General features: G+C 42.7%; 1 protein-coding gene and 1 pseudogene across 1 annotated transcript; one reads left to right on the top strand and one right to left on the bottom strand.

Annotated features, from left to right (window-relative positions):
• Positions 1 to 73,547: 73,547 nt before the first annotated feature.
• On the top strand, positions 73,548 to 138,131 carry PPARG (peroxisome proliferator activated receptor gamma). The gene is made up of 7 exons (XM_044301678.1): positions 73,548 to 73,760; positions 109,539 to 109,788; positions 111,318 to 111,487; positions 114,191 to 114,329; positions 131,319 to 131,518; positions 133,326 to 133,776; positions 137,331 to 138,131. Exons 2-7 carry the CDS (start codon positions 109,554 to 109,556, stop codon positions 137,576 to 137,578), a joined length of 1,443 nt encoding a protein of 480 aa, XP_044157613.1. The 5' UTR covers positions 73,548 to 73,760; positions 109,539 to 109,553; the 3' UTR covers positions 137,579 to 138,131.
• Positions 99,080 to 99,402, bottom strand: LOC122944121 (annotated as a pseudogene).
• Positions 138,132 to 144,179: the final 6,048 nt, after the last annotated feature.

Genomic DNA, 144,179 nt, shown 5'->3' with positions numbered 1-144,179 from the left:
GCTTAACTGGGTGAGAGACCAAGGTCAAGGGGGGTACTATCTCTCTTTACGGAGAGCTCCTCAATCTGTGTGTGGAGGCTAATAGGCCATACATGCTCCTCTGTAATTCTGGGTAAAAGGGATGCAAATGAGCTCTTAGTAAGCTCTGCCTCTAATACCAGCAGATTTTACTTTGCTATCTTATAAGTCAATGTTCGACCCTTAAGGGCTCTTTCACACTTGCGTTCTTGTCTTCCGGCATAGAGTTCCGTCGTCGGGGCTCTATGCCGGAAGAATCCTGATCAGTTTTATCCTAATGCATTCTAAATGGAGAGAAATCCGTTCAGGATGCATCAGGATGTCTTCAGTTCCGGACCGGAAAGTTTTTTGGCTGGAGAAAATACCGCAGCATGCTGCGCTTTTTGCTCCGGCCAAAAATCCTGAACACTTGCCGCAAGGCCGGATCCGGAATGAATGCCCATTGAAAGGCATTGATCCGGATCCGGCCTTAAGCTAAACGTCGTTTCGGCGCATTGCCGGATCCGACGTTTAGCTTTTTTAGAGTGGTTACCATGGCTGCCGGGACGCTAAAGTTCTAGCAGCCATGGTAAAGTGTAGCGGGGAGTGGGGGAGCAGTATACTTACCGTCCGTGCGGCTCCCGGGGCGCTCCAGAGTGACGTTAGGGCGCCCCACACGCATGGATGACGTGATCGCATGGCACGTCATCCATGCGCATGGGGCGCTCTGACGTCACTCTGGAGCGCCCCGGGAGCCGCACGGACGGTAAGTATACTGCTCCCCGCTCCCCACTACTACTATGGCAACCAGGACTTTAATAGCGTCCTGGCTGCCATAGTAACACTGAAAGCATTTTGAAGACGGATCCGTCTTCAAATGCTTTCAGTTCACTTGCGTTTTTCCGGATCCGGCGTGTAATTCCGGCAAGTGGAGTACACGCCGGATCCGGACAACACAAGTGTGAAAGAGGCCTTAAATAGGCTTTGAGACATGACTTGGACAATAAATAAGCCAGCACCTCATCTGCAGATGTTTTGGGGTGACTGACCCTCATCAGTGTACAGCAGAGATTACTGCCTTAACTGACTGAGAGGCCTAGGTCAAGATTTGGGGGGTACTATCTCTCCTTATGGAGAGCTCCTTAATCGGCATGAGGTGGCTTATAGGCCATACATGCTCCTCTGGAATTCTGGAAAGATAGTACCCCCCAACACTGGACTGGACTAATTTGAGAACTGGACTAATGAGGGAACTGGACGCCTAGCCCAGCTCATATCTCTATATTTTCTAGACAGATGTATACATTGCTTACTTCTTGGACAGAAAAGACAAGTAACATCTACTAGAAATGATAATGTGAAAAAGAAAAATCTTTGAAATGGTAAAAAGACCTACCTTTGGTCATGTGCTTAATAATTCTCTGTCTGTTTACTTTATAATACAGTCAATGAAAAAGAAAGTACACTCTCCACTAATTCTATGTTTGTATTTATCAGGGCATAAATAACAAGGGCTCACCATCTTCTAGAAACTAGTAACTCACCTCTGGTGACAACTAAAAAACTGAATTTATTGCATATTCATTTTATTCTAATATTAACCAACATTTGCAGTACCCCAGAACAAGGTCACTGCCCTGGATACATTGTTGTAATGTTATGTTATTCAGTGAAATTTGTATACCTAAGGCTATATGCACACAACAGTGGCGTTTCGCAATTTGTGGAACGGCATGGACAGCCTTTAATATAACTGCCTATTCTTGCCCGCAAAGCGCGGACAAGAATAGGACATGTTATATTTTTTTTGCGGTCCACGGAACGGAGCCACGGATGCGGACAGCACACGGAGTGCTGTCGTAATCTTTTGCGGCTCTTTTGAATTGAATGGGTCCGCATCCAAGCCGCAAAAACTGCGGCTCGGATGTGGACCAAAACAACGGCCATGTGCATGTAGCCTAACAGCACTTTTTGGAAGGCTCATCTCCTTAGAGTACCCGAAGATGGATCTGGGTCCAGTCTCTCTTTAGTTTTGTCAGTGTGAGTGAGAGTCTTGCTGAGGAATAGAGAGGACCTACTTGTGCAAGAGCTAGGCCCGAGCCAAGATAACTTTTTATCTCTGAAACATCTATGGTTGAGGAAGCAACTTTATCAAAGTTCTCCAGAGAGGAGAATTCAGAGAGTCTAGAATCATTAGAGTCAGTCAGCAAGGTACTGAACATGTTTATGGCAGTGAGAGATTTTGCTGCTGTGACACATTGCCAATGTACCCTTCCACACTTTGGGACGTTTTGGCCAGCCATATCTTAAATCTTAAACATTTGCAAGAAACCTTATTGCATAAACTAAAAGAGACCCCAGGAATGGGGTATAGGGAAATAAAACTTAACTTCTACTATTAATCGCATAAAACTATCTCCACACCAAAAAGACTTTAGAGAGACAAAAAGAAGTGGTACTACAATCTCCATCATTGGCAAACCAGATACACATCTCTCACACTGCTGTTCATAAGAAATGCACTTGGAATTCGGCCCTGTTACTATTGGATGTACTACTACTCCTATTCTGAATTTAGTAAATAGAGACTTATTTATTGATGCCAACTAGCTTGGTTACTGATTTCTCCATCATCCCCACCCATCATCACACTCAGGGAAATTTCCCGGTGGGCCGATGCCTAGGGGGCCACCCGAGCCCGCTTCTGGCCACCAGCCAGGTACAAAAAAATCGGATTCACTCAGCATTAATTAATGCAAGGAGCATCAGGTACTTAGGCACCTGGCCAGTGACGAGGCATTTTTCTGAATTCAACTGAATCGCCACCCTCAGGACAGTGATACGGTTGAATACTGTGGCTGGGGTGGCATTATTTTTTGCTGCACTGTGGAATTTGGTTCTGCTGGGGCAGTATTTGGTGTTGCTCTATGGTACTGTTGGCCCTGTTTACTTGTGCTGTCTGGACCACTCGTCGATCGGGACCCACTTCCAACATGATGCCACTTTTAGTTTTTTTTCCAGGGCCACTTTAAGTTCCAAGTCCGCCACTACCACACTCCTGCCTTGCACCCAGCCAAAATATAATATCAAGGTCACCCCAGTCTCCACCATGCAGGATCTCCAAGATCAGGTGTGCCCCGAAGGAAGAAAGGGTGCAGTGCACCCTCCAGTCACTGCAGGGCTCTGGAGAGAGACAGAGACATGAATTGCCACTATCAGTACTACTGCTACCCTCAATACCAAAACTACCACTCCCATTCTCCACTTCCCTTAATCAGGTTGGCTGCGCATTCAGAAACCAAATGGGATAACAAAAGAACATCCTCCCTGTACGGTAACTGTATTTGGCGCTGGGATACTGCAACATTAGACGCAAGATAATTGGTAGATGAGGTTTAACACTGACAAATGTAAGGTTATGCACATGGGAAGGAATAATGCAAGTCACCAGTACATACTAAATGGTAAAACACTCGGTAACACTGACATGGAAAAAGATCTAGGAATTTTTGTGAACAGAAAACTAAGCTGTAGAAACCAGTGTCAGGCAGCTGCTGCCAAGGCCAATAAGATAATGACTTGCATCAAAAGGGGCATAGATGGTGGTGATGAGAACATAGTCCTACCACTTTACAAATCACTAGTCAGACCACACATGGAGTACTGTGTACAGTTCTGGGCTCCTGTGAACAGGGCAGACATAGCAGAGCTGGAGAAGGTTCAGAGGATGGCAACTAAAGTAATAACTGGAATGGGTGGACTACAGTACCCTGAAAGATTATCAAAATTAGGGTTATTCACTTTAGAAAAAAGACGACTGAGGGGAGATCTAATCACTATGTATAAATATATCAGGGGTCAGTACAGAGATTTCTCCCATCATCTATTTATCCCCAGGACTGTGACGAGGGGACATCCTCTGTGTCTGGAGGAAAGAAGTTTGGTACACGAACATAGAAGGGGATTCTTTACGGTAAGAGCAGTGAGAATATGGAACTCTCTGCCTGAGGAGGTGGTGATGGTGAGTTCACTAAAAGAGATCAAGAGGGGCCTGGATGTATTTCTGGAGTGTAATAATATTACAGGCTATAGCTACTAGAGAGGGGTCTTTGATCCAGGGAGTTATTCTGATTGCCTGATTGGAGTCGGGAAGGAATTTTTTTCCCTTCAGTGGGGAACATTGGCTTCTACCTCACAGTTTGTTTTTTTTTGCTTTCCTCTGGATCAACTTGAAGGATAACATGCCGAATTGGATGTACTATGTTACTATGTTACTATTTTCTGTGCCCAAAAATGGGGGGATGTTGCTCAAAAGGGGGTGCGGCAGCCAAAAAATTGTAGGAGCCTGAAAAAGGGACATAATAATGGGGAAGAATTCAGCAACATGCTGGGTGCACCAAAACCTCCCACCTCCCTGAAGCGACCTTCAGGAGTCGGCGAGTATGTCTCGTGTGCAGGTGTATGCTATGCAGCACTGCAGGAAATGCTCACAAGGATGATTATTAAACGATTTTTGCCCTGTAATCTATTGTCCACGTTTGTCACTGTGGCTTCTACAAATGCATTCATTTTTAATAACTTGTCATAGGATACTTATCAATCACTGATTATATGATTATTATTGTCTTGATAAAATAAAGCATTTATTTTTGTTATAAATAAGTGACCTTTAACCAGACTAACCCAGATTCATCCAGAGCCAAAGGAAGTTCAGGTTCCGCTATTGGCAGTGATAGGGAAGGTTTTCTATTCCCAAGGTACTCGTTCAATGTAAGTGTATTGTTATTTAAGCACACTGATTCCTATCAGCCAGGAAGAAATAGTGTCCAGCATTGTGCGCTGTTTGTCAAAAGTCAGATTTATGGGATTTCTGTTTCTAATGCAGCACCCCAGATGTCACTTTATATAACAATGGCTTACAATGTCATAAATATCACATTGTCTGACAGAGGGATCATCGGTCCCTACCTACCATTAATAAGTATATTTGCTAATATTTTGTCTGTACACATGCATTGCACATTTTCTTCTGTTTCTGTTAAAGAAGCAAGCTCTGCCTCTAATGCCACCAGATGTAAGGCAGCTATCCTATAAGTCAATGTGCGACCCTTAAACAGGCCTTAAGACATGACTGGTATATTAACTAAGCCAGCATCTCATCTGCAGACCGCAGTTTTGGGGTGATTTCCCCACATCAGTGCAGAGCAGAGAGTACTGGCTTCACTGGGTGAGAGGCTTTAGTCAGGATTAAAACATTAAAATCTTCTACACTGAAATGTGTGGGAGCTGGGAATCAGCAAACAAGTGTAACCAGACCCAAATTATCTCCGATAGATGGGGGATTCCAGAACTTGGGCCCCAATCTATCAGGTATTTATGGAATATACAGTAGATATGACATAAATGTTTAACATGGGATGAATTAATTCCATTTTCTCGTCTAACAGTTTATCAGGGTTGCCAACCTGACTTTTTTAGACAACTTGTCAAAAAATCACAGACATGGCCAACATTGGCTACAGATACACTGGAAAACCAAAATGAATGATACTTTTCATATTCTATGCCTTTGTAAAGGAATGTGCACACTACGCTTTTTTATACAATTTAAAAAAAGGCCCAGCATATTCCAAAAGGAGACTCGGGTCAATACAGCTATATGAATACATTACCAGTTTTCCTAGCACATATGCCAGCTGTTGTGTACAAATGAAGTGTCAATAGAGCCCTATTAGGACACAAAAACACAAGACAACTAAGGTTGATTGGGTCACAAAAATATTGAGACTAGAGGGCATCAGGGACACTAACACCGGACAATAGAGACTTGAGCCATAAGCATCTGAACATTTCACCAGGGACTGATTGACCAAACCATAGGCCATCAGATACTGTGCCAATGATCTGGTGGGAGATTGGTGCCTTGGGTGGCGAGACACTAAACCATAAAACACTAAGTCAACAGACACCAGGAGCTGGGACACTAAAATTACCACTATTACTACTACTATCCTTAGTGCATTAAGCATTGTAATTAAAATTTAGAGTTTAAGATAAATAGCTACTTGTACAGATCCATCGCATTAGGCATGCTGATGGTGGAGGCAAATTCATTTTGCTTGTTTTCTCATGGGCAACAAAAAAGCTTATGATGAACTTTTGAACATCAGATATTAACCCCTTCATCATCTCTGCCATACATGTTGGCACTTATAGTGGCAAATAGATGCCACTCAATGCTAATGTCTGTGATTGGCAATAACATCAATCGCAGAGATTTAACCATGCAGATGCAGTGATAAGTCTGAGGTCGCTTTCCCTGGGAGCACTGCACTCCCAGGGTCTGAACGGCTTTCCTGCACCGAGATCAGGGAAGCCGTTTGTTGTGTAGTGTTAGGCTGCAGTCTTCTGGAGTCTACCTGGCCTATCACACCTACAGATGTAGCCAAGCTAAAAATGACTCTTAACACATGGCACAGTGTTATCACACAGCCCTATCTACATAATATCTCACAGCTGATAAAGCATTTAAAAGCAAAAACCAAGCCATGAGGAGGATATAACTGCATGTGGAGCTCAGAGACAGGATTGTTTGAAGACACAGATCTGGAGAAGTACAAAAAAATGTCTGCTGCAGTGAAAATTCCCAAGAGCACAATGGCTTCCAAAATTCTCAAATGGAAGAAGTTTGGAACAACCAGGATTCTTCCTAGAGCTGGTGGCGAGGTGAGATGACCAAGAACCCAGTGGTCACTCTGGCTGAGCTCCAAAGATCCTGTGCACAACTCTGGGCTTTATTGCAGAATGGCCAGGAAAAGCTATCCTCAGTAAAAAAAAAAAAAAAAAAAACACAGGAAAGCCTGCCTAGAGTTTGTAACAAACAACTTAAGGACTTTCAGACAGTGAGAAACAAGATTCTTTGGTTTGATGAAACCAAGAGAACTTTTTGGCTTCAGTTCTAAGCATCATGTCTGGGGGAAACCAGGCACTGCTCATCACCTGCCCAATATGAGTCCTACAGTGAAGCATAGTAAAGTGGTGGCACCATTATGCTGTGTGGGTGTATTTCAGCGGCTAAGACAGAGTGACTAGTCAGGGTTTAGGGAAAGTTGAATGGAGCAAAGTACAGAGATATTCTTAATAAACACCTGACCCAGAGTGTTCCGGACCTGACTGTAACATGGCGCCGAAGGTGCACTCGGTCTCCCATCAGCCGAAGACCTGCTGCTTAGCTTCGAGAGCAAGGATCTGTGTTTGGCCTCATTCCCAGGGCGGCTTTGCTAACTGGAAGGCTCCCTGCTCCTAGGTCTGCCTTGAGCGCCGAGCTGATCACTCCGTGCTCGACTTGTCTGTCTGTCGGTCATGTGACGCTGTCCACGTCACATGACCCTCACTCCCCACTATAAATACAGGCGGCCTGCTGGCTACAGGTTGCCTGTGATTTTCATCTCTAGGGCTGTGTGTACTATTATTATTGCTTCCTACTTGACCTCTGGTATTGACCTTGTTTGTTTCCTGACCTCACTTTTCCCGCTCTCTTGGTAACTACGCTATCTCTCGGATTTGACCTCGGCTCGTTCTCGGATTTCGTCTCCTTGTATTGACGTGACCTCCTGGACCGACCTCGGCTAGTTGACCCGCCATTGCCTTTCCCATCACTGGGTACTGTTGTCTTATCTACCTCCCTGTCTATCCGTTTGCCTTAGTCTTGTGTACCGCCTTCTGCCTTGGCTGTCTGTTCCTCTCTTTCTCTGTTTGCTCTGCTTTACACTTGCGTAGGTCACAGACCGTCGCCCAGTTGCGCCCCGCCACCTAGGGCGGGTGGTGCAAGTAGGCAGGGACAGGGTTGAGGTTGGCAGTTTAGGGGGTGCACTTCCTCTCTACCTTCCTTACCCGTGACACTGACACTGGGCTGAAGGTTCACTTTCCAAAAGGGCAACGACACTAAGCACACAGCGAAGGCAACACAGGAGTGACTTAGGGACAACTCTGAGAATGTCCTTGAGTAGCCCAGCCAGAGCCCCGACTTGAACCCAATTGAACATCTCTACAGAGGCCTTAAATTGGCTGTCCGCCGACGATCCCCATCTAACCTGAGCTTGAGAGGAGAAGAATGTCAGAAAATCCATCAATCCAGGTGTGCAAAACTTGTGTTATTACCAAAGAAGACTGGAGGACGTAACCCCTGCCAAAGGGGCTTCAACTAAGTCCTGAGTACAGAGTCTGCATACTTATATTAATGTAATGTTTTAGTTTTTCCTTTTAAATAACGTAGCAAAGATTTCGAACATTCTGTTTTCACTTTGCCATTATGGAGTATTGAGTGCAGAATCATGGGGAAAAACTAGAAATGTTTTTTCTTGTTTTAGCAGGCCACAGCATAACATAATGTGAAAAAAATGAGAGTCTGAAGACTTTCTAAATGCATTGTATATAATATTTCAGCAAAAATGGATCTGTTGTTTGAAGCAGTCTTAATAGAAGATAACTAAATCTTTTAATCACCGTGACATTTACATACTGCAGCCTTGGACGAGGCATTTTCACAGTGAATAATGCCTTTTTTATACTTTGTTATATATGTCCTTGAAGACCAAGGTTAGCCAAGATAATGCAATTAAAAATCAAGTTACATTCATGTTAGTTTTTATTTAACAAATGATGAGATTACAAAGTACATGACACAGAGGCTGCATAGCAGCAGGAAGACAAGACATTATGTCTAAAATAACCAGTAGCCACAATGATTCCTTTTTTTTTTTTTTTGAGATACCAGTAACAACTGGAGTTTATTACAAAGACAATGCCGCTCTGGAGGCTGGAGACGTTTGAAGTCCTTGTTACAGTGAAATAAATATACTGTAATTAGACGATAGCACAGCCTAGTTCAAATCAAAGAGGAAAACGAGAACAGGCCTAAGTGGGCCTTTTTTAGCAGCCAAGTGTTTAACTTGGGTCTCTTCCCCACGATTGTATATTTCATCAGTGTGCAATCCACATTTTTTGAAGATAGCAATACTGGCCTACTCATTTATATGGAGCCATGCACACATGTGGCTGTCCTGCAAATTATAGAACATGTCCTATTCTTGCCCATATGGTGGGCGACAATAGTCCTTTCTATTGATGTGAGTGAGAAAAGTAGGGTATCTGTATTTTTCAGACACATTATTTGGGGACTAAAATGTGTATTTAACTGTATGCATGAAGTCTTATAGTTAGAAAGCTGTAAGAGAGGTCACCATTCCCCTCACAATAGATGTGATACCAGACACAGGCCGCTTCTGTATAATTTCTGTAACAAATATAATAAAAGCAGCAAAGCCATAAGTAGGTTTATACTGAAGTCTATAGTATTTACTGAGTGTTTTTTTCTCCTTTTCCATTCCTGGATAGGTCTAATCAGAAGCCAGAGTTGAACGGGCCGCATTTGCCGAGTACAAGACCAGTTTTTTTGTTGTATTCAAAAGATTGGCCTCATGTCTCAATAATGCTTCAGGGGTTTATTCTGCTTGGCGCAAAACAAACTGGCTTCAGGCAGATGTTGTGCAAATTCTTTATTATAGTTTCAATCAGCAGAATAACAATGCGTTTTAGGGATACCTAGGCCCCCTTTATCAGGTTACGGGACCTTGGTAATCAATGGATTCTTTTTATTGCAAAAAACAATGCATTTCAGAAATGTAATTCTCCTTTTTCAGGTTTACATACAGTATGTAAACCCGAAGAAGGAGAATTACATCACTGAAACGCATTGTTCGTTGTTTTTTTCAATTGATCGCACGACAGTTGATGTGGTCCTTTGCACCTGGGGGTCCATCATTCCAACTCCACAGGGGTTAGAGACACCTGTGTGAAGCACTAAGGATTAGGTGACACTCAAAGTCAGCAAACAGGTCTACGTCAGGGCAGGCAGAGTACTTACCGTATTTTTCGCCGTATAAGACGCACCGGCGTATAAGACGCACCTAGGTTTTTGGGGAGGTAAATAAGAAAAAAATTTTTTTTAACCAAAAGGTGTGCTGTGGGTTTGGAACTAGGTGGTCTGTGGATGGCACTATTACTGGGGATCTGTGGATGACGGACACTGTTATGGGGGGATCTGTGGATGACGGACACTGTTATGGGGGGATCTGTGGATGACGGACACTGTTATGGGGGGATCTGTGGATGACGGACACTGTTATGGGGGGATCTGTGGATGACGGACACTGTTATGGGGGCAACTGTGGATGACGGACACTGTTATGGGGGAACTGTGGATGACAGACACTGTTATGGGGGGATCTGTGGCTGGCACTGTTACAGGGGGGGGATCTGTGGATGGCACTGTTATACATGTGTCATCCACAGACCCTCCCAGCCCATAACTGTGCCATCCACAGATCCCCCGCCGCTCCAGTATACTAATATAATATGTCTGATTTAATTAATGGTTATTAAATATGCATCTTTATTCCTAATAGTACCTTAAATCCTAAGCGCTTCAGTACCATGCCGGCAGGCCGGGCAGCCGGCGCGGCGCGTCACTCACTGACGTCACTTGCCTGCGCCGCCTGCTTCATTCATAAAGTAGGCGGCGCAGGCACGTGACATCAGGGAGTTACGCTGCCGCCCGCCCGGCCTGCATTGTACGGATGCGCTTAGGATTTAAGGTACTATTAGGCATAAAGGGGCATATTTAATAACCATTAATTGAATATGACATATTTTATTAGTACACCGGAGCGGCGGGGCGGGCCTTTAGTACAGTGACTGCACCGCCCCGCCGCTATTGCCGGCCCCAGCTCCTCCTCCCAGTCCCTCCCAGAGTCCCCGCTCGCTTTACATCGCTGCCAGCGATGTAAAACTGACTGCATTCGCCGTATAAGACGCAGGGGCATTTTCCCCCCATTTTGGGGGAAGAAAAAGTGCGTCTTATACGGCGAAAAATACGGTACATATCCGGGAAACTAATCTGAGGTCAGAGCAGGCAGCAGAATATGAGAGTCAATGAACAGGCAGTAGTTCAGTACATGGCAGAAAGAATAGCACATCTTAACTGGTTAACTAGAAAACTAGAAACCTAAGCTCTGGCAAGGTGTGAGAGGGCAGAGCAGCATTTATAGCATGAGCTGATTACAATTACAAGCGCCGTGCAATTGCACACAAGGAGGGGAGGTGAGTGGTGGTAATAGAAGTGGGAGTAGTAGTAGCTCTATTAATAATGTTCCAAATAGAGATGGACACAGACCACTGATGTAAAAATGAGAATATAGAATGTGTTAGGTTCTGGCATCCAGACTGAGGATATTAAGGCAGACTGTCTGTAGGATGCCTGCAATAGAAGAGAGGCAGAAAGTCAGTTAACATGATTTTTGCATATAAGAAAAAAAAGTCCCCAACTAATCAACCAAAATCCTACAACAGATACAGAATTTCTTTCCATTTTGATGTTCAAATACCTGGAAATAAGGTCCGAAGCAAGTATACATTGAGATTCATCAATGTAACCACAATTCAAGGCCACCTTGAAAAGCATTGCAATAGCCACACTGGATGACCAATACCTTGTTTGTTAGTTTATACATTATATATAAATCATGAGATATACAGTTGTGTTCAAAATAATAGGAGTGTGTTTAAAAAAGTGAATAAAGCTCAAAATCCTTCTAATAGCTTTTATTTCCATACACACAAAAGCATTGGGAACACTACACATTCTATTCCAAATCAAAACATGAAGAAAAATATATCAAATTTGTGTTGTTGCTCTAAAAAAAATTGAAGAAAAGTAAATATTAGACTGTTCAAAAAAATAGCAGTGTTTGTATTCTTCTTTACAAACTCAAACATTCACTATATAAACTGAAAATTGTTTGGAGATTTTGCTTTCCTTTAAATCACTTAACTAATATTTAGTTGTATAACCACTGTTTCTGAGAACTGCTGGACATCTGTGTTGCATGGAGTTAACCAACTTCTGGCCCCTGTGAACAGGTATTCCAGCCGAGGATGATTGACTACATTCCACAGTTCTTCTCTATTTCTTGGTTTTGCCTCAGAAACTGCATTTTTGATGTCACCCACAAGTTTTCTATTGGATTAAGATCCAGGGATTGGGCTGGCCACTCCATAACGTCAATCTTGTTGGTCTGGAACCAAGATGTTGCACGTTTACTGGTGTGTTTGGGGTCGTTGTCTTGTTGGAACATCTAATTTAAGGGCATTTCCTCTTCAGCATCGGCAGCATGACCTCTTCAAGTATTCTGATGTATTCAAACTGATCCATGATCCCTGGTATGCGATAAATAGGCCCAGCACCATAGTATGAGAAACATCCCCATATCATGATGCTTGCTCCACCATGCTTCACTGTCTTCACAGTGTACTGTGGCTTGAATTCAGTGTTTGGGGGTCCTCCGACAAACTGTCTACGGCCACTAGACCCAAAAAGAACAATCTTACTTTCATCAGTCCACAAAATGTCTCTTTAGACCAGTCAATGTGCTCTTTGGCAAATTGTAACCTCTTCAGCACATGTCTTTTTTTCAACAGTGGGACTTTGCGGGGGCTTCTTGCAGATAGCTTGGCTTCACATAGGCCTCTTCTAATTGTAACAGGACTCACAGGTAACTTTAGACCTTCTTTGATCTTCCTGGAGCTGATCGTTGGCTGAGTCTTTGCCATTTGGGCTATTCTTCTATCCAATCGAATGGTAGTTTTTCGCTCTCTTCCACGTCTTTCAGGTTTTATTTGCTATTTTTAAGCATTTGTGATAATTTTAGCTGAGCAGCCTATAATTTTCTGCACTTCTTTATATGTTTTCCCCTCTTCAATCAACTTTTTAATCAAGATACGCTGTTCTTCTGAACAATGTCTGGAACGACCCATTTTCTTTAGAATTTCATAGAGAAATGCACTGTAACCGGCATGTACATTTGCTGCCTTTCTTCCTTAAATAAAGGCCAATAATTGCCACCTGTTTTTCAAAGAATAAATGACCTCACTAATTGAACTCCACACTGCTATTATTTTGAACATGCCTCTTTCAATAAGTGATTGAATTACAGAGAATCAGCAGCATGCATGTCAAGACTGTTGGGTCTGTTGGATTTCTATTACTCTACTGCACCTGCTAGTAAATTATTTGCCATGTAGAAATATCATTTCTACCAAAAACAGTGATTGATCAGGTTAGTGATGTCTGACTGCTATTTTGAACACAACTGTACTGTATCTCTTATGCTAAAAATAGAAAATTGTTAGAGGTGAGAAAAATACTGTTTGTCATATATCTGTGCTGTACATTCTATACATTCTTCCTTATATATACAGTAAGCGAAACATTTTGTCCCATGAAGCAGAGGATGACTAAATATTTTTTTGTAAAAAAATTAAATATGCATTGTTCATACAGATCACCAAATGTACAGTTACTACATATAGTGGTTAGCTTCTCAAATATACATACATAATTTAAACTAGTCTGACCTTTAAAATCAGAGCACATGTAGTTCACGCCAATCTCTTTCTAACAAAGCTAGAACCAGTCCTGTACCTTAGATGGATCCATAGATCTCCCCATTCATTGCTCCAATTGCTCTCCTAGATTTATTTCAAGCGGGCAGCTCGGTGGGCATCTCCTTTTGTTGCAGCTAGTGGCAGTTCAAAGATGGAATTGAGCATGTGCATCCACATCACTAATTAGATGTAAGGAGAAATTAGAAAAAACTGCAGGTGATGAATTTCATTGAATAACTCCATAGCTATAGTAACATTTTTATTACATTTAATTACAAAAGTATTTAGATCCAGGTGCTGGAGAATATTCTTCTTGGGATAACCCCTTTACTACCTTATATTACTGGCAGATCCAGTTTATAGAAAAGGCTCACTACATGTACGTAACACCAAGATTGTTTAAAACAAATGCTAAGAATGCATGAAGTATTTAAAGAATTGAACTGGTTCCAAATGACAAAAATAGAATAGGATTTTATTTAAACTGCTCATTTTCACCCAGAAAGCTTTCCTCAGTGCTGCACCGCCCACATCTCCTCCCTTATGTCTGTCCACCATCCTAATCATGCTCTCCATTTTGCCAACCATTTACGACTAATGTCCGCCATAATCCAAACCTCTCACTTCTGTCTGCAGGACCTCTCCTGAGCTGCACCAGTTCTCTGGAATGCTCTAACCAAGGCAATTAGGTTAATTCACAACATCCACAGTTTTAGACTCTCCCTAAGGGCTCTTTCACACTTGCGTTGTTCTTTTCCTGCATAGAGTTCCGTCGTCGGGGCTCTATGCCGGAAAAATCCTGATCAGTTTTATCCTAATGCATTCTGAATGGAGAGAAATCCGTTCAGGATGCATCAGGATGTCTTCAGTTCAGGACCGGAACGTTTTTTGGCCGGAGAAAATACCGCAGCATGCTGCGCCTTTTGCTCCGGCCAAAAATCCTAAACACTTGCCGCAAGGTCGGATCCGGAATTTATGCCCATTGAAAGGCATTAATCCGGATCCGGCCTTAAGCTAAACGTCGTTTCGGCGCATTACCGGATCCGACGTTTAGCTTTTTCTGAATGGTTACCATGGCTGCCGGAACGCTAAAGTCCTGTTTGCCATGGTAAAGTGTAGTGGGGAGTGGGGGAGCAGTATACTTACCGCCCGTGCGCCTCCCGGGGCGCTTCAGAGTGACGTCAGGGCGCCCCACGCGCATGGATGACGTGATCGCACGGATTACGTCATCCATGCGCATGGGGCGCTCTGACGTCATTCTGGAGCGCCCCGGGAGCCGCACGGACGGTAAGTATACTGCTCCCCCGCTCCCCACAACTAATATGGCAACCAGGACTTTAATAGTGTCCTGGCTGCCATAGTAACACTGAACGCATTTTTTAGACTGATCCGTCTTCAAATGCTTTCAGTTCACTTGCGTTTTTCCGGATCCGGCGTGTAATTCCGGCAAATGGAGTACACGATGGATCCGGACAACGCAAGTGTGAAAGAGGCCTTAAACACATCTTTTTAGGGTGGCCTATAACATCCCTTAATCGAACTCTTCTCCATTCTCTCTCCTTCAACATTCTTCTAAACCTGATCCATCATCACACGCTATCCACTACACCCCATGCACTCAAGAGCACAACAGATATCGGCTGGTGACGGCTCATGCAGTTTTTATCTATTCCCTTATTTAGCTAACATGGCCGGACCATTGCACAAAACAAGCACTTTTTACCTTTTCTTTTTTTGTCACCTCTATAGATTGACTTCTATTGTTTTAATTGTTGATCTGTTTGTTGCTATGTAATGTATGATTCTGTTTGTACATGGACCCCCTGATAGTAAAGGGCTGATGTTGGAGCTATATAAAGATTATTATTTCACAATTATTATCATTATTATAATTTTTTTTTAATTAAGAAATTCCAGTGCTATTACTTTCCTTTATTTCCTCATGTTTCATCAAAAACTCATATTTTTACTATCCAAGCCACTATTATAGGCCAAACTACATGTTGTCCTAAAACAGGTAGACAACTCTGAGACATATCCGTGACCTGACTATTATAGTAGGCAGGGGTCATAACAAGTATTTCGACAAACAATAATGGAGAATTGCCAGACACAAAACGTACCCAAAGATAATGGTTAATTGTTAGAGTTGTATTTTGTCAGCTGTCACAGAACATAAAGTGTATTTCCTGAGAAACGACATAAAATCTATTTCCAAAAATAAATGTTCTTTTTTGCAGCTTTAAAATTTTTATAACTTTGTTTTTCTAAATTGCCAGATATCACAAGAAGAACAGCCATCTGATCTATCTTTCACACGGTAGTGTGTTACAGACGTGGACAAAATTGTTGGTACCCTTTGGTCAATGAAAGAAAAAGTCACAATGGTCACAGAAATAACTTTAATCTGACAAAAGTAATAATAAATTAAAATTCTATAAATGTTAACCAATGAAAGTCAGACATTGTTTTTCAACCATGCTTCAACAGAATTATGTAAAAAAATAAACTCATGAAACAGGCATGGACAAAAATGATGGTACCCCTAACTTAATATTTTGTTGCGCAACCTTTTGAGGCAATCACTGCAATCAAACGCTTCCTGTAACTGTCAATGAGACATCTGCACCTCTCAGCAGGTATTTTGGCCCACTCCTCATGAGCAAACTGCTCCAGTTGTGTCCGGTTTGAAGGGTGCCTTTTCCAGACTGCATGTTTCAGCTCCTTCCAAAGATGCTCAATAGGATTGAGGTCAGGGCTCATAGAAGGCCACTTTAGAATAGTCCAATTTTTTCCTCTTAGCCATTCCTGGGTGTTTTTAGCGGTGTGTTTTGGGTCATTGTCCTGTTGCAAGACCCATGACCTGCGACTGAGACCAAGCTTTCTGACACTGGCTAGTACATTTCTCTCTAGAATTCCTTGATAGTCTTGAGATTTCATTGTACCCTGCACAGATTCAAGACACCCTGTGCCAGACGCAGCAAAGCAGCCCCAGAACATAACAGAGCCTCCTCCATGTTTCACAGTAGGGACAGTGTTCTTTTCTTGATATGCTTCATTTTTTCGTCTGTGAACATACAGCTGATGTGCCTTGGCAAAAACTTCGATTTTTGTCTCATCTGTCCACAGGACATTCTCCCAGAAGCTTTGTGGCTTGTCAACATGTAGTTTGGCATATTCCAGTCTTGCTTTTTTATGATTCGTTTTCAACAATGGTGTCCTCCTTGGTCGTCTCCCATGTAGTCCACTTTGGCTCAAACAACGACGGATGGTGCGATCTGACACTGATGTTCCTTGAGCATGAAGTTCACCTTGAATCTCTTTAGAAGTCTTTCTAGGCTCTTTTGTTACCATTCGGATTATCCGTCTCTTAGATTTGTCATCAATTTTCCTCCTGCGGCCACGTCCAGGGAGGTTGGCTACAGTCCCATGGATCTTAAACTTATGAATAATATGTGCAACTGTACTCACAGGAACATCTAGTTGCTTGGAGATGGTCTTATAGCCTTTACCTTTAACATGCTTGTCTATAATTTTCTTTCTGATCTCTTGAGACAGCTCTTTCCTTTGCTTCCTCTGGTCCATGTCGAGTGTGGTACACACCATATCACCAAACAACACAGTGATTACCTGGAGCCATATATATAGGCCCAATGGCTGATTACAAGGTTGTAGACACCTGTGATGCTAATTAGTGGACACACCTTGAATTAACATGTCCCTTTGGTCACATTATGTTCTGTGTTTTCTAGGGGTACCATCATTTTTGTCCATGCCTGTTTCATGAGTTTATTTTTTTACATAATTCTGTTGAAGCATGGTTGAAAAACAATGTCTGACTTTCATTGGTTAACATTTATAGAATTTTAATTTATTATTACTTTTGTCAGATTAAAGTTATTTCTGTGACCATTGTGACTTTTTCTTTCATTGACCAAAGGGTACCAACAATTTTGTCCACGTCTGTAGACATCACACTTTTCCTGCATACTTTTAATGGAACTTTTATAGCTGTATTATATACTGGACGAGGACTGCTTGTAGTGCAAACTCTGAGTCTATGGCTTCCTGCCGGCTGCTGGCCTTAGTTCACCCCTTCAGATCACAGCCATGATATAGAGCTATGTCCTCATTACAGGTCACTGCCTCCCTCACTAAGGAGCAGAATAACGTACAGGTAGAGCCCAAATGTACTGATCCATTTAGTCAAGCAACAGTTGAGGTCTTTGACTCTGAAGATGGAGAGGCTTCCTGGAGGCAAAAAATTTTATGGAATGGAGCTCTGTTTTGTCTTCAAGTATCAGCAGGGCCATATTTAGAATTCATTCTGCCCTAGGCACTTAAGTGCCTTCCCCCACCCCATTAATGTCTAGTAGTAGTTTGAAGTGCCCTTGATGGTAGTTGTATGGGTGCCTGGCAGTAGGTGTAGTAGGGCAATGCCCAGGGTATGGTGTGGTAGGAGTCAGGAAACCACCAGGATAGAGGTAGAAGAAGAAAAATGTATGTTTGTTTTTTTACTGTTTTCTTGAGTGCAAAATAACAGTTGTAGTACATTCCACAATAATCTGTACACAGCGCAAATGCTTTTCCCAGATGGCAAAGTATAGAGGCTGGCAAAGTAGCACGCAATGGCACACTTGGTATGCTATCTTGTTAAAGTCTCTCTCTCTCTAGAATCTCTGGTTGGTAAACTGGCAATTATGGCTCTAGTGTCCACTGCAGGATACAGGTTTTGTAGGCACCTCTGGCCAGTGTAATGGGTGTCATTATCGTAATCCCTCACAAGCAGGTTACCTTGCTGACTCCTAAGCTTTAGCCATGCAGACAGTACAGTTATATGTTGTAAAGCCCTTTTTGCCGTGTATTAGTGGCACCCAAAAAAAATTATTTTCTGTTCAGCAGTGCAGTTATATGTTGTAAAGTCCTTTTATTAGTGGCACCAAAAAAAGATATATTTGCCATTCAGCAGTGCAGTTATATGTTGTAAAGCCCTTTTTGAAGTGTATTAGTGTCAAAAGAAAAATATATTTGCCGTTCAGCTGTGAATTGTGATTGTTATATTTATTTTTTTGGGGTGTATTAATAGGAAAAAGAATACATCTTATTAGCCGGTCTGCAGTGAACCGACATTGTTATACAGCCCTTGTCGGGGTGGATTAATGGAAAAAATAAGTACTTGCTATTAGCAGTTCTGCTGTGAATTTACATTATGTTTAAGTGGTGAAATTTGTTTGTGAAACAGCCTTTTTTTATTTAAATTAATGGGTGATTGTGGACTTTCTTCTTTATGAACCGCATTCCGTCGATTATCCATTCAGTGGTAACATTTGTTTGTGATACAGCCTTTTGGTCGGTAGCTGTAACTATGGTCAAGGACAATATATGTCCTTTACAGCGCACTGGGTAAATGTGGTTCCTGCCCAGCCGCACCAGCAACTTGGGCAGGTGACGCCGCTTCCACCTACAAGTTCTCACGCTGTGAATACTGATGGCTAACTGACCATATGCTGACCGAGTGACGGCGGATGCTCCACAGACAGGATCCGTTTTTGGGGAGTTATTGTTCTGACGGATCAGAGGAAGGGCAAAATAATCAGTGACGTCAACACAAACTTACTGCTGACACCCTCTCCACTCTGTCCTAGGGCTCTACTTGTATAAGCGTTTAATAGAACAGGTTCTGTAGACATCTATGTGGAATCAGCTGACGACGGTGTAAAAGGAGTGCGCTTCTTCTTGACGCTAACATTGACCTGTAAGGCTGAGTTCATACTTGAGTTATTTGGTCAGTTTAGGCCCCATGACTGCCCTAATAATTGAATATGTGGAGTGATTCTAAGAGCGACGCCTGTCATCTGCATGCCCTACTGACGCACAGTATTGTTTCACTACCACAGCAGACTCCTTATGCGTGTTACTGCAAGGCACAGTGTTCTACACCACTATACAGGCTCTCTGCAGCCAGGAAATAGCAGTGTTTAAGGTGATTTGCCGCAAATAAATTTGGATCGAAACAAATTTTTTCAAAAAATTCGGCGAATCGGCCAAATTGAATTTTTGAGAAATTTGCTCATCTCTAATCAATACCAGAATCTCAGACAACCTCTTTAAAAAAAAGAATGGCAGGATTGTTGTTTTAAAGTGGTTGTGTCACTTCAGTAAGTGGCATTTATCATTTAGAGAAAGTTAATACAGGGCACTTAGTGATGTATTGTTATTATCCATATTGCTTCCTTTGTTGTCTATAATCATTTTCCCATCACATTATTAACTGCTCGTTTCCATGGTTACAGACCACCCTGCAATCCAAGCACGACCACCACTGATGGACTGCAGGGTGATCTGTAACCATGGAAACAAGCAGTGTATAATGTAATGGAAAAATGAATCCAGACAGCAAAGAAGACAATATGGACAATCACATTACATTAGTAAGTGCCTTGGTTACGACTACCCTGCAATCTATCAGTGGTGGCCGTGCTTGCATACTATGGGAAAAAGTGCTGGACTATGTGCACTCTCACGGTCCTGGCCAACAGAGAGGTCAGCACTTTTTCCTATATTGTGCAAAGATGGCCACCGCTGCTGGAATACAGGGTGGTCGTAACCATGGAAATGAGCAGTGTATAATGTGATGAAAAAATGAACCAAGCCAGGAAAGGAGGCAATATGGACAATCACAATACATGGGGGTGGGACTGTCCCTTATTTGACATTTATAGCATATCCTATTGATATGCCATAAATGTCTTAGATGGGAATAACCAGGGGTGGACTGGGAACTTAAAGTGGCTCTGGGAAAAAAACTAAAAGTGGCCCCAGGTTGTAGGTGAGTCCAAAGTGACAGAAAGCGGGCAACACCAGTAGGCAGGGCTAACAAGCTACAAGTAGAGCAGGACAATAAAAATAGGCAGGGCCAGCAATACCATAGTGCGGCACAAAACACCACCCCAGGACAACCAAATACACAGTGCGGCACAAAATACTGCCCTATCACCATACTGAATGTGGTGATACAGTTGAATTCCAGGGGGCACCTGTGGCTGCTCACCAGATACATAAGTTAATGCTGAGAGCAAAAGATCGTTATATACCTGTCCAGCGGCCATTAGGAGGGCTTTAGCGGCCCCCTGGGCATTGGCCCACCAGGAAATTTCCCTGTAGGGTCTATGGCCAGTCCACCCTTGGGAATAACCCTTTTAGTACAAACTCAATTGTGTCCTTGAGGGGTTAAAAGTGAAAAATGGCAGGGACCCCTTTCGCATTGTGTCCAAGAGCTGCGAGTTATACCTTTTGGTGCACGCCGTGCCAGGTGAACAAATATGTCTATGCAATAGAAAAATACAGTTGCACTATATATCTTGGAGTTTTTAGCACTGGCCTCCTGAGCCTGCTCTGGTAACATTACACCATAAACATATGTTATACTTGTCAGTTGGCAGAGATAACGCGTAAGTCCATTTTCCTCTCTTGCACGATTTCCTCACTTGCTGCGCTGATGGTATATTTTTGCAGTGCTTTATGCGGACATTCCTCTAGGTGCTGAACACTCCAGCAGTACAAAGTCTGAACTATTCAAAGATACACAGGACGATAAACTAACTTGTCCAAGGTAATACAGAGTCACTGACCTGGTTGCAAACTCAGATGGCCTTATTAGTAGACCTGTGCTTACGCTCAGCAGAGGGATGTCATTAAAGTGCTGTGTTTTCTTGTCACATACAAATACATTCTGGCCTGTAGCGTCAGATTAACTTTCATGAATCCGTAGAATTTGAAAAGATTCTTCCTTTTGAAATAGAAAATTGAAGCAATAAAATGCATTTTAGTAACTAAAATAACAATAAGCCCAATACGTAAATTTGCATACTCCACCCCATCCCGTGCTGCGGTACGTACTGTAAGTACTGCAGGAAGGAAAAGGCCTGAAGATTATACAAGACTAGCAGAAGGACCCGGTATATTTCATCTATTTCATTTAAGGTTTCTGTGTGTCGTTAAGGCTACTTTCACACTAGCGTTCGGGTTTCCGTTCGTGAGCTCCGTTTGAAGGAGCTCACGAGCGGACCCGAACGCAGCCGTCCAGCCCTGATGCAGTCTGAATGGAGGCGGATCCGCTCAGACTGCATCAGTCTGGCGGCGTTCAGCCTCCGCTCCGCTCGCCTCCGCACGGACCGGCGGACCGCTGAACGCTGCTTGCCGCGTTCGGGTGTCCGCCTGGCCGTTCGGAGGCGTGCGGATCCGTGCGGATCCGTCCAGACTTTCAATGTAAGTCAATGGGGACGGATCCGTTTGAAGATGCCACAATGTGGCTCAATCTTCAAGCGGATCCGTCCCCCATTGACTTTACATTGAAAGTCTGGACGGATCCGTACTAGGCTATTTTCACACTTAGCTGTTCTATGCTAAAAATAATGCAGACGGATCCGTACTGAACGGAGCCTCCGTCTGCATTATTATGGGCGGATCCGTTCAGAACGGATCCGCCCGAACGCTAGTGTGAAAGTAGCCTAAAAGACATCGACAGTATCCCCCATAACAGCGACCTCTCCAGCGCCCCGCCCCACTGTCCGCTGAGCTGTGTATCTAATCGTATGTTGTGTGATACTGTCTGCTGAACTGTGTATCTAATCCTATTATGTGTGATACTGTCTTTTGAGCTGTGTATCTAATCCTATCATGTGTGATACTGTCTGCTGTGTATCTAAGTCTATTGTGTGATACTGTCTGCTGTGTATCTAATCCTATCATGTGTGATACTGTCAGCTGTGTATCTAAGTCTATTGTGTGATACTGTCTGCTGAGCTGTGCATGTTGTTGTGTAGCCCTAGCCTAAAGCTGACTTAGAGCAGTGAAGAAAAATGTCTGGGTTGTTATGCTGTGTGTATGTGGAGACTAAGGGCCTGCAAGCTTCTATTGGCTGATAAGGGACATGTGACCGTGTGCATGGCAGTTGGGGGCTTGTATTGGCTAATGCATGGTAATTTTTTTGGGAATATCTCAGAAATGGTACATCCTAGAGAGCTGAGACCAGTTCTAAAACCTTTCCAGACATCCAATGTACCTATGTGCCAAATTTGGTGAAGATCGGTCCAGTCGTTTGGCCGCGCATAAAGAACAGACAGACGTCCAGAGAGACAGAAACTCATTTTTATATACATAAGAGACTAGCTATTCTCTACAAGGTAATATTATCCACCTCATAAAAGTTCATACCAAAATTACAATCATAAGGCACCATTTAAATTTGCCCTTCAGGACCAAGCCATTTTTCACCTTTCTGCCCAGGCCATTTTTAGCAAATCTGACATGTGTCACTATATGTGGTAATAACTTTAAAACGCTTTTCACTTATCCAGGCCATTCTGAGATTGTTTTCTCGTCACATATTGTATACAAACTACAAAAAATGGCGTGGTGTCAAAAGGCAGGAAGTGCTCAACCCCATATGCAGTTGTGCATCTATACCCAGGTGCAGATCCTGCACTTGTGGCCCGTTGCTAAGGCTACTTTCACACTAGCGTTCGGGGCTCCGCTTGTGAGTTCCGTTTGAAGGCTCTCACAAGCGGCCCCGAACGGATCCATCCAGCCCTAAAGCGTTCTGAGTGGATCCGCTCAGAATGCATCAGTCTGGCAGCGTTTGGGCTCCGCTCCGCTTAGCAGGCGGACACCTGAACGCTGCTTGCAGCGTTCGGGTGTCCGCCTGGCCGTGCGGAGGCAAACGGATCTGTCCAGACTTACAATGTAAGTCAATGGGGACGGATCCGTTTGAAGTTGACACAATATGGCTCAATTTTCAAACGGATCCGTCCCCCATTGACTCTCAATGTAAAGTCAAAACGGATCAGTTTGCATTATCATGAACATTTTTTTTTTGTTCATGGCAATGCAAACGGATCCGTTCTGAACGGATCTAAGCGTTCGCATTATAGGTGCGGATCCTTCTGTGCAGATACCAAACGGATCCACACCTAAACGCAGGTGTGAAAGTAGCCTAATGGCGATCCACAGCAAAAATGCATACAGTGGAGGATGCCCGCAGCGGACCACAAGTACCACAAAAAGACATCCTACACAAGATAGAAAAATGCGTAGATGTAAATAGCTATATGAAATAAACATTAATAAGGACGGTGCACTACTGTGGATGCAAACAAACAAGTCTGACTAAACCCTCAAACTGGTGTTAACATGGAGAAATTAGCCAATATATCCCTATATGAAGGACATATCTGAGCCCGAGCACCGCGCCAAGGTATCTCAAGTAGCTCGGGACTAGAGATAGCCTTGCGGTTCGCCTAGCGGTCGTTTCACGGCAAACCTTGCTCGTTCGCTGTTCGCTGAACAGGCAAACATATGGCGATGTCCGCCGGCGCCATATTCTTTGCATTGTGCAGAACTTTGATCCATCACTTTGATTACATTTGACCCACTTACACGTGTTGAGACATAATGAACTGATTATTTACAATTGGTCACTAGGACCGGTGATTGTCTCTAGATTGACACGCGTTATTTGTTATAAAAAAATTCACATTTATTTCTTGTCATTAAAATACCCTTAACTAGAACTAACTTAAAACTGTCAGCCGTGTCTGCACTACCGCTGTTAGTTGTCTGAGGTGAGCTGAGGGGCTAGCTGGAGGACAGCTAATTCACTTGGGCTGCCTGGCTCACTTTTCTATTTTCGATCAGATTGTGAATGCCCTCCTTGCGCTCACTCAATGCTTATGAGGTGGTGGAACTATTGCTTTTGCAGTACACTGGCTGTCTAAAGTGTAAAGATCACACTCTGCCCCCTGACATGTTTCGCCAACCACTTGGCGTCTTCAGGGGTTTGGGCAGTGAGCTGTGAAGGGGGCGGCACCGGGCTTATAAAACGTCCCTGCCAGCGTCACGATTCCATCAGCTAATGTGTAACTGTTTTGTTGCTGAATTGCCCGTTTAGCCTATCTGTATCCATCTCTTAGGAGGCTCTTATCTTATGGTGCCTCCCACTGGTCTCTTATCCAATGTGTGACAAGAGACTACAGCAAGAAGAAACCCGGTGGATTTACCGCCTGGGTAGTCTGGCCCCACATGGTCTCAATGAGGGATTCACATACGCATCGTTCCTCTGAGAGAGATTCTAGTAATGAAAATAAATATCATAAATTATAACCGAGATAAATAATACAGAACTATTTAAGGAGTTACAATGAGGCGGTAAACCAGCTTTTAAACACCAGCAACACGATTAAGAGAATATGTATGTTTCAAATCTAAGTGTAACTGTATGATACAAGATAATACTCAGACAATCCATTGAGGTTTAATCAAAATGGAGGAAAAATCAATAAATGTATACATTGTACCTGTCAATCCCTCAGCGAGGCATGGAGTTATGAGATGGAGTAGAATCTGTAACATAGAGCAGAGTATATGGATCAATGCTCAATAGTCCCTATGAGGCCATCATTCATAAAATCCTGACCCAAACAGGAGGTGACCATCCTTAGAAACTGTAATAGTATGGGTAAGACATTATGTAAGAACAACAACAAATAATGTGAACTAGTCCCATCACTGCATGAAAGTACAGGATATTGGGGCACTCCTACCAGACACTATGTGCCTAGACATGCGCATTGACAAATTCGGCGTCGCTGAGATGATAAAGTCCCGACGCAGGCGCATAACCAGAAGGGGCACTATGCGCATGCGTAATGGTGAGTATTGGTCCCAGAGTATACCAGTGCACGCAAGCGCAGTTGGGTTGCAGAATCGCAATGACTATACAAGTACCTAGACATGCGCACTAAGAGCGAATATTCTAAATCTGCACAAACAGTGAACGCAAGCGCAATAGTGTAGCCAATACACATTGGATAAGAGACCAGTGGGAGGCACCATAAGATAAGAGCCTCCTAAGAGATGGATACAGATAGGCTGAACAGGCAATTCAGCAACAAAACAGTTACACATTAGCTGATGGAATCGTGACGCTGGCAGGGAGGTTTTATAAGCCCGGTCCCGGCCCCTTCACAGCTCACTGCCCAAACCCCTGAAACATGTCGGGGGGCAGAGTGTGATCTTTACATTTTAGACAGCCAGTGTACTGCAAAAGCAATAGTTCCACCACCTCATGAGCATTGAGTGAGCGCAAGGAGGGCATTCACAATCCGTAGGTAGCGCACTGTGACATAAACAGTGTGCACCAAACACAGCACGGTGGACTCTGATCGAAAATAGAAAAGTGAGCCAGGCAGCCCAAGTGAATTAGCTGTCCTCCAGCTAGCCCCTCAGCTCACCTCAGACAACTAACAGCGGTAGTGCAGACACGGCTGACAGTTTTAAGTTAGTTCTAGTTAAGGGTATTTTAATGACAAGAAATAAATGTAAATTTTTAGATAACAAATAACGCGTGTCAATCTAGAGACAATCACTGGTCCTAGTGACCAATTGTAAATAATCAGAACTTTGACCCATGACACATCCATCAGGTGGTACAGGACAGCCAATTGAGACGTTTCAGCCCATGGACATACCCCCTACCTTATAAATAAACCCGATTTGGCCGCCATTTTACATTCAGTCTTTTGCCAGTGTAGGGAGAGGTTGCTGTGTAAAGCAGGGACCAACTGTTAGAGACACCAAACGCTAGCTAATAGGGCCACAAAAGTCTTTTTAAGGACTGGTATAGGTGTGCTATCAATAGGTGTGACATACTAAGGGGTGTGATATACTTATAATATACTTTCTAACATAGAAAGTATATCATAGTGCATTTGTATTGTGCAGCAGTTGTGTGCGGTTCTGCTGCGATACTGCAGCTATACAGAGGGACAAACGCTATTGTAACAACTAATTGCAACTGGTGTGATATACCAGTTGCCCCTGAAAAAATCAGATTGAGGCAGGGGTGTGATATACCTATAATATAATTTCCATATAGTGCATTTGTATTGTGCAGCAGTTGTGTGCGGTTCTGCTGAGATACCGCAGCTATACAGAGGGACAAACGCCATTGGAAAAACTAATTGCAACTGTTGTGATATACCAGTTGCCCCTGAAAAAATCAGATTGAGGCAGGGGTGTGATATACCTATAATATAATTTCCATATAGTGCATTTGTATTGTGCAGCCTTTGTGTGCGGTTCTGCTGAGATACCGCACCTATACAGAGGGACAAACGCCATTGGAAAAACTAATTGCAACTGTTGTGATATACCAGTTGCACCCCCAAAAAAACTGATTAAGGGGTTCTATATACCAGTTTCCACAAATACTGCTCTTCTATAGGGACTTTGTCACAGGGTAATTTTGAAAATGACAGGCAGAGGAAGAGGCGGGCCATTCCGCAGGGGTGGTAGGGGTCGGGCAGGTGCACCAGGCCTAAGTGGGAAGTTGGAGACGGTGCATGCGATTACGTAATAGTCAATCAAGCAGTAAGAAAAACCACAAGAGAGAACTGTCTTAACCTACCCAGAGACATAGTCTACTGCAGTTGGAATGCTGCCCCTGGCACAGACACGTCAACACGTGTTTCGCCACCCACTGCTTCATCAGGAGGTGATTGACAACAATAAAACAGGGGTATATATAGTGGAAAGGCAGAAATGGTAAATGTAATCGCCTGAGAACTATTGAGGCATCACGGCTCCGTCATGATGGCCGCCCTCGTCCTTCAGCGCGTGGTGACACATAATGAAGCACGTCCAGAAGAGGAAAGACAGAGCATGTACGGGTCGCGTCTGCGATGTAATCATGTGATCGCGTGTTGCTAAAGAGATTGTAAACAGGAAGTTTAACTGAGCCAAATCGTAAACAGGCAGCACTACAACTGCACATAGGCAAGAATATAGTATCCTATCCAATACCTAGATGAAAAGAGTAACACCAAAATGAATCTGCATAATTTGTGAAATAATATGTTTAAATAACATGATTATAATAACATGATTGTATAAACTAATTAGATAACATGATTGTTATATATTATATATTTAATGGCATGATAATTATATACTGCAGTTATGAAAAAAACTCCATATTAAAAAAGTGATAAGGCTCGAAAAAAGAGCAAAAATACCTGAGTGAATATAACCAATAAAAATTCATGATAAATAATTATAATTAAAAATAAAAATTCATAGTGCCAAAAATATATACATATATATACACATACATACACATATATAAAAAATAGTGCCCCAAAAAGAAAAAATTAATAAGTCATCAAATACTGATGGACAAGAGTGCATATATCAACAAATATAAAGCCCATCGGGAATCAGACAACCCGAGAGTCAGTGGGATAAGTCATCCTCCCCTCATACAAAACATCAAGTGCTAATGGACAAAAGTGCAAAATATATCAACAAATATAAAAGGACCAAGTCAGCCCATTGGGAATCGGACAACCCGAGAGCCGATGGGCTAAGGCTACTTTCACACTCGCGTTTGGTGCGGATCCGTCTTGTATCTGCACAGACGGATACGCACTGATAATGCAAACGCTTGTATCCGTTCATAACGGATCTGTTTGCATTATTCATAAAAAAAAAAGTCTAAGTCAAAACGGATCCGTCGTGACTTACATTGAAAGTCAATGGGGACGGATCCGTTTTCAATTGCACCATATTGTGTCAGTGAAAAATGTATTCGTCCCCATTGACCTACATTGTAAGTCAAGACGGATCTGTTTGGCTCTGCATAGTCAGAGGGTCACCAAAACGCTGTGTTTTAGTGACCGTTTAAAAAACGCAACGGAGACCAAACGCAGCCAAATTAATGCATTCTGAACGGATCCTTGTCTATTCAAAATGCATTGGGGCTTAACTGCTCCATTTTGGGCCGCTTGTGAGAGCCCTGAAACAGATCTCACAAGCGGACCCAGAAACGCCAGTGTGAAAGTAGCCTAAGTCAGTCTCCTCACATGGTGTATAAAAAAATACAATGATAAAATACATGGAGGCAAAAACAATAATAAAATACTAATAGGAGTTTATTATAAACCACCTAATATACCAGAGTCCACAGAAAATCTACTTCTAAACGAGATAGACAAGGCGGCAAATCATAATGAGGTGGTTATTATGGGGGACTTCAACTACCCAGATATAGACTGGGAAACTGAAAGCTGGACATCTCATAAAGGAAACAGGTTCTTGGCAATAACTAAAGACAATTACCTTTCCCAACTGGTTCAGGACCCGACTAGAGGGATGGCCATACTGGACTTAGTATTAACCAATAGACCTGACAGAACAACAGATGTGCAGGTTGGGGGACACCTGGGAAATAGTGACCATAAAGTAATAACCTTCCAATTATAATTCAAACAAGCGTTTCTACAGGGAGGAACAAAAATACCAAACTTCAAAAAAGCAAATTTTAGTCAACTAAGAGAGGCCATAGGCCTAACTAACTGGGACAAAGTCCTAAAAAATAAAAATACAGCCACAAAATGGGATTTTTTAAAAAGCATCCTAAAATCTAATTGTGAGAGGTAAATACCTTGTAGGAATAAAAGGTTAAGGAACAAGAAGAAACCAATGTGGATAAATAGAACTGTAAAGAAGGAAATAAATGATGAAAAGAAAGCATTTAAATCACTAAAACAGGAGGGTAGCGAGGAAGCACTGAAAAAAATTGAATATGTAAAAAACTAATAAAAGCCGCCAAACTAGAGACCGAGAGATTAATTGCCAAGGAGAACAAAACTAACCCTAAAATGTTCTTCAATTATATAAATGGTAAAAACTATGAATCTGAAGGTGTCGGCCCTCTACAGAGCAATGAGGGGGGAGTTGCAGAGAGCGATGAGTAGAAAGCAAAGCTATTAAATATTTTTTTCTCCACTGTATTCACTGAGGAAAATAAACTGTCAGATGAAATGCAGAATGTAAAAGTAAATTCCCCATTAAAAGTGCCCTGTCTGACCCAGGAAGAAGTACAAAAGCGAATTAAACAGATTAAAATAGACAAATCGCCAGGGCCAGATGGCATACACCCCCGTATCCTGAGAGAATTAAGTAATGTCATAGCCAGACCCTTATTTCTGATATTTACAGACTCTGTACTGACAGCGAGTGTTCCACAGGATTGACGCACAGAAAATGTGGTGCCAATATTCAAAAAGGGTGCAAAAACAGACCCCGGAAACTATGGGCCGGTAAGTTTAACATCTGTTGTGGGTAAACTGTTTGAAGGTTTTCTAAGAGATGTTATCTTGGAGGATCTCAATGAAAACAAGCAAATAACATCATATCAGCATGTCTTCATGAGGGATCGGTCATGTCAAACTAGTTTAATTTATTTCTGTGAGGAGGTAAGTTCTAGACTTGACGGCGGTGAATCAATGGATGTCGTATATCTGGACTTCTCCAAGATATTTGACACTGTACCACATAAAAGGTTAGTATATAAAATCAGAATGTTCGGACTGGGAGAAAACGTCTGTATGTGGGTAAGTAACTGGCTCAATGATAGAAAACAGAGGGTGGTTATTAACGGTACACACTCAGATTGGGTCACTGTCACTAGTGGAGTACTCAAGGGTCAGTATTGGGCCCTATTCTATTCAATATATTTATTAATGATCTTGTAGAAGGCTTGCACAGTAAAATATCAATTTTAGCAGATGACACTAAACTGTGTAAAGTAATTAATACGATAGAGGACAGTATACTGCTACAGATGGATCTGGATAGATTAGAGGCTTGGGCAGAGAAGTGGCAGATGAGGTTTAACACTGACAAATGTAAGGTTATGCACACAGGATGGAATAATGCAAGTCACCCGTACATACTAAATGGTAAAACACTGGGTAACACTGACATGGAAAAGGACCAAGGAATTTTAATAAACAGCAAACTAAGCAGTAAAAAACAGTGCCAGGCAGCTGCTGCCAAGGCCAATAAGATAATTGGTTGCATCAAAAGGGGCATAGATGCCCGTGATGAGAACATAGTCCTACCACTTTACAAATCCCTAGTCAGCCCACACATGGAGTACTGTGTACAGTTTTGGGCTCCTGTGAACAAGGCAAACATAGCAGAGCTGGAGAGGGTTCAGAGGAGGGCAACTAAAGTAATAACTGGAATGGGGCAACTACAGTACCCAGAAAGATTATCAATATTAGGATTATTCACTTTAGAAAAAAGACGACTGAGAGGAGATCTAATTACTATGTATAAATATATCAGGGGGCAGTACAGAGATCTCTCCCAACATCTATTTATCCCCAGGACTGTGACTGTGACGAGGGGACACTCTGCATCTGGAGGAAAGAAGGTTTGTACACAAACATAGAAGAGGATTCTTTACGGTAAGAGCAGTGAGACTATGGAACTCTCTGCCTGAGGAGGTGGTGATGGTGAGTACAATAAAAGAATTCAAGAGGGGCCTGGATGTATTTCTGGAGTGTAATAATATCACAGGCTATAGCTACTAGAGAGGGGTCGTTGATCCAGGGAGTTATTCTGATTGCCTGATTCCCATGCACATGGGAAGGAATAATGCAAGTCACCCGTACTTATTAAATGGTAAAACACTCGGTAACACTGACATGGAAAAGGATCTAGGAATTTTAATAAACAGCAAACTAAGCTGCAAAAAACAGTATCAGGCAGCTGCTGCCAAGGCCAATAAGATAATGGGTTGCATCAAAAGAAGCATAGATGCCCGTGATGAGAACATAGTCCTACCACTTTACAAATCATTAGTCAGACCACACATGGAGTACTGTGTACAGTTCTGGGCTCCTGTGAACAAAGCAGACATAGCAGAGCTGGAGAGGGTCCAGAGGAGGGCAACTAAAGTAATAACTGGAATGGGGCAACTACAGTACCCTGAAAGATTTTCAAAATTAGGGTTATTCACTTTAGAAAAAAGACGACTGAGAGGAGATCTAATTAATATGTTAAATATATCAGGGGACAGTACAGAGATCTATCCCATCATCTATTCATTCCCAGGACTGTGACTGTGACGAGGGGACATCCTCTGCATCTGGAGGAAAGAAGGTTTGTACACAAACATAGAAGAGGATTCTTTACGGTAAGAGCAGTGAGACTATGGAACTCTCTGCCTGAGGAGGTGGTGATGGTGAGTACAATAAAAGAATTCAAGAGGGGCCTGGATGTATTTCTGGAGTGTAATAATATTACAGGATATAGCTACTAGAGAGAGATCGTTGATCCAGGGATTTATTCTGATTGCCTGATTGGAGTCGGGAAGGAATTTTTATTCCCCTAAAGTGAGGAAAATTGGCTTCTACCTCACAGGGGTTTTTTGCCTTCCTCTGGATCAACTTGCAGGATGACAGGCCGAACTGGATGGACAAATGTCTTTTTTCGTCCTTATGTACTATGTTACTTATGTACTATGAGTCGGGAAGGAATTTTTCCCCCCTTAAGTGGGGAAAATTGGCTTCTACCTGACAGTTTGCCTTCCTCTGAATCAACTTGCAGGATAACAGGCTGAACTGGATGGCCAAATGTCTTTTTTCGGCCTTATATACAGTCCTGATCAAAAGTTTAAGACCACTCGAAAAATGGCAAAAAATCTTATTTTACATTGTTGGATCTTAACAAGGTTCCAAGTAGAGCTTCAACATGCCACAAGAAGAAATGAGAGTGAGACAAAACATTTTTTGAACATTCAATTAATTGAAAATAACGATTAAACTGAAACAGGCTGTTTTTCAGCTGATCCAAATTTTAGGACCACATGCCTTTAAAAGGCCAAATCTGTGCAAAGATGTGGATTCATTGTCATTTTCTGTCAGGTAGTCACACGCGGTGATGGCAAAGGCAAAAAAACTCTCCCTTTTTGAACGTGGTTGGGTTGTTGAACTGCATAAGCAGGGTCTCTCACAGCGCGCCATCGCTGCTGAGGTGGGACGCAGTAAGACAGTCATTTGGAATTTCTTAAATGATCCTGAGGGTTATGGAACAAAAAAGTCAAGTGGAAGACCCAAAAAAAATTCATCAGCACTGAGCCAGGGGATCCAATTGGCTGTCCGTCAAGACACTGGACGATCCTCGACCCAAATTAAGGCCCTTACTGGTGCTGACTGTAGCCCCATAACCATCAGACGTCATCTGAAACTAAAGGGCTTCAAAAACAAAAAACGTCTTCAAAGACCTCGTCTCCTTGAACGCCACAGAACTGCTCGTTTGGACTTTGCAAGAGAGCACCAAACATGGGACATTCAAAGGTGGAAGAAAGTTTTATTCTCTGATGAGAAAAAATGTAACCTTGATGGTCCTGATGGTTTCTAACATTACTGGCATGACAAGCAGATCCCACCTGAGATGTTTTCTACGCGCCACAGTGGAGGGGCGCCATAATGGTCTGGGGTGCTTTTTCCTTCAGTTGAACAATGGAGCTTCAGGAAGAGCTGGGTCCTCAAACGGCCGTTGGCTATGTCCAGATGTTGCAGAGAGGTGGGGTAACGATGGGTTTTTCAACAGGACAACGCTACAGTACACAATGCCCGCAGGACAAGAGACTTCTTCCAGGAGAATAACATCACTCTTTGGCCCATCCTGCGTGTTCCCCTGATCTAAATACAATTGAGAACCTTTGGGGGTGGATGGCAAGGGAAGTTTACAAAAATGGACAACAGTTCCAGACAGTAGATGGCTTTCGTGCGGCCGTCTTCACCACTTGGAGAAATGTTCCCACTCACCTCATAGAAACGCTTGCTTCAAGCATGCCCCAAAATTTTTTGAAGTGATAAACAATAACGGCGGAGCTACTCATTACTGAGTTCATGTTTGGAAGTTGGATTTCTGTTTTGGGGGGGGGGGGGGGGGGTTTAGGTGTGGTCCTAAACTTTTGATCAGCTGAAAAACAGTCTGTTTCAGTTTATTTGTTGTTTTCATTAAATTGAATGCTCAAAAAATGTTTTGTCTCACTCCCATTTCTTCTTGTTGCATGTTGAAGCTCTACTTGGAACCTTGTTAAGATCCAGTAATGCTAAATATGATTTTTTGCCATTTTTCAAGTGGTCTTAAACTTTTGATCAGGACTTACTATGTTACTATGTAAAAACACCTAATAAACAGTGCCCATATTAATATAGCTAATTACCGAGGGACTGAGTCAGCCCATCAAAATCCAGACCACTGAAAATCGATGGGCAGGGTCAGTCCCTCTTATATATACCCTAAAAGTGGGAAAAACTATTATAACAGCCTAAAGCCATAGCAATACTCATTGCTGATATACAAGCATATACTATTTCAGTGCTTTGCTTCTTTTCTCTTTTTTATTTGGTGTTCTTCTTTCTTTCCTTTTATTCTGATCCTATTCTTTCTATGTTGTTCCGGTAATCGCCATCTTCAGATTGGACTTCATAACATCCACCGTATCACTGACAATAGAAGGAAAAGATATCTAAATAATACATACAAAAATAAAAATAAAAAAGCTATTTGATTCATTCAACCCCCTCGTGCCGTGCATGTGCAGTGGTGAGGTATAGACACGCTGAAAGATGAGGGCGGCCATCATGACAGAGCCGCGCTCCTCGATAGTTCTCAGGTGATTACATTTATCATTTCTGCCTTTCCACTATATACAGGTCCTTCTAAAAAAATTAGCATATTGTGATAAAGTTCATTATTTTCTATAAGTACTGATAAACATTAGACTTTCATATATTTTAGATTCATTACACACAACTGAAGTAGTTCAAGCCTTTTATTGTTTTAATATTGATGATTTTGGCATACAGCTCATGAAAACCCAAAATTCCTATCTCAAAAAATTAGCATATCATGAAAAGGTTCTCTAAACGAGCTATTAACCTAATGATCTGAATCAACTAATTAACTCTAAACACCTGCAAAAGATTCCTGAGGCTTTTAAAAACTCCCAGCCTGGTTCATTACTCAAAACCGCAATCATGGGTAAGACTGCCGACCTGACTGCTGTCCAGAAGGCCATCATGGACACCCTCAAGCAAGAGGGTAAGACACAGAAAGAAATTTCTGAACGAATAGGCTTTTCCCAGAGTGCTGTATCAAGGCACCTCAGTGGGAAGTCTGTGGGAAGGAAAAAGTGTGGCAGAAAACGCTGCACAACGAGAAGAGGTGACCGGACCCTGAGGAAGATTGTGGAGAAGGACCGATTCCAGACCTTGGGGGACCTGCGGAAGCAGTGGACTGAGTCTGAAGTAGAAACATCCAGAGCCACCGTGTACAGGCATGTGCAGGACATGGGCTACAGGTGCCGCATTCCCCAGGTCAAGCCACTTTTGAACCAGAAACAGCGGCAGAAGCGCCTGACCTGGGCTACAGAGAAGCAGCACTGGACTGTTGCTCAGTGGTCCAAAGTACTTTTTTCGGATGAAAGCAAATTTTGCATGTCATTCGGAAATCAAGGTTCCAGAGTCTGGAGGAAGACTGGGGAGAGGGAAATGCCAAAATGCCTGAAGTCCAGTGTCAGGTACCCACAGTCAGTGATGGTCTGGGGTGCCATGTCAGCTGCTGGTGTTGGTCCACTGTGTTTTATCAAGGGCAGGGTCAATGCAGCTAGCTATCAGGAGATTTTGGAGCACTTCATGCTTCCATCTGCTGAAAAGCTTTATGGAGATGAAGATTTCATTTTTCAGCACGACCTGGCACCTGCTCACAGTGCCAAAACCACTGGTAAATGGTTTACTGACCATGGTATTACTGTGCTCAATTGGCCTGCCAACTCTCCTGACCTGAACCCCATAGAGAATCTGTGGGATATTGAGAAGAGAAAGTTGAGAGACGCAAGACCCAACACTCTGGATGAGCTTAAGGCCGCTATCGAAGCATCCTGGGCCTCCATAACACCTCAGCAGTGCCACAGGCTGATTGCCTCCATGCCACGCATTGAAGCAGTCATTTCGGCAAAAGGATTCCCGACCAAGTATTGAGTGCAGAACTGAACATAATTATTTGAAGGTTGACTTTTTTTGTATTAAAAACACTTTTCTTTTATTAGTCGGATGAAATATGCTAATTTTTTTAGATAGGAAATTTGGGTTTTCATGAGCTGTATGCCAAAATCATCAATATTAGAACAATAAAAGGCTTGAAATACTTCAGTTGGTGTGTAATGAATCTAAAATATATGAAAGTCTAATGTTTATCAGTACATTACAGAAAATAATGAACTTTATCACAATATGCTAATTTTTTTAGAAGGACCTGTATACCCCTGTTTTATTGTTGTCAATCACCTCCTGATGAAGTGTCTGTGCCGGGGGCAGCATTCCAACTGCAGTAGACTATGTCTCTGGGTAGGTTTTGGCAGTTCTCTCTTGTGCTTGATTGACTATTATTGAAGGATTTATGTTGTTATATACATTCTGTATTATTTATGATTATTTATTATGTCAACAGTACATGCTTTTATTTAAATGGTGCCTTATGATTGTAATTTTGAGTGTGAGCTGCAGGGAGAAAGTCACCGTCACTCCCACCTCTGCAGCTGAAAGAGGTTGATTTTTAACTTCATTTTTTCAAACCATGTTGGCTGAGGAGTGGGAGAGGGTGTGTTTTAACTGGATTGGGGGCGTGTCCTTTTGAACAGTTCACTGTAAGACAGTAGCACTCTGCTGTTTGAGTGTGAGCCTCAGGGAGAAAGTCACCGTCCCTCCCATCCGTGCAGCTAACAGAAGTTGATATTTAACTTCATTTTTTCAATCCCTGTTGGCTGAAGAGTTGGAGGGGGCGTGGCCCACCGTATCAGAGGCGTGGCTTAGCGGTACCTGGGGGCTGGGTTTTAAGTCTGTCTTTTGAGTATGGCCTGAATGGCCACCCTACCTGCCCCCTGAACTGTGACCTCCACAGCACTCTGCTCCCTTAACAGTGTCATCCATAGCACCCTGCCCCTTTAAAGCTGACCTGCAGCAGTGAAGAAAAATGGCTGGGTTGTTATGGAAACCTGGTGTAAAACTGTGTCTATGTGGAGACGAAGGACCTGCGAGCTTCAAAGGACCTGCGAGTTTCTATTGGCTGATAAGGGATATGTGACCGTGTATATGGCAGTTGGGAGATGAGTGAAAGACTTGAAGGCTTCTTTTGGCCAATGTAGGTAATTTTTGGGGAATATCTAAGGAACGGTACGTCCTAGAGAGCCGAGACCCAGTCTAAAACCTTCCCCGGACACCTGATGTATCTGTGTGCCAAATTTCGTGAAGATCGGTCCAGTCATTTGGTCACGCAAAAAGAACAGACGTCCAGACAGACAGAGCGACAGACATCCAGGCAGAAACTCATTTTTATATTATAAGAGATTATCCACCTATGGATGGCTGCAAGGTTCTTAATCATGGACATTTCCAGATATTCTTTGCTTTTGGCGACCTTTACATTTCCGAAATATGCCTAAAAATAATTATTATAGCTTGTGAAAATGTACTCCCTAATTGTTTGTCTTACCATGTGCCAGATCCAATCTGACATGTATTCACTAGTCATAACATGTTAGCATATTGGCAAAAGATGGAACCGGCACTCAAAACACTTTTATTCATGTGGAGATAAAATTATTACAATTTATTAAATGCACATGTGCATATACAGACCAAATAATAACAATAACAATAAAATTAATTATAAAACAGATAAAATTCTATACCGGATTGCAAATTGCTCTATGATCGCACAAGTATGGGTGTATCAGATGCCGGATCCGCTAGGTCGAGCCCACTGCACCCGTATCTCCCCTGTGGGGGTGATTGTTAGATCGCAGTTGGCTCAGATAGAGCGGTTTCCCCAGCCTGACCTAAACCGTTATCAGCAACATAGGTAGTGTCGTTGTTGCAAATGTCTCTGTGCGTCATATGTTAAATCCAAACCGATGGTAGATAAAATGGTGGATTAGATGGTGTACATCTTTTCTTTTATATACTCTTCCCTAATATGGCGTTCAAAATGTCCATCCAGTCTGTAATATTCTATTATGCCAAGTGCGTCTTGTACAGTCCCAGCCGTATTTCGGCTGTTTTACCCCTATGTGAAGGAGGCTTTGTGTCTTTATGCAATATCAATCTATTTGAATACTTTCACTACTCATTGTGTACCTCGATACTTTGTCTCGTTCGGTGTGCGGGAATGTCTTGCTGTGGTGTCCCACAGATCAGCTGTTCTCCGCTCCGGCGATGTTAGTTCCGGTTTGATCGAGATCTCGTCTTGCTTCCTGCGTGAGCTTGGTACAAACGTGAGTAGGATAATGCTTCTTTCGATAGCGCTTTTTTTAATGAACTCTCAATCAGATTTTCATGTGTTAGTACATGGCCATGTATTGTCGAGATTCCTTATCACGCAGGTATTCCGCCCAGACGCGTTTCGAGACCTCCTTGTCTCTTCCTCAGTGGGTGACCTGTGTGCTCTGTGATCTCGACTTTATACCTTCCTCATTATCGTTTTAATTGATTTCACTTGGTATGTGAGGCTTGGCACTTATGACACAATCCTCTGGCTATGCAAATTTTCTGTGCAGCTTCTCATGTGGAATGTCATCAAGTGATTTTCTAAGCGATTTTTGTATGATCTTAGCTCCATGTCCTTTCATATTGTCATACCATTTTCGATCCAAATATCATTTCTCTATCAATATATGTGCAAATATATACGGGGAGAGCAATTCTTATTCTAATACAATACTGCAGTGTATTTGTTATTGTTTTGTTATATTGTTATATTGATTATGACATGCGCACTTGTTACCTTGTGTGAGATGTCTATTGTGGTACTTGTGGTTCGCCGCGGGCATCCTCCACCGTATGCATTTTGCTGGGGATCGCCATTAGCAACGGGCCACAAGTGCAGGATTTGCTCCCCTGTATATATGCACGACTGCATGTGGGTTTGAGCACCTCCTGCTAATGCCACCCTGTCTTTTTAGTTTGTATATATAGATTCCTGGAGATGTATAAACTCCAATTTAAATGTGCCTGTTTTCCATCTACAGGCCACATTTAGGTGCACCTGTGAGGCCTGGGCCATATCAGACAGTCTTGAGTGGGACTCGCAGACTCCTCCCTCCTCCCATTGTAAGCATGGTTACATGCTGGAGGTAACTGGTGAGTTGTTTGTGAGTCGGCCTCATGCTCCTGTAATTTGCCCACTGGCTCCTGGTATCGCCCATACGGCTCAGGTAGGAGAGTGTTAGGTCTCGGGCTACTTGAGAAACCTTGACGTGGTGCCCGGGCTTAGACATGTTCTACACCGTAGGACATGTTGACTAATCTCTCAATTTTAAAATCAGTTTGAGGGTTTAGTGAGACCACAGAGTGCACCTGTATTTGTTATTGTTTTGTTATATTGTTATATTGATTATGACATATGCACTTGTTACCTTGTGTGAGATGTCTATTGTGGTACTTGTGGTTCGCCGCGGGCATCCTCCACCGTATGCATTTTGCTGGGGATCGCCATTAGCAACGGGCCACAAGTGCAGGATTTGCTCCCCTGTATATATGCACGACTGCATGTGGGTTTGAGCACCTCCTGCTAATGCCACCCTGTCTTTTTAGTTTGGATCTTTATGTATAGTAATCCCTATATAGAAAAATAATATATAATACTTCTATGCACATAAAAAAAATTCGGAAGTGTCCTCCCGATAGTTTCCCGAAAGACTCCACTGTGACCATCTCGAAGAGTCTTCCGAAAAAATGTGAGGCAACTCCCGAGCATTTAAAATTTATCTGACAATAAAGGTAAATATCCCGATTTTCTGGACATCGTTGGGATCACCTCTCAGAATATTCCGATATTCTCAAACACTGTTTTTAAATGTTAATGTGTCTTAGATCAAGTTGCATCTTATCTGGCTTATTTCGATCTTTAGTTAAAACCTCTCCAATATGCGTTTTTCATACGTTTTGTTTTTACGTTTTTTTCTTTTTTTTCTTTTTTCTTTTTCTTTCTTTCTTTTTTTTCTTTTTTGCACCTGCGTTTTTTTCGGTCATTTAAATAGCCCTATATATCTTATATATACATATATCGAAAATATGTACACATAAAAATGTGTACATAAAAAATATATGTACATAAAAAACAAAAAATATATATATAAAAATATATATAAAAAATGTATATAAAAAGGGGGATGATCCATCACTTCTCGTCATTCCTAATTCTATGGCGATTGTCCATTTATCTTTTTTTGTTTTTCTAAGTAAATTTCCTCATACAGATATAATTTTCATATCTAGTAGGTAACCTGCTCTAATTTTAGAAACGTCAGTGAAGGTTTCTCTTTTATGGTACTTTGATGTTGCATGTAGTAGGGTTTTGGGATATTTTAATACATATTACTGCTACTCATATCTCACTCATCAGTATTATATCCAGATGTTATTACTGTAATGGTGTTGATATTAATATTGATCTTTCAATTAAACCCAAAAATCTCCAGGTCTGAATTCAGACCTGCAGGGAGGAGGCTATCAAAATCATAAATCCTTCTCGATTCTGCCCGGGACATCCTCATGATGTGATTGCCACCCCTCCAGTGTGTGTCCACCTTCTCCAGGGCCGCAAACGTAATGCCCCTGAGGGCACTATTATGTGCCATCTTAAAATGTTTGGATAAGGAATGGTTCTCATATCCTTTTTTGATATTGTTTAGGTGTTCTCTTATCCTCACTCTCAGGGGCCGTTTTGTTCTGCCAATATATTGTTTCTGGCAGGGGCACTGGATAAGGTAGACCACACTGGAGGAGTCACATGTTAGGCAATCTTTGATGTCCAAGGCGAACTGGTTTTGAGTGGATTAAACATTGCTTGTCTTCTTTGGGAATGACGTACTCCTACACCCTAGACACCTCCCGCATCTATAGAACCCGTTCATGTTCAGCCATTTTTGAACTGTTGGTGCTTCTCTTTTCTTGTGATTTTTAACTAACGGTGCAATTTTTATACCTAAATTTGGTGATTTGGTGAATGTGATAAGGGGAAAGGTGTGAAGTGTAGGTCCAATGACCTTGTCTCTTAATAAAAAGTGCCAGTGTTGGTTTATGATGTGACGAACTTGCTTAAATTGTGCGCTATATGGTAAAATTATCCTCAGTTCACACTCTTGTGTTGTATCTTTGTGCATACGTGGCTGAAAAAATGTACTTCTATCCATTTTCCTTGTTTTTTCTAGGGCATCTTGTAGGATTCTCTCTGGGAAATTTTTGCACTCAAATTGTTGTTTCATCCTCTGGGCCTCAGATTCAAAGTCTGTCTCGTCGGTATGTTAGCATATTGGATGCAGTTAAAGGGTGTCACAGGTCTGTGTGTTGACAGGGTCAGCTATGACAGACTTTACTGGATTCAATAGTTAAAAAAGTCCAATACTGTTTATTTTCCACCTAAGTTATACAGTCCCTTGAGTGAAAACAAGAACCTAAAAAACAAAACTAAAATCCTTGCCTGTCTGGCACTAACTAAACAGTGGGTTTTTCTGACCTATGCTCTCAGCATAACACAGGAGATTAGGCTTTACATGGCCAACAGGTCATGCAGCTGAATGGACATTTGAGCCCTGTATTTATCCCCATGGTAATGTGCCCAGCATCTACACCTGGGATTACTCCAAACTAGGCGAAAATATTGTACTGTAGTGGGGAGAGAAGGACATGTCCCTCTACCAAGAAATAGAATATTTAGTCAATTTTTGCACATTTTTCATGCTGAATTATATTAAATTAACATTTAACCACTTCAACCCCGCTAGCTGAAACCCCCTTAATGACCAGGCCACTTTTCACACTTCTGCACTACACTACTTTCACCGTTTATTGCTCGGTCATGCAACTTACCACCCAAATTAATTTTACCTCCTTTTCTTCTCACTAATAGAGCTTTCATTTGGTGCTATTTCATTGCTGCTGACATTTTTACTTTTTTTGTTATTAATCGAAATTTAACGATTGTTTTGCAAAAAAATGACATTTTTCACTTTCAGTTGTAAAATTTTGCGAAAAAAACGACATCCATATATAAATTTTTCGCTAAATTTATTGTTCTACATTTCTTTGATAAAAAAGAATGTTTGGGTCAAAAAAAATGGTTTGGGTAAAAGTTATAGCGTTTACAAACTATGGTACAAAAATGTGAATTTCCGCTTTTTGAAGCAGCTCTGACTTTCTGAGCACCTGTCATGTTCCCTGAGGTTCTACAATGGCAAGACAGTACAAACACCCCACAAATGACCCCATTTCGGAAAGTAGACACCATAAGGTATTCACTGATGGGCATAGTGAGTTCATAGAACTTTTTATTTTTTGTCACAAGTTAGCGGAAAATGATGATTTTTTTTTTTCTTACAAATTCTCATATTCCACTAACTTGTGACAAAAAATAAATACTTCCATGAACTCACTATGCCCATCACAAAATACCTTGGGGTGTCTTCTTTCCAAAATGGGGTCACTTGTGGGGTAGTTATACTGCCCTGGCATTCTAGGGGCCCAGATGTGTGAGAAGAAGTTTGCAATCAAAATCTGTAAAAAATGACCGGTGAAATCCGAAAGGTGCTCTTTGGAATGTGTGCCCCTTTGCCCACCTAGGCTGCAAAAAAGTGTCACACATCTGGTATCGCCGTACTCAGGAGAAGTTGGGGAATGTGTTTTGGGGTGTCATTTTACATATACCCATGCTGGGTAAGAGAAATATCTTGGCAAAAGACAACTTTTCCCATTTTTTTATACAAAGTTGGCATTTGACCAAGATATTTATCTCACCCAGCATGGGTATATGTAAAATGACACCCCAAAACACATTTCCCAACTTCTCCTGAGTACGGCAATACCAGATGTGTGACACTTTTCTGCAGCCTAGGTGGGCAAAGGGGCACACATTCCAAAGAGCACCTTTAGGATTTCACCGGCCATTTTTTACAGATTTTGATTTCAAACTACTTCGCACACATTAGGGCCCCTAAATTGCCAGGGCAGTATAACTACCCCACAAGTGACCCCATTTTGGAAAGAAGACACCCCAAGGTATTCCGTGAGGTGCATGGCGAGTTCCTAGAATTTTTAATTTTTTGTCACAAGTTAGTGGAATATGAGACTTTGTTATAAAAAAAAATAAAAAAATAAAATCATAATTTTCCGCTAACTTGTGACAAAAAAATATATATTCTAGGAACTCGCCATGCCCCTCACGGAATACCTTGGGGTGTCTTCTTTCCAAAATGGGGTCACTTGTGGGGTAGTTATACTGCCCTGGCATTCTAGGGGCCCTAATGTGTGCAAAGTAGTTTGAAATCAAAATGTGTAAAAAATGACCTGTGAAATCCTAAAGGTGCTCTTTGGAATGTGTGCCCCTTTGCCCACCTAGGCGGCAAAAAAGTGTCACACATGTGGTATCGTCGTACTCAGGAGAAGTTGGGGAATGTATTTTGGGGTGTCATTTTACATATACCCATGCTGGGTGAGAGAAATATCTTGGCAAAAGACAACTTTTCCCATTTTTTTATACAAAGTTGGCATTTGACCAAGATATTTATCTCACCCAGCATGGGTATATGTAAAATGACACCCCAAAACACATTCCCCAACTTCTCCTGAGTAGGGCGATACCACATGTGTGACACTTTTTTGCAGCCTAGATGCGCAAAGTGGCCCAAATTCCTTTTAGGAGGGCATTTTTTGACATTTGGATCCCAGACTTCTTCTCACGCTTTCGGGCCCCTAAAAAGCCAGGGCAGTATAAATACCTCACATGTGACCCCATTTTGGAAAGAAGACACCCCAAGGTATTCCGTGAGGGGCATGGCGAGTTCCTAGAATTTTTTTTTTTTTGGCACACGTTAGCGGAAATTGATTTTTTTTGTATTTTCTCACAAAGTCTCCCTTTCCGCTAACTTGGGACAAATATTTCAATCTTTCATGGACTCAATATGCCCCTCACGGAATACCTTGGGGTGTCTTCTTTCCGAAATGGGGTCACATGTGGGGTATTTATACTGCCCTGGCATTTTAGGGGCCCTAAAGCGTGAGAAGAAGTCTGAAAAAAATGTCTGAATGGAGCCTTACAGGGGTGATCAATGACAGGGGGGTGATCAGGGAGTCTATATGGGGTGATCACCCCCATGACATTGATCACCCCCTGTCATTGATCACCCCCCTGTCATTGATCACCCCAATGTAAGGCTCCATTCAGACGTCTGTGTGATTTTTACGGATCCACGGATACATGGATCGGATCCGCAAAACGGATACGGACGTCTGAATGGAGCCTTACAGGGGGGTAATCAATGACAGGGGGGTGATCAGGGAGTCTATATGGGTGATCAGCCCCCTGTCATTGATCACCCCCCTGTAAGGCTCCATTCAGACGTCCGTATGGGTGATCAGGTTCATAAGGGGTTAATAAGTGACAGGGGAGGGTGTAGTGTAGTGTAGTGGTGTTTTCTGGTACTTTACTGAGCTGCCTGTGTCCTCTGGTGGTCGATCCAAACAAAAGGGACCACCAGAGGACCAGGTAGCAGGTATATTAGACGCTGTTATCAAAACAGCGTCTAATATACCTGTTAGGGGTTAAAAAAAATCACATCTCCAGCCTGCCAGCGAACGATCGCCGCTGGCAGGCTGGAGATCCACTCGCTTACCTTCCGATCCTGTGAACGCGCGTGCCTGTGTGCGCGCGTTCACAGGAAATCACGGCTCTCGCGAGATGACGCATATATGCGTGACTCTGCGCAGAGCTGCCACCTCCGGAACGCGAATCTGCGTTAGGCGGTCCGGAGGTGGTTAATGGTGGTCCACCCTCTTTAAAGGGCTTCTGTCACCCCCAAAACCCTTTTTTTTTGGGGGGGGGGCTTTTTAAAAACAATCTTTTAAAATATGCAAATCGTTTCACTACCAGCTACTTGCTGGTAGCCGCTGCAAAAAACCGCCCCCTCCTCTTGTTGATTGACAGGGCCAGCAGCGATCTCCTCCTCCGGCTGGCCTTGTCAGCATTTCAAAAATCCTGCGCCTGTCTTCATTCGGGGGAGGCGCTCTGAGAGAAGGAGGCTCGTCTCCTCAGCACTCCCTCAGTGCGCCTGCGCCGATGACGTCACCGAAAGAGAAGACTTCATCGGCGCAGGCACACTGAGGGAGTTCTGAGGAGGCGAGCCTCCCTCTCTCAGAGCGCCTGCGCCGAATGGACACAGGCGCAGGATTTTTGAAATGCTGACAGGGCCAGCCGGAGGAGATCGCTGCTGACCCTGTCAATCAACAAGAGAAGGGGGTGGTTTTTGGCGGCGGCTACCAGCAAGTAGACGCCCTACTTGCTGGTAGTGAAGTGATTTGCATATTTTAAAAGATTGTTTTTTAATGAAAAGAAGCCACAGACAAAGTTAAGATCCCTATATAGGGAATAGTTGTTAAATAACGATTTTAACAAGCCCAAAGGTTTTGGGGGTGACAAAAGCCCTTTAAGGCAATTTGTGACTACAGATACCAGATCCAGTACTGCTTGGGATGGACACATCCTTCCTTGGCACCTAAACCCGTGGTCTTGATAGTTTAACTATTGAGAAGTATAAAGCTTATCTACTTATTGTCTTTTCTTAAGGGCCCTTTACATGGGCCGAGAATCCACCAGATAATTGCTAACGAGTAGAGTTGAGCGAACACCTGGATGTTCGGGTTCGAGAAGTTCGGCCGAACATCCCGGAAATGTTCGGGTTCGGGATCCGAACCCGATCCGAACTTCGTCCCGAACCCGAACCCCATTGAAGTCAATGGGGACCCGAACTTTTCGGCACTAAAAAGGCTGTAAAACAGCCCAGGAAAGAGCTAGAGGGCTGCAAAAGGCAGCAACATGTAGGTAAATCCCCTGCAAACAAATGTGGATAGGGAAATTAATTAAAATAAAAATTAAATAAATAAAAATTAACCAAAATCAATTGGAGAGAGGTTCCATAGCAGAGAATCTGGCTTCCCGTCACCCACCACTGGAACAGTCCATTCTCAGATATTTAGGCCCCGGCACCCAGGCAGAGGAGAGAGGTCCCGTAACAGAGAATCTGTCTTCATGTCAGCAGAGAATTAGTCTGCATGTCATAGCAGAGAATGAGGCTTCACGTCAGCCACCACTGCAACAGTCCATTGGCATATATTTAGGCCCAGCACCCAGGCAGAGGAGGGAGGTCCCGTAACAGAGAATCTGTCTTCATGTCAGCAGAGAATTAGTCTGCATGTCATAGCAGAGAATGAGGCTTCACGTCAGCCACCACTGCAACAGTCCATTGGCATATATTTAGGCCCAGCACACACACAGGCAGAGGAGAGAGGTCCCGTAACAGAGAATCTGGCTTCATGTCAGCAGAGAATCAGTCTGCATGTCATAGCAGAGAATGAGGCTTCACGTCACCCACCACTGCAACAGTCCATTGGCATATATTTAGGCCTAGCACACAGGCAGAGCAGAGAGGTCCCGTAACAGACAATCTGGCTTCATGTCAGCAGAGAATCAGTCTGCATGTCATAGCAGAGAATGAGGCTTCACGTCACCCACCACTGCAACAGTCCATTGGCATATATTTAGGCCTAGCACACAGGCAGAGCAGAGAGGTCCCGTAACAGACAATCTGGCTTCATGACAGCAGAGAATTAGTCTGCATGTCATAGCAGAGAATGAGGCTTCACGTCAGCCACCACTGCAACAGTCCATTGGCATATATTTAGGCCCAGCACCCAGGCAGAGGAGAGAGGTCCCGTAACAGACAATCTGGCTTCATGTCAGCAGAGAATTAGTCTGCATGTCATAGCAGAGAATCAGGCTTCACGTCAGCCACCACTGCAACAGTCCATTGTCATAAATTTAGGCCCAGCACCCAGGCAGAGGAGAGAGGTCCCGTAACAGACAATCTGGCTTCATGTCAGCAGAGAATTAGTCTGCATGTCATAGCAGAGAATGAGGCTTCACGTCAGCCACCACTGCAACAGTCCATTGGCATATATTTAGGCCTAGCACACAGGCAGAGCAGAGAGGTCCCGTAACAGACAATCTGGCTTCATGACAGCAGAGAATCAGTCTGCATGTCATAGCAGAGAATCAGGCTTCACGTCAGCCACCACTGCAACAGTCCATTGTCATAAATTTAGGCCCAGCACCCAGGCAGAGGAGAGAGGTCCCGTAACAGAGAATCTGGCTTCATGTCAGCAGAGAATCAGTCTTCATATCATAGCAGAGAATCAGGCTTCACGTCACCCACCACTGTAAGAGTCAATTTTCATAAATTTAGGCCCAGAACCCAGGCAGAGGAGAAAGGTCCCGTAACAGACAATCTGGCTTCATGTCAGCAGAGAATCAGTCTTCATATCATAGCCTAGAATCAGGCTTCACGTCACCCACCACTGTAAGAGTCAATTTTCATAAATTTAGGCCCAGAACCCAGGCAGAGGAGAAAGGTCCCGTAACAGACAATCTGGCTTCATGTCAGCAGAGAATCAGTCTTCATATCATAGCAGAGAATCAGGCTTCACGTCACCCACCACTGCAACAGTCAATTGTCATAAATTTAGGCCCAGCACCCAGGCAGAGGAGAGAGCTCCCGTAACAGAGGATCTGGCTTCATGTCAGCAGAGAATCAGTCTGCATGTCATAGCAGAGAATGAGGCTTCACGTCACCCACCACTGCAACAGTCCATTGGCATATATTTAGGCCTAGCACACAGGCAGAGCAGAGAGGTCCCGTAACAGACAATCTGGCTTCATGTCAGCAGAGAATCAGTCTGCATGTCATAGCAGAGAATGAGGCTTCACGTCACCCACCACTGCAACAGTCCATTGGCATATATTTAGGCCTAGCACACAGGCAGAGCAGAGAGGTCCCGTAACAGACAATCTGGCTTCATGACAGCAGAGAATCAGTCTGCATGTCATAGCAGAGAATGAGGCTTCACGTCACCCACCACTGCAACAGTCCATTGGCATATATTTAGGCCTAGCACACAGGCAGAGCAGAGAGGTCCCGTAACAGACAATCTGGCTTCATGTCAGCAGAGAATCAGTCTGCATGTCATAGCAGAGAATGAGGCTTCACGTCACCCACCACTGCAACAGTCCATTGGCATATATTTAGGCCTAGCACACAGGCAGAGCAGAGAGGTCCCGTAACAGACGATCTGGCTTCATGTCAGCAGAGAATCAGTCTGCATGTCATAGCAGAGAATCAGGCTTCACGTCAGCCACCACTGCAACAGTCCATGGTCATAAATTTAGGCCCAGCACCCAGGCAGAGGAGAGAGGTCCCGTAACAGACAATCTGGCTTCATGTCAGCAGAGAATTAGTCTGCATGTCATAGCAGAGAATCAGGCTTCATGTCAGCCACCACTGCAACAGTCCATTGGCATATATTTAGGCCTAGCACACAGGCAGAGGAGAGGTTCATTCAACTTTGGGTAGCATCGCAATATAATGGTAAAATGAAAATAAAAATAGGATTGAATGAGGAAGTGCCCTGGAGTCCAATAATATATGGTTATGGGGAGGTAGTTAATGTCTAATCTGGACAAGGGACGGACAGGTCCTGTGGGATCCATGCCTGGTTCATTTTTATGAACGTCAGCTTGTCCACATTGGCTGTAGACAGGCGGCTGCGTTTGTCTGTAATGACGCCCCCTGCCGTGCTGAATACACGTTCAGACAAAACGCTGGCTGCCGGGCAGGCCAGCACCTCCAAGGCATAAAAGGCTAGCTCTGGCCACGTGGACAATTTAGAGACCCAGAAGTTGAATGGGGCCGAACCATCAGTCAGTACGTGGAGGGGTGTGCACACGTACTGTTCCACCATGTTAGTGAAATGTTGCCTCCTGCTAACACGTTGCGTATCAGGTGGTGGTGCAGTTAGCTGTGGCGTGTTGACAAAAGTTTTCCACATCTCTGCCATGCTAACCCTGCCCTCAGAGGAGCTGGCCGTGACACAGCTGCCTTGGCGACCTCTTGCTCCTCCTCTGCCTTGGCCTTGGGCTTCCACTTGTTCCCCTGTGACATTTGGGAATGCTCTCAGTAGCGCGTCTACCAACGTGCGCTTGTACTCGCGCATCTTCCTATCACGCTCCAGTGCAGGAAGTAAGGTGGGCACATTGTCTTTGTAGCGTGGATCCAGCAGGGTGGCAACCCAGTAGTCCGCACAGGTTAAAATGTGGGCAACTCTGCTGTCGTTGCGCAGGCACTGCAGCATGTAGTCGCTCATGTGTGCCAGGCTGCCCAGGGGTAAGGACAAGCTGTCCTCTGTGGGAGGCGTATCGTCATCGTCCTGCCTTTCCCCCCAGCCACGCACCAGTGATGGACCCGAGCTGCGTTGGGTGCCACCCCGCTGTGACCATGCTTCATCCTCATCCTCCTCCACCTCCTCCTCATCCTCGTCCTCCTCGTCCTCCAGTAGTGGGCCCTGGCTGGCCACATTTGTACCTGGCCTCTGCTGTTGCAAAAAACCTCCCTCTGAGTCACTTCGAAGAGACTGGCCTGAAAGTGCTAAAAATGACCCCTCTTCCTCATCCTCCTCCTCCTCCTCCTGGGCCACCTCCTGTTCCATCATCGCCCTAAGTGTTTTCTCAAGGAGACATAGAAGTGGTATTGTAACGCTGATAACGGTGTCATCGCCACTGGCCATGTTGGTGGAGTACTCGAAACAGCGCAACAGGGCACACAGGTCTCGCATGGAGGCCCAGTCATTGGTGGTGAAGTGGTGCTGTTCTGTAGTGCGACTGACCCGTGCGTGCTGCAGCTGAAACTCCACTATGGCCTGCTGCTGCTCGCACAGTCTGTCCAGCATGTGCAAGGTGGAGTTCCACCTGGTGGGCACGTCGCATATGAGGCGGTGAGCGGGAAGGCCGAAGTTACGCTGTAGCGCAGACAGGCGAGCAGCGGCAGGATGTGAACGCCGGAAGCGCGAACAGACGGCCCGCACTTTATGCAGCAGCTCTGACATGTCGGGGTAGTTGTGAATGAACTTCTGCACCACCAAATTCAGCACATGCGCCAAGCAAGGGATGTGCGTCAAATTGGCTAGTCCCAGAGCTGCAACGAGATTTCGCCCATTATCACACACCACCAGGCCGGGCTTGAGGCTCACCGGCAGCAACCACTCGTCGGTCTGTTGTTCAATACCCCGCCACAACTCCTGTGCGGTGTGGGGCCTGTCCCCCAAACATATGAGTTTCAGAATGGCCTGCTGACGTTTACCCCGGGCTGTGCTGAAGTTGGTGGTGAAGGTGTGTGGCTGACTGGATGAGCAGGTGGAAGAAGAGGAGGAGGAAGCCGAGAAGGAGGAGGTGGCAACAGGAGGCAAAGAATGTTGCCCTGCGATCCTTGGCGGCGGCAGGACGTGCGCCAAACAGCTCTCCGCCTGGGGCCCAGCTGCCACTACATTTACCCAGTGTGCAGTTAGGGAGATATAGCGTCCCTGGCCGTGCTTACTGGTCCACGTATCTGTGGTTAGGTGGACCTTGCTACAGATGGCGTTGCGCAGTGCACACTTGATTTTATGGGATACTTGGTTGTGCAGGGAAGGCACGGCTCTCTTGGAGAAGTAGTGCCGGCTGGGAACAACATACTGTGGGACAGCAAGCGACATGAGCTGTTTGAAGCTGTCTGTGTCCACCAGCCTAAATGACAGCATTTCATAGGCCAGTAGTTTAGAAATGCTGGCATTCAGGGCCAGGGATCGAGGGTGGCTAGGTGGGAATTTACGCTTTCTATCAAATGTTTGTGAGATGGAGAGCTGAACGCTGGCGTGTGACATGGTTGAGACGCTTGGTGACGGAGGTGGTGGTGGTGGTGTTGGTGGTACATCCCCTGTTTGCTGGGCGGCAGGTGCCAACGTTCCTCCAGAGGCGGAGGAAGAGGCCGAGGCGGCAGCAGCAGAATAGGCCGAGGCGGCAGCAGCAGAAGAGGTAGCAGGGGGAGCCTGAGTGACTTCCTTGGTTTTAAGGTGTTTACTCCACTGCAGTTCATGCTTTGCATGCAGGTGCCTGGTCATGCAGGTTGTGCTCAGGTTCAGAACGTTAATGCCTCGCTTCAGGCTCTGATGGCACAGCGTGCAAACCACTCGGGTCTTGTCGTCAGCACATTGTTTGAAGAAGTGCCATGCCAGGGAACTCCTTGAAGCTGCCTTTGGGGTGCTCGGTCCCAGATGGCGGCGGTCAGTAGCAGGCGGAGTCTCTTGGCGGCGGGTGTTCTGCTTTTGCCCACTGCTCCCTCTTTTGCTACGCTGTTGGCTCGGTCTCACCACTGCCTCTTCCTCCGAACTGTGAAAGTCAGTGGCACGACCTTCATTCCATGTGGGGTCTAGGACCTCATCGTCCCCTGCATCGTCTTCCACCCAGTCTTGATCCCTGACCTCCTGTTCAGTCTGCACACTGCAGAAAGACGCAGCAGTTGGCACCTGTGTTTCGTCATCATCAGAGACATGCTGAGGTGGTATTCCCATGTCCTCATCATCAGGAAACATAAGTGGTTGTGCGTCAGTGCATTCTATGTCTTTCACCGCTGGGGAAGGGCTAGGTGGATGCCCTTGGGAAACCCTGCCAGCGGAGTCTTCAAACAGCATAAGAGACTGCTGCATAACTTGAGGCTGAGACAGTTTCCCTGGTATGCATGGGGGTGATGTGACAGACTGATGGGGTTGGTTTTCAGGCGCCATCTGTGCGCTTTCTGCAGAAGACTGGGTGGGAGATAATGTGAACGTGCTGGATCCACTGTCGGCCACCCAATTGACTAATGCCTGTACCTGCTCAGGCCTTACCATCCTTAGAACGGCATTGGGCCCCACCATATATCGCTGTAAATTCTGGCGGCTACTGGGACCTGAGGTAGTTGGTACACTAGGACGTGTGGATGTGGCAGAACGGCCACGTCCTCTCCCAGCACCAGAGGGTCCACTAACACCACCACGACCATGTCCACGTCCGCGTCCCTTACTAGATGTTTTTCTCATTGTTATGGTTCACCACAACAACAAATATATTATTTGGCCCAATGTATTGTATTCAAATTCAGCGGGATATAAATTTGAGGCCTAGTATTTAGGCGCTGGGTGACCGGTATGGATTTAGTGACAGAATTAGACTTGGAAATGCACAGAAGCGTGTGTGTGAAGTTATTCTGAATGACCCTATGTGCACCTTCAATATTATATACCCTTTTAGGGATAGATTTCAAATAGCTCTGATATAGCAGAAACCACTAAATTATGAAATTGCTAAATTGGGAATTGTACTTCAACCCAGAACAAAAAATGTGCTTTGACGGACACTAAATATCTTGCCCAGCAACAACAGTACAGCGGTGGGTAACGAGAGATTTAGAGGGATTTAAATTTGAGGCCTAGTATTTAGGCGCTGGGTCACCGGTATGGATTTAGTGACAGAATTAGACTTGGAAATGCACAGAAGCGTGTGTGTGAAGTTATTCTGAATGACCCTATGTGCACCTTCAATATTATATACCCTTTTAGGGATAGATTTCAAATAGCTCTGATATAGCAGAAACCACTAAATTATGAAATTGCTAAATTGGGAATTGTACTTCAACCCAGAACAAAAAATGTGCTTTGACGGACACTAAATATCTTGCCCAGCAACAACAGTACAGCGGTGGGTAACGAGAGATTTAGAGGGATTTAAATTTGAGGCCTAGTATTTAGGCGCTGGGTGACAGGTATGGGTTTAGTGACAGAATTAGACTTGAAAATACACAGTAGCGGGTGTGTGTGAAGTTATTCTGAATGACCCAATGTGCACCTTCAATATTATATACCCTTTTTGGGATAGATTTCAAATAGCTCTGATATAGCAGGAACCACTAAATTATGAAATTGCTAAATTGGGAATTGTACTTCAACCCAGAACAAAAAATGTGCTTTGACGGACACTAAATATCTTGCCCAGCAACAACAGTACAGCGGTGGGTAACGAGAGATTTAGAGGGATTTAAATTTGAGGCCTAGTATTTAGGCGCTGGGTCACCGGTATGGATTTAGTGACAGAATTAGACTTGGAAATGCACAGAAGCGTGTGTGTGAAGTTATTCTGAATGACCCTATGTGCACCTTCAATATTATATACCCTTTTAGGGATAGATTTCAAATAGCTCTGATATAGCAGAAACCACTAAATTATGAAATTGCTAAATTGGGAATTGTACTTCAACCCAGAACAAAAAATGTGCTTTGACGGACACTAAATATCTTGCCCAGCAACAACAGTACAGCGGTGGGTAACGAGAGATTTAGAGGGATTTAAATTTGAGGCCTAGTATTTAGGCGCTGGGTCACCGGTATGGATTTAGTGACAGAATTAGACTTGGAAATGCACAGAAGCGTGTGTGTGAAGTTATTCTGAATGACCCTATGTGCACCTTCAATATTATATACCCTTTTAGGGATAGATTTCAAATAGCTCTGATATAGCAGAAACCACTAAATTATGAAATTGCTAAATTGGGAATTGTACTTCAACCCAGAACAAAAAATGTGCTTTGACGGACACTAAATATCTTGCCCAGCAACAACAGTACAGTGGTGGGTAACGAGAGATTTAGAGGGATTTAAATTTGAGGCCTAGTATTTAGGCGCTGGGTCACCGGTATGGATTTAGTGACAGAATTAGACTTGGAAATGCACAGAAGCGTGTGTGTGAAGTTATTCTGAATGACCCTATGTGCACCTTCAATATTATATACCCTTTTAGGGATAGATTTCAAATAGCTCTGATATAGCAGAAACCACTAAATTATGAAATTGCTAAATTGGGAATTGTACTTCAACCCAGAACAAAAAATGTGCTTTGACGGACACTAAATATCTTGCCCAGCAACAACAGTACACCGGTGGGTAACGAGAGATTTAGAGGGAATTAAATTTGAGGCCTAGTATTTAGGCGCTGGGTCACCGGTATGGATTTAGTGACAGAATTAGACTTGGAAATACACAGTAGCGGGTGTGTGTGAAGTTATTCTGAATGACCCTATGTGCACCTTCAATATTATATACCCTTTTAGGGATAGATTTCAAATAGCTCTGATATAGCAGAAACCACTAAATTATGAAATTGCTAAATTGGGAATTGTACTTCAACCCAGAACAAAAAATGTGCTTTGACGGACACTAAATATCTTGCCCAGCAACAACAGTACAGCGGTGGGTAACGAGAGATTTAGAGGGAATTAAATTTGAGGCCTAGTATTTAGGCGCTGGGTCACCGGTATGGATTTAGTGACAGAATTAGACTTGGAAATGCACAGAAGCGTGTGTGTGAAGTTATTCTGAATGACCCTATGTGCACCTTCAATATTATATACCCTTTTTGGGATACATTTCAAATAGCTCTGATATAGCAGGAACCACTAAATTATGAAATTGCTAAATTGGGAATTGTACTTCAACCCAGAACAAAAAATGTGCTTTGACGGGCACTAAATAACTTTCCCAGCTACAACAGGACAACGGTAACGAGAGATTTAGAGGGATTTAAATTTGAGGCCTAGTATTTAGGCGCTGGGTGACAGGTATGGGTTTAGTGACAGAATTAGACTTGGAAATACACAGTAGCGGGTGTGTGTGAAGTTATTCTGAATGACCCTATGTGCACCTTCAATATTATATACCCTTTTAGGGATAGATTTCAAATAGCTCTGATATAGCAGAAACCACTAAATTATGAAATTGCTAAATTTGGAATTGTACTTCAACCCAGAACAAAAAATGTGCTTTGACGGACACTAAATATCTTGCCCAGCAACAACAGTACACCGGTGGGTAACGAGAGATTTAGAGGGAATTAAATTTGAGGCCTAGTATTTAGGCGCTGGGTCACCGGTATGGATTTAGTGACAGAATTAGACTTGGAAATACACAGTAGCGGGTGTGTGTGAAGTTATTCTGAATGACCCTATGTGCACCTTCAATATTATATACCCTTTTTGGGATAGATTTCAAATAGCTCTGATATAGCAGGAACCACTAAATTATGAAATTGCTAAATTGGGAATTGTACTTCAACCCAGAACAAAAAATGTGCTTTGACGGGCACTAAATAACTTTCCCAGCTACAACAGGACAACGGTAACGAGAGATTTAGAGGGATTTAAATTTGAGGCCTAGTATTTAGGCGCTGGGTGACAGGTATGGGTTTAGTGACAGAATTAGACTTGGAAATACACAGTAGCGGGTGTGTGTGAAGTTATTCTGAATGACCCTATGTGCACCTTCAATATTATATACCCTTTTTGGGATAGATTTCAAATAGCTCTGATATAGCAGAAACCACTAAATTATGAAATTGCTAAATTGGGAATTGTACTTCAACCCAGAACAAAAAATGTGCTTTGACGGACACTAAATATCTTGCCCAGCAACAACAGTACAGCGGTGGGTAACGAGAGATTTAGAGGGAATTAAATTTGAGGCCTAGTATTTAGGCGCTGGGTCACCGGTATGGATTTAGTGACAGAATTAGACTTGGAAATACACAGTAGCGGGTGTGTGTGAAGTTACTCTGAATGACCCTATGTGCACCTTCAATATTATATACCCTTTTTGGGATAGATTTCAAAGAGCTCTGATATAGCAGGAACCACTAAATTATGAAATTGCTAAATTGGGAATTGTATTTCAACCCAGAACAAGAAATGTGCTTGAACGGACACTAAATAACTCGCCCAGCTACAGCACTAGGGACAGATTTAGCTGGATATAAATTTGAGGCCTAGTATTTAGGCGCTGGGTGACCGGTATGGATTTAGTGACAGAATTAGACTGGGATATGGCCAAAAAATGAACAGACTATTGCTGGTTAAATGCACTTGGTGTGACAGCTTCACCCTGATGTAGGCTTTAGCCAAAAAACAACCACACCATTGAGGGTTAAATGCACTTGGTGACAGGCGCAGCTTGCCCCTGATTTTGTATATGGCCAAAAAATGAACAGACTATTGCTGGTTAAATGCACTTGGTGTGACAGCTTCACCCTGATGTAGGCTTTAGCCAAAAAACAACCACACCATTGAGGGTTAAATGCACTTGGTGACAGGCGCAGCTTGCCCCTGATTTTGTATATGGCCAAAAAATGAACAGACTATTGCTGGTTAAATGCACTTGGTGTGACAGCTTCACCCTGATGTAGGCTTTAGCCAAAAAACAACCACACCATTGAGGGTTAAATGCACTTGGTGACAGGCGCAGCTTGCCCCTGATTTTGTATATGGCCAAAAAATGAACAGACTATTGCTGGTTAAATGCACTTGGTGTGACAGCTTCACCCTGATGTAGGCTTTAGCCAAAAAACAACCACACCATTGAGGGTTAAATGCACTTGGTCGCAGCTTGTGCTGGCGCACCACAAGACACAAAATGGCCGCCGATCACCCCAGAAAAATGAGACTGACAAACGGTCTGTGCAGCCTAAAAACAGTGAGCAATTGAGGATCAGCAGCTCAATGATCCACAGCTGCAGATCGATCAGTTAATCAAGTCCTTTGGAGGAGTTAATCTGCCTAATCTCGCCCTACTGTCGCAGCCGCAACCTCTCCCTACGCTAATCAGAGCAGAGTGACGGGCGGCGCTATGTGACTCCAGCTTAAATAGAGGCTGGGTCACATGGTGCTCTGGCCAATCACAGCCATGCCAATAGTAGGCATGGCTGTGATGGCCTCTTGGGGCAAGTAGTATGACGCTTGTTGATTGGCTGCTTTGCAGCCTTTCAAAAAGCGCCAAGAAAGCGTCACAAAAGCGCGAAGAAAGCGACGAACACCGAACCCGAACCCGGACTTTTACGAAAATGTCCGGGTTCGGGTCCGTGTCACGGACACCCCAAAATTCGGTACGAACCCGAACTATACAGTTCGAGTTCGCTCATCCCTACTAACGAGCATTCATAGAAATGCTCATTAACAAATATCTGTCAATGTAAATGTGCCGCCGATTACCCGATCAACAAGCAAAATGCTTGTTCGTCGGGTAATTTGATAGTTTGTGTAGGCATCTAAAACGTCACCTGCAGGCAGCAGATTGTGCTGTATAAACAGCGATGGCATTAGCGATCACTCCTGCCCCATGCTGTGGATGCCGCAGTCTCCTCCACTAACGAGCAGGCGTTGTAGGGAAGGAATGCTGCCTTCCCGACAATCGCCTGCAGTATTGTCCCGCGTGCACCCTTTTCCTGACCCCTTATATTTCAGTTCCCTGTTCCCTATAATAAGAAATAGTTGTTAGTTATTGGGAATCCTGTTTTAGGTTTTTCCACCCCTCCATATTTCTTTATCCTTCTTTCTTTTTATTTCAGCATATTTGTACCATGATCCAGAAACACATCGATAAAACTTTCCATAAAAGATGTCGTTTTGTCCGGAATCATTCTTGTTTGCTTAATATGACTGTATCTAATTACATAGTTAAAGATTAAATCACATTTTACTAGGCATTCATGTGGAAACTCACATACTACCACAATCACAAAGCCTTTTTCTGTATTAATACAGGCGGGTACTTTTATAATGCACTCATGTCAATCTCGATATGTTTACAGCAGGACAGTAAATTGGGAACTGAGGTTTACAATCGGTTTTAAGTGCAACTCCAGTTAGCCATTTCCCTTGGTAAGTTTTTAGTTGGGGGACGTTCAGAATGACTTGGGGAGAAAAGTATCTGGCAGTTGCTTCTCTGTATTAAAGCTTTGGACACTTTTGCATCAATATTTTATGTTATTGAATAGCATCTATTATGTGATACAAATCAGCCATTTGTCTTCTGCAGCCTGTATGTCTTCATATAAATTGCAAGCTGCCAGTCCCATTTAGGGTTACTTTCAAACATATGTAGGCCCTGATTTATCAAGAATGGGCTAAGCCGGTCTGGATGAGCCCTGCGCTGCCGGAGCAGGCATTTAGGCAGGCAGTGAGGCCTGGAGAAATGAATGGAGGATGGGAGTGGTAGTGGCTTTGGAGGTAGTAATTGTACCCCTAAATCACAGTGGTAACCCTCTGCATCAGGTTTTCATTAACCAGTTCCCGACCACCTATAGGCTATAAATGTCCAGTGACAGCAGGGATCCCCATAGAGAAGGCAAGGACAGTTCCTTGGTGCCCCTGCCTTCTGGTTCGCTGTATACATAGTGCTGAACGAGCAGTGTGATTACAGCTCAGGAAGCACTATGCCGCTTCCTGTTCCGGCCCTGGCAGTCATGTGGCTGGGAGACTGCAGGAACTGTTGAGTCTTCCTGTACAGCCTGTCTGGGGGATTGTATTCCCCTTTAACTGGGGCTACTATGTTAGCCCCAGTATAGGAGAAATCAGCAGTAAAAAATGTGATGTTAAATGCCCCCCAGAGGTCTTGTATGATCTCAGGGGGGACAAAAAAATTATAAAATAACTAAATAAAAAAACACTTTCCCCAATCAAGTCAATTGTTTAAAATAGAGCCAAAAAATTTGACATATTTGGCATCGCCATGTCCGTAACAACAGACTCTATAAAAGTATCACATGATGTATCCCATCAGGTGAACGCTGTAAAACAAAATGTTTATAAAAATGATACCAAAAGAGCTACCTTCGTATGTCCCCCATAATGATACCAATGAAAACATCACCTCATCCCACAAAAAAACAAGCCCTCACACAAGACCATAGCCAGAAAATATTAAAAAATATGGCTCTAGAAAATAGCACAAACACATGATTTTTTATCCCAAAAGATGGACTTATTGTGTAAAACTAAAAATATACATATTTAGTATCACTGCATCCATGATGACTGGCTCTATAAAAATATCAGATGATCTACCCCATCAGTTGAACACAGTAAAATTTTTTATAAAAATTACTACAAGATACTTTTTTTGTTATCACCTTGTCTCCCAAATAACATTGTAACGGGGCGCCGAAGGTGCACTCGGTCTCGCATCAGCCGAAGACCTGCTGCTTAGCTTCGGGAGCGAGGATCTGTGTTTGACCTCGTTCCCAGGGCGGCTTTGCTAGCTGGGAGGCTCCCTGCTCCTAGGTCTGCCTTGAGCGCCGAGCTGATCACTCAGTGCTCGACTTGTCTGTCTGTCGGTCATGTGACGCTGGCTACGTCACATGACCCTCACTCCCCACTATAAATACAGGAGGCCTGCTGGCTACAGGTTGCCTGTGATTTTCGTCTCTAGGGCTGTGTGTACTATTATTATTGCTTCCTACTTGACCTCTGGTATTGACCTTGTTTGTTTCCTGACCTCGCTTTGCCCGCTCCCTTGGTACCTACGCTATCTCTCGGATTTGACCTCATTCTCGGATTTCATCTCCTGCCTCATCCCTTGTATTGACATGACCTCCCGGACCGACCTCGGCTAGTTGACCCGCCATTGCCTTTCCCATCACAGGGTACTGTTGTCTTATCTACCTCCCTGTCTATCCATTTGCCTTAGTCTTGTGTACCGCCTTCTACCTTGGCTGTCTGTTCCTCTCTTTCTCTGTTTGCTCTGCTCTACACTTACGTAGGTTAGGGACCGTCGCCCTGTTGCGCCCCGTCATCTAGGGCGGGTGGTGCAAGTAGGCAGGGACAGGGTTGAGGGTGGCAGTTTAGGGGGTGCACCTCCTCTCTACCTTCCTTACTTGTGACAAACATAACATCAAGTCATGAAAAAGTCTTATGTACCCCAAAATGGTACTGATAAAAAGTATAATCTGTCCTGCCAAAGGCAAGCCCTCAGACATCTATTTTGGCAGAAAAATAACAGTGTTATGGATGTTAGTGTATGGCGATGCTAAATATAACAGATTTTTTATAAAATTGATTTTATTACACAAAGTAGTAAAACATAAAATATATATATATAAATTTGGTATTGCCATAATAGTATTGTATGAATTATGAAAAAATAAAGATAAAAAATCTGACAGAATTTAATTTTTTGGTGAATTTAGGTGAACTAACAAAAAAGAGATAAAAAGTGATCTAAAAGCCAAATATACCCCAAAATGGTAACAAAAGCTACAGCTTTTCCCACAAAAAAATTAGCCCTCACACAGCTCATTCAACAATCATTTCAGCAAATTCATTGTTAGAAAATCCAGATGTCGCTCCTTCCCTACTGAGCCCTGGCGTATCCCCAAACAAGCAGTTTACAACCACATAAGGGATGTTTCTGTGTTCAGGAGAAAATGGGTAATAAATTGTGGGTTGATATTCTCCTTTTATCCTTTAAGAAAAAGAAAGTTTGGACCTAAAACACTATTTTCTTGTAAAAAAAAAGATTTTTTTTTATTTTCACAGCCAAGTGTTAGAAATTCTATGAAACACCTGTTGGGTCTAAGTGCTCACTACACCCCTTAAAAATGTACTTGGGTTCTGTAGTTTGTAGTTATTTTTGGGGGGGTTTCCACTGTAGGGGTATCTCAGGGTCTCTTCAAATGCAACATGGCGCCCAAAGACCATTCCAGCAAAATCTGTCCTCCACAAGCCATAGAATGCTCCTTCTGAGCTCTGCCATGTGCCCATACAGCAGTTTACAACCACATATGGGGTGTTTCTGTAAACTACAGAATCAGTGTGATACATATGGAGGTTTGTTTTGCTGGTAACACTTGATGTGTTACAGAAAACAATAGATTAAAATGGAAAATCTGCAAATAAAGTTGAAATATTGAAATGTCACCACCATTTTGCTTTAATTCCTTTGGAATACCTAAAGGCTTAACAACATTTCTAAGATCATTTTTGCATAGTTTGAGGGGTGTAGTTTCTGAAATGGGGTAATTTATGGGTGGTTTCTATTATGTAAGCTCCTCAAAGTGATTTCAGAACTTAATTGGTCCTTTAAAAAGTTGATTTGGGAAATTTTCTTGAAAATTTAAAAAATTTGCTTCTAAAACTTCGAACATCCTAAAAAATTAAATAGCATTACCAAAATGATGCCAACATAAAGTAGACATATGGTGAATGTCAATTAGTAACTATTTTATGAGGTATCACGATGAAGTTTAGAAAACAGTGAATTTTTCCAAATATATGGTAAATTTTGGATTTTTTTTATAAATAAAGATAAAACATATTGATTCAAATTCACCATTAACATGATGTACAAAGTGTCATGAAAAAACTATCTCAGAATGGCTTGGATAAGTTAAAAGCATTCTAGATGTATTACCACATTAAGTGACACGTCAGATTTGCAAAATTAGCCTAGGTCAGAAAATGGCCTGGTCTGACAGTGGTTAAAAATATCTCTGTACTTTCCTCCATTAAAGGGGTTAGCTCTGAACCCGGACATATCCCCATTTTAACCCAGGCAGCCCCCCTAACTTGAGCATCGGAGCTAGAAAACACCCCAGAGCATGATGCTCCCTCTACCATGTATGATCCCCCTCCACCATGCTTCACTGTAATGGTGGTATTGGAAGGAAATGGGAGCCAATGCCTGGTTTCTTCTAGATGTGATGCTCATAATTTAGGCCAACAAGTTTAATCTTTGTTTCATTAGACCAGAGAATCGTGTTTCTCACAGTCTGAGAGTCCTTTAGGTGTTTTTTAGCTACCTCCAAGCAAGCTTTCATGAGGAGCGGCTTCTTTCTGGCCACTCTGCAATAAGACCCAGATTAGTGAAGTGCTGCAGTGATGGTTGACTTTCTGGGAGTTGCTACCATCTGCACACAAGATCTTTGGAGATCAGCCAGAGTGACCATTGGGTACTTGGTCACCTCTCTTACCAAAGCCCTTCTCTCCTGAATACTTAGTTTGGAGAGCCACCAGCTGTAGGAAGAGTCCTTGTTGTTCCAAACTTTTTCCATTTGAGAATTATGGAAGCCATTGTGCTCTTGGGAACTTTCAGTGCAGCAGACATTTTTTGTACTCCTCCAGATCTGTGCCTCCACACAATACTGTCTCTGATCTCTACAAGCAGTTCTTTTCTCTTTGTGACTTGGTTTTTGCTCTGATATGCATTTTCAGCTGTGAGACCTTATATGGACAGGACTGTGTCTTTCCAAATCATGTCCAATCAACTTAATTCAACGCAGGTGGAAGCTAGTCAAAGTATAGAAACATCTCAAAGGTGATATAGCCTCCCGAGCTAAATTTCAAGTGTCTTAGCAAGCAGTCTAAATACTTATGTCCATGCAAGTTTTTGTTAGTTTTTTTACAATAACTTTGCAAACATTTCTAGCATTCTGTTTTCACTTTCTCATTATGGGGTATTGAGTGCAGACTGAGTTGAAAACGTCAACGTTTTTAACTATAACACAAAGCTACAACATAACAAAATGTGAAAAAAGTGAAAGGGTCTGAAGACTTTCTGAATGCATTTTATATAGCTTCATGAATGTATCCATAGCATCCAGACTGAACATTGTTGTTAGATTTGGAGAAATAAAAAAAAGAAAGTAGTTTATATTTAAAAAAGTATTTTTTTTTGTTTCAAGGGACACTACCATAAAAAAATTATCACATATTTAAAAACTATACCATATGTGAATATTTTATGTAATTTGTTGTGTACAAAAAATGGGTGGACGGTTTGATGATGATAACTTTTTGAAGTTACTCCATGTTTTCTACTTCCTGTTCTCGCTTTTTAACTTTCCCCTTTGTTTGAACTTTTAGCACGGCAAACAGCCTTGTTTGACTTTCTCAGTCAGACCATTCCCAGAGAAGGAAGGGATAGAGTGCCTCAATCAGAGCCTCACGCATTACACCGATAAGTGCAATGCTCTTCTGTGAACATAGTTCTTTAGGCCTACCAAGAAAATAATACAGCTGAAATACTATTATCCTAATTCTAGAATTTACTATTATGCTAACAGACAGCAGCTTCCCACCACAGCAGCAGTAAACTGACAATGGGTTTCCTATCTACATGGGAGTTTTAGCTCTCTGTACAGAAGGACAGTCATTTGTAGTTAGTGTTGAGCGAATCTCTTTGGATTGCTGCATTCGAACCCTAATAGTTTGAAAACTTCGTTAACACTATAACTGCTGTCCTATATTAAAATGTATGGACTCCGCGGAGGTCTTTGCGCACTTGCTAAAGAAATAGCAAGACTTGCTTCATTGCCCGTCTAAGATGTGACACTTCGTTTATTTGCTAAACTCGGCTTCGCTAATGAGGCAGGAAGCCAAGTTCAGCTTCGGATTTTGACACTGTAATTTATACGAAAAAAAGAAGTGTCACATCATAGAAGCGATACGAAGCAAGTCTTGCCATATTTGCCACAAGCTCGCAAGGACCTTGGCTGAACTTGATGGACTTATGTCTTTTTTCAACCGTATTAGCTATGTAACTATATGTAACTCTGTTACTATGACCTCCGCGGAGCCCATATAATTTACGGTAGGACAGAGGCTATATTGTTAACGACGTTTTCAAACGAATCAGGTTCCGATACAGCAATCCAAACCTGATTCGCTCAACACTATTTATAGTTGATTTTTAATGGCATAGAACTGCAGAAATAAAAAGAAAAGAAAAACGGTCAAAAATTATTTAAAGGGTAACTGTCATATTTTTTTATTTGTCAGTTTATTAGAGGTAGGCATGTATACCTGAGTTAGTCTGTCAATGATTGTCAAAAGATCTGTAATTACCTTATAATAACAGCTTTCATTAATGTCCCCCATCCCTTTCCACTGCTCCCTTAAAAGACAGTTGCTAGGGCTTGTCTGTCTTGCCTTTAGTGTAAACACAAGACGGAGGGGCGGTCCTTCACACTGCATGCCTGCATAAGGCTTCAGAGTGAGGAGGCGTGTCTCTCAGTAATCCAATCTGATTGGCTGGCAGGGAGCTGCTGGCTACAGCAAGTGTGTATGGGAAGTGAAGGGAAAGCAGAGAACTGGCAGAGGAGCCACCTTGAGAAGATCCTCATATTGTGAATGTTTAAACAGCTGTAACTAAGGGAAAAACTCAAGGAAAACAGTGGTACGTGAAGAAACTAAAGATTGCTTTATGCATAAGAGTCCATTTACACATCCGCAAAATGGGTCCGCATCCGTTCCGCAATTTTGCAGAACAGGTGCGGACCCATTCATTTTCAATGGGGCCGGAATGTGCTGTCCGCATCCGCATTTGCAAATCCGCACTTCCGATCCGCACTTCCGTTCCGCAAAAAAATAGAACAGTCACCGCAGTCACTAATTCGCTGATTAGCGTAATCAGCATTAGTACTTTATAGTATCTGTAAGTGATCAGAACTGATCACAGTCAGATCTAAAATAGTATTAGTGTCACCTTAGCTCGCCCTCCACCCAAAACGCAGTGTTTGCCTGATCAGGCCTGATGGGTCGCCCACACATGCGTTCACCCACGCCTGCCCCGCCGCAGTGACAAAAAAATATTGATATTTTTTATCAATCACAGCGGCTTCCTGTTTTTTTTACCTTCTAGGTGGACCAAGCAGATCAACCAGCTGCAGCACTGATGTGCATTCTGACAGAAGCATTGCGCTGCTGTCAGATTACACACAAGCCGGTGTATGCGGCGCTGCAAGACGAGATTTCTCCTCTGCAGTAAAAAAAGATACGTTTGCCGAGGCTTATGAGCTGAGGGGCGGTGTCCATATGCTTTGGCAAACACTTTGTATATAAAAAATGAAAATAAAAATAATTCCGGCAATGATTTATTCATCCACATCGATTGATGTGAATGGAGAAATCAGGTTTGCCAGGGCATACGAGCTGAGTGGGTTTGGATGTTGGGCGGAGCTCCTATGTCCTGGCAGACACTTTTCCCCTCTTTTTCTTTTTTGCACATTTTTTGGCAGAGATTTTTTCATCCATATTGATCGATGTGAATTAAGAAATCTGTGCCGTTCATTTTTTCTTTCAGCCCAGAGGCTGAACAGAAAAAAAAAATCTCATTACCCGTATGCTCAATATAAGGGGAATATGAGACTTTGTAAGAAAAAAATATATAATTCCATTTCCGCTAACTTGTGACAAAAAATAAAAACTGCCCTGGCATTTTAGGGGCCCTAAAGCGTGAGAAGAAGTCTGGAATCCAAATGCCTAAAAATGCCCTCCTAAAAGGTACTCATTGGAATTTGGGCCCCTTTGCGCACCTAGGCTGCAAAAAAGTGTCACACATGTGGATTCCAAACTACTTCTCACGCTTGAAGGCCCCTAAAATGCAAGGGCAGTATAAATACCCCACAAGTGACCCCGTTTTAGAAAGAAGACAACCCAAGGTATTCCGTGAGGGGTATGGTGAGTTCATGTAAAATTTAATTTTTTTTGTCACAAGTTAGTGGAATATGAGACTTTGTAAGAAAAAAAAAATCAATTTCCGCTAACTTGTGACAAAAAATAAAAACTTCCATGAACTCACTATGCCCATCAGCGAATACCTTAGGGTGTCTACTTTCCGAAATGGGGTCATTTGTGGGGTGTTTCTACTGTCTGGGCATTGTAGAACCTCAGGAAACATGACAGGTGCTCAGAAAGTCAAAGTGCGTAAATTAATTTTTTTGCACCATAGTTTGTAAACGCTATAACTTTTACCCAAACCAATAAATATACACTTATTGCATTTTTTTTTTATCAAAGACATGTAGAACAATAAATTTAGAGAACAATTTATATAGAAATGTAGTTTTATTTTAAACATTTTACAACAGAAAATGAAAAATTTATATAAAAAAAAGTCAAAATGTCAGCAGCAATGAAATACCACCAAATGAAAGCTCTATTAGTGAGAAGAAAAGGAGGTAAAATTAATTTGGGTGGTAAGTTGTATGACCGAGCAATAAACCGTGAAAGTAGTGTAGTGCAGAATTGTAAAAAGTGGTCTGGTCATTAAGGGGGTTTAAGCTAGGGGGGCTGAAGTGGTTAAGGATTAAACTGCTTTATATATGCAAAAAAATATTGAGACCTACTTTTTAACTAAGCATTACCTGTTAAGGAGAAAAGTGAAGTTGAAACTAATTACAGGGATGTTTTTTAAGGTCAGGACATTGCATGTCTGTTTCCCCACTATTCTTATTTTAGTGTGCCTTTGCAACCCTGCAAAATTACCTACATCCCCATTTTAAGAGGGTGATTTCAAAAGTGGTTTGTGGATGTTCATCTACGTCTCTAAAATGACAAATGTGAAAAATTATGCAACACTGAATGTGCTGACTTTGCAGGGTTTGTATCCAGGATACCGAACAGTTGTGATCGCTGTTGATGGCCAGCAAAATTACCTGTCTGACTTTGATAAGGTGAAAACAATGATCTAGATGAAAATGAATATTCTATAGTTACACTATTAAAGGGGTTATCCGAGCCTGGATATGCCCCCCCCCCCCCCCATATGACCGGGCCCCTTACACTGCATATACTTACCTAGCTCCTTGCTCCCTGTGGCACTCCTGGTCCCCGCACGGCCACCGCTGCTTCTCTCTGTGCGCTGATGAAAACATGCGGTGTCAGGGGCGTGGGTGACACTAGGGAGGCTTGTCCCCGTTACCGCCTGCCATTGGCTGCCCCCCCCCCCCCCGACACCAGATGTTTTCATCCGCACACAGGGAAAAGCATCAGTTGCCTTGCGGGGACAAAGAGCAGCGCAGGGAGAGGGGAGCCAGGTAAGTAGAATCAGTGTGAGGGGCCTGGGTATATGGGGGGGGGGCATTTCCAGGCTCAGATAACCCCTTTAAAGGTTGCCCCATTGAAATAACCCCTACTCATATTTCCTATTAAGGTTTTTTATGGACCCCATTAAGAGCCAGAGTGAAAAGCTGTTGCGCATCAGTGACTCCAGCTCTGAGGGATCCAACATTTATTTTAATGACCACTTCTTTTACCCTGTAGCAGCCACTGACTGCCAGGCCAGCTTCATTAAAAAGACAGGTTACCTTTATGAGAGAACCTCTTGACAGGGATATTCCCATCTAAGACATTTAAGGCCACTCCACAGGAAATGCCATACATTTCTGTGGTTGAAGGTCTGGATCTTCCACCTATTTCCTAAAAAAGGATTCCCATACACCCATCTTGCCTGGTAAAACAGCTGCTGGCCACAACTTCCAGGCGGAGAATAATGGAGAAGTATCTGCCTAGATGCAGCAACCAGCATCCACCTCATCAGGAAGGATAGGTATTGGGAGGCCCCTGTTTTGGATATTGACGGACATGGAACCAACATTTGCTAGAAATTAATAGTATATTGTGTGAAATATCCCTTTAAAGGGGGTTTCCAGGTTATACATATTGAAGATTTAACACGGGCCATGTGTTGGACACATCTCCCAGGTCCGACTGCAGCTCTTGACCCGAACTGACTGCATCATAGTGATTTATGATACAGTCAGTCCCTATCTGATCAAGGCTCTATTGTATTGTACTTACATGATTATGTGAGTACAGCCCAATAGCCACATGATCAGATAGGAACTGTCTGTATCATAAATCCCTATCAGTCCAGGAGATGAGGCTGACACGGACCGTGTTTCCTGGACCAAGCACAGTCATGTGAATCAGCCCTAAGGTAAGATCATCAATATCTATAACCTGGAAACCCCTTTTAAAGGGATATTTCACACAATATACTTTAAATTTCTAACAGTCCTGAGTCTCATTCTGCAGTTAGAAGGATTTAATTGGAGTAGCAGTCGTCAGTTGAGCATGATCCCTTCTGCTCCATTAAAACCTCTCCTCCATAGTGGTACGGGCAGGACCGCCATTCTTCTAGTGATCAATGGGAGGTGGGTCCACTAGTGATCAGTAATTCAAATGTCCACTGTGGCACAGCCTCTTTCATAAATATACAGTACTAGCAAAAGGACCCGGCTTCGCACGGGTATATTTCCTCTATTTTGTTTAATATTTCTGTGTGTCGTTAAACGATATTGACAGTATCCCCCATAACAGTGACCTCTACAGCACCCCACCCCTTTAACAGTGAACTCCACAACCTCTCACTCCCTAACACTGACCCCCCCACAGCACCCCACTCCCTTGACAATGATCTCCTCAGGGGCCCGCCCCCTTAACAGTGACCTATACAGCACCCCGCTCCCTTAACACTGACCTCTATAGGGGACTGTCCCCTTATCTATGACCTCCACTATTCCATGCTCCGTTAACAGAGGCCTCCACAGCACCCGCCCCTTTACCAGTGAATGCCACAGTACCCCGTTCCCTTAACAGTGACCTGCACAGTACCCTGCTAACTTAACAGTGACTTCCACAGCAACTGCCCCTTTAATAGTGGCCCCTGCCCCCTTATCAGTGACCTCCACAGTGCCCGTCCCTTTAACAGTGAACTCCACAGCAGCCTTCCCCTTTAACACTAACATCCACAATGCCCGCCCCTTTAACAGTGACCTCCACAGCAACTGCCCCTTTAATAGTGGCCTGACCTCCACAGTGCCTGCCCCTTTAACAGCGACCTCCACAGCAGCTGCCCCTTTAATAGTGGCCCCTTCCCCCTTAACAGTGACCTCCACAGCGCCCTGCCCCTTTAAGGCTAGGGCTACATGACGACATGTGTTGTGCGATATTTTTATAATGATAGGTTATGCTGTTGCACTGTGACATGCTGCGACACGACAGTCGCAAAAAATCCATCCAAGATGGATGCATGTAGCAGCATAGTTGTGCCCTATGTGTCATGCGACTTATTGTCGTAGTGTATCCCTAGCCTAAAGCTGACCTACAGCAGTGAAGAAAAATGGCTGGGTGGTTACAGAAACCTGGAGTAGAACTGTGTGTATGTGGAGACTAAGTGCCTGCTAGCTTCTATTAGCTGATAAGGGACATGTGACCGTGTGTATGGCAGTTGGGATATGAAGAGAAAGACCTTGCAGGCTTGTATTGGCTAATGCAGGTCATTTTTGGGAATATCTCAGGAACGGTATATCCTAGAGAGCTGAGACCCAGTCTAAAACCTTCCCGGACACCTGATGTACCTGTGTGCCAAATGTGGTGAAGATCGGTCCAGTCGTTTGGTCGCGCATAAAGAACAGACAGACAGAAACTCATCTCTTATATATATAAAAATGAGTTTCTGTCTGGATATCTGTCTGTCTGTTCTTTATGCGCGACCAAGCAACTTTACCGATCTTCACCAAATTTGGCACACAGGTACATCAGGTGTCTGGGAAGGTTTTAGACTGCATCTCAGCTCTCTAGGACGTACCGTTCCTGAGATATTCCCAAAATATGACCTACATTAGCCAATACAAGCCTGAAAGTCTTTCTCTTCAAATTCCAACTGCCATACACACAGTTTTACTCCAGGTTTCCATAACAACCCAGCCATTTTTCTTCACTGCTGTAGGTGAGCTTTAGGCTAGGGCTACAGGATGACAATAAGTGGCGCAACACAAGTCGTCGTGTAGGCCTAGCATTAAAGGGGCAGGGCGCTGTGGAGGTAACTGTTAAAGAGGCGGGCACTGTGGAGGTCACTATTAAAGAGGTGGGCACTGTGGAGGTCACTGTTAAAGGGGCGGGGGCACTGTGGAGGTCACTGTTAAAGAGGCAGGCGCTGTGGAGGTCACTGGTAAAGGGGCGGGCACTGTGGAGGTCAGTGTTAAAGGGGCGAGCGCTGTGGAGGTCACTGTTAAAAAGGGGGCGTCTGTGGAGGTCACTATTAAAGGGGCAGGCACTGTGGAGGTCACATGTCCTATCTTTTTGCGGAACGGCCGGATCGCGTACCCATTAAAGTGAATGGGTCTGCAATCCGCTGCGGCTGCCCCACGGTGGAAGTTCGTGCATTGCGGCCCGCAATGGAGGTCACTGTTAAAGAAACGGGCACTGTGGAGGTCACTGTTAAAGGGACGTGCACTGTAGAGGTCACTGTTAAAGGGGCGGGCACTGTGGAGGTCAGTGTTAAAGGGACGTGCACTGTGGAGGTCACTGTTAAAGGGGCGGACACTGTGGAGGTCACTGTTAAGGGGGCAGGGGCCACTATTAAAGGGGCAACTGCTGTGGAGGTCACTGTTAAGGCAGCAGCGTACTGTGAGGTCACTGTTAAGGCAGCATGGTACTGTGGAGGTCACTGTTTAGGGGGCGGGCCCCTGAGGAGGTCAACGTTAAGGGGATGGGCTGCTGTGGAGGTCCCAATTTAAAGTGGCGGGGCACTGTGGGAAGGGTTAGTGTTAAGGAGTGGGGGACTGTGGAGTTCACTGTTAAAGGGGCAGGGTGCTGTGGAGGTCACTTACTGTCGATATCTTTTAACGACACACACAAACATTAAATTAAATAGATGAAATATACCCGTGCAAAGCCGGGTCCTTCTGCTATTTTTATATTTATAAGCGATTAAACAGATTTTCTAGGATAAAGCAAAACATGTTTCAAGAGAGAAAATGTCTTAAAGGGATTATCCCATGACTAATGTAAAAATTGAAAATCAGATATCATATAGTACTTGACAATCTCTTTCTAGCAAAGCTAGAACCAGCCCTGTACCTCATATGGATCCAGAGATCTTCACATTCACTGCTCTACTAGATTTATATCAAGCTGGCAGCTCAAGGGGAGTGTATTTTCTGCTGTAGCTAAGGGGGCGTGTCTCAGCTCTCCCTATCACAGCTCAGGGGGCGTGTCCATGCTCTCCCTATCACAGCTCAGGGGGCGTGTGTCCATGATCTCCCTATCACAGCTCAGGAGGCAGATGAAACTGAGCACGTGCGGCCTTCTCAGTGAGCAGGTCAAAGAAATAAGAAAAACAACAAACAGCAGATGGCACTATACAGTTTTACTGCAAAATTTTTAATTACATGCAATTACAAAAGCATTCAGATCCAGGTGCTGGTTTGAAAACTGTAGAATATTTTTCATGGGACAACCCCTTTAAAATAAAAAAATATCTGTTACTCATCTATTAAAGTAGCTGTTGCCTGTTGACATCACAGCTTGAGTAGAGGAGGACCACTGCTGGGCAGCCAGAAGAAAGAGTGAGGCAGCTCAGGCTGGACAAGTACATACAGGAGTCATGCAGAGGTCGGTGCTGCTGTTTGAGGGAAAATGCAGCTGCCCCTCTGCCCCCGATGTCTGCTGTCAGTATGCCCGTCTGTCACAGCACAGGGGCAGCAGCTACAGGCTGCTTCTATGAAGTGTGGTCAGACAGTAGGCTTAGGCCAAATTGCCCATTTTATAATCCGCCATTGGTCATGGGACTACACTTAGATCTCTCTACATGGGAATAACCCTTTAAGATATAATCGATTCGTAATATAAAAAAAAGGAGAAAAAAGTTACAATTAAATAAAAAATAATCCATACCGCATTCCCTTTAGGTGTTGGTTGAATAAGTGGTGCCAAATGTGCAACCTGCCAGAGCACAGCATAATTAAGAATTTGTGTTATATAGACATGCACATTCCAGTCTTGTTGGCACGGAGCAGAATTTTTGTTTCGTGTTTTATCAGGTCTTTATACTAATTCTAAACTAAATGCATTAAAGTGTAACTAGTGTCACTGTAAAGTACACAGTTACTAAATGTGTAGAGAATTGCTTAAACAGCAATGGCACAATACGCGACTGTAGAGTACTCTGAAGACTACACTTGTCTGACTTCAGGTAGTGGCATTTATCATGTAGAGAAAGTTAATACAAGGCACTTCGGCTACTTTCACACTTGCGGCAGAGTGATCCGGCAAGCAGTTCCATTGCCGGAACTGCCTGCCGGATCTGGCAATCTCCATGCAAACGGACAGCATTTGTAGACGGATCCAGATGCGGATCCGTCTCACAAATGCATTGCAAGAACGGATCCGTCTCTCCGCTTGTCATGCGGACAAACTGATCCATTTCTATTTTTTTCCGCATTTTTAAAGGTCTGCGCATGCGCGGACCGGAAGGACGGATCCGATGTTGCGGTATTTTTAATCTGGCACTAATACATTTTCGGAATTTTGGACGGAGATAAAACCGCAGCATGCTGCGGTATTATCTCCGTCCTGAAAAGTCAAAAAGACTGAACTGAAGACATCCTGATGCATCCTGAACAGGATTTCTCTCCATTCAAAATGCATGGGGATAAAACTGATCAGTTATTTTCCGGTATTGAGCCCCTAGGACGGAACTCAGTGCCGGAAAAGAAAAACGCTAGTGTGAAAGTACCCTTACTAATGTATTGTGATTGTCCATATTGCCTCCTTTGCTGGCTTGATTCTTTTTTCCACTCACATTATACGCTGCTTGTATCCAAGGGTTATGACCACCCTGCAATCCAGCAGCGGTGGTCATGCTTGCACACTTTAGGAAAACATGCCTGCCTATGCGTACTCCTGAGGTCTCAGCCACCAGAGAGGCCAGCACTTTCTGCATCCATACGTCCATTCCACTAAAGATAGAAAATGTACTATTCTTGGCTGCAAAATGCAGACCACGGGCCCAGCCTATTGAAGTCAATGGGTCCTCAAAAAAAAAGAAAACAGATGCAATATGACATCACACGGACATCATTGGTATTTTGCGGATCCGCATTATATATGGTTGAGCGCATGAGTCCTTACTTTGAGACAGAATTGTGGAGCACACCGGCTTTTACACAAAGCCTTGTTCCTTTTCAAGTAAGGCCTCTTGCACGCCGCAATGCACCAACACCCACCTTGGGGCAGCCGCAGTGGATCGCGGACCCATTCACTTTAATGGGTCCGAGATCCGGCCTTTCCGCAAAAAGATAGGACATGTTCTATCTTTTTGCGGAACGGAAGTATGGGACAAAACCCATGGAAGCACTCCGTAGTGCGGATCCATTGAAGTGAATAGGTCCGCATCCGTGATGCGGAATGCACACGGATCGGTGCCCGTGTATTGCGGATCCGGAAATGCGGTCCACAATACGGCCACGGAGCGCACACAAACATTTGTGTGCAAGAGGAATAAGCCAGAGGCAGACATACTGCCTATACAGCCAGCTCAGCTGCACAGGAGCCTGATGGGGAGGGGGCCCTTCCCTGCTGTAGAGCAGTAGCAGGAGGGCCCATGCTGTACTGCTAAACTGAGAATGGGGTTTACTGGGCCAGTGGGGGCAGAGCTTAGCAGAGCAACCAGGGCCCCCAGACATAACTTTGCTTGAGGCTCCAGAAATGCGAAATCCACTCTGAGTATTTACCCTATGATTTCCCCAATAAAATTTGCACCATTCGGTGTAATAAATTCCTGGATGATCTGTAAAAACAGTGGTATTTTTTACACTGTCTATAAAGGAAAAAAAAGTTTTTTTTATGCTGTTTAAAGGGGTTGTCTCACTTCAGCAAACTACATTTATCATGTAGAGGCAGTTACTAATGTATTGTGATTTTCCATATTGCTTCCTTTACTGGCTGGATTCATTTTTCTATCACATTATACGCTGCTTGTATCCAGTGGTTATGACCACCCTACAATCCATCACTGGTGGTCATGCTTGCACACTACAGGAAAAAGCATTGACCTCTGTGGTGGCCGGGACCGTGGGAGTGCGCACCCGCTTCTGTGCTCCAGCAGTGGTCACACCCCCTGAAAATGAGCAGTGTATAATGTGATGGAAAAATGAATCAAAGGAGGCAATATGGACAATCACAATACATTAGTAAGTGGCTTGTATTAACTTTCTCTGCATGATAAATGCCATTCACAGATTGTAAGCTCCTGCGCGCAGGACCCTCATCCCTCTTGTTGTTTATGAGTCTGTTTGTACATGAACCCTCCGGAATATGGTGGCGCTATATAAAGATTACTATTATTTACCGAAGTGAGACAACCCCTTTAAATTTCTCCTGATTACTGTGATTGTATGCATCATCATTGTACAGTTTACAGTAAATGCTGCTGACGTGTTCATATAGTATTCTAAACTTATGGTTTTCCACCCTGACCATCAATTTTTTGGGATAAGTTGGGCAGAAAAAATAAAAAAGGCTTGGCAACCCTGATCTGCAATAAACACAAAATTGCAAATATCCAACTTTGGGGAAATAAAGGAAGCTTATAGGCCAGTAGGGGGCAGCATCACCTTAATCAGATTTATTTGAAATATTATTTAGAAAATCCTGGGAGCACCCCTCGAGCAGGGAGATGATAGGACCAGAGGCTGCTGGCCAGTGGAGTAGACATAGGACAGCTATGTGCTCTCCAGTCCATGAAGGGTTGGGGTGGAGAGAGAGGAGGACCTCAAAGAGGAAAGGGGAGTGACAGGCAGCAGAGAGCCTGACACTTTACTACAGGCAAGGACTGATGAGAGGGAAGAGACAGTGACAGAGAATACTAGAGAGCTCTAAGTGTGACAGCTTCCAAGTGGGCACTGTCACATCCAGCCTGGACTGTCCCCCCAGCTTATGGCTGACTACTACTGAGCTCCAAGAGGCTATCCAGAGCACAGCCTGTCCTACTGACTGATAACCATTGCAGGTCAGTGATATTCATGTTAGAAGCTTATATTCCATACGTATGCACTTGAATCCTCCTTTGCTGCATGTGCTAGGAGTGGGAATATGCCTGTTTAAAGGGGCACTCTGATCATTTAATAACATTAGACATGTCAGAGGCCTCACATTGATGGTGGTCTGGGAAATGTGACCCTAACTGATGCACCAACAGATCCCTGCATTGATTGTAGTGAGATTCACTTTATTAGAGGATTTTTTTTATCTGCAGGTTCCTAATACTGTAACTATCTCATACATGGACTGACTACATAATCAGGTTTTTTTTCTTTCTATAAAGTCACGTTTACAAATTTTGCAATATTGTTGCCATTATAACATTGCAGGTTTTTATGCAGAGTCGGATTGACTTGTCAGTGTATGATACTGTATATACCTACTGTAATAAGGGCTGGGTGCTGATCAAGTGATTGCAGGTTGCAAACCTATTAGACATTTAATGGAGTCTGGTCAGTATGGGATGTAATATAGTGGTCTGTAGTAATATCTCACCTGTCCTGCAGTGTGGTCAGTATGTGATGTACTATAGTGGTCAGCAGTAATATCTCACCTGTCCTGCAGTGTGGTCAGTATGTGATGTAATATAGTGGTCAGTAGTAATATCTCACCTGTCCTTAATCGTGTCAGTATGTGATGTACTATAGTGGTCAGCAGTAATATCTCACCTGTCCTGCAGTGTGGTCAGTATAGGATGTAATATAGTGGTCAGTAGTAATATCTCACCTGTCCTTAATCGTGTCAGTATGTAATGTACTATAGTGGTCTGTAGTAATATCTCACCTGTCCTGTAGTGTGGTCAGTATGTGATGTACTATAGTGGTCAGCAGTAATATCTCACCTGTCCTGCAGTGTGGTCAGTATGTGATGTATTATAGTGGTCAGTAGTAATATCTCACCTGTCCTTAATCGTGTCAGTATGTGATGTAATATAGTGGTCAGCAGTAATATCTCACCTGTCCTGCAGTGTGGTCAGTATGTGATGTATTATAGTGGTCAGCAGTAATATCTCACCTGTCCTTAATCGTGTCAGTATGTGATGTAATATAGTGGTCAGTAGTAATATCTCACCTGTCCTTAATCGTGTCAGTATGTGATGTACTATAGTGGTCAGCAGTAATATCTCACCTGTCCTGCAGTGTGGTCAGTATGTGATGTATTATAGTGGTCAGTAGTAATATCTCACCTGTCCTTAATCGTGTCAGTATGTGATGTAATATAGTGGTCAGCAGTAATATCTCACCTGTCCTTCATCGTGTCAGTATGTGATGTAACATAGTGGTCAGCAGTAATATCTCACCTGTTCTGCAGTGTGGTCAGTATAGGATGTAATATAGTGGTCAGCAGTAATATCTCACCTGTCCTGCAGTGTGGTCAGTATGTGATGTAATATAGTGGTCAGCAGTAATATCTCACCTGTCCTGCAGTGAGGTCAGTATAGGATGTAATATAGTGGTCAGCAGTAATATCTCACCTGTCCTGCAGTGTGGTCAGTATAGGATATACTATAGTGGTCAGTAGTCATATCTCACCTGTCCTGCAGTGTGGTCAGTATGTGATGTACTATAGTGGTCAGTAGTAATATCTCACCTGTCCTTCATCGTGTCAGTATGTGATGTACTACAGTGGTCAGCAGTAATATCTCACCTGTCCTGCAGTGTGGTCAGTATGTGATGTACTATAGTGGTCAGTAGTAATATCTCACCTGTCCTTCATCGTGTCAGCATGTGATGTACTATAGTGGTCAGCAGTAATATCTCACCTGTCCTGCAGTGTGGTCAGTATGTGATGTAGTATAGTGGTCAGCAGTAATATCTCACCTGTCCTGCAGTGTGGTCAGTATGTGATGTAGTATAGTGGTCAGCAGTAATATCTCACCTGTCCTGCAGTGTGGTCAGTATGTGATGTAATATAGTGGTCAGCAGTAATATCTCACCTGTCCTGCAGTGTGGTCAGTATGTGATGTAATATAGTGGTCAGCAGTAATATCTCACCTGTCCTTCATCGTGTCAGTATGTGATGTAATATAGTGGTCAGCAGTAATATCTCACCTGTCCTGCAGTGTGGTCAGTATGTGATGTAATATAGTGGTCAGCAGTAATATCTCACCTGTCCTGCAGTGTGGTCAGTATGTGATGTAATATAGTGGTCAGCAGTAATATCTCACCTGTCCTTCATCGTGTCAGTATGTGATGTAATATAGTGGTCAGCAGTAATATCTCACCTGTCCTGCAGTGTGGTCAGTATGAGATGTAGTATAGTGGTCAGCAGTAATATCTCACCTGTTCTGCAGTGTGGTCAGTATAAGATATACTATAGTGGTCAGTAGTCATATCTCACCTGTCCTGCAGTGTGGTCAGTATAGGATATACTATAGTGGTCAGTAGTCATATCTCACCTGTCCTGCAGTGTGGTCAGTATAGGATATACTATAGTGGTCAGTAGTCATATCTCACCTGTTCTGCAGTGTGGTCAGTATAGGATATACTATAGTGGTCAGTAGTCATATCTCACCTGTCCTGCAGTGTGGTCAGTATGAGATATACTATAGTGGTCAGTAGTAATATCTCACCTGTCCTTCATCGTGTCAGTATGTGATGTACTATAGTGGTCAGCAGTAATATCTCACCTGTCCTGCAGTGTGGTCAGTATAAGATATACTATAGTGGTCAGTAGTCATATCTCACCTGTCCTGCAGTGTGGTCAGTATGAGATATACTATAGTGGTCAGCAGTAATATCTCACCTGTCCTGCAGTGTGGTCAGTATGAGATATACTATAGTGGTCAGCAGTAATATCTCACCTGTCCTGCAGTGTGGTCAGTATGAGATATACTATAGTGGTCAGCAGTAATATCTCACCTGTCCTGCAGTGTGGTCAGTATGAGATATACTATAGTGGTCAGCAGTAATATCTCACCTGTCCTGCAGTGTGGTCAGTATGAGATATACTATAGTGGTCAGCAGTAATATCTCACCTGTCCTGCAGTGTGGTCAGTATGTGATGTACCAAGGACAGGACAGTTGTCACTAATGGTATTAACTGAATACTGCAGTCAGCGTGTGATATACTGATGCTTCATGTTCTGTTCCCAGGTTACAGACTGATTACAACAGACTAGTCTTCTACTTATCAGTCTACCCATTTTGTAATACTATATGTCTCAGACTACTCCAGGTTATATTTTTGTAATTATAGATTAACCAGATTATCTGAACACAGATTAATGTTCTCATTGATATACATTGCATAACATTTCCCTCCAGGCACCATGTATTCTCTGTGCTATTTCATTCCCTTGATCAAGCAAAAGCTATAAATGCAAATACCATATGTTATACTGCTACCCCATCCTGATCATAGGAAAAATAAGAAACATGGAATTCTGGCATCTGATACCAGATGATTGTGGCAATAATATCTACAGGTCAAATATAAAACTGGCATGTTGGGGGCAAAGTAGAGACTAATTTAGGCTGATTCTAAATTACATCTAAGAATTAAACCAATAAGCAAGTACAACAGCAGTTTTTGTGGCCCCTGACGTGACAAATCACATTCTTCACATGAATCAGCAGGAGCACTTTGCAGAGTTTTCATTTGCTGCCTCACATGATTTATAGAGATTTAGGAAGTGGATTTGGGGGGAACCCACGTGTGTGTCTTAGTGGTTTGCAATCTGAGCAGACTCTGACATGTCCTGTCAGGAAAATGTTGCAAGAGAATTTCATACAGTGTAACAAAAAACAAGGAGATGGTATTAAAAAGACATTTCCTAATATTCTAGAAAGGGATAGATAACCTATGGATCTGGTCTAGGTCACCTTAGACCAGGGATGCCCAACCTATGGTCCTCCAGCTGTTGCAAAACTACAATTCCCAGCATGCCTGGGTAGTCTACATCTACTAGCGCATTCTGGGAGTTGTAGTTTTGAAACAGCTGGAGGGCCGCAGGTTGAGCATCCCTGCCTTAGACAATCAGTGGGAAGTAATCAGTGCGGCTCTCTGTATTTGGTTGTATGATTTCATACATATTCTAAATGTAGCGCACCCTAGAGGTTGGTCCATTGGACTAAAGATGTTTTCGGTCTAGGGGTGAGCAAATCAATTTGTACATCGGAACGCATTTACAGTCCCCACAGCTCTAGATGCTCCCTCTGGTTTACAATAAATATCAGTATTCTAAACATTATCATTCATTATGGTCAGGGTTGCCAACCAGAATTTTTCTTTTTTCTGGAAAACTTATCCCAGAATCATGAACAGCAAAAAAAAATTACGGACACATTGGAAAACCATAATAAATGACAAGGATTAGTAATACGGGTCTATATCTCAAAATACTGATAACACCTCATCACCAGCATTTACAGTGAGCTGTAAGGATGATAATTACCACCAAAGTAATTATTCAAAAACTTCCAGCCTTGAAAAAATCACTGAGAAATCTATATATTTTTTTTCATGGACACAGGAAAAAAGTCGCCTATTTTTACGGACTGTGCAGAAATATCTGGACGGTTGGAAACCCTAATTACGGTGTCCATAAAAAAATATAAGCTGCCTTGGATACGTTGGATAAAAAATAAAAAATAAAATCAGCTTGGAAATACTAATCTGCATGGCCGCACATCCTGCGCAGCCTTGATAACCTTGCGCCTGCGCAGTTACTGTGAGTGATATGCCTAGGTGTGCAAAATCACTGATTCATGTTTGCAGCAATATCATCTGCGCAGGCGACGATACTCGTAGTGACGGTGCACGCGCCAGATTATCATGGTTTTGCGAAATGTGCGGCCGTGTTAATCTGAGTTCACATCTCAGTTATTTGATCATTTATTTCCATCAGTGATTGTGATTGAGCCAAAACCAGTAGTGAAGACTCCTCAGAGATCAGGTATAAGGCCTCTTGCACACGACCGTATTTTTTTTCCGTTTGCGGTCCATATGCGGAACTATTCACCAGAGATGGCCAATTCGCATTGTTCACCCGCGAACATATGCGGGCTGCCATCTTTTTTCACAAGTCCGACAAGGCACAGGTAAGCCCTTACCCGTGCCTGTGCCGCGAGCCGGTCTGAAAACAAATGTGGTCACCAGGAGCAGGCAGTTCCGAGAACAGCCCGATGAAGGCCCCCGGTGGCTGTTTTCAGAACTGCCTGTTCCCGCTGACCGCACTTGTTTTCAGACCTGCTCGGGCTTACCTGTGCCTCGCCGGACTTGTGAAAAAAGATGGCAGCCCGCATATGTTCGCGGGGCGAACAATGCAAACTGGCAAACACTGCCATTCACTTCAATGGGTCCACAAAAACAACGGAAAGTACTCCGTATGCATTCCGTTTCCGTATTTCCCTATTTCTGTTCCGTTCAAAGATAGAACATGTCCTAATATTGCCCGCAAATCACGTTCCGTGGCTCCATTCAAGTCAATGGTTCCGCAAAAAAAACTGAATGCATAAGTATGTCTTCCATATCCGTTCCGTTTTTGCGGAACCATCTATTGAAAATTTTATGCCCAGCCCAATTTTTTTATGTACTTCCGTTTCCATTTGCGATCCACAAAAATCAGATCACAAACGGAAACCAAACGGAAAAACGGAACGGCAGAACGGAAGCGGAATAGAAACGGAAACACTATTGAAACAAAAAAATTGAAAAACGGATCCGTTTAAAACGGACCGCATAACCATACGGTCGTGTGCAAGAGGCCTAAGGGAAAGATCTGCTCCTGTTATGTGTTTTGGTTTACAATAGCTAATGGAAATTACTGATCAAATAACTGAAGTGTGAACTGAGCCATAATCTGTTGGCACAGTGGGGAGTTGTCTGTAGCCCTCACAGTCCTTCACAGAGAATTTGTTCATACAGATCGATTCGCTCATCCCTAATTTTGTCTCTAAAGTATGAGCAAAATATAAATAAACCTGCGCTCTCCGACAGAATTTTAATGCCGATTTTATCAGCCAGCGTGAGTGCTGCATGCCCTCTGTTATATGAACTCTACCGAGGTCAACCCAGAGAACTCCTTTGAACCCTATCAGCAGTTCAGGTCGTATGAGTGCATGTTCTGTGCCAATGTGCCATGAGTTACAATAGGTAAGTATTATTATTATCACCATGCGTGGGTACTTCATGGTAACGAGGTAGAGTAGGTACAAGTGTCTGCTCTGTGCACTCTGTCACCCTGTAGACATGTCCTACACTTCGTTGACTTCTTCTGGTGCCACATTCCTACCGTCTATGAATGATTTTCATGTTAGGCAGGTTTTTTTTTCCTTGACAGTCAGGTTCCTGTTTGTTCTAGATGTACAAAATATGCAAACAGATAGCCATTAGCTAAACTCCGCTCAGTCTTATTCTAGAAATCGATGACAATCCTAAAAAGACTCTACTCCGGCTTCCAGTGTTAAAGGGGTTGTCCCACGAAAAATAGTCTACAGTTTTCAAACCAGCACCTGGATCTAAATACTTTTGTAATTGCATGTAATTAAAAATGTAGTACAGCCACTGACTTATTCAAAAAAATGTATCTGTATAGCGCCACCTGCTATTTGTTCCTTTTCTTATTTCTTTGTCCACCTCACTGAGATGGCCGCACATGCTCAGTATCATCCTGCAACTGAATCCTGAGCTGTGATAGGGAGAGCGGAGACATGCCCCCTGAGCTGTGATAGGGAGAGCTGAGACACGCCCCCTTAGCTGCAGCAGAAAAGACACTCCCCTTGAGCTTTCAGCTGCATATAAGGGTCCATTTACACATTCGTATGTGTTTTGCGGATCCGCGCAGGTTTCCATCCAGATGTGATGCATGTTGTGAACGGACAACATCCGGACTGAATCCTGACCCATTCATTTCATTGCGTATGTGCTCACCTGTATTGTTTATCATGTTCTTTATTGTCTGTTTTTCACAAAGCCCTGGCCCCACAGAACTGAATGGGGCTTCATGAAAATCTGAAGGCATCCGGATGCAATGCGTTTTTAACTGATGGTTTCTATAAGATGTTGAGTTTTGTTATTCAGTTCTTCTTCACGGAGGCAAAACGGACGTAGTCCAGATGGAAAAAACGGATTGAACTTGCATGTAAAACAATCAGTTTTTCACTCAACAGACCCTAACACATTCCGTATCACTTGTGTGAAAGAGGCCTTAAAGGTAGTGCCAAATCAGGTATTTCCAGCATATTGTCTTTAGTTCCGGGTTCCCTTTAAGACACAGAGCATGTAGCAGTAGCTTGAAGGTGTGTCCTTACAATGCCTAAACCCCATACGTGTCTTCTTCTGATTTAGACATTAGATAGCTGGTCTGTAGACAAGTGTGGCAGTGGCACTGTTTTTGGGACAAAGAAGCCATGTCTTTGATAATCCTGGACAACCCCTTTAAGGGTAGGTTCACATCATCATTTCGTTTTCCGTTCTTCTGATTCGTCAGAAGAACAGAAAATGAAAATAAAAACCGCGTCCTTTATTTTGAGTGTCTGTTATGCTCATTTTGCATTAATTTTAACCATTTCTGCCTGAGATCCGTTATTTCAGACAAAAAAAAGTCCTCCACAATGTACTTTTTTTGCATGTAAAATAATGGATCTCAGAGGAAAATGGCTAAAATGGATGTAAAATGAGCATAACCAATGCTCAAAATAAAGTATCCGCTTTTTTTAATTTCGTTTTTTGTTCCTCTGATAGATCAGAAGAACGGAAAATGAAACAGTGATGTGAACCTGCCCTAAGGTGCATCACGGCAGACTGTAGAAATATATACACAGTTACAATGACAAACATTTGAAACAGGCCTTTCCCCTGGGAAGTCAGTGACTGACCCCAACACACAGTAGGGTAACTTTCGTAGGAAGCCAATTTGCCTACTTGCGGAGGAAATCCACACAAACACAGGGAGAACATACAAACTCTATGCGGATGTTGTCCCGGATCAGATTCTAACCCAGCTCCGCAAGGCACCAGTGCTAACCACTGGCATCATATTATCCATCATAAACTATACATAAAAACAACAGATTACATGTATATGTTATTTAAATGCCAAGGATATCACTTCCTTGCACCCACCCAACAGCTTGGCTTCACTCAAAACCTCCATATTGGAAACACGGAGCCCTGACCTCCATCTGCTTTTCTTTATTCTTAATGTTCACATCTTTGATCAGTAACAGAACAGAACGTAAGTGTATTGCTAAACTCAGCACAAAATAATACAATTTTTTTTAAAGATATCCAGTGGCCATTATGGATTCTGTTACCTTAGCTTAGGGAATGTGTCCCGGAAGCACCTACAGTAACTCTCTTTCTTTATGGAGGTTCATTTCTATTAGGTGGCCCAAAGGTCTAGCTCTTAGGAGTATCTCAGTGTACTTTCTGTGGCCACCTATGTGACCCATGGACCAAGGGGCTTCAGCTCAGATTGGTTCCATCATCATCCAAGGGTGGTGGGAAAGTATTTACGGCTCCACTTTTTTATAGATGCTAATATGTTAAAAAGTCAAAGAGGAGAGAACAGACCTGAGGATTACAAGGAACCTCTTCCCAACACAATATTAGAGAATGGGGGCATGGGGGTGTAAAACAGCAATGGAAATGGACCTCTTCTCTGTATATATGCTCTTCACAAAAGGATATCGTTTGAAATCTGTTGTATTTTATACAGCATAGCATTTGTAGGTCTCTGAGATCTATCTCCTCTGGGAAATGGCCCATCTGACCCAGAAAGCTGAAGATAATCTGTAGGTTCAAAGAACTGAATGTGCACCTACTTGTTGACATTTCTTCTACCATACTGATATAGTTTTTAGTTTCTCTATATTAATAGTTTCACACCTGCTTTCTAAACATTTTCTAGACATTTGTAGACATCACCTTGACACGTATCATCTTGACCATATTTGCTTATGTTTCTTACTGAATGAGCCTGGGCTCTGCTGATAATTTCATATAAAAGGCAGTCTCAGACTGGGCTTCCTTGGGTCCACCAGAGGAAATGATTCTGAGTGTCCACCCTCCAGCTAGGCAGCTTTTATGCACGTCCACTTTTAACCTTGCAAATGCTGTTGTTATCATTGCGCACACAGGATGTATCATCAATAAAATCCAATAGGTTACTTGAGATTCAGATCCTTGTGGTAAGTGACTGGAACCAATGTTAGCTCCAAATGGGGTTGCCTTCTGCTTGAACTCTGGGGCGCGAATATTGTATCAGAGGCTGGGCATGCCCTGTTCTAATGCAAGAACTTACCTTCTAGTTTTAGTCCTTCCAAATTTGTATTAACAAGTACTGGCAGTGATGGTGCACAGCACTGGAAAAACTGTGGCACAAACATTACACGTCGATTAGGTCCTTCCTAATGGACTTCACTGTGCTTGTCTTTAAGCATGTTTCAGTGAAGTGTCAAAAATATCTAAAATGTTCATTTTTGTAAAGCGCTTTTACAGGTTTTTAATACTGATCACCTATCAGGATAGGTCAGGAATATCAGGTTCCCAGCACCCCCATCAGTTGGCTGTATGAAGAGATGGTGAGATCTTAGGCCTTTTCCTAGCCAATGACGTCATCATGTTCATCAGTCACATGGCCTAGCCGCAGCTCTGCTCCATTCAAATGAAAGGGGTTGAGCTGGAACACCAAGCCTACCTACTATGGACAATGGACAACCTGTGCTTGGTGAGCTGCAAGGAGGCCTTGGTCCTCACCAGAGTGCCACTGTCTTTTCAAACAGCTGATCGGTGAGGGTTCCGGGAAGCAGACCCCCACCAATCTAATATTGATGACCTATCCTGAGGATAGGTCATCAGTATGAACAACCCCTTTAAGGGCTTGTGCACACCGCTGTATTATGGCTTCATAGAGATGTATAGGTCTCCAAAGAGAAAATCTCAGTGTCTGTATGGCAATCCCAGGGGGTGTACGGCTATGTACTAAGAAGCACACTACCTCCATGCACTGCTGTATAGGCTCATGTGCACAAGGCCCTAATCACCAAGTAATTTCATGTCAACAGTTATCTGGGACACCTTCTCATGTAGATGTAGTTTAGAAGACATCTCTTACCCCAACACAAAAGGTTTGCTGTTTTTGATGTTAGATAAATGGTTAAAACGGCAAGCTGTCTGGATTTTCTGCATCATGGAAGAGGTTACTAGCATTTTTGGGGAGTCAGTTTATGTCTGTATACCACTGGTGATAATTATGATGTGGGATCCAAGAAACAATGTCCTAGCTAGGGGCCAATTTGTTTGTGCTCGGCCTGTGAAAGAAAAACCACTTACTGCATAATCCACTGTCCAACATTGAGGACCACCACCAACAGCCCCCTGCGTAATGCCGTGTGGACTGTGGTACATACCCATACATGCCACCATCCCTTCTGCTCATGAGTGACACCATCAGACCTATTCTTGTATATAATCAATGGTTACATAAAGACTAGCAATATTGTAGCAAGAATCTATAGGGTAATAGATGTGTTATATGCTGGACCGCATAGGAAGAAGAGCAGCTTATTATCAGGACTGTCCCAAAACTACTCGCTGTATTACATTAGGTAATTCCTATCCATGCAGTTCTCTAATATGTCGTTAAGACTGGCATCTCTTCTTGCAGAGTGGATATGTGTTGTGTCTTTTATATACCATCTTATTTAATGCACTTGCTAAGGGACTTTAGGTAAGGAGCAAGCATTTCGGTGCATTTGCTCATAAACATGAATGAATTTGTGCACATCAATGTGCGATCATTCATTTTTATCAGGACTAATGTTTCCATTATTGGAACTTATTAGCTTTTTTAGTTTTTTTTGCTAATGAAAATAAATGACTCCTCATGTGTAAGATTGGTGAAGACACAAGTGAGGAGAAGCCCATAGTCCCCAATGAAATGGCAACTTTCATTTTTCTATTGCAAGTCAGATAATAAAATTACCTGTTTAGTTGCTTTTGGAAACTGCTTAAGGGTCCTCCACGAAGTACTTCCTTTTCTAATCTAAAATAAAGGATCTCAGGCAGAAATAGATAAGGCTACTTTCACACTAGCGTTTTAGTTTTCCGGTATTGAGATCCGTCATAGAGGCTCAATACCGGAAAAAAACGCTTCAGTTTTGTCCTCATTCATTGTCAATGGGGACAAAACTGAACAGAACGGAATGCTTCAAAATGCATTCCGTTTAGTTTAGTTGCGTTTCCATACCGTAGAGCGAACCGCAACATGTTGTATTTTGCTTTCCGTCGTGGGATGCCGAGCAAGACGGCACAATCTCTGCCACAATCTTCCACAATACAAAACGGATCCGTCCCCCACTGACTTTCAATGGAGTTAATGACGGAGCCGTCTTGGGTATGTTACAGATAATACAACCGGATCCGTTCATGACGGACGCAGATGGTTGTATTATCAGTAACGGGAGTGTTTTTGCTGAACCCTGCCGGATCCAGCAAAAACGCTAGTGTGAAAGTAGCCTAAGGGTACTTTCACACTTGCGGCAGGATGGATCCGACAGGCTGTTGACCATGTTAAATCCGTCCTGCGGCTATTTCGCTGTGCCGCCGGACCGCCGCTCCGTCCCCATTGACTATAATGGGGATGGGGGCGGAGCTCTGGCGCAGCACGGCGGTGCATGGGGAAAGCAGCCGGACTAAAAAGTCGGTATAGTCAATGGGGACGGAGCGGCGGTCCGGTGGCACGGCGAAATAGCCGCAGGACGGATTCAACATGGTCAACAGCCTGTCGGATCCGTCCTGCCGCAAGTGTGAAAGTACCCTTAGGCTACTTTCACACTAGTGTTTTTGCTGGATCCGTCAGGGTTCAGCAAAAACACTCCCGTTACTGATAATACAACCATCTGCGTCCGTCATGAACGGATCCGGTTGTATTATCTGTAACATACCCAAGACGGCTTCGTCATTAACTCCATTGAAAGTCAGTGGGGGACGGATCCGTTTTGTATTGTGGAAGATTGTGGCAGAGAAAACGGATCCATCCCCATTGACTTGCACTGGGTGTCATGCTGGATCCGTCAATGGGGACAGAGCGGCGGTCCGGCGGCACGGCGAAATAGCCGCAGGACGGATCCGACATGGTGAACAGCCTGTCGGATCTGTCCTGCTGCAAGTGTGAAAATACCCTTAGGCCTCTTTCACACGACAGTATGTCCATTTCAGTGTTTTGCGGTCCGTTTTTCACGGATCCGTTGTTCCGTTTTTTGCTTCCGTTGTGGTTCCGTTTCCGTTCCGTTGTTCCGTTCCGTTTTTCCGTATGGCAAATACAGTATACAGTAATTTCATATAAAAAATTGGGCTGGGCATAACTTTTTCAATAGATGGTTCCGCAAAAAACGGAACGGATACGGAAGACATACGGATGCATTTCCGTATGCATTCCGTTTTTTTGCGGACCCATAGACTTTAATGGAGCCACGGAACGTGATTTGCGGCCAAATATAGGACATGTTCTATCTTTAAACGGAACGGAAAAACGGAAATACGGAAACGGAATGCACACGGAGTACATTCCGTTTTTTTTGCGGAACCATTGAAATGAATGGTTCCGTATACGGACCGTATACGGACCGCAAAAAACGGCCCGCAAAACGGAAAAAAAAAACGGTCGTGTGAAAGAGGCCTTAAACGGATGCGAAATGAGCATAACTGAGCATAACGAACCTACCCTCAGGCATAAAAGTGGAATTTTCCATACAGCATCTTTTGTGCTGGTGATTACCCTTTTTTTTTTAAGGGTGTGATATGCATGACATAGGTATTTGCTCCTTATAATTTTTATTTATTACATTATTATTTTAAATATATTTATCCTTTTTTCATAAAGTTAGTTAAAATGGAAGGTATATATTCACTTTCCTTATCTCCCATACGTCAAGGTCATTTCACGTCTACTGTCTATAATAGACACTAACAATTTTGACATGAAACTGTAACTAAGTAGCAGCATTACTTTACCGCACAGTGGAATCAGCATATGGGTTTATTAATACATGTGGTTTGGAAAAGGTCACGGCTGATATATGGCAGAGGTTTACATGTGGTGTCTATGACCCATTACATGTGACTTCTAGTCAGGGTCATTGCATCACCATGCCATATAGAGATTATTATGCTTACTGCATGTATGATAGCCCACATAAGTGAAAGGGATTACAGTACCTAGGAAAGGTCTTAGAGTCCTATTAGTCAAGGCTATTTCAGCCCCAGACGACTTCAAATTGATGATATACAGTACAAGTCAGTCAGCGCTCATTTAAAGGGCCTTTCACACAGTCTGATGCAAACTGAATGAAGGATGAACGATCATGACTACGACTACGACTGTGTTCGTTCTTTCTGCACTAAGTTTGCATATTGTCGGGAGCACGTCCCTGTTTACACGGGGCAAGGTTCTGCTGAAAAACAATGATTTTTGGTGCTGGATAAAAGAAATGAGTATTTTCCAGACCCTAACAATTCAGAGACTTCAAGAAACACTCCCCTAGCCTCATCCTTCACCGCAGGACTGGAAGAATAATCTACTGTCCACCTCTGAATACCATCTGCCACCTTCTTCTTCCTGATAGCCCAGACTGGAATTTCCAGCTCCCTTAGTCGTGTACCTGACATTAGTCGATCTCTACAACAGTGTGGAGACTTGATGTTCCTCTGGCATCTGAATAGGCTGTAGGCTCACAATGGTTTCCAGCAGAATTGTGACCACCCAGGGTGTACAGAGACAGGGCTGTTACTCCATGGATATCTGACTGTTCCTTTATCAGCACTTGAAGAGGACCTGTCATGTTCCCTGACCTGTCTCTTTTAGTAAATACTTGTGTTCCCTATGAAATAGCTATTCTGTCATATATTTTCCTATAGCTCTGAATTGTGCAGTTCCTCAGTAATTCCTCCTAGAAATGAATGAGTTATTTGACAACTGAGTGCTACCATTTCGCTTGTCAAAGGGGTGTGTTCCTACACCGTCTGACTTTGACAGCTTCTATTGGAGAGTGTAGGGGAACAGACCCCAATTGGTAACGCCCAGTTGTAAATTTCTCCATACATTTCTAGTAGGATAAACAGAGGAATGACATGATGTATTGTTACTCCTGTACGCAAGTATTCACTAAACCAGACCTATTGGGAGAGCTGACCAGTCCTCTTTAAAGGGGACTTTTCTTGGACTTAAAGGGAACCTGTCATGTTGAGCTACAGGCAGCATGTTGTAGAGCAGGAGAAGCTGAGCGGATTGATACATAGCTGTGTGCTGTCACAGATTACTATAGTAAAATCATAACTCATGTACTTCAAAGGGAGTCTGTAAGCAGTTTTGACTGTGCTAAACTCCTGACAGCTTTAGGTAGAGGATGGAGATAGCAGGACAAGCATTGTGGAGCTTTAAGGAGTAGAGATAATATGAAATTTTATTCTGCTAGGTTCTGGTTCTGCTTCACTGTGCCCTCTGCAAGCTCACAAGTGATAAAGATTAACGTAGAAGAACCTGGTGACATTTAGCCAGTCATCATCTTCTGCACACGTTTTTAATGTCTAATTAGTCATTTGTGAATTGTGAAACCCTCAAGTCTCTGACACTTCTGTTTTACAACCTCTTGAACCCTTTCTACAAAACTTTAGGAAGTTGCATCAACCACATTGACGCTGTGATTAAAGGGACTACTACATTCGTTACATCATATGACTGTGTAGGTGCCATTTATGACACAATGGGTATACATATACTTGGATGTAGGTGAAAAGTCAATAAAGAAGAAATATTAAGGATGGAAAGAGAATTTCATGAATAACTAGGGTCATGATAATGCAATACAAATGATCATGTAAGTTCCATATCCTGGGCTAATAGCACAATGAACCTCTGAATTGTAAAGGGCTGCAGAATATGTTAGCGCTATATAAATATATGTATATACTGTATATATATATATATATATATACATATATATATTAAATATATAAATAATAAAAATAAATAAAAATTATTATTATTATTATACACATGGGTCCTGAAATCCATCTGGTTTGCCAGTCGATTGTTCTAGAATTGCTTGATGGAAGCAACTAGTCTAAGACAGGTAAAGTTCTCGTAAAGACATTTGGAACAGACCTGTAGTTCTTAAGACCCACAAGATGGGGGGGGGGGGTATTGAAATTAGACAGTCTCCATAACCTCCTTGAAAAAAAATGTTCCTTCATGAAGTTTCTTGTATTTCTCACACCTTTAAGTGGGACAGAATTTATCTATAAAGAAAAGGATCCTTAAGGGTGTAGCTAGAGGGGTCACAACTGAGCCCTGGAGCCTGCCCCAAAATGTTGCTCTGCCCCATAGGAAAAGATTAAATACAACATAATAGGTTGGGGCCCTGTTACGAATTCTGGAGTTACTCCTCTGTCTATCCCTGTATAAGTAATAAAATTTGAGAGTGGTTTCAGTCAAATGACAATTATCTGCCCTAGTTTAGCCCTAGCAGCTAAATGGAGATCATATGTTATTCTGAAGTCAAAAATTATAAAAGAGTTCTGCTAATGCCCATAATTTAATTTTTGTGTGCAGATTATGTCTATATTCTTTTACATTCGTTCCCTCTTTCATATCAGAAGAAGACACAGTCTTACCATTGACTCAAGATTCACAATTTTGGACTCAGACTAAAGTCAATAGTCATGCACGACTTTACAGACATCTCAGCACCTTTCTCCAGCAGGCTATAGTCAGCAGATTTGTGACTAGAGGAACAGACAATATTGTGGAGTAGAAGTGGTGTGGATAAAGTCGTATAGGGTAGACCTTCCATTTTTTTCTTCATGATTCAGTGTCCTATACGTACGATTAAAGTTTAACTGTTATTTTTTATTTATTTTGTCATCGGGGCATGTCTGAGATTTTCATTGGTGGGATCCAGGTACAGGGACAACACTCATGGTGAATTGACAGAATTGTTCAGCAAGAGTCGAAAGACTGGTTTACAGGCCAACACTGCTCGCTCCATGCTCAGGAGAGCACATCTGAGAACTTCTGTCCCCTAATTTTGACGAATGATCTCACATTTAAGACCTCAACCGATCAATTCTTCTGATAGTTAAAGTTGATTTTTGGTCAGTACCCATCACTGTATGGTATTCCAAATTCACGTAGGTCCTTGTGGCATCTCTGTGTGCTTGTAGCACATCTGAAAAATATCTACTCCACAAAATGGTGGCATAATAAATGATGTTATAAATCTGTTGGGGGACATATCTCTAGACCGGCATGTTGTATGCCAGTCTTGATTCCCCCTGTGCTGCTGGAGGATGGCCCAAATGTATGCAGAGGTACGCGCCTCACATATATTTGGCGCATCTTCCAGCCATGCCGCGTAACACACTTAAATCTATAGCAGCCTCTTATCTGCCATAGATTTAAGTCTTTCTTCACGTCACAAAAAAGGCATGATGAAAGATAAATGTGGCAGTCCTGCAGCCCCTCCTACTCCCCGCCGGCGGCATGCCCCCTTTCCTTGCCACTTCTGAAAAGTGATGCAAAATAATCAAGAATAGGATATGTCTTTTGCTTAACTGTGGAAGGGTCTGCATCCAATCCATAAAAAATGCAGATCGGTCCAAAAATATGATCATGTGAATGGGGCGGCTCATGCACACAAATGTATTTTTTGTCCACATCCGATTTACATTCTTTGAGGGTCAGATGGAGACCCACTTACTTCAATGGCGCCGCAAAAGATGTCCGCATCCGTACGTCCATTCTATGGCGTCTGCAAAAATATAGAACATGTCCTATTCTTGTCTGCATTACGGACAAGGATAGGACAGTTCTATTATAGGCCGGAAGTTCCATTCTGCAAAATGCGGAACGCACATGGCCGGAATCCACAATTTGCGGACGGCAAAACAGGCTACTGTCATGTGCATGATCCCTTAGTGTTATAGATGCCTTAGGGTACGACCACAGCAGGCAGATGTTCTGCAGTGTTTGTCGCTGATTTTGCTGCAGATTTGCCTTACCCTATGCATTGCAAAGGGTAAGATATGTGTTGGAAATCCACACCATATATTGATATCTTGAGGATTTAAAATCCGAACCGCAGGTAATTTTCTGCTGTGGATTCGTTATGCAGCGCATGGATGTGTTTGGCTACTATAAACTGCTCAGATTTTCAGCATGCAATTCTCCTACAGAAAACGTGGGTGTTTCCACTACGTTGGGTCGCACCCTAAATTGACTCCTTCTATATAACCCTAGTTCATGCTATGGAGCACACTTCAGTTCCATGTGTTTGTTCCATCTGAATGTTTGCCAAATTTAAAGGGGTTGTCCCATGAAAAATATTCTACATTTTCCAAAGCAGCACCTGGGTCTGACTGATTTTGTAATTGTATGCAATTTAAAAATTAGTGTAGCCTCTGAGTTATTCAATTAAATCTATCTGCTTTCCTTATTTCTCTGTCCACTTTACTGAAGTGGTCACACATGCTCACTTCCATTCTTCAACTGCCACCAGCCCTTTCTTCTGTTAGAAGCTGTGACAGTTAGGCTGGGTTCAGACCTGAGCGTACTGAACGTACGCTCTGTATGCGCGATTGTACGGGCGTTTGCAATCGCGCATTCAGAGACAAGCGAACTCCCATTGTCGCGCGTTCCCGCTGAAGTCTATGTACGGGAATGCGCGACAAGACGCCCCAAAGAAGCTCCTGTACTTCTTGGGGCGTCGGGCGTTTTACAGCGCGATCGTACGCGCTGTAAAACGCTCAGGTGAGAACCACTCCCATAGGGAATCATTGGTTCTTGCCTGTTGAGCGTTTTACAGCGCGTAGGAACGCGCTGTAAAACGCTCAGGTCTGAACCCAGCCTTACAGAGAGAAAGCGGAAGCACAAAAGACATGCCCTCTGAGAAATGATATGCCCCCTCAGAAAGGACATGCTCCCTGAGAAAGGACACAGTCCCTGAGAAAGGACATCTCCTGAGGCTAGTTTCACACTAGCGGCAGGGGAGTCCGGCAGGCTGTTTCGGCGGGTAAACAGCCTGTTGGATCCGTCCTGCCGCTATTACACGTGTGCCCCTAAACTTCCGCTATATTGACTATAATGGGGGCGGGGCGGAGTTCCGGCAGCAACACGGCAGCGCACGGCGAGAGGCAGCCGGACTAAAAGTACTGCATGTCGTACTTTTAGATGCTGAAGAAGGACAAACCCCTTGAGATGTCAGCTTGATATAAATCTAGCAGAGCAATGACTGGGGAGATCTCTGGATCCCTGTGAGGCACAGGGCTGGTTCTAGCTTTGTTAGAAAGAGATTGTCTTGTCCTATATGATGTCTCATTTTCATTTTTTACATTAATCATGGGACAAGTCCTATAATATTTCAGCTGATTTGTAGTTTTATGTTTCGATAATGCTTCTTGACGCATTATAATAAAATGTTATCTGTGAGTTAATGATTCCATTTTTTCTTAAAATCTCTTCACCTGCAAATTCTTGTTAGAAAGAATTCCAGCCTCTGCCAAACACAGGAAGCCATCAGATCCTACCCACTGCGAAGTTAATGTATAACTACGAGAAGTGATTCTATAAAAGAGAACATAAATACAAAGCATATTAACTCAGACAAGGAAAAAAAAAAACCTCGATAACGATATCTAACTGGTTAGCGCTGCAGATTTTATGGTTGAGGAACTGGATAATGGGTGCGTCCAGGGCAGCAAATCACAAGCCAGTGAAATTGTAATAGGCCATACCGATCATTATCAAGTCCTATATGGGTTCACACGCAAGAGGTAGTCCTGCCCTGTGCAAACAGCGTTTGTGGCATCATGGCCGAGTGCTCTCTGGCGTCACACCTCTCCGGGGAAACCAGAAAAAAGACTCAACTATGAAGGCGATAAATGTATTTTGCAAACACTGCTGGCAAAAGCTACACGTCAAACGCCCCTCCTTTAGCTCAGAGGTACAGCAGAGAAAATGGCGGCTCTGCTGCGTTCGTAAAACCAAAAATCTCCGCCAGCTTCTTAGGAGTAGCAATGACGAGTATAGATTTGGTGATACATTTTTATTTTTGTTAGTCTAAACCAGAACTGGATCCCAAGGTCATAGCAGTTGGTGGGTGGCCCTCGTGCTGGGGATGGCACCAACGGGAAGGGTTGACTCACTTTGCATAGATGGAAATGGGGCCATCAGGACAAGCAATAACTGAGCGCTAAATTTCATGGCCAGCTAGTTAGCATACCTTGGTGCAGTGATGTACCGTCAGTAGAAAAAAGGTGTAGCAGCACTTATGTTTATTGGGCAGTGTCAGCGGTGTTAGGTTCTAGCCTGAGGGCCCCAGGTAGACAATATCAAAAGAAAAAAAGGCCCTCCTGTCTTATATTCTACCTAAATCCCATAGCCTGACTGATCAGCCTGTACATATATGTCCTCTTTTTAGATAGTCCGCAGGCTGGTATACTGTACATCCATTCCACTGACCAACCATGAGATGGAGATTAGGCATCTTTAGAATATACAGTATAATACTATAGGTAGTCCAATCTTTTTTGGTGAATAAACCTGAAGTACCATCAATAGAGCCAGACCACGCAGTCGCCATGGGGCCCGTGATTTTGAGGGACCCATTCTGGTTGAATGACCCTGCCCCCTTTCTGACCTGAATACGGACCTCACTAATGCTAGACCAGCAGCTAAATGGAAGTTGATCCCTCCCCAGGGCATCGCACGGCGTACCTCTTCCTGATGCCTTCTTCTTTGTGTTCCATTGCTGATGATGTCAGCTTCCTAATGGCTCCTGCCTGCTTAATGGCTAGATGAATTTGACCTGACCTCTGTTCTGGGCTCTGGCTTTGACTGTGCCTCAGTCCTGCTACCGGCACTAATGCAGTGAGGCTCCTGCCTGCTTAATGGCTAGATGAATTTGACCTGACCTCTGTTCTGGGCTCTGGCTTTGACTGTGCCTCAGTCCTGCTACCGGCACTAATGCAGTGAGGGTTCTTCCTGCACTGAGGTGGGATTCCACCCAGCTACAAGCTCACCCCCTATAGTCACGACACACCCCTCCCCATAAGTTGGATAATAAAGCAACTTTGTTTCACCCATACCACTCTGATTAGTTAAAGTAGATCTGAGTTTTGCTATGGCATCCAATTATGTCTATGTTTTCTTTGTATGTATTACTTTGTGGGTTAGGGCCACCAAATGTAATCCTTGTCCCAAGCAGTATCAGACTGTGGTTCCTTGGGCCTATCCGAGGATATCAGAATAGGTTCCTTTCTGAAGAACTTATGCTTCCTGTTGCGAAATTTTCTAGTAAAAATAGTTTCTTTCTTCATTTCGCATGGAAAAATTGGATTGACTAAATTTATAATTTCCTGTGAAAATCCAAATAAGAATATTTCAGTGTCATAGGGAATATTTGTGCTGAGACCATTGGCCTTTAATTCATTGGGGCCCACTCTCAGAATATTGGGGTTTTTCCAATTGTTTTATTCTTCCTGTAGGAGCCTCTGGGCCCCGAGATGCACACCCGTCCTGTAAACTTTCTCACACAGAAAGAAAAATAAAAAGTTCACTGTATCCAATGCTCTTCCTTGACCAATAACTTCCATTTTAAGTTTCCTGTTGTAAGTCCCAGTTCAAGGACACAAAAGTAATACTGTGGGTGACAACAGGAAAGTTAGAAACGGTCTGTGGGAATTGTAGAATCTGAAATACACATAAGTACAGTAAGGACCCTGTGTCCGTTGGTTCAGTTACACTGAAAATTCATTATTTAAATTGTGTGTCGTTCTGAGAAGCCTTGACGGTTATTAGATGAACTCTCAGAGGACGGCAATGCTCGTGTGTAGTAACCCCAGGAGAAGTGATGCCAGAATATCAGATGTGAAGCTGGAGAGGTATATAAAGCTTCTGCAGTATACAGTGTGCCCTACTTGTGTGGCAAGGGTGGACACAGACAGGAGAGGGCCCCTGTGCCAGACCAGCAAAAGGGCCCCTTGCTCTCAAACTGCTCATTATAGAGCCCCTCAATGGCTCTCTAGCCATCCACAGATGCCTGAGAATGAAAGTCCTTAGCTAAGTCCATTACATACAGTCTTACAGGCAGCAGAACTTTCAAGGTGACAATGCCCCCCCCCCCTATGGTATGTCCGCCCCTGATTTGTGGTTTCAGACACCTGCAGGAGGTCTTGGAAATTATTCCCTGCAGATACAGTGGTCCTACTGGAAATGTAACAGCTAACTCTGTGTATGGTAATGTTAGTATCTATCTGTCTGCATCTATCTATCTATCTATCTATCTATCATCTCTCTGTCTATCTATCAATCTATTTCTCTACTCTATAAATTATAAACTATATTTCTACAATTATGTTTATATATAATTATATTTATAATTCTATATTTCTGTCAATATCCATATCTGACTTTTCTGTCTATCTCTCTGTTATCTATCTACTATCTATCTCTCTATTTGTCTGTTTATTCATTGTCTATCTCTCATATATATATATATATATATATATGTCTTCTATCTATCTATCTCATATTTATCTATCTCATATCTATCTATCTAATGTATACTATCTATTTATCTGTCAATATATTTCTCAAATCTATAAATTATAATCATATTTATAGTTCTATATTTCTGTCAATATCCATATCTGACTTACCTGTCTATCTCCCTGTTATCTGACTAACATCTATCTCTCTATTTGTCTGTTTATTCATTGTCTAGCTCTCATATATCTATATATGTCTTCTATCTATTTATCTATCATATGTATTATATCTATCTATCTATCTCATATCTATCTATCATATGTATACTATCTATTTATCTGTCAATCTATTTCAGAACTCTACAAATTATAATCATATTTATAATTCTATATTTCTGTCAATAACCATATCTGACCTAACTGTCTATCTCTCTATTATCTTTCTACCATATACCACCTACAAATTGCTTAGAAAAAGCTCCCACGCAAAAAACTATTATCATCAATAGTTTCTTTATTAGACATCCATTAAGGTATATCATAAAACACATACAGGAAGACAGTAGTTCTGGTAGAACCAAAGTGTTACAAACATATATATATAAAAAAGAGAGAGAGAGAGCTCCAGACCTGGGTCAGTAAGGAATTGATATTGCTGTATTATATGCATTAACACTTTTTTTCTCTCCCCCCTGCAGTTTGGTTGTGTGAGGTGGCACACAGGCTCACATAGCCATACTGGCTATTGTGTTCTGCTACATATGCTCTGTGTGCATTGTACAGGTCCTTCTAAAAAAATTAGCATATTGTGATAAAGTTCATTATTTTCTGTAATGTACTGATAAACATTAGACTTTCATATATTTTAGATTCATTACACACCAACTGAAGAAGTTCAAGCCTTTTATTGTTTTAATATTGATGATTTTGGCATACAGCTCATGAAAACCCAAATTTCCTATCTAAAAAAATTAGCATATTTCATCCGACCAATAAAAGAAAAGTGTTTTTAATACAAAAAAAGTCAACCTTCAAATAATTATGTTCAGTTATGCACTCAATACTTGGTCGGGAATCCTTTTGCAGAAATGACTGCTACAATGAGGCGTGGCATGGAGGCAATCAGCCTGTGGCACTGCTGAGGTGTTATGGAGGCCCAGGATGCTTCGATAGCGGCCTTAAGCTCATCCAGAGTGTTGGGTCTTGCGTCTCTCAACCTTCTCTTCCCAATATCCCACAGATTCTCTATGGGGTTCAGGTCAGGAGAGTTGGCAGGCCAATTGAGCACAGTAATACCATGGTCAGTAAACCATTTACCAGTGGTTTTGGCACTGTGAGCAGGTGCCAGGTCGTGCTGAAAAATGAAATCTTCATCTCCATAAAGCTTTTCAGCAGATGGAAGCATGAAGTGCTCCAAAATCTCCTGATAGCTAGCTGCATTGACCCTGCCCTTGATAAAACACAGCGGACCAACACCAGCAGCTGACATGGCACCCCAGACCATCACTGACTGTGGGTACTTGACACTGGACTTCAGGCATTTTGGCATTTCCCTCTCCCCAGTCTTCCTCTAGACTCTGGCACCTTGATTTCCGAATGACATGCAAAATTAGCTTTCATCCGAAAAAAGTACTTTGGACCCCTGAGCAACAGTCCAGTGCTGCTTCTCTATAGCCCAGGTCAGGCGCTTCTGCCGCTGTTTCTGGGGAATGCGGCACCTGTAGCCCATTTCCTGCACACGCCTGTACACGGTGGCTCTGGATGTTTCTACTCCAGACTCAGTCCACTGCTTCCGCAGGTCCCCCAAGGTCTGGAATAGGTCCTTCTCCACAATCTTCCTCAGGGTCCGGTCACCTCTTCTCATTGTGCAGCGTTTTCTGCCACACTTTTTCCTTCCCACAGACTTCCCACTGAGGTGCCTTGATACAGCACTCTGGGAACAGCCTATTCGTTCAGAAATTTATTTCTGTGTCTTACCCTCTTGCTTGAGGGTGTCAATGATGGCCTTCTGGACAGCAGTCAGGTCGGCAGTCTTACCCATGATTGCGGTTTTGAGTAATGAACCAGGCTGGGAGTTTTTAAAAGCCTCAGGAATATTTTGCAGGTGTTTAGAGTTAATTAGTTGATTCAGATGATTAGGTTAATAGCTTGTTTAGAGAACCTTTTCATGATATGCTAATTTTTTTAGATAGGAATTTTGGGTTTTCATGAGCTGTATGCCAAAATCATCAATATTAAAACAATAAAAGGCTTGAACTACTTCAGTTGGTGTGTAATGAATCTAAAATATATGAAAGTCTAATGTTTATCAGTACATTACAGAAAATAATGAACTTTATCACAATATGCTAATTTTTTTAGAAGGACCTGTATATGGGCCTCACTCAACTGGAATTGCTATTGCTGTAGGTGGGGGGGGGGGATACTAGTCCCTGTGGTGGGTCTGAAGCTCTCTCTGTTTTTATATATATATGTTTGTAACACTTTGGTTCTACCAGAACTACTGTCTTCCTGTATGTGTTTTATGATATACCTTAATGGATGTCTAATAAAGAAACTATTGATGATAATAGTTTTTTGCGTGGGAGCTTTTTCTAAGCAATTTGTAGGTGGTATACGAATAACTCCATGCGGGATATTTATGATAGAAACTTTTTTGGTGTTTTATCTTTCTACCATCTATCTTTCCATTTGTTTATTGATATCTTTATTATCTTTCTATCTATCTATCTATCTATCTATCCATCCATCTGTCATTTATCTACATTCTATCTCTCTATCTGTTTATTATCTATGTGCACTTTCTGTCTATTTCTCTATTATCTGATCAGTTTTCTTTTTGAGGTCCTATTTAAGCGTCATCTCAATGATCCGTTGCCATATTCCTTCACATAAAGGAAGTTCACCATATCCCTTAGGGACAATTACGTGTAAACTGGATACTAAAATAAGAAAAGTGAGGGAAAGGTTATCCTAATAAACTGTACACATCGAGCTTCTCATGAAGCTTGAAATAATTCCTGAAAACATCGTTGAGTAGGAGGAACAGCAGGGACTCCAGTCCTGGACGTCTCATTGTCTACGTACATGTGAAACACTGGAATCGAGTGAACAGGATTCTGTTTGTTATCAGATGAGGCTTCTGGGAAACGACTGGCGGCTCCGCAGGTTCAGTTCTCATTAGTTTTCTTTAAGGCCTGGAAATATCTGGATATTGTTAATCATCTATGGTCATTTTCTGAGGCTCATGTTGAAGCTCCTGGGCCCCAATACAAAATCTTTGATGGGCCTTTTCATCTTGTGAATGAGAGGTCTTATATGGCAGAGGCACTTGCTAATTGCTGCCTCTGAACTTTCCTATTTGTTACAGCCCCCAAAATCTTATCATTTAGCTGAGTCCCCTGTTTTTAGATTTATAGGGAGCCTGTCACTGTGGCATGTCCGTCCCTTTTATTTATCCTCTTCACCATTCACTTAAAGGGGTCACATGACACAATTTAAATTTGAGTCCTCTGAAGTAGGTATAGTAGGCTGCCTGGTTGGCATGCATTTAAAGGGGTTATATAATGAAATCAGACGTCATATAGCACATGACAATCCCTTTCTAACAAAGTTAGAACCAGCCCTGTACCTCACATGGATCCAGAGATCTCCACAGTCATTGCTCCAATTTATCTGCTAGATTTTCTTCAGACTGGCAGCTCGGAGGAGGGGGGGTGTCCTTTCTTCGGGACATGTCCTTCCTGCTGCTGCTTTCTCCTTATAACTGGACAGATATGAAAATAATAGAAGATGGAATTAATTCTGCTTTCTGGGAAGTTAAGCCTTTACAATCCCAAACAAGGCGTAAAGAGATCCAAAGACTGGAATGCCCATGGTCAGTCTGTACAACAGAACATCCCCAGTCCCTGCCTTTAGATGATCTGGAATGGCATTTTACTCCTGAAATAGTTTCTGCTTTTCCAGACCTTTGTTCTGGAATGACCCCCAAGGGAGCTGCTGATGGTTCGCTGAGAAATTCAACGAAGGGCCTGGTGGTGACGTTTCTGACTTTCCCTATAACTGTCACAGCTTCTAACAGTAGATACAGCTGATGACAGTTTAAGGATGGAACTGAGCATGTGCGACCACCTCAGCAATGTTACAGAGGTGGACGGTGAAATAAGGAAAAGGACAAACAGCAGGTGAAGCTATATAAATACATTTACTGAATAACTGTGACATAATGTACATGTGCTGGGTCAGCACACAGGACACATCGGTGGGATAACTGAGTACAGCAGGACTAATGGTGAATTCAGGATTTCATTGTATATTGACTGACAGACATTATGCAGAGATGCTGCTGTCTATAGACTTTCAGACATGATGGTGCGGTAGATACTTTATAAAGTTCTGCATTTCATTAAACCACTATTCACCTGTCAGATACCTGTGCAGAATTAACTGAATGCCTGGGTCACATGACAGGAGTGCCTGGGTCACATGACAGGAGTGCCTGGGTCACATGACACAAGTGCCTGGGCCACATGACACGAGTCTAAGGCCTAATTCAGACAGCTGTCCCTGATTTACATTCTCAAAAAACACACAGATGTAATTCTGGGGAACATATACTTCAATAAATGAGTCTTGGACAGAAAATAGACAATGAAAAATGGACAAAAAAAGCAAAAGGGATTATTTAAGCCCTATAATGACCCCCCTAATGCCGGGGGCCCTCATACAGGTTATACTTACCCTGCTCCCCGGCACCCTTATCGCTCCTGGTCCCTGCACAGCCACCGCTGCATCTTGCGACGGGGGGAGTAGCAAATAGCAGGTCGCAACGGGGTTGAGTCTCCCTGGTGTCACCCTTGATGCTAGGAGGCTTATCCCCTTTGCGGTCTGCTATTGGCTGCCCCCACCCCCGTTTTGATCAGCGGTGGCCATGCTGGGATCAAAAGTGATGCAGGCGCCGGAGAGTGGGGTAAGTATAAACTATATGAGGGGCTCGGGCATTAGGGGGGTCATAATAGAGGTTGGATAACCCCTTTAATGATGTTTCTCAGACATGAGCATTGAACCATTGATTTTAATGGGTCCGTCTGCAGTCTGATGCGCACATGGATGGAAAGTACCGTCCCATGAATCAGGCCTGAGGGTCCCATGACTGTTGCCATGTTTAGTCCTATTCAGTTCACTGATGGATGCATTAAACAGGATTAATCACAGCTATAAGTATTTTTGTGACCCAGACTACAACACCGGTATAAGAAAGCCATGTCAGCAGAATGTTACATACATGTATATTAAAAAAGTGTATGATTTTCTATTCTATAAGCAAAAAAATAAAATTAAATTTAAACATACGAACCAGATTACCCTTGTTTTGGCTCACTTAAGCCTCATGCACACGGCCGTGCCGTTTTTTTGCGATCCGCAAAAAACGGAAGCCGTCCATGTTGCCTTCCGCAATTTGCTGAACGGAATGGGCGCCGGCAATATAAATGCCTATTCTTGTCCGCAAAGCGCGGACAAGAGCAGGACATGTTATATTTTTTTAGCGGGGCCACGGAATCTTTTGCGACCCCAAAACGGCGGCTCGGATGCAAACCCAAACAACGGTCGTGTTCATGAGGCCTAAGTCGTATGGCTATGGCCTGATAATCATGGCATTACATATGAAAGCCTCCACTGCTTACACCTGTTGCACAAGCCTGACACAACCACAGAGCAGACCTCTTATCACAAGCTACAAATAACTCCACTTTTTTCAGTGAACTTTGGCTGGAAATCAATAAACCAATAAATGCGCTTGTGCTGAACACGTGTATTTAGAAAATGTTACTTTTGTGCACAAGGCTGAAAAACGACTGGTTTGCTAATATGGGTAATAATAAAAGTGTAATTTTGTATTTTAGATATAATCTGCATAAAAGAGTAACTTTGTAGACATATTACATTACTTATCTTGTACTGTTACTAATTTACAACTTGCCTTAAACTCGAGGGTTGCATTAAGAATTCTGCGTGCTTCAGAGCTGAAATCTCCCAGCATTCACTGCTTGCTCATTGCCTGTGTTAGATTCTGAGAAGGGTCCTCTTTCCACCAGACACTGCCAGATCCTATTATAATAAATGGGAATCTGGCGGTGCTTGTCCGTGTCTAGATACGGTAACTTCTGTAGTTACTGGTGGGACAGGCTACTGGGTTTACCAAACTGAGATGTGAACTTAGCCTGAGTTTGTCATCTCTTTCCAGTAGTAACCTGCAGAATTATGAATGCAGCTCTGGACTAGTATTTATAAAATTACATGGTTGTTTTACAAGGAAAGTTACTCAGCTTTTTATGTAGATCATTCCTATACGAAAACTTTAACATGTAAGATAATCATCCAGACATAGTGTTGCCTTAATGCAGGCATGTCCAAACTGTGGCCCTCCAGCTGTTGCAAAACTACAACTCCCAGCATGCCCTAATAGCTGTAAGCTATCCAGGCATGCTGGGAGTTGTAGTTTTGCAACAGCTGGAGGGCCGCAGTTTGGACATGCCTGCCTTAATGGATACCACTATGTAGAGTCCTTTTGACGTTTTCCGAAATACCCATGAACACATACTATAGAGCAGGGATGCTCGAACTGCGGCCCTCCAGCTGTTGTAAAACTACAACTCCCACCATGCCCTGCTATAGGCTGATAGCTGTAGGCTGTCCAGGCATGCTGGGAGTTTTAGTTTTGCAGCAGCTGGAAGGCCGCAGGTTGGGCATCCCTGTTATAGGGTATATACATCTGGGATTTCTGCCAGGTTGATGTTCATTTACTGTGTATGTAGCTCTGTATTTCTAGGCAAAATGCCAAATTAATGAATTGCAAGAAGTTATATATTAGCAGACAGTATGCAAATAACGGTATTCAGCATGGAGCTGATCTTAATACTCTACTGGCTGCAAACACATTGCATTGATATAGTGATGCTGACAAAAGCAAAATCATTCTCAGGCCTCGTGCGTGTGGTTGTGTCCGTGAAATATGGATCCGCAAAACTGGGCTAGCTTCAAAGTGTTCATTAAACCTGCTGTTTAATTTATGGAAAGGCCACACTGATCTGCAATGGCCTCATAGGAATAAATGGCTCAACCTGCTATCAAAAGAGAAAAATTGGACAGCACACTGAAGAAAAATGCAGTCGTCTGCATGAGCCCTAAGCCACCAAATGCCATTTCGACAAATGAAGTGTTCTAGGAGTAAGCGAGAAACTAAGATGAGACGTGGTTGGTGACGCAGTGTGACTCAGAGAGCGGCTGTGTGGTTTGCAGGCTCAACACGCAGTGTGTATACTGATAAACCTTGTGAAATCCATAGACATAAAATGCAAAATGGATAAAAAGAGAGGGCACTTACCATGTGCCATGATATGATTTATGCCTTCTTACGGGGGGAGAGGGGCCTTTGGGCCCCTTAAGCCATCAGAATCTGGATACAACTGCAATCTTTTTATTGCTACATGCTATTTCACGGCGTGATCCAGTAGTATAAGAAAAGTTCAATAATAGGAGAAAATTGTAGTTTCCTAAAGGGGTTATCCAGGAATCGATAAGGATGACCCATCCTCAGGGTGAGCTGATTCCGAGAGTTGCCGCTCTCCCTGGAGCTCTGGTGAACGCAGGCAGCATTCCAAGCACAGCGCCGTACATGGTATAGTGACCGTGCTTGGTATTGCAGCTCAGCCACATTGGCTTGAATGAGGCTGAACTGCTCCTAGGCCATGTGATCGATGTACGGTGATATCACATGGCCCAGGAAGAGGCCGCAGTACTCATGGCGCACAGACCTATTGTAATAGCTGATCGATGAGCGTCCCAGGTGTCAGATCCCCGCCGATCTGATATTAATAATCTATCCAGAGGATAGGTCATCAATGTAAATTCCCAGAAAACCCCTTAAAATTCAAAGAACTGCTGTGTTGCCCATATTTCTACACTGAGCTATAGAAGAACTTTCACATGTGTCAAACCTTTTCTCTCTACTCTATAATTATGGTCTATAAAGTTTTCAGTTGACATGACAGCTTTGAGGTCAAAAGTTTGCAGCAGGTATTCAGGAGCCGCATATCCTGTTAGACAGAAGTTTCTAAAATTGGGGTTGTCTTGACTGTAATGTATATTATGTCGCAGTAACCACAAAAGGAAGGCAATGAATATAAAATAATGATTTATAAGCGTCTCAGTTGTAGCAATGGTATCGGACTCTTGAGTCCAGAATTGCAGAGTTAAAGAATTTGCGGCACTACTTTTAAAGGGGTTGTCCGGGTTCAGAGCTGGACGCGGACATTCCTCCATTTTCACCCAGACAGCCCCCCTGACTTGAGCATCGGAGCAGTGCTTGCTCCGATGCTCTCCTTTGCCCTGCGCTAAATCGCGCAGGGCAAAGGCATTTTCTGGAGTTCCGCCCAGCAGTGAGCCCGGTGACGTCACCGGCACTGATGGGCGGGCTGTCCTAGCCTGTAAAACGCCTAAGGCAGCGCTAAAGACCGCCCATCAGAGCCGGTGACGTCACCGAACACACTGCCGGGAGAAAGCTTCCACCCAGCAGTGTGTTATTGTAAATAAAAGAGCCCTTGCCCTGCGCAATCCAGCGCAGGGCACGGGAGCGCTTCGGAGCATGAAATGCTGGGTGAAATTATGGGTATGTCCGGGATCAGCTCTGAACCCAGACAACCCCTTTAACAGATACAAAGTGAATCACATGTATGAATCCAGATAACAAAATTCTAGTAGTGCTCGATCCTCTCAACACAGTGGTGACGGCCTTCCCAACTTCATACCCTCCTTCCATCAATTCCAGATATGGCTTGATAAAGGTCCTTAGAAACGTTGCTTGAATTAATCTGGATTTTCTTAATCTCCGCTGAGAAAGACATGTAACATTGTTGCACAGATTACTTGTTTGTTATATGGATTAATAAATGTGATTCACTTCACATCTTTATAATTATTTTATTCTATCTTTATGGGAGAAAACTAAAGATGTGACACTTTGATACAATGTAAAGTAGTCAGTGTACGGCTCGTATAACGGTGTAAATTTGTTGTGCCCCCATAATAACTCAACACACAGCCATTAATGTCTAAAAGTCAGTACACCCCTAAGTGAAAATGGCCAAATTGTGTCAAAAGTTTGTGTGGCCACCATTGTACACTGACTACTTTACATTGTATCAAAGTGTCAGATCTTCAGTGTTGTCCCATTAAAAGATAGAATAAAATATTTACATAAATGTCACTTTTGTGAGATACTGTATATCTCGGGTTCTATGATTCTTTCCAATGGAGATACTTTTTATAGTGTGACAATCCATGAGAATGACAGTCCCATGTGACAGTCCTATGTAAATATGATTTCTATGTAGCTATAGTCCAGTTGTCAAAGCTGAGCGGGTACTAACTGCTCATATGTGCCTGTGTGCCAATACACTACGTGTTCACAGACAAAGTCTGCACACCCCACCTTATACAAAAGAAAAATCTTTATTTAAGCAAATATGTAGATATAGAAATTTAAAAACATCTAAAAACAAAAGAGAAATCTCAGAAGGCAGTACATGTAGACATGCCCTGCACATGGCGTCCGTCCGTCCAGAGGTATTCAGGATATCACTGCTGCAGCCCCAACAATATGCCACTGGCTGCAGCCTGGATATAGGATGGAGCGGCAGGATTGGATCAGGGGGGCTTAAGTGTAAGTGATTTTATCATTTTATCAAGCCCCGGGCAGTTTCCAGAAATAAAAAAAAATGACGTTGACAACCCCTTTAATAGGATAAAAGTCAACTGCTGTTTGGAGTGATCTAAATATCATCGGTCATTAGACTGACCACCACCCTAGGCAGCTCAGTTACTAATCCAGTACCAGTCACCCTGATTTTAATGATGACAGATACCAGTGGTTTGAGGGTCTAAAATTAGATATTCCAGCTTTCCAAAGAGGACAGAGGTTGAGATGAAGCCCTAACCACAGCTGTTTATCATTTTTTTGTGAAATTATTGTCCAGTAATTCCAGATTAGTTACTGATATAGTTATCTTCTGTGAAAAATTAAAGAATTGAATGCCAGTTTGAGTGAGTCACTGAATTGAGGAACACATTGGTTGTTTTTGTCAAGAGGAATTTGTGGGAGCAGCTCATGGATCACACTCGAGAATTCCTGGAAGAGTGGCAAGACATTCCACCGATGTATGATTGCCAGTTATACTGAAAGAAAATACATTATGTTCTAACTATGTTTTGGGCTATCAGGGTCTAGGAGCTCTTCCACCATCTTGGGCACCTAATGGCCTCCACTACCTAATCTCCGTGATCCTATCCACCCATAAAGAGAAGAAGAGGTGACCTTCCAAGTCTGTAGCGTTCTCTTAGATGTTTCAGGAAGTTGTCTTCATAATTCCCATAGAGTTTAGTGGAAAAAGCCACATGAATGCATAGGCACCTTCTATATTTGGCTGTGATACAGGGAGGGCTAGCGCTATGTGGGATGATTCTATTTGTTACCATTTGAGGGTCTTGCCCCCACATAATGCTGCCATTTAGTCCTCGAATAATACTACAATAGAGTGACCAATTAGATTAGATAGCATTCGGCAGCTCATACTGTATCTCTGTTGGCTAAATTGAGCATCCTGAATGGGTAGGGGAAAAATGATAGTGCCAGACTCTTCTGGCAGTGGCTTGTCCCCTTCAAGTACAAAAGGATCGAGCAGTTGAAATTCATCTGCCCAATCCTTAGTGGCGAGATTTTTTCAGGTTATAATGGAAATAGCTTCCTGGCATGAAGTTATTCATATTTTATTAAGCAATGTGAATTATAACTCTCAGAAATCACAGATTTCAAAAATGAGATTGACACACCAATTAAATAATGAAATAACGCTTAGCTGGTAGTCATCTGATCTGCTGTCGCTTCCTGGGGAACGCTGTGGAAATCTCATGTGATCTCAGTAGTCTTGCTTAATAACTTGGCCATGAGAATGTCAAGAACATTTACATTTATGATTGTTTATTCATGTCAATACCTGGACGACATAAAATTAGGCAGTATGGACAATGTTGACATATGTCCCTTCTAAGTTTTTATGAGTGTTAGCACTGTAACGTAAAGGGGTTGTCCAGGGTGTAGATAACTGATGACGTACCCTCAGGATAGGTCATCAGTATCCGATCTGAAAGCTGTTGGAAAGGGCTGTGGCAGGTACTATATCTTCTTATGGAGAACGCCTTAATCAGCGTGCAGAGGTTTATAGGCCATACATGCTCCTGTGGAATTCTAGGAAGAAGGTATGCAAATGAGCTCTCAGAAAGCTGTGGCTGTGGCGCTCATGCAAGCACTGCGCTCTCTTCGATGTTTACCTGCACGCCTTCTCCCTTGTGGAGTTGCAGTGCAATTACAACTTCCACTTCCATTCACTTTAATGGGGTTGTGCCCTTTTCTGGGGGGAGGGGTTTGACCAACCCCCTCTTCCTTGGTGCTGGGGAAGCATATTTACCTTCTCCCCGGTGCTGCGTCCCGACTCCTTCTCATCCTCCGCCACAGCTTCTCCACTCAGCTCACAAGATGTAAACTTCTGCTTTGACGCCACTGCAGCCAGCTATATTTAAAGTGTCTTCTGCAAGGTGTGCTCTGTTAATGACCGCTCTAACTAGGACATTGCCAGACTTCTGAATATAATCTCTGTCTGTGACCTGTATAGATTGCGCTGGCAATAGACTCAAAATTGGCAGGATCCCTTGGCAAAAGTCTAATGTCTATGGCCAGCCGTAGGGTGCAGATGGAACAGATATGTGCCAATATTCTACCCCTGGCAGTCATGGAGGGGCGCTGCCTCAGCCTAATAGCTCTTACATGATACAGCCATATGTTGAATGCTTTTCTAGGAGTGAAATGTTCTGTATTTGTGCTTTCTGAGTCACGTCACATTTGTTCTACTCTTTGACCCATTTCATCTGTTGCATCATTGCCACCGCTGTGATCAGGACCCTGATGTTTTCTTCTAGTTCATGTCTATGAGGCCATAGCATAAGAGACGTGCATTCAGATGGCTATCACATGTAGAAATCTTAATTTTGTCAACCCACATCCTAAGTATAAATGTCATTTATATCCATACAAGATGGTATAACAGCCCGAAACGTACCAATGTGGTTTCATGGTATACAACCAAATAATGGAGGTTTCTCTGGAATGGCATTGGATATCTGTTCATGGCAGACTGGTTGGCAGTCCCTGTGTGTCACAATACTCTTGACAGGGAATCTGTCACCAGCGACCTCACTATCCAGCTGTCTGCATAGACACATAGCTGTGCTTCACCTGATTAAAACGCTGTTTTTCTACTGTTGATCAGAGGATCCATATCCGAGTTATCACACTTTTTCCTAATATGCAATGTAAGCCTTTAGTGCAATGAGGGTGTCAGCATTGCTCTTGTTGCACCCAAGCTCCACTCATTTCAGTGGCCAGCCCATCCCTCGCTGCTTTGCCACTGCCTGGCCCTGTCAATCAAAGCAACGATTAAGGGGCTGGCCACAGAAAGGAGCTGCCCTTGGGTGCTACAAGAGCAATAGTGACGCCCTCATTGCACCAGAGGCCTAATTTGCTTATTAAGAAAAAATTTCATAACTTGGTATTGGAGCTTCGGATTCAACAAAAGAAAAACAGGGTTTTAATCATGTGAACCACATCTATGTGACTATGCAAACGCCTGGATAGGGAGGTCGCTGGTGACAAATTCCCTTTAACGATACAATCAGATGCAAACACAATGATGATATGCAATTTTTTGTAATCTGTATTCTGGGGCTTATCAAGTGACACACATCACATATTACACATTGCAATAGAACAGAGGGAAATAGAGAGTGTTAAAGGGAACACATGGAGTCTGATCTGCAGGCAGCAGGTTATAGAGCAGGAGGAGCTGAGCAGATTGATATATAGCTTGGTGGTAAAGATTCAGTATAACTTTCATATCATTTTATTCATTTAATTCCTGCTCTTTCTAAATTTAGGAGTCCAGTAGGCGTTTCTACTCAGTGCTTGACAGCTAACTCTATATGCACATATAATCACTGGACTAAGCAGAGATTTAAAGGGCAGATGGCATCAAGATTTACCCTATTAAACCAGTCATAATGCCTCATAGGTCTGATGCGGCTGGTTAAAAGCATTCCTTTCTTCCCCTGATCCATTGACGCATTTTGGAAAAATTGCAGTTTTTTTAAAATCTGCAAATTAGGAATTAAGTGCACTGAGGGTGGGTCCTCTATTCTACTTCCCTAGTGGGCACTCCTCCTTCCGCTAAATTAACAGGGCAAGGCATCCGGGTGGAGGAGGAATGTCCAGGGAAGCAGACTGGAGGGCCTCGTGAATGTATGTCCTAATTTGCATATTTTTTAAAACAAAAAACACTTCTTAAATGCAGCAACAGATCCTGGGAAGAAATGTTTTTAATAAGCAAGGTCAGCCCTACCAGACACTGTGACTGGTTGAATAGGCTATATTAGGCGTATTTTAGGCGCAGATGGCGGTGCAACAGTTAGTTGCACCGCAATCTGCGACTACTCCCAGCTCACACCGGATCTAATAAAGTGGGTGTGGCGTGGTTGGAGAAGGGGACAGGCCGGCTAGCCCGCCTCATTCACCATTTCCTACGCCTGTTTCAGCCGTAGAAAATGGTCTCAATGTAAGAGAGCTCAGAAGCTGTCTTACATTTAGAACTAGAGGAGGATGGAGAGGCCGTCGCCTCTTATAACTTTGGCGGGTCCACCACCAGCTTAGGGGTTTATTAAGACCGGCGTTTAAATAAATGTGCCCCTATATCAATCTGCTCAGCTCCTCCTGCTCTATTACCTGCAGATCAGACATCATGTTCAAAATGACAGGTTCCCTTTAAGAAATCTGATGACTGTATCACTCTACCCTCCTTTGACAAACATAATGAATTTGATATATTCTCAGCTCCACTAATATCATTACATCATACTTTACCTTGCAATAGTCATTATCACGGAAATTACAGTTACTGGAAAGCTGGTAAAGTATGTAGGATGGGCACTTACGTAATCTCGCCAGCACTCTGTCCATGACATTGTCCATAATGATATACCAATGACTTCTGCAGTCTCAGCAGCCTGTTGCATTTGCTGGAGAACCCTATATATTTAGTCACCAAATGACATCAATTTTCAGTCAATTTTTAATAAACTCTTTGCTCTTTTCCAGGAAACAGCAGCAACGATGGTAGACACAGAGATACCATTTTGGGGGATGAATTTTGGCATGAACACTGTAGACCTCTCTGGTTATGAGAACCATTCCCATGACTTTGACATTAAGCCATTTGCAACCGTGGACTATACAAGTATTTCTACTGCCCACTATGAAGACATTGTAGAAGATAAGAACTTCCTGTGCCGAAATGACCAGATGGACGCTGATTATAAGTATGACCTGAAACTACAAGACTGCCAAAGTATGCAGACTCATTCCATGTTCATCATTGTTCTTTGGAGTCTTGTACAAGTACCTTTATGCTATCCAGTGTACAGTTTATGCATACTCAGCTTTCATGTCCTTCAGACCTAAAATGTGTCAATAAGTTAGCTAACAGGAACGAATGTTGAAACCGAATGGTTTTGGTGGTTTACAGGGGCAGAAGTCTAGACTGGATGGTTATGTTGGGTCACAAGGGTGAATATCTACACTGGATGCTTATGCTGAGCTGGTCTTTGTGGAAAACTAGCATACTTGATCTGACTTATTTCAGTCACCATTGTAACTGTTTCATTCATGATATAATTTCTATAATTGATGACTGTAAAAATTACCTAAATGATACCCATGTTAAAATTATCCTCATGTATATAGTCCCATGAGACACCATGTTCCTGTCCTTCATATCTTCTGCAGGACAGAAAAGTGTATACCTGCGGTAATGTATCACCAGTGGCGTAACTAGAAATGACTGTGTCCCACAGCAAATTTTTGAGTGGGCCATCCCTGCCCCCCACCCAATAAACTTCTTCCCAACCCCCTCCTACCATGCAACCCCCACTCCTGTGGCTAGTCAAGATCACTCTCTCACACCAGGATCGGCAGCCGCTCCGTCGGTTTCCTATATACTATATGTCATGTCACTGTATATAATGTAATTGTATAATACTGTTGAGGGGTCCCTGACAATAAAATCTTTTAGTCCTCCTCCTGGGTGAGCCCCTTTAGAGGTCAGGCCCCGTAGAAGCTGCTTCCCCTGCTTCCACTATACGCCCCTGTATATCACCCATGTAATAAGCCAGTATGGACCATGCACAGTTCATCTGAGCAATAGATTTGGTGTATAGGCCTTATATGTCAAATGTGTCCCTAGTGCTCCATTCACACAACAGAGGCCAAAAGAGTCCCATTTGGTTTTTATCATGCTGGTATATATATTGCTCTACATTGTTCTAGTGTATAGGAAAATCCAACTGCTTTTATAGAAAGTTGACTACCGCAAAAATGATGCTGTGTTGTATACGTTTTCTTACAATTGTGGTGTGCAGTAGCATATGTCTTAGCCTTTTGTTGGAGGTATAGCATACTCATTAAGCCCCAAACCCATCCAAGACTTCCCAATTATTTTTGGCCTTGAACAGCCTGAATTTGCTGGAACTGTCTCTGAAATTAGGGAAATCGCTGCAACTTGGCGACTGCTTGCAACTCTGGGTTGAAATTTGTTAAATCTTCCAAAAGTATACCTTAAATGGAAAGCTCGAACCCAGAGTGCGCAGAACCTAACTGAACCTTTTATAAATGTTGTATGTTGGTATGGTCATTACTTTGTTAATTGTGATTCTATAATGTTTTCATGTGATATTTACATATATTTACTGTGAGTGTGAGGAAGGTCACCTTTCAGTATGTATTGCCTTCTCCTAAAATTGTTTGACCCCACAAAATGGCTGCCTTTCTGTAACTTACGCACAAATGTGACATTTACTTGAACTTTTTTTTTAACCTCAGACACAATAAAATTGGAGCCTCCTTCTCCGCCTTACTATTCAGACAAGTCACAGTCATATAACAAATCTCAGGACGAGGCCTCTAACTCCTTCATTGCCATAGAATGCCGCGTGTGTGGTGACAAGGCCTCAGGCTTCCACTATGGGGTCCATGCATGTGAAGGCTGTAAGGTAACATATTTTAGTTTCTTCTATGACAGTACCCTTAATATTATGATGTGTGACATTCAAAGTTTTATTAATTAGACATTTTTGGAAACCTTCTGGTTTAATATTATAATATTAATATTACATGCGTGTAGTACCTAGAAGAGCTACCAGACAACTAGATAGCCCAGCTGTTTCACCAAAGAAATGGCCGTGTCGATTGGTTGATCTGAGGTCTGAGGCATTGGATGCTTCAACTTACCATGGCCCAAGAAAGACCATTATAAGCTGAAAATATTGTATACTGAGGCCATTGTACCTTGAGAGACTACTGTATTTCCTACGCCATCTACTTGGTTGTGATGATGTTGTGGCCAGCACAGTCTTCACCTGCAGCCTAACAGAGGACAATGGGAGAGCCCCAGAATATGGCATTTAGTCAAATGAAACTTTTATGGAATCGGTTGTGGTACTTGAATGTAGCCCAAAGGAGAATTCATGTTTTTGCAAAAAGTTAGGTCTTATTCACATGTGCATAATTCACAATGGCCTGCACACATAGAGCACATGGACCCAGAGAAGTAGGTGGTCCTAGTCCGAGAAGCTTAAGACATTAACTTTTCTGCACTATTTCCCATGCACTATTCTGAACGGTATCTCACAGAACACAAACCTGGAGACCACTGGAGTCTCCTACGGTTGCCAGGTCCATATCCTACATGGCCATCTGACCTATGGCTGCAAAGTGGAGTATTTTAATATACATGTCTGAATATTAGTGGGTTTACACAGGGCAATAGTCGGGCTCATTATCGTGAACAAATGTTAGAACAAACTTGGTCCCAATAATAGGCAGATGTAAAGGTGCTGCATGAACAAGCAAATCAGGCGAAATGATTGTTCAGATGGACATCCAAGTCATCATTTCTGGGCAGCTGATCGTGCTTCGTAAACAGCAATTTGCTGTATAGAAAAAAATAATCTCTATAAGAATATCAGTAGCCATAGATCGTTCCTGGTCGGTCCCTTTAAATGCCCCTAAAAGCCTTACACTTTAAGGAACTTGAAAATTAAGATGGTGATGTGATGGTCCTAAACATAAAAGCCTTACAGTTTTGTTACCTGAGGAGAAAGTGAAATTAAGCAGCGACTGAAGTTTTTTCATTTTGAGGTCACTAATGTTCTGTACTGTATTATTCAGCACTTTATTACTGCAGTCTCCTAATTTCATCTTCTTCCAATAACAAAGCTAAATCTTGTGTGGTCCCAGCCTGGTGACCTCCTGTAATTCACTTAGATTTGTGTTGTAAACAGTAGGGAAATTAAATTCAGCTCTTTTACACTGTTGACTGCACTAGACAATGTTTTGGCTGTCGGCAACACGGAATACGTAAAATGCAGAATAACTGAATTGAATCTTGCTGTCAATATTAAGCTCACATTAGCTAATAAAAGGTTTTGAAGTGGATAAATGACCATAATAAAAGCAGATATTTTTCTGCAGGAAAATTATGTTTATTAAATGTCTTTTAGTGTTTAGTTATATTAGAAGTACCCACTGAAATATTCATATTCTGAGTCATCAAACAATGCTCTGAACAAAAAACAACTAGTAGTTTGTTATAATTTATATTGATATTCTACGATTTATGGTTCAGTAAATGCATTATAGTAAATAGGAACCCAGACAGAAACTAAACCAAAGTGCAACACAGCATTGTTATAATCCAGTCTTTTACACATTTTGCTTTCTTTCTTTATAGTTCCATTTGTTTTGTTCTGTGCAAAATACCCCAAAATCCTCTAGCTGGAAACTATCAGCAAGCTGCCTTTGTTATATCAGTTATTTTTAATATATGTCCCTATTAACTTGATTGCAACATGATGAACTCTTTGGCATAGACTGTTCTTGGATTAACTAAAACATTAAAAGGGGTCGTCTGGGATTTTCATATAGGTGGCCTATCCTCAGGATAGGTTATCAATATCTGATCTGTGGAGGTTGACTTCCAGCATCTCCACTAATCAGCTGTTTGAAGAGGCTGCGGTGCTCCGGTGAGTGCTGTGACCTCACAGCATACCGAGAACAGTGCCGTACATTGTACTGTATAGTCGCCGCACTTGGTATTTTACCACAGGCCCCTTCATTTGAATCAGAACGACCTGCCCCTAGGCCATGTGACCGTTGAAAGGGACATCACAGGCTTAGGAAGGCTGATTGGCGGGGGCGTCAGCCTCCAACCAATCAGATATTGATGACCTATCGTGAGGATAGGCCATTAATTTCAAAATCCCGGCCTACCTCTTTAATAATGAAGACAAGTAGAATGTGTTCATATGTTAATCATGATTAATATATGGAATATTTTCTTTATCAATTGTGTGTGGCTTCATCAGTCCTGGCTGTTCACACATGCAAAAATAGAATAAAGATACAGCAACAATAAGATCTGTCAACAGCAGTTAGCCAGTATGTTGACAAATTCCCAGTAGCAGCAGGTTATTTATAGACTGCACAGAGTAAGACCAGAAATGAAAACCAGTTAGAAAATACATGAAAAATTGTAAAAATTTATTAAAAGTACAAAATTTCAAGTTGCTGGATTTTATATTTGATGACGATATGACATGGCGGAAATAATCTATACTTCTTATTCTCAGTCTGACGTGTTAACAAAATTACAACGAACTAAAATCACAACACAATTCCTGATTTTGTTTCTGCAGGGATTCTTTAGAAGAACAATTCGATTAAAGTTAATTTATGAACGATGTGAGCTCAACTGTCGTATCCACAAGAAAAGTCGGAACAAATGTCAGTACTGCAGGTTCCAGAAGTGTCTGTCTGTTGGGATGTCTCATAATGGTGAGTTTGTTGGTTCACTTCTGAATACTATATACAGTTGTGTTGAAAATAATAGCAGTCAGACATCACTAACCTGATCAATCACAGTTTTTGGTAGAAATGATATTTCTACTTGGCAAATAATTTACTCTCAGGTGTAGTAGAGTAATAGAAACCCAACAGTCATGACATGCATGCTGCTGATTCTCTGTAATTCAATCACTTATTGAAATGTTCAAAATAAAAGCAGTGTAGAGTTCAATGAGTCATTCATTCTTTGAAAAACAGGTGGCAATTATTGCCCTTATTTAAGGAAAGAAGGCAGCAAATGTTGTACATGCTGGTTACAGTGCATTTCTCTCTGAAATTCTGAGGAAAATGGGTTGTTCCAGACATTGTTCAGAAGAACAACATACCTTAATTAAAAAGTTGATTGGAAAGGGGAAAAAATATAAAGAAATGCAGAAAATGATAGGCTGCTCAGCTAAAATGATCGCAAATGCTTTAAAACGACAACCAAAACCTGAAAGACGTGGAAGAAAGCGAAAAACTACCATTCGAATGGATAGAAGAATAGCCAAAATGGCAAGGACTCAGACAACAATCAGCTCCAGGAAGATCAAAGAAGGTCTAAAGTTACCTGTGAGTCCTGTTACAATTAGAAGAGGCCTATGTGAAGCCAAGCTATCTGCAAGAAGCCCCCGCAAAGTCCCACTGTTGAAAAAAAGACATGTGCTGAAGAGGTTACAATTTGCCAAAGAGCACATTGACGGCCTAAAGAGACATTTTGTGGACTGATGAAAGTAAGATTGTTCTCTTTGGGTCTAGTGGCCGGAGACAGTTTGTGAGACGAACCCCAAACACTGAATTCAGCCACAGTACACGGTGAAGACAGTGAAGCATGGTGGCACAAGCATCATGATATGGGGATGTTTCTCATACTACGGTGTTGGACCTATTCATCGCATACCAGGGATCATGGATCAGTTTGAATACATTAGAATACTTGAAGAGGTCATGCTGTCTTATGCTGAAGAGGAAATGCCCTTGAAATTGGCGTTCCAACAAGACAACGACCCCAAACACACCAGTAAACGTGCAACATCTTGGTTCAAGACCAACAAGATTGACGTTATGGAGTGGTCAGCCCAATCCCCGGATCTTAATCCAATAGAAAACTTGTGGGGTGACATCAAAAATGCAGTTTCAGAGGCAAAACCAAGAAATAGAGAAGAACTGTGGAATGTAGTCCAATCATCCTGGGCTGCAATACCTGTTCACAGGGGACAGAAGTTGGTTGACTCCATGCAACACAGATGTACAGCAGTTCTGTAACTAAATATTAGTTAAGTGATTCAAAGGAAAGCAAAATCTTCAAACATTTTTTAGTTTATATAGTGAATGTTTGAGTTTGTAAATAAGAATACAACACTGCTATTTTTTTGAACAGTCTAAGGCTACTTTCACACTGGCGTTTCTGGATCCGCCTGTGAGATCCGTTTTAGGGCTCTCACAATCAGCCCAAAACGGATCAGTTTAGCCCCAATCTATTCTGAATGGATAAGGATCCGTTCAGAATGCATCAGTTTGCCTCCTTTCAGCCTCCATTCCGCTCTGGAGGCGGACAACAAATGCTGCTTGCAGCGTTTTGATGTCCGTCGACGAAACTGAGCCAAACGGATCCGTCCTGACTTACAATGTAAGTCAATGGGGACGGATCAGTTTTCACTGACACAATATGGTGCAATTGAAAACAGATCCGCCTTCCGTTGACTTTCAATGTAAGTCAAAACGGATCCGTTTGCATTATCATAAACAAAAAAAAATAGTAATGCAAACTGGTCCGTTCTGAACGGATACAAGCGTTTGCATTATAGGTGCGGATCCGTCTGTGCAGATACCAGACGGATCCGCACCTAAACGCAGGTGTGAAAGTAGCCTAATATTCATTTTTCTTCAATTTTTTTTAGAGGAACCACACAAATTTGATATATTTTTCCCAATGCATTTGTGTGTATGGAAATAAAAGCTATTAGAAGGATTTTGAGTTGTACTCACTTTTTTAAACACACTGCTATTATTTTGAACACAACTGTATATATTTGTTTAGTTTCCAGTTGCTTTATTTTAGCTGGGAGGCCTTGATGGGCTTCCTGGTAGTGGCTACTATTTGTATTATGGAGACCACTTAATATGTGTGATGACAATTGTAGGCTAGGCAATGCTCCTGGTTTCTGGGGAAAATATCTGCAAATTAGCATGTCTAACATCAGCAGCCATCATAAGGAATTACTTTTCTTATCTTTTTTTTGTCAAGAATGCTAATTGGCATATCTTTGGGTTTTTGGAAAAAAGAGCTGTTTTTATCCACTAAGGTTTTGGAAGTAGCCTCAAACTTTTCAATCAGTGCTTTTTCATACTAAGATTTTTTATCTATTGCAATGCTTGTTTCCCCACATAATGCTTCTCTGGAAACGAGACATGCAAGCCTGTCTCCTTTCCCAAATTAAATCTAAGCTATCATTTGTTTGGTAGAAATCATGTAATAATAATTAGTGGAGGAAAAGCTCACTAACAAAATCGCCCCCCATTGGTGCACGTTCTTAGTAGCTTGCTGATTCATTGATAAATCCATTTTCCAGTCCTTATATGCCACATATGCTGTATCTTACATGTGGGAGTTTCAACTTTGGGATCCTTACCAATAATAGGAACAGGGGTCCTTTGACTTCTTATTTTGCAATGCAAGGTGACAAGTAGAAGGATAAGCCTGGGTGAATTGTTATAAATGATAACTAGTCCACTCCAAATGACAAGATAAAGTTGGTGGTTCTATTTATTGTATTGTTTGTAAGGCAATCAAATATGATGTTCAGTCATAAGATCTTTCTCAAACACCATTGCCGTTGAAAAAAAAAAAGAGAGCAGAGCAATCAGCTTAATTGAGGGTTTATACACACCGTGGCGGGTAGCGTGCACCCGTTTCCTCTTCTTAAGTGCCATATAATCTATTATATCCTGGGAATATTAGTCCACGTGTCTATTGGGGTTGCAAAAACAGCCAAGCCCATGCTCAATCAGCTCTCCCTGTCTTCCCTATCTCCTAGCATGCATGGCTGGTTTCCTTTTATTGCAAAACAACCACATTTTTACCATAGGCAGGATGTCAGAGGCTTATACAACTTTAAGGATCAGTTTCCCACAGCTTCTCTTGAGCGTTACTGGAGAAATGCCCACACCATTTATAATGGTCTTCTATCGTAACAAAGATGTGGTCCTCCTGACAGCATTAGGGGGTCATAGATATTTATTAAAGGGGTTTTCTGACAGTTTTTTACTGATGACCTATCCTTTGGATTGGTCATCAGTATCTGATCTGTTGGGGTATGACATCCAGGACCCCCACTGATCAGCTGTTTGAGAGGGCACCAGAACTCGCAGTAGCGCCGCAGCCTTCTCCAGCATTGCCCTAGGGCCTCGGCCCTGGTTCATTGGTCACATGTCCTAGGTGCAGCTCATTTCAATGGAGCTGAGCTGCTATACTGAGCCGAGCCGCTGTGCAATGTGCACGATACAATGTGGGGCTCTGTGCTTGGTGAGGTGAGAAGGCCGCTGCGCTACTGTGATTGCTGGTGCCTTCTCAAACAGCTGATCGGTGGGGTTCCTGGGTGTTGGACCCCCACCGATCAGATACTCATGGCCTATCCAGAGTATAGGTCATCAGTAAAAAAAACTGTTGGAAAACCCCTTTAAGGGAGAATGGAATGTGATTTCCTAATTGGTCTCCTCCACTCTTACGCTGGGTTCACACCTGAGCGTTCTGAAAGAAGCGCTCTGTGTGCGCGATTGTACCGGCGTTTGCAATCGCGCATATAGAGACAAGTGAAACACCCATTGTCGTGCGTTCCCGAAAGTCTATGTACGGGAACGCGCGACAAGACGCCCCAAAGAAGCTCATGTACTTCTTGGGGCGTCGGGCGTTTTACAGCGCGATCGTACACGCTGTAAAACGCCCAGGTGAGAACCATGCCGATAGGGAAGCATTGGTTTCTCCTTGTTGAGCGTTTTACAGCGCGTAGGAACGCGCTGTAAAACGCTCAGGTGTGAACCCAGCCTTATAGTAATAGATATAGCTAACTAGCTGGATAGAAATATAGATAGATAGATAGCACTCCCAGAAATAATTCCAATGTGTTGTCCTCCATTCCCCAGAAACCGAAACTTTTCAGTCCAATTACTGGGACTTTTATCAAGCGCTTGAGAAAAATCCCAGTAATAGGACTTAAACGTGCTGCAGTATTTTTCTATTTTGATAGATAGACAGACGGACAGACAGACAGCTAGCTATGAGCAGCATGGTGGCTCAGTGGTTATCGCTGGGGTCCTAGGTTCAAATCTTGCCAAGGACAACATCTGCTTGGGGTTAGTATGTTCTCCCCATGTCTGTGTGGGTTTTCTCCGGGTACTCCGGTTTTGTCCCACACTCCAAAGACATACTGATAGGGAATTTAGATTGTGAGCCCCATTGGGGACAGTTGGATGCTAATGTCTGTAAAGCGCTGCAGAATATAGTAGTGCTATATAAGTGAGTCGTCTAATAAATATGAGATAGATAGAGAGAGATATAAGCTCATATTTGTCTCTCTACATACTTTTCACCTTGAACTTTTGTATCTGCCGCTCTGGTAATTTTCTCTCTGTTAGTTTAACTATTTGAGAGGGGGCTGGTTCCTCCCGGAGATCAGAGAACGTGCTCAGAGCAGCAGGTGTCCGTGACTGCTTGCTATGGCATAAAAAAACAGAATCATTATGAAAGAGCCCACACCAGAATGGCCTGCTGGAGAGGAGGAGACTGGCAGGAATTACCTCATTCCTTCATCTCATCTCGTCATTTTGACAAGAAGGGAAACCAGTTGGGCAGGTTGAGTGGACAATGCTTTTAAACATCACTTGAGAAGTAATGCAAACATGTTACCGGCCCAGCAAGGTCTGATGATGTCAATACATCCCCTCAGGCCTGTTGACAGAAGGAGCACTAAATCAAGAAAATTCTTTATCTCAGAGAAACGTATCAGCTAGTTTTTTGCTAGGTAGGTGACTATCGATCCCGGTCAGGGATGGGGGAGATTTATCAAAACCGGTGTAAAGGAAAACTGGCTTAGTAGCCCATAGCAACCAACCAGGTTCCATCGTTTATTTTTCAGAGCTCCTTTAGAAAATGAAAGGTGGAATCTGATTGGTTGTTATGGGCTACTAAGCCAGCTTTCATTTACACCAGTTTTGATAAATTTCCCCCTAAGGCTGAGTTCACACGGGCGAGATTTCCGCGCGGGTGCAATGCGGTAGGTGAACGTATTGCACCCGCACTGAATCCTGACCCATTCATTTCTATGGGGCTGTGCACATGAGCGATTTTTTTCACGCATCACTTCTGCAATGCTTTAAAATCGCAGCATGCTCTATATTCTGCGTTTGTAACGCAGGACAGGCCCCATAGAAATGAATGGGGCTGAGTGAAAATCGCAAGCATCCGCAAGCAAGTGCGGATGCGGTGCGATTTTCACTCATGGTTGCTAGGTGACAGTCTATTCACTGTATTATTTTCCCTTATAACATGGTTATAAGGGAAAATAATAGCATTCTGAATACAGAATGCTTAGTACAAGGTCAATTGAGGGTTAAAAAAAAATAAAAGAAATTAACTCACCTTGTCCTCTTCATCGCGCAGTTCCCGGTCTCTTCTGATGAGCTGTCGGCTAAAGGACCTTTGGTGACGTCAGATCACATGCTCCAATCACATGGTACATCACCACGGTGATGTACCATGTGATTGGAGCATGTGATCTGACGTCACCAAAGGTCCTTTAGCCGACAGCTCATCAGAAGAGACCGGGAACTGCGCGATGAAGAGGACAAGGTGAGTTAATTTCTTTTATTTTTTTTTAACCCTCAATTGACCCTTGTACTAAGCATTCTGTATTCAGAATGCTATTATTTTCCCTTATAACCATGTTATAAGGGAAAATAATACAATCTACACTACAACTAACCCAAACCTGAACTTCTGTGAAGAAGTTCGGGTCTGGGTACCACAGTCGGTTTTTTATCACGCGAGTGCAAAACACATTGCACCCGCGTGATAAAAACTGAACATCGGAACGCAATCGCAGTCAAAACTGACTGCAATTGCGTACCTAATCGCGCGGGTTTGCCGCAATACACCGGGACGCATCCGGACCTAATCCGGACACGCCCGTGTGAACCCAGCCTTATGTTCTCAAGAGAACGCCACATGGTCTGTGGTAGAAATTTCAAGAGAAGATCATTTCAGAAGGTTTAGATGCATAGTTGCCAACAGTCCCAAATCTGCAGGGACTGTCCTTAATTTTCCGAGACAGTTCGGGCAAATGTTAGCTGTCCCAGGCCAAACTGGGCAGGGCACGTGAGAATTCTGCCCATAGGCGGTTGTTCCGAGGTGAGTTTAAGGACCTTCCACGCATCAAATTTGCCAAGTACATTGGAATGAATGCAGATGTTTTTTTAGAATGTAGCAGCCTTTTTATATAAGAAGACACCAAAGGAACCCTAGAGTTGTCTTCTTCTGGATTAGTACCGTATCTGTCCTTCTATATACCATAGAAAATAGTTTAAGATAGTTTTTGATTAAATTTCCCTTTAATTTTTGATTTAGGGTCCATTCACACGTCCGTATGTGTTTTACGGATCCGCAAAACACGGACATCGGCAATGTGCTTTCCGCCGGCACGCTCATAGAGAATGCCTTTTCTTGTCTGCAATTGCGGACAAGAATAGGACATGTTCTGTTTTTTGCGGAACGGAAGTGCGGATCCGCAAATGCGGATGCGGACAGCACATTCCAGCCCCTTTGAAAATGAATGGGACTGCACCTGTTCCGCAAAATTTCAGAATGGGTGCGGACCCATTATGCGGACGTGTGAATAGACCCTAAGGGCTCATGCACACGACAGTGTTTTGCGTTCAGTATACTGGCCGTTTTTTTAGTTCAGTATGTGGTACATATACTGAACCATTCATTTCAATGGTTCAGCAAACAAAACTAAAGTGTCTCCGTGTTTATTCCATTTCAGTATTTCCGTACCGTGAAAAGATAGAACATGTCCTATTCTTGTCCGCGAATCACGGTGTTTGGCTCCATTCAAGTCAATGGGTCCACAAAAAAAACAGAACACATACGGAAATGCATCTGTATGTCTTCCGTATCCGTTTGGTTTTTGCTGAACCATCTATTGAAAATGTTATGCCCAGCCCAATATTTTCTATGTAATTACTGTATACTGTACTTAGCATACGGAAAAACTGAAAAGAAACGGAAACAAAAAACGGAACAATGGATCCTTAAAAAACGGACTGCAAAACACTGAAAAAGCCATGCGGTCGTGTGTATGAGCCCTAACGGTAATATTCTGGAACCCCGTGGATTTAAATCTATGCTAATTTGAATGTAATGCTTATGACTAGAAAATAGTAAAAATTATGTTATATTTTAAATCCTGTACATGATAGAACTGATTAGGATCCATCTAGAAATTTAGAGACTTTCTGGGGGAGATTTATCAAACTGGTTTAAAGTGGAGCTGGCTTAGTTGCCCATAGCAACCAATCAAATTCCACCTTTCATTTTCCAAAGGAGCTGTAAAAAATGAAAGGTGGAATCTGATTGGTTGCTATGATAAATCTCCCTTTTTATGTGAGAAAACCATAAAGATAAACACTAGTGTGAACACGGCTTTGTATGCATATGGTTGGTTTCAATGACTTCAGTCCTGGACTTTTTTTCTGCATTTGTTGCTTACTGTTGTCAGTGTGAAAAGCTTTGATGTTAGAAGATTAATGACCCTATAATGACAAAACATTCAGGTGAGGGTGGCCCATTGTCCTTCTTTAACAGAAAACCAATGAATCATGGCGCAGTTCATATGTAGTTGTTTGGTCAGAAAATATTCATTCGCACTTACTACAGTCATTTATTCTCTAGAGGTGAATAGACAAACCTTGAGTAAATTCTGGGGCAACATACCCCAGCGACTACTCATCTAAATCTTGCACAGGTGCAGACTACCACTCTGTGTTGTCAACCAGATTTTTTCTTTTTTCTGGACAATGTATCCCAATCATGTATCACAAAATCACGGACAGCCAACATGTTTTACGGACAATTTGGAAAACCAGCATTAATTAATGTAGGAAAACAGGCACTTATTCATCTGGCCAGTGGCCGTAGGTACCCCCCCGAACTCAATGATATTGCCGTCCTCAGGATGATGATACAGCTTTATACTGTGGCGCAGGCGGAAGTATATTGTGCTGGGCCGTGTTTTTTTGTTCTGCTGCTGTGGTATTTTGTTCTGCACCTACAACATGGGGCCACTAGGTTTTTTTCAGGGCCCCTTTAAGTTCCCAGTCCACCCCTGGCTGAATGGTAGTCTGAGCCTGCATGAGATTTGGATGCAGGAGATCAGTGACGTCACCAGGAGAGGGAAAGGACAAGAGCCCAGGAGGGGCAGGAGCTGAGATCGATTGCAGGGGCGTGCATGGTCTCTTTGAAAGAAAGAAAACATCCTCCTTGGCACTTGGTGCCTCATTTGAATACACTTTAAAGTGCTTTTTCTGAGGACTGAAAACGGAGATAAAGCTGAGTTCATATCATATATATTAGCTTTCTGTTCTTCTGATCTGTCAGAAGAAGAGAGAAAGAAAAAAAAACAGGATCCTATAATAAAAAACGGATTTTGTTGCTTCAGTTGCCATCCGTTTGATCCTGCATGCAGTACTTTTTTCCATCTAAAAAAGTGGCTCTCAGACGGAAATGGCTCAAACGGATGACAACTGATGCAACAAAATCCGTTTTGTTTTTATACAGGATTCATTTTTTTTTATTTCTTTTTCTCTTCTTCTGACGGATCAGAAGAACAGAAAGCCAAACAGTGATATTAACTCAGCCTAAGGGCTCATGCACACGGCCGTTGTTTGGCCTGTTCCGTGCATTAGGGGCCTCAATTTGCCGTCCCCAATGCTCGGCCCCATCCGTGCCGCTGCTGCAATGGATCGATATCCATTCAACTTGAATGGGTCCGTGATCCGTCTGAACTGCAAAAAAATTGAACATGTTCTATTTTTCTGCGGTGCGTAGGCACAGAGCGAAACCCCACGAGGCGCACACGGCCGCTGCCTGCATATTGGGGATCCGCTGTTTGTGGGCCGCAATACGGGCATGGCCGAACAACAGCAATAGAATGTATGGATTTAGCAATGTATAAGTGCAGTACACTGGTGTACAATGTAACTCTGGGTTCAGACCTGAGCGTTCTGAAAGGAGCGCTCTGTATGCGCGATTGTACCGGCGTTTGCAATCGCGCATACAGAGACAAGCGAACGCCCATTGTCGCGCGTTCCCGAAAGTCTATGTACGGGAACGCGCGACAAGACGCCCCAAAGAAGCTCATGTACTTCTTGGGGCGTCGGGCGTTTTACAGCGCGGTCGTACGCGCTGTAAAACGCCCAGGTGAGAACCATTTCCTTAGGGAATCATTGGTTTCTCCTTGTTGGGCGTTTAACAGCGCGTAGGAACGCGCTGTAAAACGCTCAGGTGTGAACCCAGCCTAAAATGTAGGTGACAGAGAGTGGCTCTCCATTCAGACCCTACCTGAGTAGGGAGCGACCCCCTATGACTTCCATTACTGCTGGAGCCCAATGAGGAAACGCTGATTGATGTATTTCTCTAGCAAACAGAGTAGGTGTGGACTCTTAATAAATCATTTTTCAGTTACTAATATTTTCTGTTTGCTTTTCGTTTGAATTTAGCTCTAGTGCAATCGCCGCGTCCCTAATCAGTGTGACCAGTCCAGAAGGAATGTGCTGATAAATGAACCTGTAATTCAGGGTTAATCACTTTTTTCTAAATTAATTTCTCATTAGGATCACAAATGGTGCCAGATAAAACGTACAGGTGGGCGCCGAAGCAGAAGTCCTTTGTACAAGCAAACATTCCATTGAAAGATTTCTCATTTTCAGAGGGGCACTGATTCTGCGAACCCACAGGGAGTAAAGACTGAAGAAGGGGAGTGGTAGTTGTGGCACTGATAGGAGTGGTGGTGGATCTTGGTGGCTGTCCTCTCTCCATGGCCCCTTGGGGTGTGCAGTGAATGGAAAGCGGCAAGGTCGGCAGAGGGCTGATGTAGTCAAAGGCCGAGCCCATTTGGTTGCAATAAATAAAGTCTGTCTTTACTGAATAGATAATGGGAGTAGTAGTTTACATAGCAATAATAGGCACAGTTCTCAAGTATGTTACAGAGTAGGAGTCTCTTAATAGTTTTCCCAAAATTTGCCAAAAGCAATATATGCTTTCCACAAACAGTGAGGTCTTAAAGGGGTTGTGCCAGAATGGGGGGAGGGACCCAAATGGTCACATGACGCAATGGGAGCCGGTAACTGCCACCGCCGGTGATTGGCTGCGGCGATGTCAAACCAGATGTTTATAGTGAGGGAGCCCAGAAGACCATCACAGGCCTGGAGGAGATGGACCTGGGAGACAGGTAAGTAATCTTCCCTTCACAAGTCCGGCCAAGTGGGCAGGGTTTGCAAAAAAACCAAATTCTTGCACAACCTCTTTAATGCCATAAACGACCGATACCTTACTGTCTAAATCCAGGTGGTAAACCTTGAGTGGACGTCTGTTCTCTTTCCCTCAGGGACAGTCTCTCATTTCAGTTGTTCTCTGGCAGCTTTTCAGTCTCAGGAATGGTGTTTCCTGGATGGAACGAAAAATGTAATTCCTCATAGTTTTATGGGTTTCATTTTAACGGCGTTTCCTATTCAGTAAAACTGACATGTTAACTTCATTCTGCAGATCAGTACGATTAAAGTGATGCCACATTTTTATAGTTTTTCTTGTGTTTTAATGCTTTACAAAAAATAACTGGAAAAAAAACTTTTTTTTTCTTTGGATCCTCATATTCTGATCCTCTGACCCTACATTGGGATGCGGCAATGCTAATGATGTTTATTTTTTATTATTCATTTTTAATATCGGAAAGAGGAGTGATTTACATTTTTTTAAACTTTTTAATTTTTTTATTTTTACACTAGTGGACTTATTTAACTTTGCGCCTATGGGAGACTCTTTATTCTCCAGGAAGGACTTCACAGGAACTTCAATATGGCAGGATTAGGAGTCTTCAAGAGGCCCTAGGCTGCCATCGCAACCAAATTGATCCCTTGATCTTGGCACAGGGGAGCCACTTAGATGCTGTAGCTGCGATTGACCACGGCATTTGAGGGATTAAATGTCCTGTCTTGTCATTGACAGATAGATAGATAGATAGATAGATAGATAGATAGGAGAAAGACTCTTAGACAGATAGATAGATAGATAGATAGATAGATAGATAGATAGATAGATAGGAGAAAGAATCTTAGACAGATAGATAGATAAATTATAGATATTAGATAGATAGATAGATAGATAGATAGATAGATAGATAGATAGATAGATAGATAATAGATATTAGATAGATAGATAGATAATAGATATTAGATAGATAGATAGATAGATAAGAGATCGCCCAGAAAGAGTGCAAGAAGAGTTCAGGTCACCACCAAGTGAAGAATAAACCACTTTTTGGGAGCACATGCACCAATGTAAATTTAATCACCAAGTAAATTATTTGGGAAACTGCAGAAGAGATTTGTGAATAGATGCCGAGTTCACATGATTCACACCATTAGAAAAATAGTACTGTTTCACCACTAGGGGGTGTCTGATAAACTTTTTGTCCGTTTGTGCTCTGTATAAATTGCAGCCTTGAGGATAATGCCTGCGCCTAGACCGGGTCATGTAGAGTACTTGTTTGATAATCTTATCATCTCTATAGAAAACAAATGTATTCGGTTATATCTCACACAGTGAAGGCGGAGAGCAGTACATTGTTATGGAAGAAACTAATATTCTATGTCTAATTGAGATATACAAAGAGAAGGTTGCGAAAAAAAGGGGGAGTAGTTCCTATAGCAGCAATAGTTTTTACTGCTTAGTTTTTACTGTATATTGTTTTCTAGTAACCTACATTTATATCCTAAAGAATAGCATTTGTGTGTTTCTTGCCCAGGGAAATACAGCGCCATTCACTTGATTGCCGGCGGCCAGGAGTGTGGCTTGGAAACCTGAAGAGACTGCAGAGCTAAATCAGCAGCGCTGTCTCTTCATTCTCAGGGATGTTGGGGATCCAGGCATTCGAGCCCTCACTGGTCAGACAGCTATTGCATATCCTAGTAATATACCATCGCTTTATTGATGGGAAAAGCCCTTTGGTATACGGCCATATTTTTGAAAATGAATGTACTGGGTTTTCCAACTTCGAAGTGGGTTTTAAAGGGCATCTGTCAACAGATTTGTCTCTATGACACTGGCTGACCTGTTACATGTGCGCTTGGCAACTTACGGTATCTATGGTTGGTCCCATGTTCATATGTGTCCGTTACGCTAAGAAAAATTATGTTTTAATATCTGCAAATGAGACTGTAGGAGCAACACGGGCGTTACCGTTATATATCCCAGAGGCTCTGCTCTCTCTGCAACTGCCGCATCCACTGCACTTTGATTGACAGGGCCAGGCAGGCGTTATGACGTTTTCACTGTCTGGCCCTGTCAATCAAAGTGGAGAGGGAGCGGCAGTTGCAGAGAGAGCTGAGCCTCTAGGTGTAATGGTAACGCCCCCGTTGCTCCTAGAGGCTCATTTGCATATATTAAAACATAATTTTTCTCAGCAATGCAGGCACATATGAACATGGGGCCAACACAGATGTCTTCAGCTGCCAAGCGCACATGTAACAGATCAGCCAGTGTCATAGGTGCAAATCTGCTGACAGATGCCCTTTTAAGAGGTTGTTATCAGGGACACTTTTGTAAGAGAACAGTAGGAAATGGGCAAATTTATGAAAATTAATGTAGCATCAACCCTTTTTGTTTTCCAACTTCTACGTGGGTTTTAAATATTTCCTCGCCCAGTGGGACCTGTTAAGAGAAGCATACTTTACCTGTTTCCTGACGTTCAGTCAGTTGGAAACGCCCCATAATAAACCAGTACTTTAGCCTTTTGATGGTTCACCCTTTCTGAAATAAGGAGATTACAAGGAACCTTCTTCTAAGCCCATGTTTGACCATAAGGGATAGCGACATATGTAGGATTTCTGGATTTCAGTCCTGGGAATGAGTTTTAGCACTGCCTTTTGTTTATTGTATGCCACGGCTCATACCAGGACCCATAGAAGAGGCTTTTCTGGCAGCGATCCTGAACTGTAAGAAAATAATCTTGTTTTCTACTGTGGGTATTGCAACAACATTGTCAAATGACCAATAAATCATAAGATGCCTGTGGAGATCACATTTTTTTCGGGCTGGCAGCTCAGATTGTCTTTAAGGGAAACATTTCCTGTTTGTTGAGCAGATCTTGGAGAGGTCATTTGTATTATTCCTGGTTAAAAAAAAGTCAAATGACTAAAACAATAGGATGCTGCTAGATCAGTTTTAGGGCAGCTGCTGTCACATATATAGCGATTCATGCTCACAACAACACTTGGAAGAGTCAGCAGCTGGAGCCAATAAGGTCACTGCTTAGATTTTCCAATTTGCCTTATAAAAATAAAAACTGTCATCTGATTGGTTGCTGTATGCAACACCGCTATTCTATATGTGTTAGCCCTATGGATCACCGCTATCGTTACTTTTCTAAACAATCAAGCCAAGGGAAACACTTCCTGCTTTAAAACCCTAGCAAAGAAGAGAAGTAACTAGCCACATCTCTTTGGCTAGTCACTTGAGATTGACACTTGTGGGAACATTACTGCAGAACATTACTGCAGAAAGGGGAAGGGGGGGGGTAACAAATTCACAAGGGAAAGTATGCCATGCTCAGAGAAACATGGCCAACTCCAGTAGAATATATAAATATATCAGGCAAGTTTCACATCTGCGGCACAGCTCTCCAGCAAGCTGTTCTGGCAGAGAATTATCCGGATAGTGCAGCCTGCTCACTGGACCCGATTGACTATAATGGGATCCGGTGGAGATCCCTCAACAAATATGCAGGGATTTGGCCAGACAAAAATGGCTTCACGCAACTTTTTTTGTCCGGCTGATTCCCAGCATTTTTTGTTGGACAGCCTGCTGCAGAGCACACATGTAAAAGTATCCTTCTATTTTTTTGGGATTGGTGACGGGTCCTCTTTAACCAAAGGCAGCATCAACTGGAGACCGGATACCCTCTTACCAAAATTCTTGGTTGCATTTTTTTATGGACCCAGACGTTTTGCTAAAATGGTGTGTTGAGAATCAGTGTTCATATAATGTGTACAATACCCATACTTACCAACATTTGAAAACCAAACTGTAGATGTCGTAGAAGCAAGGAAAATGGAGATAACCGGAGAGCTAATGGTTTATTAAGACAATAAAATATAAGGCTAAGAGTTAGAGTGCTGTATGTTTCAATGGGGTTCCCCTTCTTCACACTGTGCCTGATGAAGAAGGGGGATCCCTTTGAAACCTATAGCTTTCTTACCCTTGTGTTTTATTGTTTCAATAAATCGCTGCACTTTTAGCGGTGATTTGGTTATCTTAATTTGTCCTTGTTTCTACGACATTTCCATTTTGGGACCTTCTGGCTTCGCAAGAGAGGGGCTGCACCTTGCTGGCATCCACCATGTTTCCTTGTGTTATGCTCTTCACAGAATAGTGCCTGGGATAAGCCCCAGTGCTGGTAGCGTGCATTACTTTTTTTGTACGTTTTAGTCTTGGTAGCGCCCCATTATTTGTTGTTTAAAACCAAGCTGTAGGACATTTTATGTCCCACCCTCCTCCCGCCACTTCATGTACCCATGACGTAAATCAGGATTTTTTAAAATATTGTTAAAATCTGTTTTATGCCTGTGACATTTTATATTAACTAGAAAATAAGTAATCTGTTTAGGTTTAGTTTGCGAGATTTGTGTCTGTTTAGGGTATTGTTGTGGTTTCTGTCAGCCTTTTCATTACTTTTAGGGCCCATTTGCATGTTTTTTTTGGTGCTTATTTTGCCACATTTTGTGCACAGAATCAGCACCAAAAAAACGCCTCCAAAAAGCCTCCCATTCATTTTCATAGGAAGCAGCAATTGCTTTTTGTTTCCTCATGGAAAGAAAAGGTGAAAAGAAGCAGCATGGCCTATCTTGCTCAGTATCTGCCCTGAATATACGATTAAAATGAATGGGAAGTGGAATATAATGTGCCGTACCCGTGTTTTTTTCTGCGGATCCACAGCAAAAGCCTCAGGGAGAAATACAGATTTGCATTGAAATATGCACACCCCTCACAAAAAAAAACGCGTCAAAACAGCACAAAAATCATGCAAGATACGCACAAAAACACACCTTACAAACCCAATTCATGCTGATGTTTAAAGCATGTTTTCAGAATCTGTCGTGTGAACAAACCCTTATACCAAAGAAAGCACAATGTGCAATGGTATTCTTGCTATCAATCCAGTATCCATTTAAAAAAAAGATCTGCCTACTATAGCTGTCATGGCTCTGTTATATAAGAAAGCCAAGATGTTAGTGTGAAAAGGGCCAAACATACTGTTACCTTGGTTGTTGTATTCCAAATGACTACAATTTGCTTAGAGGTCATTAGTATAATCTTACTTTCTTTGCAATTGTTTAACTCTATTCTGGTTGAAGACAGTTTTGACTCCTTTGCTTATGATTTCTTTGGTGTCTACTTATCTTCATGTGTAACACTAAATCTTCTGGTTGAAACCAAAATATTCGTGTCCTCCAAGTTCACATGATATAATACCCTTATAACCCTTTTAGCTTGGGTGTTTTTCCTGTCATTGTTACCACCAAAAGCTCGACTTTCTCCTTCAACATGAGTTTCTGATTTGGACACCCAGCAATCAGCTGTAATGTCTGGTGAAACCTGACAGGAACTGCTCAGTTTCCCTGCAGCACCCCCACAGGAGAAGTAAAGCATTACACAGTGTCCATTCATGTTAATGGGCTGTCTGTGAAGTGCAGGACGGGTCAGGTCCTCCAGAGTCAGAGGTTCTCTTTGTAGTCAATCTTTACTTTGGACAAGAGATGAGGATCCCGACAAGGACCCCCTGTATTAACACAAAATTCAATAATAAGGTACATGATTTTGGATTTTCTAAACTAGACAGCCCAGCTTACCAAAGCAAGCACATGTGATGCTGGGCTGGTAAACACCATTACACAATGGAAAAGAACCCAGCAAATTGGGGCAAGTGCCCCCATTGTCAATTTGATGAATTTACTATACAATCTTTTCATAACAATTGAAGGCTGCTTGTTAAACAAAAATATAAAAAAAATCTGTTACACTTAAAGAAATGTATAAAAAACTATGAGCAGAAAACCTTAAAAAATATTGGAATACGCTATACCCATCTTTGAAATGTTCCACCACTCCTTCACCACCATTTCTGGTCCCCCATGTCTGGAAATGATAACATCTCATTCATCTTCAGGTGACTGCTCTAGCTAGTCACTGGCCTCAGCAGTCATGTATGCATGAACGCAACGTGATTGCTGAGGCCAGTGATTGGCTGTAGCGGTCATGTGAAGTTAAACAGGAAGTCATCAATCCGAGACAGCCGGGACTGGACTGGAGGTGCTGGAGTGGTGGAACATTTGAAAGGTGACTATAGCTTATTTCATCACCTATTCATAGCTGTTATCACTACCTATACTTACCATAAAATGTAAATATGGGAGTCAATAAACTTATGGCGCTAATTCAAAATGTTTTGCATGATACATTGTGTAAAACAAGGCACCTCAGAATGTGTTGGGCGGAATATATTGCATGTTTTATGATGCCACATTCTTGTTTTACCACCATATGGTGGCTCTCCAAAATGTTACTAATAATCTCAATACTCAACAACACATAAAAAATAAATCTTTTTTTAGCCATCAGGTTTGGACGGATGCCTCAGGCGGAGAAGGAGAAGCTTTTGGCTGAGATTTCCAGTGACATCGACCAGCTGAATCCAGAATGCGCTGATCAACGAGTCCTGGCAAAGCACTTGTATGACTCATATCTCAAGTCCTTCCCTTTAACAAAAGCTAAGGCCAGAGCCATATTGACCGGAAGGACAACAGACAAATCAGTGAGTGGGAGTTATGAGTGTACATGATTTACTGTGATTGTATTATCTACTGTTGTAAGGCTTGTCCGGAATCATTTTTGGAGAGTTCTTTTCCTTTTATGTAATTACTGACACATTTTGAAAGCTTGAAATACTTGTGTACACAAAAAATACAGGACATAATTTTAGACAAGGACATGAATTATCTGTCTTTATCTTGGGCTTCCAGACAAAGCAGTGTGTAAAAACTGAAAAACTATGGGGGAATGTTTCTAATTTATACACCAGCTCAGGCTACTTTCACACTGGCGTTTCTGGGTCCGCTTGTGAGATCCGTTTCAGGGCTCTCACAAGCGGCCAAAACGGATCAGTTTAGCCCCAATGCATTCTGAATGGATAAGGATCCGTTCAGAATGCATCAGTTTGCCTCCGGATTAACTACTGCCAGCACTGGCTCCCCGCTCCTTCTCCTCCAGGCCTGGGCTGCTCTGTTGAGCTCCCTCGATGTCAACAACCAGCTTGACATTGCCACAGCCAATCGCTGGCCATGGTGGTGACCAGCTCCCCTTGCTTCATAAGAAATTGTAACATGACACAAGGGGATCCAGTCTCCACCGCAGCCAGTGATAGGCAAAGTCATACTAGATGTTGACATTGAGGGAGCTCAGTGGAGCAGCATATGTCTGGAGGAAAAGGAGCGGGGACCCAGCGCCAGGAAGCAGTTAAGTAATCTTTTCATTACAGGTCTGGCCTGGGGGGGGGGGGTTATGGGAATATCAATATGAAAGACAGGCCCCTGGCCTATATCATCTATACTACTCACTGCTCCGATCCTGCTCACTGGCTCCTGTTCCTCCATCTTCCAGTCCTTCCAGCAGTGACATATCCCTAAGGCTACTTTGACACTAGCTTTTTGGCTTTCCGATTCTGAGATCCATCATGAGCTCTCAAAAGCGGTCCAAAACAGATCAGTTTTGCCCTAATGCATTGTGAATGGAAAAGCATCCGCACAGAATGCATCAGATTGCCTCCGATCAGTCTCCATTTTGCTCTGGAGGCGGACACCAAAACGCTGCCTGCAGCGTTTTTCTGTCCGCGATGTGGTGCGGAGCAATACGGATCTGTCCTGGCACACAATGTAAGTCAATGGGGATGGATCCGTTTTCTCTGACACAATAGAAAACGGATTCGTCCCCTATTGATTTTCAATGGTGTTCATGACGGATCTGTCATGGCTATAGAAGACATAACACAACGGGATCCGTTTATGACAGATGCATGATGGATCTGCAAAAATGCTAATGTCAAAGAGCCTAAGTAGCACATCACCGATGACTGCAGTGGTGCACATAGTCATGTCCATGATGCAGCCAGAAGAAAACAAGCCAGAAGAAGGAGGAACAGGAAGCAGGTAGGTAAGGAGGCAATGTAGGCTAAGAGTTTTCCCTTGACAGTTGATATTCCTGGAGAACACTTTTAATAGTACTGTATGTAATAAAAATTGGGGCAACTATGTGTACAATATAAGTCAGGGTCTGTTCACATTTTCGTTGGAGGCTCCCAGCTGCCCCCATTGGAAATTCCATCATAGTTGATGGGACAAATAGTACAGCATGGTGCACTATTCTTCCCATCAAAATAATGGATACCATGAAGGAAACCCAACAGGCCCATTAAAAGCCAGTGGGGTCAGTCAGTTGCTATGGGTGTCCATTATAGTAAGGATCCACTATGAACAGAGCCTAATTTAGATCATATCTCTAGGAGCAGTAGTGTGTGGATATAAAGATGGATATATGAATAATATATACTGTTGGTCTTCTTCTAGCCTGTGGTGATCTATGATATGAACTCACTGATGATGGGAGAGGATCAAATCAAATACCATTATTTAAATCCTTATCTGGAGCAAAATAAGGAAGTTGCTATTCGCATTTTCCAAAGATGTCAATCTCGATCAGTGGAATCTGTACGGGAAATCACTGAATTTGCCAAAAACATCCCAGGATTTGTCAGTCTTGACCTAAATGACCAAGTAACTCTCCTAAAGTACGGGGTCCATGAGATCATATTTACAATGCTGGCCTCCCTCATGAATAAAGATGGTGTTCTCATCGCTGATGGACAAGGTTTTATGACCCGAGAATTTCTCAAGAGCTTGAGGAAACCATTTGGTGAATTTATGGAGCCCAAGTTTGAATTTGCCATAAGATTTAATGCTCTAGAATTGGATGACAGTGACCTTGCCATCTTCATAGCTGTCATCATTCTTAGTGGAGGTAAGATATGTTCCGTGCCAGTGGGTGTTGTGTGCTCAATAGTTATAACATGGCATCGTTCCCAGCTATGCTTTGTAATAGGTAGATTTTATGAGATATGACTTCAATGCTCGGTACAGAGGCTGAATTTGTTAAAGTGTAACCACCTAATAAACGTCAGATGAAAGCAATGTCATTTCAGGATACGTTTACTGGGTGTACTTCTCTACAGGTGTAGAAAATATAATAGCAGCAAGTTCAAACCAGGCTCCTTTAAGCAGAAGTAGATTGAGATGCAAATGTTGGGTTGTTTACAAGTTATAAAATATAAAATAATCGTATTTTATTAGATTTCATGATATTTAAAGCATATACTTTATAGACAAATGAAAACAACTGCATGTCTCAACCAGTTACAGTACTACAGCACCCATCATGGTTTACCAAAGCTTTGTTTTTGCTTAAAGGGTTATTTCAGAAGTAGGCCATAATGGCATATCCACAGTATATGCCCTAAATGGCTAGTAGGTGCTGGTTGCCCCCTTGAGATCAATGACCTCTGTTTGCCATTTCATATTAATTTCAAATTTTATTATATATTATGGTAAAGTGGCAACCTTCCTGCAGTCTGTATTTGCCAATGTCCTGCCTCTATTAGAAGAAAACCTCAGTTACAAAAACAAACATATCTCTAGTGTAAAATGCTAAGTAGCATATAGGAAGGAAGGAGAGGAGGGAGATGCGGCTGCAGTTTCTCACTCACTGTATTAATGAAGAGTATAGCTTTAAGTAACACCTTTTATTTAGTGAAATAAAGCATTGTCGGTTCACAATGCGCATCAGTTACTTTACATTGTACGTGTTTTAGTGATGCTAACACACAATAAGGCTCTACTGCCTACATAAATACAACTCAAAAAATGACTCATTTACACAATGTGCTTTTATAAATCATTAGATATGATATATTTCTCTGTACCTAAACAATTTTGTGTAAAGTCATTGATGTGAATATTATTTGACATATTGGCATAGTTTGTAAGGCTGAAAAAAGACATGCATCAATCCTGTTATCTTGGAAAGTTGATCCAGAAGAAGGCAAACCCCTCATGAGGTAGTAGCCAATTTTCCTAATTTTAGGGGGAAAAAAATTCCTTCCCAATTCCAATCAGGCAATCAGAATAACTCCCTGGATCAACGACCCTTCTCCAGACATCTAGTAACTATAGCCTGTAATATTATTATCGCACTTGTATTGTTTGTTCTGGGTCTTGGGCTCACTGAAATAAAAATATAAGAAGTATTTGTTAATTCAGCATTGAGGCAGAAGACATTTGTAAATGGGATATGACTTTGTGCAACCTGCCAACTGTATAACAGGAACAGTATATTTCAGAAACTGTATATGATAAGAACGAGTCCAGGGTGGTTTTGGTACAGTGTTTTTATCAAACAGCACCTGGATACCGAATATGTAGCTTTTTTCTTTCTTCCTTTATTTTACACTTATTTAATCCCTTAAGGACCTGCGCCGTACATGTAAGAGTAAAAGTTTGTAAAATCAGTTTTGAATACCTTGAGGGGTGTAGTTTTTTAAAATGGGGTGATTTTTAGGTGGTTTCTATTATGTAAGGCTCACAAAGTGACTTCAGACCTGAACTGGTCCTTAAAAAGTGGGTTTTGGAAATTTTCGGAAAAATTTCAAGATTTGCTTCTAATCTTCTAAGCCTTCTAACATCCCCAAAAAATAAATTGGCATTCACAAAATGATCCAAACATGAAGTAAACATATGGGGAATGTAAAGTAATAACTATTTTAGGAGGTATTATTGTCTATTATAAAAGTAGAGAAATGGAAAGTACATGAAGTACAATATGTGATGAGAAAACAATCTCAGAATGGCCTGGTTAAGTAAAAGCGTTTTAAAGTTATCACCACATAAAGTGACACATGTCAGATTTGCAAAAAATGGCCTGGTCCTTAAGGGGAAATATGGAGGGGTCCTTAAGGGGTTAAATGAAGTCTGTCAGCACATTTGACCATGCTAAACTGCTGATGGCAGTACCAACATAGCTTATATGGAGCTTTTCTCAATAGCAGTAGTGTGAATATAAAGTTTTGCCAGATTCTGCTCCTGCAAGTGCCGAGAGTGGGGATTAAAGGGGTTGTCCGAGTTATGAAAAAAATATACTTCCTCCATTTGCTCGCGACGGGCCGCCAGCCTCCATCTTGCTTGAAGATTTGGGCCGAAATCCCGTGCAATGCGAGATTACATCATTATGCCGGCCGACGTTATGACATCATACATCACCACGCCAGCCAGCGTGATGACGTAATCTCACACCGCACAGGATTTCGGCTGAGATCTTCAAGCAAGATGGCGGCGGCCGGCCCGTCGCGAGCAAATGGAGGCGGTAAGTTTGATTTTAAAAAAAAATGTATTGTTAATTTTACACTCAGATGCCGCTATCATGTATGAACTCGGCATCTGAGGGGTACAATGACGGAGGCGGTGCTATCGTAGCTCCCTGTCATTGCACCCGCTACTTACAAAAAAATGTGATTCGTAATGAAGTAATTTGTCGCAAATCAGCTGAATTGAACTTTTAAGAAATTCACTCATCTCTATATAAGACTACAAGTCCCAGCTGTATAATGACACTGCTTATACACACAGGATCTTCCCCCTACCTGCTCTTGTGCAATGCTCCGCAGAACTCCTCTGTCAGCTCCTATGCCCAGCATTTGTCTCCTCACTGCCTGCAGCTACTCAGTAAAGCCTGTGCAGCTGAATGGGTTAAGAATCCAGGGAGAGAGCAGACAGCAGCAGATGGCAGTGCAGGGGGGCGTGGCCAGCACAGTGATGTCTTGTGTACAGACTCATATCTGATCTCTCAGGCTTGTGCACAAAACATCATCAGAGCAGGGAAAGAAGCTGTCATCATAGGTCATGTGACCCTCAGTGAAATCTGAGAAAGCAGCCACTGGAGGTAAAGTAAATGAATTGTAAAGTCCTTACATTTGCCTAGTTACAAACATACAAAGAACAAAAAAAATACTCAGACAACCCCTTTAACTGTGAAGTGCTCTCAATTCTGAGCTGCTTTACAGCCCCTCCACCCTCTGCTCTGAGTGAAAGCCTTGGCATCCAGCCATTAGACCACTACAGCTGTAACTCATAGCAGAGGGGAGAGGCTATGAAGCAATACAGAAGGCATCTTACAGTGAAGCCCCTCCTTGGACAGAATATGGCAGAATAAAACGTTATATTCACACTACTCCTGATGAGAAAAGCTCTACAAAAGGTATTTTTGTACTGCTCTCCCCAGCTTCTACTTAGTGCTGTCAGCAGATTAGCATAGTCAGAACTCCTGAAATACTCCTTTTAAGCCTGATGTCTGTAAATGTCACTTGTCAACTTGTTTCTACGGATTGTATGTGATTACTGTATCGTTTTTCATGAAATTTACTTTTATTGGTCTTACACTAGCATATTATGGCTTTTTATGGCTAAAATATAAGTATCAATCCAATTACCTTGGATTCATTGCTGTCCACCTCTTTCTTCACCCAGATCGCCCTGGTTTATTGCATGTGAAGCCCATAGAAGATATTCAGGACACTTTGCTACAGGCCCTTGAACTGCAACTCAAGTTAAATCACCCGGACTCCTCTCAACTCTTTGCTAAACTGCTCCAAAAGATGACGGACCTTAGACAAGTTGTAACAGAGCATGTCCAGTATTTGCAACTTGTAAGAAAAACAGAGGCAGAAATGAACCTCCATCCTCTCCTGCAAGAGATTTATAAGGATTTATATTGAGATTCTGTGCACAGTCAAAATTGATGTACAAGAACTTGTCTTTCTTCAAGTATAACTGCAAGAGATTGGCAAGGACTTGTACTGAGTCTCCACACAAGTCTGCAAGAGGTTGAAAATGATATATGCATAAACTTTACCCACATTATTACTATATAGTCAACCACAACTAAAAAGACTTGTGTGGAATCTCATCTCTAAGAGATCTTCATGGACTTGTTCTGAATGTCCAATCACGTGTGCCACTGATTCACACCAACTCTGCCAACTACAAGTATTTTGTGAACTTTTGTCATCTGTAATAGATGTATCATGACCTGTATTGAACCTCCACCACTCCTGCATGAGATATACAGGGACTTGTTCTGAACTAACCTTTTCTAATTATGTATTTTTACAATTTGCACTATTTTTACGAGGGAAACAGTAGCAGCAGATACATTACTGTGATAAAGCCTTAAAAGACGTAAAGTTTTCATATAACTGGTCTATTTTATGCAACTGGTTTATAAAGCACATGTACAATTACTTTTAATATTAAAATATTTTATGAAAATGTGAATCTTAATTATTTTTGCCATCTAAGGTCATGAATTAAAGCTATGATGTCGTCATCCCCTGTTCTTCAAATTTGCCCATAAAGGGGTTTTCCCATATCAGACATCTCACTAGGATATGCCCCCATTGTCTGATAGGTGCGGGTCCCTACACTGAGAACGGTGCCCTGAAAGTTGTGGAGGGCGCACTGCACATGCGCAGCCGCCCTCCATTCATTTCTATAGGACGGCCGAAAATAGCCGAGCACTGCCTAGACTATTTCCGCTGTCCCCATAGAAATGAATGGGAGCAGTGACCTTGCAAGCGCGTTGTGCTCCCATTCACTACTATGGTGGCAGGACCCCGAATTTTCCAGCCACCACCTTCCCTGCTCCATTCTCGGTGTAGGTCTGATAGGAGCCACACCTATCAGACAATGGGGGCATATCCTAGCGATATGCCCCCATTGTCTCAGATGGGAATACCCCTTTAAGTTAGAAAAATAACATTATTACTACTTCCTTGAAAATTTTAGCCTATCCTCTAATAGAACAGGTCCGTTTAAATGGTCCTTCCTCATTGTTGGGAATTCCTGATTAAAGGAGTTATCAGGTTCTTTAAGGCTACATTCACATGACAAGGAAAAATAAAATTGATACACTATCAGGTTTTTCTGGCCATTTTGCATCAGTGTGTGCATCGGTTTTCTGGCTATTTATCCATTTTATAGGCCGTTTTGCACCCATTTTGCATCAGTTTTTAATGGCCACTAAAAACTAATGTATTTTATAAGCTTTCTGTTTTTTAATCAAAGTCACTGCAGTGCTCTCCGTATACATAATGCCCCTCTGCAGTGCAGTATATTATATGATTATCATTTCTTTTAATTTAACCCCTGAATGGACCTTTTTTACACGGTGTAACTGTCTAAACAGTTGTTAAAAACAAGCCCATTCATTTCAATGACGTTCTAGTTTTTGTCATGCCACTACTCATTGATCATTTAAAAAAAGCCATGTGAATAGCTTCCTAATTCATTTTGAAAACAGCCATCACATGGCCAATTGTTCACGTGAAGTAGCCCAAAAAAGGAATACCTTTAAATAGGCCAACATTCTTAGATTAATAGCATTTGACTCTTCAATAGGACTGAGCTGCAATACCAATCACAGCCATTACTAAAAGCTCGGAACTGTGCTGTATGGTGTTTGTGAAGGATGCATCCTAAACAGTAGATCCCCCCTTCCTGAACTCTTTGCCAGGCTACAGATGTTGAATTGGATATTTATTCGGTATTGAATGTTCAACTGATAATATGTAAGCAAAAATATCTTATCGTGGAAAACATATAATATTAGCAAAAACATACGTAGCTAAGAAATTGTTGATTTGGATCACACAAGAAAAGGTATTTTTTACGATATTAAAGTGACCTTGTGAATAAAAATCTTTTTATATACTTTCAAAAACTATTCCATTGGTCTGCAAAAAGTCATACTGTTAAAACATACCCAAAACCTAAAAGCTTGGAAATATCTTCACCTATCTATGAACACATTAATGGTTGTAATTTGTAACTCTATTCTGATGATAGTGGCCAATAGAGTCCAGTGTGGGGGATTGTTTAAAAGAGCTAATATAAAAATAAGAAGGAATACTTCCCCTCACCAATTCTGCTCTACCGCCTTTCCGATGCTGATCTCTCCTCTGCTGGTCTCTGCTTCCTGGTCCCATTTTTAGACACAGGAAATGCCTGGAGAAACCTACTCAGCCAATGACTGGCTGCAGCAGCGACATGCCTCAACCAATGATGGGCTGAGCAGGTGTCCCCAGATATTTTCTGGGTGTCGAGCCAGGACCAGGAAGTAGAAACCAGCAGGTACCCAGGAGCAGAGGGAAATTGGTGAGAGCATCTTGTCTTTTATTTTTTTTCGGAGTCATGCAGCAAAAGGTCAACTATAATTTGAGCATTATAATTTGTATATTTTCCAAAGGTGTATGAACATAAAGAACATTTTACATTTCTATGAAGGTATCTTAGTTACTACTATTAGATACTCTATACAATATTGGAGAGGGTATTAGGGATTCAATTTAGTTATAGAAGATACATTCCGCAAAATGCATCCTCTGACATATCATGAACTTGGTCCTCCATGGTGCTGTGTAGATGCTTCTGGTTACTTCATTGCCGAAGAAAAATGTTCACTTATCATGCGCCTGTGACTCACATTTGAGGCACATGTGTCAAACACAAGGCCCATGGGCCAAATCCGGCCTGTGGACTTTTTTCTTGCGGCCCGCCGGTGAGGCCTGTAGTATGTGTGAGTAGTTAGTACCGCTCACCGCAATGGCAGTGCCTATACTTGTCCCTCACAGCCATAGTGCAACAGCGCTTCAGAAAGTCTTGATGCTTGTGTCAGGACGTTCTGTGCGAGGCTCAAAGTGGTGCCGCGTACCCCGCATTACCATGCTGCTGCTGCCTCGTATGTTACTTCTTCTTGTACATTCTGATGTAGACCATGCTGGTATAACCTGGGCATCTCCTGTATATAATTATATATGTACAGCTGGAATAAGTTATACATCTTCTTGTAGTGATATGGACCATGCTGGTATAACCTGGGCTTCTCCTGTATATAATTATATATGTACAGCTGGAATAATTTATACATCTTCTTGTAGTGATATGGACCATGCTGGTATAACCTGGGTATCTCCTATATTATACAGGTGGTGCCCAGGTTATGGTCGTCTATATCATATATACAAGAAGATGTATAACTTATACCAGCTGTACATATATAATTATATTTTGTGTTATTTAACAATATGTTAACATCAGCCTTATTGTTGCCTTTAACGGGCAATAAATGTAGCTACTCCTAACTGGCGAAGTTACATTTATACAGTCGCAGAATTACTAATGGCCCTTTGAAGACAACCATAAGGCTGATGTGGCCCTCGGCAAAAATGAGTTTGACACCCCTGATTTGAGGTATTGGTGAAGTTCCGGCCGCAGACATCCACTGATGTTCTCTACTCATATGTCTATATGATGGCTCTGGAATTCAGCATAGACATCAAAATGTATTCTTGACGTGACCTATGTTATAATATTTATTCTTCAGAATGTTTTTCATAAAATGTGTGCACAGGTTTTTATTTTCTGAAAATTGTTATTGAGAGCTTGCGTTGTCGTGCAGAGGACATTTTAAATTGTTTATTGTTATATGCTGTGAATATAGTGATAATGGTACATGTCAAAAAATGTCAGTGGGGACTTATGAAACAACACCTCCACCATCTGTTAATATGGAAGGTATGGCTCAGTCTTGTACAACCTATTTTTCTACAGTGTTTATTTACAGGAAGTCTGAAAAAAAAATTTAATAAATCAACTCCAAAATCTATTAAGGAAGCAATTCTAGGAAATGTTCCTAGAGCTGTGCCTATGAGAAACCACACACAATAATCAGGATCTTCTGCAAACAGCTTATGTACATATATAAGGGAGGGGCAGAGTTATACACATGATGTCCAATAATTGGGCACGCCAGATCTATTTATGGAAAACCCTAATCGAGATTGTGGCAAAACTGTGATAAAACCAAGAGATTTTAAATGCAGTTTTGGTCGAGTTTTGACCATTTTTCCACCCAGAGGTGGGACGTTGAGTGATCTGGCACCACAATACTTAGGTGTGAATTTAAAGGGGTTGTGTCACTTCAGCAAATGGCATTTATCATGTAGACAAAGTTAATACAAGGCACTTACTAATGTATTGTGATTGTCCATATTGCCTCCTTTCCTGGCTTGGTTCTTTTTTCCATCATATTATACATCGGGGTCACCAGCGCAGATACGAGGTGGCCAAGACACTAGCTGCCTATGCATGTTCCCACCGTCACCAGCCACCCGAGAGACCATTGCATTTTCATATAGCATGCAAGCATGGCCACTGCTGCTGGATTATAGGATGGTCGTAAACTCTAGATAGCAGTAGTGTATAATGTGATGGAAAAATAAATCTAGCCAGCAAAGGAGGCAATATGGACAATCACAATACATTAGTAAGTGGCTTGTATTAACTTCCCCTACATAATAAATGCCATTTACCGAAGTGAGATGACCCCTTTATACATGACATAACTATCAGACAACAGGTATCTCTCATACTCCTCCTATACATATACTTGCTCTGGGCACAGTTAATGGGGAGAAGGGAGAAAGCCACTGCCAAAAACCTCTGACAGTGGTGCATCTACTCAAGAACAAAAGGACTGGGCAATTGAAATGCATGATCCTAAGGTTATGGCCACACGGCACTGTCGTGATGCGGTCATAATGCAGTTAGAAAACACATGCGGTCGGTTACCGCATGCATAATCATGCGTTTAGGGTGCATTTTTGTCTGCCACTGGTTGTTTGAACTGTGAATTTTCCTGGTACTTTAGCTTTATGATTAACATAAAAAAATAAGACCTGTGGTAAGGCAAATCCCACAAGCGGCTACTCAACTCCATATCTCAAGCAGGCAGCAGGACATGTTTTCAGATGCAGTCATCACAATTTGAAAGTGGCAGGTCTATCTCAGAAACATATTTTCCCATTGACTTCTAATGGAAAGTGAGATGTTGCGGTTCCTAACTGCATCGTGCCCGCATCAGAACCGCACACCGCATGGCAGTACCCTTATCTCTCCAGGAATCAGCTGTCAGGGGACAAAAAGAACAGCCAAGCAAGCACACTGGCTATTTTCAGACATCTCATAGTAGTGAGTGGAGAGCAAGCTGCACAAGTGTGGCCACCCTTCCATTTAACACTATGAGACTTACAAAAATTGCCAAGCTAGTGCTCAGCTATTTCTGGAAGTCCCGTAGCGGCAAATGCAAGGTGGTGGTGTATGATCGTCTTGCTCTCCGTACGCTTTGTGGCCCCGTTATGGAGAGAGGAGCAGGTCACAGAGGTGGGACCTGATTTTACTATGCACCCTCCAGGGCTTCAGCACAAAATAGTTCAGCACATACACCTCGTCTCTTTACCTTGCTCTAGGTTTGCATTGCATTTGGGGCTTATGGTCATGTGAACATAGCCTTTTAGTGGAGAGTCCTGAGACAAACTTGGATTCAAAGGCAGATGTCTATTGCAGGAAATGCATGAAAGTGGTTTTAGGGGGAAGGTCATAATTATTTTGGCTGTTACAACTGCTTCATTAGGTGGAGAAAAATACTGGAACATACAGGTACCTCTTAATCATTGCAATCAGTCCCATTGCCACAGATGTGTAAAATCCAGCCCCTAGTCATGCAGTCAGCCTTTACAAAAATTTGTGAAAGAATCGCTTGTTCTAAAGACCTCACTGAATTTGAGTGTGGTCCTGTAATAGGATGCCATTGTTGCAACAAGTAATTTGTGAAATATTTTCCCTCCTAGATACTCCACCATAACAATAATAATATGTGTAAAGCGCTTTTCCCCCATAGGACTCAAAGCGCATAGATATGTCTCAGATCAATACAGGGTTGCAGGCTGGACTGTGTTACAGAGGAAATAGTCAGGTGTTCATAAATGCCAGACTAAACAGGTGGCTTTTCAGTTTAGACTTAAATGCTTCCAGGGATGGGGATGTCCTAATTGGGTGTGGCAGGAAGTTTCAAAGTGTAAGGGCAGCATGAAAGAAGGCTCTGTCTCCAAAGGTTTTGAGGTGGACTCTGGGGTGATCAAGTTATTAGCTCCTTTTGATGCAGTTGCAACAAGTCCTTCAGGTATTCAGGGCCTTCATTGTGCAGGGATTTGAATGTCAATAACCCAATCTTAAACAGAATCCAAAATTTTATCGGTAGCCAGTGTAGTGAGCGAAGGGTTGGTGTTATGTGGCAATGGCGGGGTTGGCTTGTTAACAGTCTTGCAGCGGCATTCTGTACTAATTGCAGGCGATGCAGGCCTTTGTTTGGAAGGCCTGTATAGAGAACATTACAGTAGTCCAACCGTGATGTGATGAACGCATGAATAAGGTTTGGGAGATCTGCTGGAGGTATGAGGTGTTTAATTTTTGCAATGTTCC

This window comes from Bufo gargarizans, chromosome 7 (assembly GCF_014858855.1).
Source record: "Bufo gargarizans isolate SCDJY-AF-19 chromosome 7, ASM1485885v1, whole genome shotgun sequence".
NCBI lineage: Eukaryota > Metazoa > Chordata > Amphibia > Anura > Bufonidae > Bufo > Bufo gargarizans.
The sequence above is the reverse complement of the archived record's forward strand: the minus strand, read 5'-3'. Positions and strand labels throughout refer to the sequence as shown.

Bases quoted from the DNA above. Each gene is read 5' to 3' on its own strand.
- PPARG (XM_044301678.1), top strand. From the start codon at position 109,554: ATGGTAGACACAGAGATACCATTTTGGGGGATGAATTTTGGCATGAAC. The intron at 131,519-133,325 runs GTGAGTGGGAGT...GTCTTCTTCTAG, and splicing joins GAAGGACAACAGACAAATCA to CCTGTGGTGATCTATGATAT. The intron at 133,777-137,330 runs GTAAGATATGTT...TTCTTCACCCAG, and splicing joins TGTCATCATTCTTAGTGGAG to ATCGCCCTGGTTTATTGCAT.